The 144,179-nt window shown below is 41.9% G+C and overlaps 1 protein-coding gene across 1 annotated transcript; it reads left to right on the top strand.

Moving 5' to 3' along the window:
- The first annotated feature begins 41,946 nt into the window (after positions 1–41,946).
- Positions 41,947–96,981, top strand: KIT (KIT proto-oncogene, receptor tyrosine kinase). The gene is made up of 21 exons (XM_065060923.1): positions 41,947–42,147; positions 60,542–60,781; positions 64,504–64,782; positions 68,164–68,300; positions 70,996–71,155; positions 73,987–74,176; positions 74,879–74,994; positions 80,272–80,386; positions 81,918–82,111; positions 83,242–83,348; positions 83,444–83,570; positions 83,827–83,931; positions 84,018–84,128; positions 85,770–85,920; positions 87,699–87,787; positions 88,134–88,261; positions 91,448–91,570; positions 94,279–94,390; positions 94,488–94,587; positions 95,248–95,353; positions 96,405–96,981. Exons 1-21 carry the CDS (start codon positions 42,081–42,083, stop codon positions 96,528–96,530), a joined length of 2,883 nt encoding a protein of 960 aa, XP_064916995.1. The 5' UTR covers positions 41,947–42,080; the 3' UTR covers positions 96,531–96,981.
- The last annotated feature ends 47,198 nt before the right edge of the window (positions 96,982–144,179 follow it).

Raw genomic sequence — 144,179 nt, forward strand, 5'->3', positions numbered from 1 at the left:
GGGACCAGTGTCTCAGCAGCAGCAATGAACCAGCAGAGAGGTGGAGGCTGGAGTGCCTGCTCCTGGTAAAGCAGGAGATCCTGCCTACGATGGATGACCCTGTGTTGTCTCCACTGCCACCAATATGGGGTACTGAGATGTTCTGCAAGGCTCTGAGAGAACCTTGAGATGCCACAAACATCAGGTCCGGGGGGGTGGTCAGGGTTAGTATGCAAAAGGCTTGAGTCCTTTGCAGACTCAGTCCCTGGTTCTCTAGGGCAACATCCAACTACCTCAATTATGAGCCTGTCCTTTTTGCCTGTAAACCACTATCTCCTTCACAATATCTCTTTCCAGTGTCTTCAATTAATGAAATGGGTCCCATGGGGTGAAAAGAAAGTGTTGTAAAGACCAAGCTATAAAGTATATGCATAAAGGGAGTCAAATAAAGGATGTACAGGAACTCTTAATTTTCCCATTTCCTAATTTCTTCACTTAAAATGTTTGTATTGTGGTATTTGAAAGAAAAAAATCCATTTCCTAATTTTGCTCAAAAAAAAATCCAGACAAACCACAGAAAATAATTCCATGATGTGACTGTCTTGACATTTACCGGTGGGGTTTGGACCTTTTTAGATCCATAGCAAATCCTCTATCCTCTTTCTGTTTCTACATTAAGGTGAAGGATTTTGTCTGCCATCTGTACACCTCTGAGGCAGGAACATATTAGGTTCTGTCTTCAAGAGGACAATATGGTCCAATGGCTACAGGATCTGTGTGCCTTTCCTTGTCCTCCATCTCCTCTACCATTCCTGTATGTCTTGCACAGTTCTGGCCAGTGTATGCCCACTTCCTTGATGTTCTTGATTAAATTGCTCAAATAATTTTTATTGAATGTGTGAAGAAAGATTTTTTGACACATGTTGAGAAGAGACTATTTGTTAGTTTTGTTTTCTTCTATGCTGTCGGCTTAGTGAAAGGTAGGCAGTGTTTGCTCCAGAGGCACATTTTTCGTGTGGCAAATTTAATATTGAATTAACAGTGGGTTAAATCCCTACAGAGACTGAAACTTCCCAATGATCAGTGTTGTAGTGACTGACCAAATCCCAGGTTTTTCCCGACACCCAAAACAAGGGTCCAAACTGCTTCCACCGCCCATCATGTTCTTAGACTCCCACAGCAGCCCTGCAGTGGTCCCAAAGACCCTTGCAAGAAAGGGCCTTCTTTTCTGCCTGATATTGGTACACTGGGCTGTGTGAGAGGTGGAGGCTTTGCAGAGTATCAAGGCCATTTACACCACCTGTAAGCATGCATTAATAAGAAGCAGACAGATGCACTACAGACTGATCTTGGCAAAGTTCATGCTGCTTCTTGCTTTTAAAACATGACAGTGCTGGAGATATATTTCCTTGTGGCTTTTATCAGACTCCCCTTTAGGAGCTTAAAGAGGAACTCAGCTCTTTAAAGCTACTATACATGGGTGTTTGGTAACTTCCCTTTGTTCTTCTGCCTTAGCAATTTTTCACTTGGTCATGTATTTCAGTGGTTGCTGAGGCCCTTCAGGGCTACTGCCGAGAGGACGTATGAGCTAAACCACCTCCCAGTGCTTGTCTCAGTGTCACAATATGTGTTAAATGATGGCTGCAGCTGCAAGGTTTGGCATGCACGTCCCTGAGCTGTTGTGGGAACTGCACTTATTGCATCCTTGAGGTTAGGACCTGAGCCAGCTTCCTGGCCAGGGTTTGCACCCTCACCACAGGGCTGCATGCCCCTCTGGGTCAAATCACAGTCTTTTCAATGGAAGAAGTTGAGCAAAGCCTGCTCCAGCTGCCTTTTGCTTGTGGTTAGTGTGGGAGGTGTGGACAGATGTCTCTCACCCAAACCAGAGTGGGATTTGAAGCTGTTGTCTCACTGCCCCAGTGCTGCAGATAAATTTATGTTCCTCGCTGTCACTTATGGGTCACTTAAACCTACCAGGACAAGGCAGGAGAGGCTCTGCAGAAAGTCTTGTTGGGACTTCGCTGTGACCTAGACCTGATTCTGGGCAATTTGTACATGGCAACTGGGAAATGTGGCATTAGCAAAATCTGAACATGGCTTTCAACATACATCAGCAGGCTTCAAACTAATAGATAAGTACATATTATAATAAGAACCGGTGGCAAGAAATCAATGGTCAACTTGATAAGTCTTGAAATATGCAGATTTTTAAAGGTGAAAGTGATTAACCACTAGAAAAACTTGTCAAAGAAACTGGTGAAACCAATCATAAGATTTTTATTTTTAATCAAGTGTACCTGCTTTCTGAAAGGGATGATCTAGTTCAAACAAGAACTGACTCGAAAATGTCTGGTAGTTTGGTCTGGTAGGTTCCACGAGACACCAGGCCAGATGATCACAACTGATCCTTGTTACCCTGTGATCATTTGAGAAAAAGGCACTGGATACTTAGATATCTCTGATGGGTTAGACTAGTTCTTCTTTGCAACTTAAATGCTATTGTGTGAACTCAGAGAGTGATTTGAATGTAAGTATGTAATATTGTGCTTGTATCTTCCTGGAAATTATTCAGGGCTTCCTTTTGAATGTCCTTCCCTTAAGGCAGATGGCTATTAGCTGCCACCAGTTACATCTAAAGTTTGTTTAGTTCTTGCTAGTTGAAGTCCACCTCAATTAAGAACGATAGATGAGAATTTCTCCTCTTGCCCCAACTCATTTGGCTTGTTTCCTCAAGTCCATTTCCAGCTTACTCAAACTCAGTTCTGTAACATCCTTCTTCCTCCAAAAGGAAGTCACAAAAATTAATATTGAAGAGCTCATTACTTTCTCCAGGCAAAAAAGTGCAGACAGATTTCTAGACCTGATATGCTACCCAACTTTGTATTTCTTCCCTTAGTCTGTAAAACTGAAATATCTCAGTGAGCAGAGGTGAATGTGTTATAGCTAAATGTGTTACAGACCAACTGATCAGACATCCATGAGCCATCATGCGAACCCATGAGGAATTTCCTGAGTATGAAAGATACCATATCAACCCACATTTATTATATTGGTGAAATATAAGAATGATATTTTTAGATGCCTCTTTTCAGTGATACAGGCCAGAAATTTATTACATGAAATGTCATTTTTATTTACAAGTGAATAGGCAAAATATGTTTTGTTTTCCTTTTCTCTTTCTCCTTCAGTTTAAGTAATCTGTTATTGCAGGTGCACAATTTGTGCTACTTAGCAAAATTGTACTGTATAATATTTGTGGTTCCATCTATAGAGTTAAAACAAAAAACCCTGATATCTTTGTGAGACCTTTTTCATAGCACTTATGAATAGCTGAGACATATTTGTTAAATTCCTGTTAGATTCCACGGACAATACTTTACCTCACATTAGAAACTGTCCTACCTATTTTTCACATCAGTTCGCCAGTTTTTCTTATATACATGCAGTACAGTTCCAGGTCATGCAATAATTTCAGTAGAGATCTATGCAACACCTTTTCTCCCTAGGAATGCTATTTTCTTGAACTAAATAGTTAAAACCCAAGTTGTAGCACATGTTAAAGCACAGTTTAGGAACTAGACTAAACCTGCTGTCCATCTAGTCCAATCCACTGGCTTAATAAATGGTCATCATATCTTATTTAAAAACAGTGAAAATCTCCAGCAGGAAGTAATGGTGCAATCACCTGATCGCAGTCATTCTCACTATTTGATGTTGGTATATATTGCACTGCAGGACACAGAACAGGAAGGAATGCCTGAACCATTTAATTAGTTTTCTTGCAATCATGCAATCACATTCAGAAATGTACAAAGTTCCATCTTGAAACCGGTTTCCTCTTTCCCACTGATGCAGTTGCTGATGGAGGTTGTTGGAGAACTTCTCTCTGCCAAGGATCAGCTTTCCTCATCTCTTTCAGCACCTCCACTGGCCATGTCTGCCTTAGTGAGTCAGTCTGAAATGATAGTAGAGTTTGATGTGAATACTCTGACTGTTCTCATTTATTTTGTGTTACTTTGGTTCATAAAGGGAACCAAAACCACAAGAAAGAAATGATGCGTGAGAAGGAACTTAAATGACAAACTTTGATACAAATGTATTCTAACACCTTTGCATCATTGCTCCAAGGCACACATACTAACTACAACATCATGAGATTATCTAGGAGGTAAGTCCTTGAGAGTTCCTGTGACAGCTGATGGCATGTGCTACAGCACAAGGACCAAAAGCCCCATGTGCTTTACTCGATGCTGACTGCCAAAGATCAACTCTTTATTGCCACTGGGCTTTTTCTGTCACATATTCCAACCAGACACTGCACCTAAGAGAGTACCTAGTCCACATCGTGCCCTATTGCTATGTGGGGTAAATTGGCATGTAGGCACACTTTACATCAACAAACTCCTGTTGGTTGTCCAGTGATGGGGCAGGCTGGAGAGGCAGTCTGTTGTGAACAGTGTGACATGGCATGGATGAGATGCACAGCAAACACTAGTAGGATGTCCCTGCTGTGCTCAGAGGCTCCATCCACCACCTTGCAGCACTGGAAGAAACAGGAGATTCTTGACTTCTTTGTCAGTGCACACTATGAATAAAAGGCATCTCTCTGGCTTCCTTATGTAGACACAGATTTCCACCTCCTGTCCTTCCCTGGACAACGTCAAACAACCCTTCCCTCCATGTCCCACCCTGATTTCTCTGCCATGCAGAAGATGTTGCAGAAAACAGTTTTGTCAACCATGACATAGAAGGAACATACCAGATCCCAAAGCATTGCCCTCTTCAGAGTCAGGCTTTCCCTCACTCCTCACAAGAAATGGTTTTATCCCAATAACCACATAGAAAACTCAGTCCTTGATCACCTGGGGCTGCACTGGGGGTAGTCACTGGCAAGAGCACTGTGCCAAGTATCCTTGCAGGACTGCTGGGTTTGTGCCTCTCTCCTCTATGATGAAGAGGAGGCTGCAAAAAATCTTCTCCTACCTTTCTGGGTCTGGTCCCTCTGCTGAAGAGGGCACAAGGCAGATACAACTGGGAGTCCATCCTGAAGGGAGCACTGCTGGAGCAGGAGGTGTTTCAGGGGAGGAGTGAGGGAGAAGGAAGGCTAGAGAAACTGAAGTGGAAAAGGAGCTGGTTCCTGTAGGGCTGGCAGCAGCTCCTGCCTGCTTGGTGACAGACCAGCAAAAGCCTGGAGGGGAGGTGCGAGGGGCAGCTCTTCCCTGTTTCTCAGTTTATAGCCTACATCACCCTTCCAAATCCCCTTTGTGACCTCAGGAGCTGTGGACTACAGTGACATCCAGGAAACCGAGGTTTTCTCTCTGAGCATTTACATTTGACTCTATTAATTTTCAATTCAGATTTGCAGGCTTTGTTCAAACCTGTGTGCTCTCCTTGCTTTTGCATTGTGGCAGGGGTGACCATAAGGAGCCAGGGCAGGTCATGTGGCCCAGGGGCTGGGTCTGCCAAGAGATGGGAAAGCTGCCCTCACACCCTGACCATCTTCTATCTTTGCATGTGGGATGGGCATGCAGGGTGTGATCCATGCAAATTTGTGAATCTTTTATTTGATCTTTGCTTTACTGTTGTGGTTTTCTTTCTTACCTGCTCCTCTTTTTTCCATGCTGCTGGAGAACCTTTTGCTGTGTCTTTTAATACCCTTCACAGGCCTGACTCAGCTTGACTTTTGACAATGCTCCTTTTCTTAAACACAGATTTTTTTGCTGATCAAATCCTTTTGCAATACTTCTGAGCATTCTGCTACTCTTGATAGGAATTCTGAGATGCTGACTCAGTTTGCTTAGTCTGAAGCCCTTCCTGAGGGATTTTCTTTTGCTTGGGATAAAAGTTGAAGATACTATGGCATCTCTGGCTCAAATGCATTTCTCTCCATTCATGTCTTCAGTTTCTTCAGTTGTTAGAATTCATTTCATTACACAAAAGTACCCTTCAGAAATTAAAATACTTTTAAGTCTCTCACTGAACTTAAGTTGAATCAGGTTATCATCATGAACCATTTTAAAATCGCAGAATACCGAGGATACTCTAAATTTTCTGACATCTTCTCTGTTATCTAAGCACCTTTCCTAAGCAAAACATGAGGATCTCCCTATATCTCCTCCCCTCACTTCCTTGCCCCATTGCAACTAAGTGGTCGAGGCTCCCCCGTGTTGCAGTCACCAGAAATGTCCTGTGACTTCTCTTGGCTTTTCCCAGAAAATCCTGCCCATACACCTGACCATGAAACCTGATGAAAAACCCACTGTCCTTCCCTCTGGCTGTAAACTGGAAGCATTTGATCTCTCATCTGTACATAGGAAATTAGTGTCTCTCTGTAACATGTTTCCCTGTTGCAAGGGCCAGCTGCAACCCATACTTGCACACTGACCTGAGCCTGGTCTTGGAGCAATGAGCTACATGAACCATCTTTTTCCTCCTCACAGGTCTCCAACTCAAACATACCCTTATGTAGGCTTTTTCTGCTTGTTTTCTGAGGTCTAGAATGGCAAGGTATAGCCCTGCCCACCCCCAGATAGGACTGGAGCTGTGGCTGGGGACGAGCCCTCCAGCTGTAAAACAATGCAAAGGGGGGCATGACATTTTTATCTTATTTCCTGATGCATTTACTAAGTCCCAACGGAAGATTGTGATTCTGAGGATGATGTCTCATCATTAGCAAATTAGATGCTGTAATCTGCTTCTAAATGAATCTTCTTAGGGGGCATTACTCAGGGTCAGATTAAAATTAAGTGAGGGAAAGACTGATTAAAATGTAAGGTGAGCTTCCGTTCGCTGCTTCTGGAGGGTGCAACACAAACCCTTTAAAAGGCAGAGGTATTTTTAAACCACTATTTGTGACCTGCCTTGGAACTGTCTCTAAATTACAATGCCTCACAGATACCATGTTGTGCATCTCTTCCTCTCTTCTGGGTCCCAGTTCTCAGGTCTGTAGGAGTCCAGGTGTAGCCAAGGTCATGCCCAGAGCAGGAAAATGTCTTCAGCACTGAAGGAGGACTTTAATGGCTGCTGTAGACACTAGTCCTGAGGCTACAATGAGAAGCAAGAGCCCTTCACATGCTTTTCTAGCCATCCAGTGTTATCACGCATGGTTGTGGGAACTTGGACTGGTCAAGTATTTTTGCTACACTAGTGGTGTTTCCTTTAAATACAGGACCCCAAGTTAGATGATGCATTGCTGAGGAGGAAAAAAAAACTAATTCAAGTTCTTCCTGGCCTAGTTGTTAATTTGTTCAGTCTTTCTCTGATTTCTGAGAGGGAAATAACCCAAACCAATAAACAAGAGGCTGTGAGAGGCCATTTGCAGTCTACCAGGGACTCAGCTTACCCAGGGGTGCTTCATGGCCTCTTTTGTGCTCCTCAACCTAGATCAACCTTTATTTACCTTTTGCAATCTCAGAATTATTCTGACTGGATTCAGATGACTGGGATGCCACATTGATGCCATTAGGGTAATATGGAGCTCTGCACATGGGCCAATAAAAAAATATTTGCTTTTACTTTTAGCTGAAATAAATGACTTGGTGAGCCACTGTATTCCAAAGATTTGCTACGGCAGATCAAAACTGCCCTTTTAATTAACTGCCATGTTAATTAATTAGACGTGTGTGAGCTAATGTTTAGCTGCAATTGAATAGCAGTGTATTTATTTTTCTCATGCTTTACAAATGGCATTAGCATTTCTAGTCTCTTGTCTCCTATCTGCTGCCTCATTTCACGACTGAACATGAAGGGTGTTTGTGACAAACAGTGCTTTAAACTGTTCTGACATGCTCTCCTTTCTGCTCCATCCCTGTCCACAGGCACCAGGCTTGTGGGCTTCTTCTGCTCCATGGCCACAGTTCATGTTCTCCTCCAGTGCCACAGGAACAGTCTTACTGTGTGTGCCAAGGAGAGCTTCCCCAAATGCCTGAATACAGCCTTCTTTACTCAGGTTGATTCCTTTCAGGCACCAGTTCCCACCTTGGTACTAAACTCTGCACTTTAGCTTTTGCTTTGCCCATCCCAGCCGCTAAAGCTCCTTGTAGCGTTGTTAACTGCAGGAGAAGCTGCCTTTCCTCACGCCGGCCAGCCTGCACGGGGCTCTCCCAGACGATTACTACTGCCCTAGTTTAAGCCCTCCTAATCTAATTAGGTGTCTCTCTTGAACATACTAACAACAAAGGGCACACATCAGGAACTGTTATTTGACGCACAGAACAAAGCCTGTTTGGTGATTTTTCCATTCAGGCCTTCCAATAGCTGAGCTCTGTGTTTGCTGGGTGATACATTAGGTTTTCATGCCAGGGAGGCATGATCCAATTCCTACCAGAGCCCATAAAAAGGCCCCTGCTGACATTTGGCTGGGGCTCAAGGGCTTTATCTCTATCAGAAAGCTTTGTTCTCTGCCAATTTTTTTGAGCCTAATGCACAAATTCAAGCAAATGCAGGGAACTATGAGAAACACACTAACAGAACCAGGCAGGTATATCAACAATCCAGCTTCAGTCATTTTACCTGAATATTTGAGACAACAGGTTTTAGCTTTTTCTCCAAAATCTTTGAAGATGTTTAAAATCCAGTTAATTTTCTAGACATCTTGATGGCATAACTATTTCTCTCCAGTCTAGAGGATGTTTTTGCATTTAAGTAAAGACAAATACTTGAAAAATTTCTGTGTCATCACTTGAGCTGGTAATGAAATGAGGTGTTAGAAAACAAAAGCAAGATCTTACCAAGAAATGGTGATAGTCATTCAAGATGCAGTGCTTTCTTCTCAGTTTTCTGGAAGTATAGATTTCCATTGGGACTGCCCAATAGCTTCTGATTTTTCTGTTGTTTTTCCTTTCAGTGTGGATTCAAACGATACTAAAAGTTTACTGTATCAGAATCATGTACATATATACATAAAGTACATATCATAAGAATGGATCAAATGTATAACAAGTAGATGTAGATGTCAGAAGTCTCTTTATAAGTCAATTTGAAGTGGAAAAAAAAAAAGCAGGGATATCAACTATCAGGATAGGATGAGGACAGGTTCAAATGAACCTGTGCTCATGGAAGTGGGGAATAAATTGAGAGGGACAAAACTGCCTGAACTCAGTAATTTCAATGGCAAATCAAATGGGCTGCAAACTTGTCCTGCCAGCTATATGGAAAACAGCTACAGCTTTAACAAAAGCTCATTTTGGATTTTTTTTTTTTTATTGTATGTTTTCGTGAATATATGGAGGAAGGCAATTGGAGAAAACATGCAGAAAGCTTTCATGATCATTTAATAAATAGTTCAGGATGAATTAATTAACTCTGATGAATGATTGGAAGAAGTTACAGGTTGGTTTGCCTCTGATTTCCAATGGTATGAAGTAGGAATAACTCCATGAATGTTAGTGGGCTAAACTAGTGTTAGTGGGAGAAAAATTAATGCATTATTGTTAAAGAAACAATAATGTTTCTCAGTTTCAAAGTCCTACTACATTTCAGCAGTGCTTTGGGATCCAGTGAGATAAAATGTTCTGTACAAATGTAAATGTGTCTTATCATTGTCTGCTAATTTTATTCAGGGAAATAACCCTTGTTGGTCTGAGTTCAGCAGCAATTTGCATAATCTCAGGTAAGTGAATTGGAAATGTCTTTTAAGAAGGAGGGTAAACCCTGAAGAATTTAGAATGAGAAAGGACATTAAACTGTTCAAAACCATCTGAATTGCCAGTTTTTTTCTTTATATTTCATCTTTCCAGGAACATCTTGCTCCAGCTGGGTGAAAGGAATGGAGAAGAGGGGAAGATAGAAAATATAAACAAAAACCAAGCAGAACATTTGAAGGAGAAACGGTATAAATGAAGATTGAAGAACCACAAAGTAAAAAAACATCTCTGAGAAAAAGCATTTCTCATGGAGCATTTCAGTATGTCACAGGGAAATTACATTTACAGTGTCATGGATAGATGGATAAATTTTTAAGGCCCCCAAATAATCCTTGAGCTCCATTCTAATGCCATCATTTTTGTTTTGGCTTATTTTCTGGGTTTTAGGGCATAAACACCCCTTGATCATCCTACCATGTTCTGTCTCTTTCTCTGAGATGTGGTAACTAACAGCAAGCATGAATGTGTGAGTGTCAGAAACACTGGAAAAAAAAATATCTTTAAATCAAGGACAGTACTCACCTTGACTTCACTGTAGCCAGGATTTCATCCAGGAGGGTTACTGAACACAGCATAACCTTGCATGTACCCTGGCTGCTCCCGCCGCCAACTACTTGCTTTAGGTCGTTTCCTGCAAATTTTACAAATAGTAAAGAGTATCTATGAGAAGCCAGAAAGGAACTGCCTGGCTTCAAGTTGTTCTTCGATGGTCTTTGAGAAAACAAACAAACAAACAAACAAACAAACACACGTGCGGTCTAGGTGAAGAAGGGTGGCACTGTCTCGAGACTCTAGATATACATGGCTGCTGTTTTGCCTTGCTTTTTCTATTATTGACAAAGACCTTCTTGTCAACAAAATGTTGAGCTTTCCTTTTTGCCTGTACTATTTTAAAAAGCAAATGCAGCATACACTAGGAAGTTGTCTACTGTCACTTAGTCACAACAAGCCTATTGTAAAAAACTTAGAAATCTTGCTTCCTTACGGCAACTAGAAATATGTTCTAGGGCATCTGAGGATGTGCTTTTTAATTCCCACTCAAAATTATCCATTGTCACTTCCCTCTCATTTGTCCTTGTGCCAGTGTTGCCATCTTACTTAAATAATTCTTAATTCTTTAATGACTACCTGGTGATAAGCCATTTAACAGATATATACAGAGCAATTGCAGCTCGATTTTCTAGTCTAAGCCACCCACGCTCTTTTATTCTGTTCTCGTGGGATGATTTGCTCCACCTCTCTCTCCTTTTTAATGGCCCTTCTTTGCCCTTCTCCCACCTGGAATTATTTTTTACTATGAACTCATACAGAGTTGTGTATATTGGCTTGTATCAGTCACTTGTATAACAGGATGATCACATTTCCAGCTACAAGAAATACTGAGCTGAAGCATCCCACAATTACTCTATTTCTATGGCTGCATCACACCAATTGATCACATTCATCCTGTGATTGCCTAAATACCCAGGACTTTATTCTCCTCAGTCTCTTCACCTAGACAGTTTTGGTTTTCTGTGCTTACACATTTCATCGGGGATGACATGAAGTGGGCAATCATTGAGTTAGTTCCTTTCATGCAAGTCACGTACCAGTAATCTGGATCTTGAAAGCTGAATCCAGCCTAAGGAGAGGCTGACCATGTAATATGGCTTGTTGTTGTTGTTGTGCTGTGCCACTCAGAAAGATCACACACAGCTCCCATTTCCTGGAGCCATACATAGAGGAATCACACACCAGAAGAAAGTATCTGTGCTGGCCACTCCAGTCCTCCAGCTAGCCAGCACTGAAGTCTCTCCCAATGCTTTTCCCAGGTTTGCACAACAAGTGCTGTCCACAGGGCAAAGAAGCAACTCTTCCTTGATTATTTTGGCTCCTGCTGTGTTAGACCTGTAGCTCCACCAGAATAATATCCACCTCCTGTGCTCCCATGCATCTTTCTGAAGTAAAAACCTCCTGTAGTAGTCTGGTCCCTGGCCTGTGCTTGCGGCCTTGGGTCTTACTGTAATTCTAAGAGGAGGTTTGTTATTCTGACTGAAAAGTTATGTTACGGGAAACCACAGAGGCTTCATTTAAATTTCACAAGGGCAAGCTTGCAAACGTGGGGGGAGAACTGCAGTCCCTTTACTCAAAATGCTACTACCGAGCCACATGTGCCTGGAGAGGAACTCATGTAAGACCATGAAGAGCTCAGTGCATTACAGAATCAGGCTCTATTGATTGTTCGAGAAGTTGTACTGGCATTCAAGCTGCCATTGTAGAAGTCTGTGACTCCGAGGATAAGAGTTGTCTATAGACTAAGGCATAGGAAGAGGTTCTTGACTGTAAGACGCTAGCAACGAGAAGCTTGCTTGTACAGCTGTGTCTAAATCCTGCTGCCTGACATAATTCTCAGAAAGATTGGCAAGTGCCTCATTTACATTACCAGTGTTCAAATTGTTAAAAACTCTGTGCATGCAGAGGCTGAACGCAAACCCTGTTAAAATTGCAAGGCTGTGACCTTGGAACTATAAGTGATAGATACTTGGTAGTTCAAACACATTTGAGAAGACTTCCTGTTATCCTTCCTTGATCCTGCAGTTCTGCTACCATGTTTTTAAAACACAAGAGGTTTGCATTCTTAAAAAATAAGGAGACAGTTATTATACTTTGGAAAATGTCCAGCATTGCTTCTAGGAGTGTTATTTAGAGTGAGCCTTAGGAGTCTGGTCCAATCCTAGTGGCAGTCAAGGGAAAGTCAGATCCAGCTGATATACCAATGCAAAATCAGGTTGGTAGCTTGGAGTTACCACACACTCTGGAGGTTGCAAAATTTTCATGAAGAAGATAAGCTTAAGTTTCTTCAGCATAAATCACATCAAATGATAGCCTAAGCAGGCCACAGCCACTGTCCAAAATGCAAATCTCAAAGGAATAGCTGCTATCTGGGTTTTATAATACCTTATTTACCCATTCATTATAAAGACAGTAATGATAAAATGGAAATGACAATGCCTTCCATCTGAAGCAATGCCAAGTGTGAGTTTTAGGGAAGATAAAGAGCTTGATGGCAAAGATTCTTTGAAAGGAGCTTAGGGATGGAAAGGCCCATCTGTGGGGTCTAAAGCACCTTCTTTCTGGGTCAGAAATGAGTCCACTGGTGTGAACTTTATCTGATAAAATGTAGGCAGCTATAGTGAAAACGTTTGTATCTGAACTGGTTGTTAAGCATATTGGAGGAAAAGAAGCACTTCAGATCTGTGATATATTTACTCCTAAACCAGATGTCTATAATGCTTCTGATTAATTAATCCCTAAAAATTCCTGCTTTTCCCTACTGATTCTTAGGAGTTCCTAAAGTGATATCCAGGAGGAAAACATCTGTATTACAGACATAAAGATACATAAGGTGAGCTTACTCTGGTGCCTGCAGCTCATCAACAGTTCAGGAAACCTGAAATAGTTATTGCTGTTCTACAGATGATCTCCTGCACTATCTACTTTGTGAATAATAGGACCACAGGGTTTGAGCAGGATCTTTCTCCTGTTTCTGCTTCTCCTGCAAAGGGATAGATGTGCTACAAGTCATCAGGTACCATGACCTAATTTATTAGGGCATTCTACCCAACACACTTTCCTATCCTTCACTCAGATAGTGTAAATTTTACATTGGATCAAAGAAACAGACAATATGGCGACAGCAAAAAGGAGCTTATGCTGCTTAAAATCCAAACATATCAACAATATTTTGCTCGTAAGACATAATGTACACTCTTTCAAAGGATCTCACACTTCTTTAAAAGAGCAAATTAAGTGTAATTTTGAATAGGGAAACAGAAGGTAAAGACGTGACGTCCATACCAAGTTGTCAGCATGAGTACTGCATGGAGTGACAGAAGCATAACCCTCAGCTGTTGTGTCAGTGTGAACCTACCATAAACTTCCAGGAAAAGATCAAGTTACTTTCCTGCAGCAGAAATCACGGAAAGACTTATGCCCTTCATCAGACCACAGTCAAATTTTTACACTGCAGTCCAAAAACCCAGGTTTCACACGGATTGCAACTACTTGGGATTTGCAGTGCCCCTCTGTACAGGAAATAACAAAGGGGAAAGAATATACATCTCCAGCAAAGAATAATGTCATTGAGGCATCATGGTAAAGGTAACCCACCACAAGAGAAATCTGTACTGAAAAATACTGCCTATAGCTGAATGAGGTACCAAATGGTACATACACATGCTTTTATCATGGGGAAAAGGAAGCTGCTACTGTGAAAAACACAGAGCTTAATGGAAAACAAAATGGTGGTTTTTTCCTCTTTTCCATTTCTTACAGATGCAGCAGGTAATGAAAGATATTTGTCTTTGAGCAAGAATGTTGTTTCCTTTCCTTCCTGCCTACTTTTCCTTTCCTTTGGATTTCCATCGCATTTTAGGGTATTTTTCTTCAAAACATACTGTTGCTGGGGAATTGCTTATTGAATTTCTAAGTGTAGAAACGGAAGTGCTTGTTGTTTTGTTTTATCTTGTTTTGTTTTGGTTTTGTTTTTTCTGCAGGTAAAATGGCACCACCTGAAAGCAATGCCACCAGTTAACAGGAAGATGATGCCCTTGCAAGAATAAAATTGCAAGGGAGTCTTGATATAACAGCTTCACCTCAGAGGAGATGTGGTGAGCAAACAGCTCTCCTATCAGCTGAACACCACTTAGTTGTCGGGGTGGACCAGCAGCAGAAGCAGGTGCTTGCAGACAGTGTGTACAGTGCCAAATCTTACCACAAAAAATAATCCACACCCAGAGGGCCAGAGAGAAACAGAATTACTCTGAGGAAAAAGAAGAAGTGTTGAGGGGATGTTAATGCCGAGTCCCTTGTACCAGCAAAGCAGTGGCATATGCCCATTACTAACGGTGTGCTAGATTGCACAGGAACAAAGTTTGCCTTTCCCAAGCACTGAGGACCCAAGCTGATTCCATCAGCCTCAGGCGGATGGGTCCGTACCCACAAGTCTAAAGACAGGACGGAGATCCCACCATGGGCCTTTCTCCACCTGCTCTGTCAGCCCCAGAACGTGAGAACGGCTATGTTGTCTATGCTTTACATAGTGAGAAAGTAACCCCCAAAACTGAGGCCTCACAAATGATCAATTAAAATGGACTAATAAGCACTGATCTACCAGCAGCTATAAAAATATAGGGTTCCTGTTATTTGTTATCCTCATTTTTCTCTGCTCTTTGAGGCTTACAGTATATGCATGGCACATGTTTCAGCTTTTATCTACAGCCATTAGAACTGGAACTTTTCTTTTTTAAATGAATGCTGAGATTCTCACATAATGACAAGAGCTGGGGAAAACATCAAATATCATAAGACATGCGAAAAACATCATAAATTGGCAGCACTGCACATAAAAAGAGACAGCACTTGCCTTGAAGAGCTACAGTCCAAACACGAAACAGAGAGTGGTAGAAAGTAGCATTACCACAATATTACAGGTACAGCAAGATTAAGGAAAAACTTGTCAAAGGTGAAACCAACCACAAATCTGCTGCAGTTGTTTAGAGCCCTAGCTATAGGGATACATTTCTTCTTCATTATACAGCCTTAATTGTCATAAGGAAAATAAAGTGTTTTGCGTGTTGCCAGAGGATTATGTTTTCCTTCCTAAAACAGGCAAATGAGGCTATTGTTGTGACAAATCATGCTAACATATTGCTCCAGTGGGCCATAAGCTTCATAAATAGAATTTGTTGTGTTATGCAATATTAGTATTTTTTCAGTCAAATCAGCAAAACGACATTATAGCACCCAGCAAAAATAATTTTGAAATAGATTCAATGAGCATTTCTCAGATGATTTTTGTTGGTGTATGTAGATGTGCAAAAACAAACAAAATCCCATGACCTGCAGTTCCTCACAACATCAGAAAGTGAGACTGTGACCCTTTTGCTTGCGTTGCTCTGTGGAGTTTTATCTAAACACTGACCAGGGCATCACACACAACAAGCCACTTTGACCTGTTGAAATGACTGCATCGTTTTTGCTACAGAGTTAATTTGTTCCAGTTTTCCAAATTATTTTAATCAGAAACCTAGCCAGTTCTGTAGCTTATTTTGACAGTCAATGACAACAGAGTGTTCCTTCAAGTTGTGGGAACATTGATTATGGTGGTTACAGAGATGAGATAAAGCTATATGTACTTGTTCTCTATTATTTAATGAGTCATTGAAATTAATAACTGTCGTGTTCTTATCTTGCATTACAGTTGAGAAACACATTGGTTGTAGCCAACAGTAAGTTGAAAAGCTGGTTGTTTTGTTAAAGGATCTGTTGCATTTGTGAGCAGTACACTCACCACTCAGTCCCCAGAATTTTACTGTCTTCATGTTCTTTAAAAATCTCCCAATACCTAGAGGCTATTTTTTAATTACTTGATTATACTCTGTTTCAAGTTAATGGCAGTGCATGCATCTCTGTTAGTATTAACATAATTCAATTAATTATATTTAAATTTATTTGCTGGTATTTTCATGGAATAATGAATTGATTAGCATGGCAGCATATGTCAATGATTGGCTTAAAAAATAAAACCAATACTGAAGTGAGACTTTGAAGTTTTAGTTCATACAAAATCTCTCAACAGTTTCTTGATCAACATTACAATAAAACTACTGAATCAAATACAACCTAACACTAATTATACTGTAGCCCTTCACAGCATTTATCACTGTGGCTTTTTTGTTGCAGCCTGACCCTCTTCCATTTAAGTTTTTATTTTAAGCATCAGACAATGAGTGCGTGAACCAAAACTATGTAATAATAACTTCTTATTGCTTTTTCTTTGTTCATATTGAAAAAATCCTTCTGAGAGTTTGGGGCTGACTGTGTAACAGCCTGTGCTGGTAAGACACGATGTGTGAAGAGCAGAGGACCTCCACTCCAACAGAAGCTTGGTCCGGTTGACACTGAATCTGCTTTGCTGATTCCGTTCAGGGGAATTCGATCTTTTGAAACACACTATCTTGCCTCCACGCACTGTCGTGCATGAGCAGGTCTCATGGCTTCATGCTAGAGTCCTTGATAAAAGCAAGTGGGGAAAGACTTTTCAAGATGCTGGAGCACTTTTAAGTCCTTTCTGAGGTTGGGTTTATTTTTCTTTTTAGACTAAGTACACCTGAAAATTGTTTCTTCCTTTGCCATAGAAAAGTACTATAACAAATCCCCCATAGGTAAATAGATATTTTCACACCAGTGATCACTCGGCCTCCCAACTGGCACAGCCCAAAGCTATTCCTGCCCACCCATTCCCTGCACACAGAGCAATACTTTGCTCAGTCAGGAAATCTCATTGCTACCAAGTAGGCCAAAGAATCTGCTTCCCTCAAGAAGTCAATCCGATTGATTTTTCTTTCTCTGCCTATTGATTACAAACCTTAAAGAACATTGCTATTGTCATGGTTGCCTCAATAAGCAAAGAGGAAAGGGAGACATAACAGTCTCCTGATGTGTAAGAAGTAGCTGAAAGCAGGACAGAGCAAGCTCTTCCTCTCATCCCTGGTGGAGAGGGCAAGAGGTTTAGGGGCTTAAACTGCAGCAAGACTGATTTACACTAGGCAATAAGAAAACTGTTCTCAGTGATGAAACGTTCGAAGACATTGCTAAATGAGTCAAGGGATCCCCAGCAATGTGCCTGGACAAACTTCTGTGATTAATGGTTCAGGGAAAGCTGGAAGTGTCTTAGGACAGTGGCGTGGTGTAAATGACCTCTCAGGTTATTTTCCAAGCCCTGGTGTCCAGTGGGAGTCAGGCTCTGTACCTGAACTCTTCTGGGGTTCCACTACAAGCTAATGTCAAAATGGACATGGCTTTCTTTCATCATCTGTGGCCAGATTTATTTTGCTAAGGTGTCACTATGGGTGGCTACAGCAAGCAGCAGCACTGGCAGCAGTCATGCAGCACAGTTCACAGGCAAGGGGGTTGCTGCAAGAATTTCTACCCTTCCTTTTCCCTTCCCAGCAACAAACTGCTCCTTCCACAGCACCCATCCTTTCACTGTATATTCTACCTCTCACAATCTCAAACCCAAGTTTGCGGCCCCTGCCATCCCTCTAGAGTGACAGTCACATAATAGAATCATAGAATCATTTTGGTTGGAAGAGATCCTCAAGACCATCAAGTCCATCCATTAACGGCGCTGCCTAGCTTCCTGTCACCACGAGCACCCTGCCACATTCTTGCATCCCTGCATGTAGGCATGCTGCCACATCCCTCACTGCTGGGGGCCCCTGAATTTTTGAGGTACTAGTACTAAGCATGCTACAGTAGCAGGCAACTGTACTGCACCAGTCAATATTACAGGTTAAGAAAAAAGTAACACCATTAGACAATTCAGTGTACTCCAGATAAATACCACGGGTTAATGAAGCAATAAAAACTAATTAAATAACACTAGTCAGCAAAAAAGTTTTGCAAAAGAGAGTTCTTCCCCCAGCGTAAAACTCTAAAGATTGTCCTACCATGTGGCATTTTGTCATCGACTTGCATGATGCAGAACAAGGAATCTAGTGGAAGTAATTACCTTTGTGGTCTGAAGGACAGAGAAACCCTGCTTTCCACACTGGACCATCCTGGCCTTCTGAGGTAGTATGTGCGGTATCAGAACCCTCTCTGAATTTTTCACCACACATCACAGCTGAGAAGACCTTGGGACATGCATTCTTGGTGGCATGGGTGCAGTTTCATGGACAATGTCATCTGGCAGCCAGGTGTCTGCTCCTTTCCCGACCGAGTGCGATGCTTTCCCGCACCTGTGGCATCTGGACTAATATTTTTCTGTGTTAGACTGTGGGTTGGATGTTTTCATATTCAAGGTGTCCCGGTTCTGGCAGCGAAAGTAACTCAAACTGGGACGGTGTTGTGGCTGTTGTCAGACATCTCAATGCTGTGTGTTGAAATGACATCTCGTCATCACATGCAGACAGGAACCAGCAAGCAGGCGAGAAAGAAAATATAACAAAAAGGATTTCTCTGTCTGCCAAGTGAACAGTCCATGCACAAAATCCTGGCTGCTAAAAAGGTAGACAGCAGTGTCAGAAATGACAGCTTTGGATTTTTAGTGGCTTTTTCTTACCTGAATGTTCATTACATATCTATTAACTAATAACATGTAGCTGAATGCAAACATCACTTAAATATTTTCATAGGATTCCACCAATTAGCTTTTTCTAAATAATATAGTATTTCTACATCCACTGCTGCATTTATTAATCTAATTTTTAGTTAACTCTGTCACACTGGAAGCGCATCATGTTTTCTCTCTGCTTTTCAATGGTTATGTTTTTGAAAAACTAGGTATGTTAAAAGTATGAATTAAAAATCACTCCTTTTTTACTTTACAAGTGGAATAAGAATTGCCAACATCCTCCTCCATTTCTGTTTCACCTCTGGATCAAAATTCACACATTTCTCTTTTCCTCTAAAAAAAAATCCATAAATTTACTTTGTGGCAGTTGTAGTAAACTGTAGCACTTTAGAGAAGACCTTCTGTGTTTTCTTTGAACATGGATCCTGTTCCCAGTAAGATTTATGCATAAGCAAAAAAGAAAATTGCACTAGGTTTTTCAGTTAAAATTTCCCCCAGATTTTAAGCACTAAACTGATCCTAGCCCGAAAACTTCTAAAAAATGAAAATCTCATGAGTCTTATCCAACTTACAGCCTTCCAAAAAATGTTGGCATTTCTTGAAGCAGTCACTTTTGAAAAAAAAAAAAATTAAAAATCCAATGTAAAACTCCATTTTCCTGATGAAAAAAGATTTGGATGCTGTGCTTGTCACCTGCTTCCTCAGTTCCTCAGGCGCATTAGAAAACTATTCCCTTTAGTCAGACATACTGAGTGTTTTGGAGAGGAATAAGCAAGCCCATTGCAGGAAACACTCCATGGGCTGGGACTCAAGATTCCTTTCTGAGGAAGGCTTTCTGGTGTTCTGTTGCTCTCTTCTGTATCTCTACTCTGTACCTCCTTAATTTTATTTTAAGATTTATTTGAAGAGGTGTTTCTGTCCCAGTCAAAGACTTTCTCCAAACAGAATAGTTTGTGTGGGTACACAGCTCTTTCAGTTACAGCTGGAAGGTAGAAACCGTACATTTTTTTGTTCACAGAGACAGTCAGACATGATGAACACACCAGGCTGGTGTGGGGACATGGACAATATCTGCAGCAGTGTCAGTGCAGTACGCTAAGGGTGAACTGTGAAGTAAATCAGTTCTGGTGCAGAGGACCTGATGTTCGTGATATCACAGAACCACAGAATGTTAGGGATTGGAAGGGACCTTGAAAGCTCATCTAGTCCAATCCCCCAGCTGGAGCAGGAACACCTAGATATTTTATTTCAGACTAGCTCTAGTCTGGTCCATCACCCCTTTTGTATGTTAGGACCTCATGGGCATTTTCCTGATCTGCACTGTCTGGTTTAGGTTGATCCCAGAAGAACTCAGCTTGTGCTTTCCAACACTGCTTCACAAAGCATGTTAAACAGTTCAAAAGCATCCTCACCCTCCTGATCCGAGTGGAAACACTAGCGTGGCTACACCTGAATTGCCTTGAGGTACACCTCAACATCTCAACAGTGCCACCAGAAAAGTCCATTGGCAAGTACAGGTTATTTCATTCATTTAAGCTATCCTGGAAGAAGTTCTCTTTCTTCCAAAACAAGTAGTGACTGTTGCTACTGTTCACTAGTGTATTTGTCCTGGATGTTATAGTACAGTTGTGTTAGTGACCCTTTTTACACATAGGTAAGGAGAACCACTCAGTGAAGAGTGGTTTGACTCCATCACCAGTCTCCAGAGACACCCATGGGCAGTGGATATGAGGTAGGTGCCCAAATACCTTTGTAGATCTCACACATGGACCCTTTGGCCAGTATTAGGTGTTGGCAGGCAGTGGTTAGATAATTGGAGATGCGACCACCCTAAATTTGGGCTTCCAGACCAGTGAAAAGTGAAATAAACTCCATCAGCTCCCGCGTTCATGGTGGCAACGGTCAGCCAAGGAGCAGCAAGTTTTTACATTGTGATTGGACTAGATGACCTTTCAAGGTCCCTTCCAATCCCTAACGTTCTGTGATTCTGTGATTACTTGACTCATCATGTTCAGACTGTGGTTGCATTTCATGGGGTCATCCACAACGGGAAACATTGGTATCACCTAGTGAAAACACCCAGCTGAGACCAAGGGGCGATTGTTCCATACACTGGTGAACTAAATCAAAACACAGTAAGACCATTTTCATTCCACATGAGGATGTCTACAAGGGATTATTACAAGGATTCATTCTCCTTTTCTCAATTTAAAGGTCTGGTGAGTTTGACCAACATAACATAAACCCAACATGTCTATGAATCTAGATGCACAGGCTTGTTCCCATCCTCTTCAGTAAGAGTATAACTGTACTAATTTCCTCCACTTGCTCCAGCAGTGGGGAAATGCAGCCATTCTGCCACAAATTAAATGAATCTTTCATAGATAAGACAGTCATTGCAGCTTCCTGCACAAAGCCCAAATTTTTCATCCTATTTAATAATCAGGCACTGTAAAATGGCATTTTAAATGTACTCACAGCTTTCAAACATCTGGTGCACACTGCCAATGTGCAGCAGATGACTAACTTGTATTTATTTTGGTGCATAATGCCACAATCTGACTATTTAAGAGAGAATATATGAGAAAGAACATCCCAAACAAAGGCTTATTGGCGAACTTACCTGCCACTGCCCTTTACTCGTCTGTTGAAACAGTATGTGTATATTTACATAACTTGAGCTGCTCAGCAGCAGTCAAAGCCATCACTACCCTGCTATCATTAGGTTTTGCCTCATTTATGCAAAAATAGATTTACATGGGTGAGCAATATGGATCTTACCTTTTCCCATGTTTCAAAAGGAGAGAAGGTTTTGTCAGAAGTGTTTAGTCATTTTGGAACACAAGACTTATTTCTATAAGTTTTGGCTACACTGTTTAAATATTTCATTATCTTTTTCAGCCTCAGCCTAAACATGAAATTTCTGACATTTAGAGTTTCCGCAAAAACAGTAGTACCATGTGTTTTCCCTTTATTTGATTGACTTTTATAACTGATTGTTTGAATGTGTATTTTAAATATATATTTTAATCTGAACAGGAATCTTAGGGAGCAGGTACCAGGTTTGTGGAAGTTTGCATTTGGGGGTTAACAAGAAATGGTCTGCTCCTATCAGTGAGCTGCAATCCTTGCATTCCTGCCATACACAACGGTGAACACAGTTTCCATAACAATAAGAAACCTGGAACTTATCATTTACACCTTCACTGTTAACAAGAAGCTCACCTCCCCCCCCAAACACCTGAAAAGTGGTTCTGTGGTAACTGAATTCATAAGAACAAACATACAGTTTGAGACCAAAATATCTTGTCTCCAGCAATGGTCAGTGTCATTACAAAATATATTATTTTAGCTTGACAATATTTGTTTTCCATAAAGCAATTTTGATTTGAAACAGTTTTATTCCTATCCTTAAAACCAAGTCCTTTATTCACAATTCAACATTTTGTTTTGCTTCCAAATAGTTGTGATACGCTTGTAATATCCAAGCTTCCTGCTACACGTTTTTAAAATACTGACATGCCATTGACTTGCTTCCAGTCTTCTGGAAACTGCTGGAAGTTTTCCAGTATGCTGAAAATCACTATCTCTGCTCCTCGGTTCTCTTCAGTTAGCTGTCTTAAAAATCACAGGTGCAGGTTATCCAGACCTGCTAGTTTTAAATGTTTAATCTTTGTAGCTGCTGTTTAATATCTTCCAGCTCCATGCTTGGAATGACAATGTGCACAGAGAGATGTGATATCACCAGATTTAAAGTAGTACAAATTTGCACACACACTGGACCAAAATGCTTTATCAGATGTAGCCCAGTTTTGAGATAAAAGGCTTAGCACTATTTTTGAGAGCTTAGACTGGGCTGACACACTGGTCTACACTGTATACATCCATCTCAAAATATAGCTAGTCTTTCATTTCTGTAAATAAATAAGACTTTCACTGTGAAAGCTGAAAGAAAATCATGTGAATGTGAAATGGATGTGTTGCCTGAAGCTGAAAGAAACCTTGGACAACTGCTTGGACAAGTCAGAGGAGTTTCGGTCTGTTGCAGTAAGATGTGACCTGTGATGGTGAGGGACACTAATCCTTATCTTAGCATGAACAATTAATTTGCTCTGGAAGACACCCCACTTGATTTTTGCCAGAGTGTTAGTGTAAGTATCCTGGTAGTACTCTCCATGAAGATAAGCCATATAAGAGTTAAGTCCCTGAGATATCTGATGCAAAGGATTGTGACTCAAATACTTTTTCCTCTGACACTGTCTCCAGCCACCTACTACCAGAGCTCTGACTTTGGGCAGACATAGCTGGACAATTTCAAATGTCTTGATCTGGAGAGGGTACCTCACTGTCATATACCCTTTTTGATGGTGGTGTTCTTCCTCGTTCTCTTCCTGCTTGCCTTGGCAGGTATATTTTCCTCCAAGACATGGTGACACCATGGGTAACCTTGCACATGGCCATCTTCGCTTCCCAAGTCAGAGTGGCCGTGTCTCTACTTGCAACATAATGTGTCAGCACATGGCCAGATAAAGAGCCATATCCAGGTTTCTAGACAGAGCCAAGTATGTTCTGTACTTCCCCTACTCAGACTAAATGTTACATACTGTTCATGTTATTCTAGTTTAATGTGGTTTACCTCAAATACTTACTTGCTGGGCATTATGTGTTGTGTAAAAAAAAAAATCCAAAACAAAACACAAAAAAACACACCAAAAAAAACAAACAGAAAATAGCTTCTTTTAACATTCAAGGCAAGACATCTGACTTAAGAATCTCCCAGCATGCAGGTCTTGCCACAGTATTTGTCTTTGAAGTGAAACAAAACTGCAGCTGATAAGGAATGTTTAGATGAAGCAATTTCTCATGAGAAAATACAAGTTCATAAACACGGAAAATTTTCATGGAAATACATGGGGCAAGAAGAAATTTAGGGCCAGGGTAGATATTCTGGGTCAGAGGGGAGACCCTCACAAGTGCTTGAAGTGTTGGCTGGGGTGGGAGAGATGATTATCTTTCAAGTAGTATCCTCAAGTGTGTCTCAGGTAAGGAAATACACTCAGGAAGAGCCAGCATAGCCAAGTGCTCATTCAGTGCTTGAAAACTACAGTTAAAGTATTAGATGAAGCGTTTTTCAGCACAGAACTGGCATTAGTTGTTGCTGTTCAGCTGTGGGTAAATTTCTGGGTCTGACAGCTGAATTTTGGCAATAGTGAGTATTATTGAGAGTTTCCCATGAATAAGATGTTGGCCCTATCCTGGCTAGGGAAACTCACCACATCAAGCAATGTTTGCCACCTACAACAAAGCAGTAATACATTTCTCATCCGTGTTTGCAAGTCATTCAACCACACAGCATATCAAAGAGGCTATATATTATAGAGCTGAAGATCATCAACTTGGAGTCAGGGGAGTGTGGCTGGAGGTGTTTGCGGAGACACCTAATTAACATAATTAACATAATCAAAGACATTGTGGGAAGCAAGGTGGGAAGAAGAGTCTTACGATTTTGCCTCAATACATCGTATCAAAGCAACCTTCTCCTCCAGCCAGGCTCCCACCATGCAGACTGGTTCAGGCCATGAGCCACTCACTTGTAGCCACAGATGCAGCTGAGCCCCAGAGGCATAGCCAGGACTGCACCAGAGAAAATTAGTCCATCTGAGGGACTAACAGATGCCTGAATGACCTCTGTAGCTGGGTTTGGTTCTGTCCTGACAGCTCTGGGCGCAGACAAAGCTAATGCGTGACTGTGCCCTCACCAAGCTGGCAAGTCCACAGAATTTGATCAAAAGGCATCTGTGTGAAGAGTCCCTTCTTATAAAGGCTAGAGCCATGGAAAAATCCAGCTTCAAAGCTTCCCTCCAATCCTTCTATCAAAGGTGGTTGGAATAAGTAGCACCCAAGGCTGCATGTTTGTGGGATCTTGATTCAAACAAGCTTCAGAGTCCATAAAAACGGCAATAAAGAATACTGGTAACTTTTCCCACAGTTGGGATCTCATTGCTGAACAAATTTCAAACAGGACTACCAATAAATGTCTGTCCATGTTCAAAAACCCATCAGTGACAGCAAACTCCTGTTTCCTGAGACCTCTCTAATCCCTGGAATGTTCCTGAACATCATTCCTAATCTGAGCGGCATGAGTTGGCTCACAGTGAGGTCTCCAAGTGGGCAGAGGGGTGGATGCAGCTCCATGTCCAGCACCGTCAAACTCCTCCTGTATCTGAATGACAGGCCCTCTTGTGAGCTTAAAACACTGAACTGCTTCTGGAGGTCAAAAGGTCAGTCTCCAAATTCAGGAAGAATTGGGTCCCTTGGTCTCTGGGCCTTACAATGCAAGAGCAAAAGTATTTTCTCAGTGACAGCTTCCCTTTGTCTCTTTTTTCTTTTTTTTCTAGAAGGATACTTGTCTAGGGACACAATGTTTGTTTCTCACCTCTCCAGACAAATCAGTCAGCCCTTTCCTCCAGGTAAAACCTATTTAATTGCAAGCAGTTAACATCAATCATTACAACTCTCTTGGAAGTAACCTGCCCTTTACCTGGCATTGAAAAGACCTATCCTGTTGTACCTTGTACCAGGTTGGAGTGTTGACTATTCATATAACCTCTTGCCTTATTTATTTATATTACAGGAGGGAGTGAGTAATTCTGCAAAAATTTCAAAGGTGAGGAATATCTGTTTTATTTGCTTAAGTCATGATAAATATACTGCAATATATCACTGTCCAAAATAACTACACCTGAAAATACATATCTAAGTCGATATATGTTCATAATAAAGTGTATTTAACTACAAAGATATATATGTCTGAAGGTATAATTGCTACTGGAAGAACATCTGAGCCTTATTGCCACAGGTTCTGGGAATGTAGAAAATGCTCAACAGTCCATTGACATAATAGTGATACCTGCATTTCTAAAGTATCTTTAACATACTTCAAAGGGGAGTTGCTGGGAGGGATCTTCCTTTGAAAATTAGGGCTCTTCTTCAGGCATGCAGATGGAAACAGAGAACAGCATGCCTAAAAACTTGGCATCCTGTGTATGAAATGTATTTATGTATACTATAAATAAATGACATCAACAATAGTTTTATTAAATTCACACAGGATCATGTAGGGGAATCTGATGTAGGAGATTTTGAAACAGCAAGAAAAATGAATGAGAATAAGCTGTATGTCTGTCAGAGATCTGAAGGTATTCCAAATAACAGAATTCTGGCAAATTTAGAACTCCCAAGGGGTTAGGCAATATTGATTTGGCTGAATTATCAGTATAGGAAACCATACTTGTGACAGAATGTCTAGAACAGTTAGAGAGTCTATAAACTTTTCTAAAAAGTCTTGAGTTCTCGTGTCCAGACCACAGCTCTAAAAACAAAGAATTGCTGTGTTTTGAAAGTTTTTCCCATGGAGAAGGAAAGGTTTGGTTTTTTTTTTTTGTGAAAGCATTATAGATGTCCAGTTTGGTTATGCTTAAGGCTTGCAGTTTTCAATTTGCATAGCAATTTTTATGCTCAAGCTATTCTGAATTAATTTTGAGAGTAAGACTTTGTAAGGTGCTGTATCAAATGTTGCTGGTTTTAATTCAAATTACCACTACCATGTTTTCTTCAGTTGCTAATTTACCAAAAGAATCAAGAGCCAGCGAAGAAAAGCTATCAAGTTTCCCAAGCGAGATTTAATCTTTATGAGAAAATGCATGCATAAGTTTCATTCTTATTAAACACTGCTGAGCATCCAAAGATAATGAAAATTAGGCTATGTCTTCCTGATTTCAAAGGTGTAACTCAGAGGCAAAGGGAGCTTTGAGGACGTATCACACAGACACTGGATCTGTGAGCTTGACATTAATGGTATTTTTTATGTCATGCTTCACGCTTGCTGTATTGCTACATTATTTGCATTATGAAGTAAGGCTCAGTCATAAGCAAACATATCTGAAAATCTGTATTGTGAAGGCTCAAGAACTGCTTGAAGACATAATTCATATGGCAACACTTTGATGCATTGGAAAACTGCTAGTAATTGCTGGAAACATTTTGAACTTTGCAGCAATTTCACTTTTCTCCCACCTTTTTCTTCATAATCACTTCCCTGTGACTGAAACTCTTATTATTTTAAACATGCCTGCAGAAGATATTCTGCAAAACCGTATTATAAAGTTTTCCTCCAAAACTCGGTCTTCTGGAGACACATCAACATATGTAGAGGGAAAGGTATTACAGCATATCTGAATCCAAATACAACAGACAGCGCCTGAAGAAGACGTGAATGCCCAGAGGATCTTCCCCAGCACCTCATGATGCTGGACATGTTTGAATTAGAAGTTCAGAGCCTTTTCCGGACAAGTGGAGGAGAAAGCTTACTTCAAGTTTCTTTACGGAAATTTCTGCCGGAAATAAATGCTGCAAAATCAAGATGCCCCAGGTGTATGACAGCTTAATAGGGAGGAAAATGTAGGAATCTGGAAGCTAACCAAGCTTTTTGGAAAAAATGCTGGACCCAGGGCTTGCTCCCTTACTGTCAAGACTGAAAGGGCCATAGCCCAGCCTTGTGTAGCATCACATGGATCTACCTGTGCCGAAGCTCTGAGAAGGCCTTTTGGAAAGGGTCTCTCCTCACTAGTTTCTGTCTAGGAATTACAAAAAGTCTTTCAAAGCGTGGCCGTTCTGATGCAGGAGGTAAGAGAAAAATGAGAAAAGACCTTAAGTGGCTGACACATACAAAGTAATTACTGCCACCATTCCATGTGTGCATCTAGGTTCCTGGCAGCAGCCACTGGTCCTATTCATTAAAAATATCCCATAAAATTCAAATAAATTTTAGCAAATGAGATTGAAGCAGTATGCCTGCCCACAGGCCCCACCATCACATCTGGAGGAATAGATGTAATTATTAGCTGCCTTGATTCCAACCTTGCACCAGGGGTAGGAAAGGCTGGGACAGACAATCAGCGAGTCACCGACGGGGCAGCACTGCTTTCCAAGCTCCAGTAAGCTTGTGGCAGCTCTTTGCAGGGTCACCAAACCTGGCAGAAACTCAGCTGTTTATGCTTGTATTTGAGGTTGCAGCAGGATTCCCATGGGGAAACTCCTGCAACTCTGTCCTATGATATTCACAACGAAACAATGCTACCAAAGTGCTTCAGCGAGAAGAATATCTGCTAGAATCATTATTTCTATAATCTGACAACAGTTTGGGTCAACTTTGTCTGTCTAACACGCCCAGTGGGATTTTGCAGAGGTTAGATCCTTCTCACACACAATTGCGGCCTTAGGTTTTGTTTGCAATTTAGAAAAATCAGACTAATATCACAGTTTGTTAACTAACAGCCTCCTCAAAATGGGAACAGGAATTGCACCAGATACAGATTATATTAATATGATCATAATTTATATTATGTTACTAAATTATTTTTTGTTCTTTTCATCTGATTTCTGTGTTACCGCTTTAAAATGTGTGCTGTGCGTTATTAGTATGCAACCTAATCTTTAGCACATTATCCGTAAGATTTAAACACAATGCACGCTCTCTTAATTTTGGTTATAGCTTCTGTGACATTTATACTTACTTTCCCTTTTTCCTATGCTGATAAGTTAAAAATGCCCCCAGGCATTTTGCAGTTTATATCTGTGTGTTTGTTTCCATGGAATTACACATCTTATGTTGGAAGGAAATATATTTATCTGAAGACTTAATAGCTTTTTTTTTTCCTCCCAGATATCAATAAAACCAAATCTCTCTGTTTCCCTTTTACATTAAAAAAAAAGAAAAAGTAATTCTCTTGCTGTTAATGAACACTACTAGTGGTGTTTTCAGTTCCTAAATTTAATAGTCATCTCCTGTGTTTACAACTCCTTCCTCACAGAACAAGGGTACAAAGTATTTCATATAGGGATAGCCTATGACAGACTGCCCCTTCAGTAATGGGGGCTCCAGATATATGACCAAAATATTTTCATCAGGAATAGATTGCCTAGACCTAAATTTTTCCCACTTCAAAGCCTGAGGGTGACCAGATCAATTCACAAATATATCTTCCTTCTTTCATTTCCTTAATGTGTCATCATCACATGAAACTTTTACAGGGTCAGATCAGAAATAATTAGGAAATTCTTATTTATAATAGAGTACAGAAGCCAAAAGAAAAAAAAAAAAAGATGAAAGAAACCAGGGGAAGTCCCCTTTGCTTAATAGATAGGAAACAGGTCAAACAAAGAAGGCAATTCATGTGTGCCTGGGAGAGATTTCCTAGGGTTAGCGGAGATGCTGATTTGCTAGGCATACTGAAATAGAGGGATTTATTTTCTCCTACTTGGATGTACACTCCAGGTCAAGATGGGGAACAGTGTCTCACATTCAGCTCACAGCAGCATTCCACCCTGAATGCCTACAGAGATGTTCATATTTATCAGGAGTTGGAACAACTTGGGAAAACTTCTCACCACTTTCAGCTTTTGAAAGTTACTGTCAGTGGGGTGGTGTTACAGGAGAAGGGGCTGGAGTGGTGAATGGGAGGATGGGAATGAGAATGGAGAGGCTGAAAACAAGAAAAACCACAATATAGTGAGGCAGCATGTGGAGGAGAGGAACGGGTAGGTCCTGGCCATCAGCAATGTGAAAGACTGAGCTCAGGTCTTGCCCCACCACCAAGCAAGACTCTCAGAGTCAGACCCGGGAAGAGGCACCTTCCTGCAGCAGAAGCTGTGGAGACCCAAAGTCATGCAAGAGGGACATGAATGACCCTGTGAGCTTCCCCATGAGCCATGGACGGTACTGAACATAGAGACCTAAGACTATAATTTTAGGCTTTGAATATCTGACTCTTTCTATAGCTAACCAAGCACAATCATGTGCCTCTCACTTAACTCATATCCAGTCTTTTATCAACACTGGCTAGTGCCAGAGACATTGAAGTCTTAGCTGCTACAGCCTTACCCTGGGTCACTAGTAATGCTCTAATTCCTCAATACCATCCAGTGGAAGAATTCAACATTTAATTTTTTGAGGGGCCCTGAGATCTTAGCATCATGCTAAAGACAATACTTCCACAGAGGCTAAAATTTTGAGCTGGGTCACCAACGGCTGATAAATCTGCGCAAACAATTTTTTTGAGGATTTTGGCTAAATGTAGTTTATCCTCTCTGTGCTAGCTGAGCGCGAAAACTGCAGCGCTGGTTACAGCAAAAGACACTAGTCACACACTGTTTCTTTGTCTAGCAAACCGAAAAAGCAAGTCGCATTTCAAAACTTCGTATTTTGCCATGGGCTGTATTCTTGGAAAACAAAGATGTCTGAAGAAGTAGCAAAATTATATATAACAGATATATATGAAACATATATATATGTGTGATATATGTGGCCCTTTAAAGGTGTACTGCAAAGGAATTCAAGTGCAGCATGTAGTTTTTTAAAAATAACTGAAACACTGGTCTACTTACAAACTTAATATTCTACAAGGAAAAAATACTGGTTGTACATTTTTTGCATACTTTTTCCATGTGTAAAATGTCACTTCTGCACTAATTCTGTTGGTTTAAGCTCCTAATTGCAGTGTTAGTTGGGTCCAGAAATTTTGCTGGAATAATGATGTCAAGGAGGAGTCAATAATACACAGCTGCTGGACTGGCAAAACTGTTCTTGGTATTGCTGCTTCTGTTCAGAAAACTGGAACAAGCTCTAGTGGGAAATCACTTTATTTTGGTGCAAGCACTTCTCTACCAAAAAAACCCACTTCTACTGTAGACAAGGACTTTGCAGTGAATTTATTTTTTTTTGCAGAGATTTCTTACAATTTTACATTGTACTTGCATGACTTGACTCTATTGACATTATAGTTAGGAGTAAAAACATTCCCCACTGCCTGGTTTGATTTAGCACAGAAATTAGATACAGTTTGTTTAAAAAAGAACTTTTAATTGTAGCTCAAAATAGAGTGAAATGGCATAAAAACTGATGTCACGGTCCAAAAATACAATTCTATTTTGAACATCTAAACAATATCTTGTCTTATAAATGTTCAGATTATCATTAAAGTAAAAGAGAATCAAAAGAACAGTGAAACTGCTCTTTTATGGATTGGGCAAAATCTATAATAATTTGCTTAACAAAAAGATGCCTTCTAAAGATATGCTTGCTGTTAAAATCAAGATACCATTGCACACTTGGCTAAAAAGGAGTTAGCAAACATTTTCTTTTTATCCAGCTGCAGTCAATCAAAAAGCGCAAGAAGTCTATGAATGAATATGAATTAAAGTCATCTGTGGAAAACATAAGTTGAGCCTTTTCAGAATTATCATATCTGAGAACATAAAAAAATATCTACCAACAATTTGTGCACAAATTTTTTGTTTCCATGGTCCTTCCAAGACAGATTTACTTATCGTGATGCTATTTAATGTAGTGACATCAGCATAAATAGGTCATCCAACCCAGGGTAACAGCTTTCTGGTAATACCTCCTGCAAAGGGGATCATAGCGACAAGGCACAAGTAGCTCTAAGGCTCTGGTGGCACATTCTATGATTCTATGGTCCCAGCCCACCAGTGAGCTGGTACAGATGTGAGAGATTTGGGTGTATGTTGGAGCCCGTGCTAGGAGGAAATCCCTTTTCAAAACATGGAATGCTCCCTGTCTGTTGTGCAGAGCATCCTGAGGCCAAACCCTTGCTGCAGTGGTGGGGAAGGTAATCCCACACCATTTTTGACTGCTTGGGGATTCATCTCCGATCTCTCCCCTTCTCCTGCCTCAAAGTGGACATCCTGCTTGAGGACGCCCTGCACCTGTCAGGATTAGGAGATTCAGTGCAGATGAGCTGAAAAGAGCATTCCCTGAGTCTCCTTTAGTATGTCTGTGAAAAAGGACCTGCAATTTATCTCAAACATCTTTGGCAGAAAAAAAATCTATGTGGAACTACAGTCTGGCTGAAGAACCGAAAACTTTATTAGAGGCAGCAGACAGAAGCTGTCAGCTCTAGGAGACAACAAAGACCCAGAAAACAAATGCAGGGGCTGCAGTCCACTATGCATCTCATTGACCGTGGTGTTAATTTAAGCAACCTTGTTCTCCACCTCCTTTTTTTGTATTACAGCAATACTTCAGCGAGGCTTCTTCCCTGCCTGGACCCATGATGTGGCCACACACACACACACCTTTTCCTAGCACAATGGAAGGAACAGAGCTGAGCATGAGTAAGCCACAGACAGAGTAGCACAACCACTTTGAAGATACATGGTGTTGGGGCATCACAGTGATGCAGGGATGCAGACGGTTCTGGTACCTACTACTGCAGCTGGTCCAGCATATTGACACCCAGCTAGATCCTGTCTCACTGGGTCACAGGTACTCTTAAAGGGATTGAGAGTAATGGCAGCGTGCACCAGCAGAAGAATTCCCCTACAAATACAGTCACTGAGCTTGTTGGCTCCATGAGGAAATACTCTTTGTTCCACATCACCATTAATGAAAGTATGGCAGTTCAGGCAATGTATTAGTGTGAAACTGAATGAGAGGGCATCTACAGCTTCCAGCCTCTGGTATGCTGGTTTTGATGCAAAGAAAGGAGAGCAGCTTCAAGAAGGAATACATATCAGCCAGCTAACGAGGCCCACGGGCATACTGGAAACAAATGCAGCATGTACTGGAGATGCTCAGTAACTGCATTAGGAGGCAAATACCTAGTTCTTACATTGCCCTCATTAGCCACAGAGCACAAAGCATTTTGCAAAGCAGGTCAGTGCACTTTACAGCTGAAAACACTGTGGCACAGAGAAATTTTAGTAAAGTTCAGTTCTCCAGTGGAGCAGTGCAAAGGGGTTCCCAAATCCCAACGTCATATGGCAGCTGCAGGGTCCTCTCCTTTATTATTATTATTCTTTTTTTCCTGCTGGGCAGGACAACCTGCACGCATATTTAAAGCTGTGCCATTCACAGCTGAAAACAGTGAAGCGATATGAGATGCAGCTGGCAGTGATGTAAGATCTAAACAGAGCTGTGCTTGTGACCAAGTCTCTATGTCTAAATATTTTGTTTGTATTGCTTTGGATTTATTTACAGAGGAAACTCCTCATTGATTGCATTCATCCACCTTATTGTTTTTTAAGCATCTAACGGAAACAACTGTTAACCTTTGAAGCTAAACAGCATATGCAACTTTCACATAATTCCAGCCACCTAAAAGCAAGATATTTGTTTAAAGCCGTTATCTAGACTCTCTCTGAGGAGGATAAAGACATCTCCCACCTGCTTCAGGTTGGATGACTGTCATTCCAGAGGTGCCTGAATTTCTGCACTGGATATAGACAGCACCTAATCATCCAGCTTAGACCCAGGTGAATCTCAGCCTCTGCTGGCTCATTTCAAAGGGATCCTGTCTTCATTAGAGAATTAAGAGAAGTAAAGTTAAATGAGCTGTCAGTCCATAACATTTCATCCAACGTATCTGACCACACAACAATATGAAATGAGTATGAATGAATGGGTATTTGACACGATGATCCAGGACCCTGTTATTGTTTTGAGTGTGGGCTGCAGTATTCTGTTTTGTCAGTGGCTGATTGTATCAGCTAAACATTAACCCAAGGGCTGTGATGTGTTGCTAGTTCTGGATAACTCCACTGTTTATTTGCAGAGGGATTTCTGAAGTGTTTGGAAAGGAACTGGAGATGCTAATATTCTCCCAGGCTTTCAAGGGTCAAAATGACGTTTCATCATATGATCATGTTAGAGAAACTGAAAAATCATCTGTGAAAGAAGATGAAAGAAAAATTCTAAATACTATTTACAACATTTGCTGCATATTCCTACTTATCAGCTGCATGGTGGTTGTGCAGTGAGAATTATTAACATGGCATCAAGGTTCTACAGATAATAATGTCCCAGGATTTAACCCCAGGTTGAGACTCTGACTCAGATTCAGCAAACAGCACCTGTTAAATTTGCCTTTGAAAGGAGCTAACCTACCGTGTTATTTTGACTTCCTGTCACTGTCATAAATCCAGCGTACATTGTCATAGACTAACGAGTGGACATTTTCTACAGCCACATCCTAATTGCTATACTAATTTCATCCCCAAAGACCCAAACAAATGATCCACTTCTGACACATGAACCGGAGCAGAAGCTGGGAGGGAAGAGCTGCTGGCTCTCTGAGGTGTAGCGAGATAAGCTGCTCCCGGGCTGACATCTGTGTTCACAATGGGCCATATGTGGGCTGCACAGAGAGGGCTGGTAACACAGCAGAGATCATGTATTTAACAGATTGCACCTACAACCAACACCTTGTATAACATTTAATATAAGGATAAATAAAGGTGGCGGCAGCAGCAGCCCAGACTGGGTACAGAACAATCAGCCAGCTGACATGAAGCAGGGGAAATAGCTCTGAGATAACCAAGATATCCCCTCCTAGGAGGAGCCAGTTGCTGCCTCACATTGTTTAAATCTCCCTGGCTATTTAGGTGTCCTTCTACAGTGAGGAAATCACCTGCAAGTACCTTCACACCTGGCTTTGGATAGAGGCATCATGGCATTTACTTTGGCATTTAAAGGCCAGCTCCTTCAGAACAAAAGGGTTTGCTTTTGCGAGGTGCTGGCTTTGGCAGCAATCCAGCCTAAGTTCCTTCTCACTGCTCCTTCTCATTGCTTTTCCTCCTTCAGTTCAGCAGTAGGCCTATTTGCAAAGCCACACGGTAAAACAGATCATGGACTAGATTAGAGGTGAAAAATAACCTTTTCTGTGGTTCCTCAAAATAGACGTAGCAGCAAAACAAAGAGCTAGCAAGTTAAAGTGTCACAGCAGGGGACAGAATTAGGGAGAGAAGGGGCAGGACCTTCCTAAGCCTATTTTACAGCCCGTGTCTTCCAGACCAATGTGACAAACACAGGCCTGAATGACATGGGAGTAGTTTAGGATGGAGGCACAACACTATCAGCTGTGAAAGTCAAGTCCCAGTGGATGCACGTCCCCCCAGTGAGAAAGGCTGTATGCCTGGAGGGGTGATGGGCTTGTAAGCTGAAAAACTGACATTTACATTTGCATTATTTTCAACATGGAGCAGATGGCAAAGGGACGCTCCATACTTTCTTGCGTGAACCTCAAAGAATCCCGTATCTAAGTTTTAGTTGGACATTTTCCTGTCCCAAACTCTGCCAGATGACAACAGCTCCCTGCCCAAAGGCAGCTGCCTATCAGTGAGGATGGCTCTATATGCAGTTTATTAAGGAGCATGCTGCAAGGAAGGGAGGCTTTGAGATATAAATGTCTGCAAGGTTTAAGACAGGCAGAAGTGAAGGTAGGGCTTTTCCAGCACAGGTGGAAAGAGCTGGTGAGTTCTGAGAATGCACCTTGGTGCAGCTGATGAAGGTCACCCCCTAATAGCAGAGTACTCTGGGCATAGGAAACTGCACACAAGCCAAAGCCTGGCCTTATGCGGGGGCGGCAGCTGGGATTAGGGGTTTGCCCTCAGTGCTCTGGAATTCGGGATGAGAAACAGCATGAAATGAGGATTCAGCTGAGTATTTAAGGGCAAAACTAGATATGGTCTTTAGCATATATTTTTTACACTAACGCCATTGTTTATCTTGCACATCAGACAGATATGTCCAGGAAAATGTGCAGAAACATCTAGATAAACATTTCACACCTGGGTAATGCATAATTTCAATATAAACTCCCCAAGAGAACTGAGATAAAATGGGAGAAGAGTCCCAGAAAACATATCCTGAAACTCATCTCACTAAATTTGAGCTAGCTGAACTGATATGGCCCTACCAAATCTGCTTAAATTCTGAACAGGAGGAGAAAAAAGGAGAAGTGGTCATCACATTTAATAGAACATTGCCTCTTAAGGTCCAAATTTACAAGCCTTCTAAAGCTAGATTATTTCATTAATATCAGTGGGCTTTACAGCACCTGTCTCACAAGGGAATATACCATTTTATTCCTGGGCATCCTCATGAAATGATTTTTTTCTTTCTGTTTATCCAGACTGGAAAAACTAAGTAATCAAAATGCAAATTCATCAAGGTGCAATTCCAGGCCTTCCCAGGATGCCAGGCAGTCAGCACCCATTGGGAGGTGGTCTGTAAAAGCTCACTTATGCTACATAACAGGCTACATACAGAAATTTCCAAAGGTGACTGCACCATCTCAGTTTCAAAACTCAAAAAGACTGGAAAAAAACTTCCACAGGTGAAAAATTAAGTAGATTGGATGATAAACATGATGGGTATGACCTTCCTAAGTAGAGGGGGGAGAGGACTTTGACTGCCCTTTACTCTCCCAGTCATGTATATGTCTTTCCTGCTGCCTACCAGCATTGGGCTTAGGGATTATAATACACACTGCATTTGCAAATATACAGAGTTGAAAAAAAAAAAAGAAAGCCCCACAGGCCTCTGGCAGTACAAGATAGCTGTATGAAAATGGAATAAGACTGATAGGAAAATAATCTCTTAGAGACTTTTGGTTACCAAGAACTGTGAAGATAGATTGTAATGAAAATGTAAATATGTACCTACCTGCTGTGCGGTGTGGTCCCCTAAGACACTGCAGCGTTGCCTTGGTAAGGGTTACCTACCCCATACAGAAGGGCAACCACATCTACAGCATTTTTATTTGGTAGGGGTTACTCAAAAAGTTGCTGGGGCAGAAGTGAGAGGCAATGGAGCAGCTGTTAGCCCTGTGGATACTCCATCTATCTGCAGCAAACTACAAACCTTGCTTTACCAAAGCTGGGATTTACCTGCTCACAGACAGAGATGCTAACTAAAAAGTGCCTTGGTCTCTAAGAAGTTCAGCTGTCCATGGCCATCCTGGGAGCTGAATAACACTGAGCAGAAAATGAGACAAGCTTTGCGGAGCAGCAGCTGGAGAGACCAGACTTCTTGATCTTTCTATGAAAAACAGTAAATGGGTCACATGTGCAGCCTGTTTACAAGTATTAAGAACTGTCTTCTCTGAAATGGTTTGACTCTAATATATAACAGTTGTTTTTAAGGCTGGCCGCTGATATCCTTGTTGCAGACAAGGTGATGGGGTTGTGACAATTCTGCCTTGCTCGGCACAAGGAGACAGGCAGAGTGGGCTCTGAGGATGGGATGGGGAGAGAGCGGGAGGCTCATATGATGCTCCCCTGACAAAGGCTGAGTGCTCCAGGCCAGACATGTGAGGGGAGCACTGGCAGGAGGAGTCAAGAGAGGCCGCTCGCCCATGAAGTACAACCCCAGGTCAGCAACGAGTTTTAAAGCCAAATAAAGAGGAACTGACACATTTCTGCAAACTGCACAAATGGGACCTAAAGAACTTTGAAGATGCCTTGCAAAACTGAAAAGGATCCAAGCAATATCTGACACAGCTAAATAATGATAATTTAAAATAGGTTAAAGAAAGATATTTGAGAGGTAATGCGACAAGTAAGATGTGATAAAACAAACAAGCTTTTCCGTTTGTCTTCTAAGGGAACACAGATAAGACAAGCACCCTGTTCTCCACATCACACTCTTGACATCTATAATCTCCATCAAGGGGGTTCTTTTGCTTTTCTTTTTGTTTTCTTCTTATTTGATCCCCAAATTCCTCTGCAAAATAGCGTGGTTTGACAAAAATGCCAAAGGAGTCAACTGGATCTCATGTGGCTTTAATCACCTCAGAAGAAAAATGCCTGACAAACCCCTTCTCTAGCTATTTATCTACATTTAAGATACGGCAAAGCACTGCAAGAAAGCACAGAAGGAGTCTTTATGAACAGCAAAGCAAAGTCAGTTCTTGTCACGAGATGCAGAGCCTGGATATGTTTTCAGCAACCAAGGCATTAATATCCTGTTGGGAGCAGGCAGGGAGGGCAAGGATGAGGCTGTCCAGATCTGCAGCCCAAAGCTGCTGTGTGTGGGAAGGCCAGAGAAGGATGGGAAGAGAAACAAGCTGCGAAAGAGGAACACTTTTCGGCCAGCCACATCAGCTGTTTCTCCACAAGTATTTTGATACGTTAAACTTGTTTGTTTGTTTGTTTGTTTAAAAAAAGAACAGCAACAGAATGAAATAGGACAAAACAAGACTTGAAAAGACCTAAGTTGCTGCATGGAGTCAGCTCTCAACACTGGCCTGTGCAAATAAAGCAGTAAGCGATAAAGGCAAGAACCATTCTTGGCAGTTCATAAAGACAAATCTCTTTTCTTAGTAAGACTGCAGGCTATAAACTAACAAAAATGCTATCAAGAAGATTAGAGCCTTTATTTTCCACTTAAGCTCATACTGATAAGACAGTTTTTACAATAGTGTGCTACGCATGTGATAATACAAGTCGTCTTTAAAACCAGCATATATTTCAAGCTTCAATGACGATTATATCTCAGCTCTTGACATTCGATGCTGGAAAACTCTTTAATTAACTAGGATGGCAATGCTGATTTAAGATCACAGGCACAATGGGATTTAGTGAGTATTTTACAAAACTGGATTAAAAGGGAATAAGAGACACCTCCCACTTTAGTAAGACCGAATGGATTCAATTTGAAGGCTCATATTCCAGGGGGAATGTGATAAAGGTGTCCATTTTATCCGCATAAATTTGAGTGTCATCCCTGCTAAAATACCGGAAGTTTCTGCAGTTAAACCGCATGGAAGACTTTATAATCCTGCCATCTACAGATGAAGCCTTAAGGCATATGCCTATCAAATAGTACCAATTTTCTCCACTCACCCCCCGCTACATGTCAGTGTAAGGATGTAGAAGACTGGAAATTGATAAAACTAAATGCAATTAGATGTCCCAGCATCTCCAGCCTTCAAAAAAACAGGTACAGCTGGATTATACCTTGCTGTAACAACAGTTTAGACCAGCAGATTTCACACTTCTTTTTTTTTTATTAATAAACAAGAGACTCAGAAAATTCACAGCTATGGTTTTGTCGATTAAAATTAAGATACAGCAGAGTGCTGAGTATATATTTTTGCACAGTGGTCATATGACATTCCTGACGGCCACTCTTCAGAAATGCTGTTTTAGATGAATTCACAAGGCAGAAATTTAACCACGTTTCACTTTTAAAAGCTTAACAAACTTTTACGTCAACAATTAGACAGCTTTTAGAACAACATTGGTAAATCGATACATGTTTCAAACTCTCATAATTTCCCAAAGCCTTCAGGAATCACAGAGGAGTTAATGCTGGAGCTGTTTGGTTTGCTGGGGCTGCCAGTTTTATACGCAACAGCAATGTCCCAGACCAAGATCTATAAATTCGCAATTCAGAAAAAGGAAAGTATAACCTTATAGAAGAAGTTGTTATCACAGGGTTTATCAGGAGGGATTCTAACTGACATCAACCGGCTGTATCAGAAGGGTACTTACCTCTCTTCTCATTAGATATGTCATGCCATAGATAAAAAAGATGCCACAAATTATTTATGCTGTAAAGATTTAGGACAAAAAGGCTTTCACAGCCCTGACAAATAAACTGTTTGAATCCATCAAACTAGTTAATTCCTAAATGCATTTCCATCCAGATACAGAAATGATGCTGTCTTTCATTAGGACACCAGTTGTTCAATGACATTAGCTTAATCTTACCAATAGTATTGATTGATTCAATGTTTACTCCAGTAAGCAGTCCCATGGACATGTAAAAACAATCTTTTGAATTGGCTATTCAAAGGAACTGGTCCATAAATGTTAAATTACTTTAAAGATTTTAAACTGAAGTGAGCTTTCCAAATACAGAGTTTCCTAGTTTTCTCTAAGCTTGCCATTCTGATCTCCAAATTGGTATCTATTGTCTCCAAAGTCTGTGGATCTCTCTTCCCCCCTAACCCCGAATGTCAACCTACTGCAAGTTGGTTCCAGCAGACAATGAGGAGAGATGGCATTACCTGTCCTAACACACTGCCACAGTATCACAGTGACGACTGACAAGAGGAACATGTGAGGCTGGCTTCAGATGCAGAGAAGATCCTTTTTGGCTTAAGTTCACATATTTTGGGCAAAGGTAGAAAAGACATAAGAGAACCCTCCATTGGTTCAGAAACTTTCTTTTCTTCTATAATGCAGACAGAATATGGATGAGAGAACTTATAGCATTCAGTGCAATACATTGGACAGAGGTGGAAAGGGCAACTGTGTTTATCATTATGATTATTAAAAGTAAATGAAGTGGCAAGGTTAAAACCAATTCACCTTTGTTTCCCACTTACTGTAGCTATTTATAGCCAGTCAAAGTACACGGAGAATGTTGTTGCCATTCTGATTTTGAGATGTCTAACATTCAGTTAATGCTTGTGAAAATGAGGCACATGATGCAGGGCCATGCGGAGTTTGGCTTCATGTGATCAGGGATGTGCAGAACATAAAAGGCAGGCCACTAACTGAAAGAGCACTAATCAAGAAGAACAGGGAGAAACCTGTCACAGTAACAACATCACATGTTACTTGATAATGTTTCAGTGTAAACCCCTTGTAGCATATTGTGTGCTGCCTTTGCATCTTTAAGAAATTAAACTGTAAATGCTCCAAGATTTTATATTAAAAAATTCCAACTCCTTTTTTTTCTCCTACAAAAACAAACCCAAAGACACTTGGAAAATCTGGAGTCCACTAGAAGTTTAAGTATTTCAGCTGTTTTTTTCTTCTACCTAGAATTAATTTGATGAGGTTAGCACCTAGCTAGAAATATGACTTTAAAACGATGCTTTATTTTGAAATTGTTGGTGTGCTAACAAAAACGTATTCCATTTTGCAGGAGAGGAAGGATTCACTCATCAAAAGAGACTGGCTGTCAGAGATGAAAGAGAGTAAAGAAATTGAGAGAGCCATTTTAAACATATAAGACAAGACTTTTATCTAATGCTGGACCATATGGGACAGCGCTATTAACCTTGGAAAAATTTGACGGTACTGCAGAAGAAAAGAAGATGAAGAAAAAAAAAAAAGGAATAATTTACCTTCAATAACTTTTCTGATCTGTACTGACATATTTCAATAAGTCTACATTTATGCTTTTCCAAGGGTGAAGGTTTTGCCATGTGTCCCCTACATCTTTCTGTACATCCCAAAATGCTGGGATGGGTTTTCTGACAATGTGTGTGTCCTTCCCCCTGCCTGTGGATACCTGGGCAGAGCACAGCTGGTGAATGTGTGGATGACTCCTTTGCCCGGGTCACCTATATACTTCTCTTTCACCTCAGGAGCATGTGACACTGACTGACAAAGCAGCGTTAAAGACAGACATTTCTGTAGTTTGTGTTATTTTCGCCTGAAGAGCAGCTCCATGATGGCTTTGTAGCTACAGAAGCAAGTGCTCACAGATCATCCTTGTCAATCGCCTCATCGGTGCTTAAAAACCTCCCTCTGTGGGATTCCTCCACATTTTCTCCAAAACACATTTGTAGACTAAATTCTCCTCACTCTTTGCAAGTGCTAACATTTAAGCTATTTCTTTTTTTGCTGAGACCTAAATGGATTACTTTTTATCTTGCCCTTGAGGGACATGAAAAACAATTGCTCACAATCCTCTTTGTAAGAACCTTTACCATGTTTAAGCTCGCTGTCGGCTTTCTCTTTTCCATACCAAACCAGCTAGTTCTTTCAGTCCTCCCTTTTGTGTCACAGTGTATACTTTTAAGTCTCACTTCTGGTGCTCTGACTGACCCTTAATAGGTGACAGCCCAAAGCGGGCACAGTTTGAGATCTCAGCGCTGCAAGCTGAGGCAGAAGCATTCCCTTTGGTGCGTATAGAATCTGCTGTGACATCTCCAGGAGCTCTGAGTGAGAATTTTAGTGGAGGCAAATGTCTTTGTACCTGCCATTTGAGGGATGTTCCCCCTGTTTCCAGGCCCCGTGTCCGGCCTGGCTGCCCCCCACACCCCGGACCACGCTGCCTCCAGGGCTTGTCTGGCCCCACAGTCACGACCCCTCCTCAAAGCACTTGCCGATGCCCAGCACGGCTGAGGCGCTGCCCCGTGCGGAGACCGATCTCTCCCCCGTGGCAGCGCTGTGTGCATATTCAGCCACCGGGCTTTTCCTTTTAAAAATTATTTTATTTTGGGGGTCTTTGTGGTAAGCCCCACCGAGGCAACCTAGGACTCTCCCCCTTCCCGGGGGGGCGGAGGGGAGTTTCTCACCTGCGCCCATCCCCGTGGCAGCGGGGCGGGGCGGGGGCACGGAGGGAGCTGCGGGGGGCCGCGCAGCGCGGCGCGGGGCGGGCGGCGGAGGCGGAGCCGACAGCGGAGCGGAGGGGCCGCTTGTACTCCGCAGCCCTCCCGCGGGGGCTCGGGCATCTCAGCGCGCCGGGCGGTGCGAGCGGCAGCCGCGCCGCGCCGGGCTCGGGGGGTGGCGGCGGCATGGAGGGCGCGTACCTCGCCTGGGAACTGGCGCACGCCGTGCTGCTGTTGAGCGTCTTCCCCGCAGGTGGGAGCCGCGGGCGCGGGCGGGCGCGGGGCCCCGCGGGGCGGCGGGGCCGGGGCTAACGCGGGCGGCTAAGGGGAAAACTTCAGCGCCGGCGGCCGCTTCCGCGGGGGTGGCGGAGGGCAGCGCCATGCCGGGGGTCGCGGCGGCAGCCCGCGGTTTGCCCTGGCATCGCCCCTCGCCGCCGTTACGGGACGCCCCGCCGGCGGCAAAAAAAAGTCCTTTGTTTGCAGTGCGCGGTTATCCGGGGCTGGGAGAGGGGCCGACAGGGAGCTCCCCCCCCACCATCTTCCCAGACCGGGTTGTTTTGACAATAAACTATCTGGTAATCAGTACAAAATGTCCCCGCGGTTAAGTGCTCGTTGAACAATAGGCACGGAACGAGCCGCCGCCGTCAGGTGTCCAGCGCTCCCCAGCAGAGGTGAAGCGTCCCCCGGCGGGGCTGGTGGGCTCGGTGCCGCGCTGCGTCTCTCCTGCGGGTCGGTACCCCGCCGTCCGGAGGGGCTGGGCAGGCGGCTCACGGCGGGACAAGGCATCAGAGCCGGTCTGCTCTGGCACTGCCGCTTCGCCGCGTTGAAGAGGGGGACAAGCGGTGCCGCTCAGGCCTTCGGGAGGTCTCTCAGTGCTAAAACTTTGGTGTGCCGGGTGATAAATTGAAAGGTTCCCTTCCAGCTCCTTGATAAAAGGGGGTTTTCTTGCCACACCTCACAGCCTTAGCGCACAGGGCTAGTGATTTTAAATACAGCATCTGTATGCAGCGCTGGGCAACTTTGCATGTGGCTTTCAGAATTGCCATGCAGGGTCTATGGGGGAAGGTGCCGTAAGGAGGTTGCTGCTACTGTTCAAGGAGTTGCACCCAGGGAGGAGTTTGACCCCGCACACCGCAGTCTGAAAGTGGACAGCACGAAAGGTTGTTTTGTCACTTATCTAAGAACAAGGTGAGGATGTGGTGAGGAAGTGATGCTCTGTGTGAGGTGTTCAACGTCTGCTGCCACCAACAGAGAGGAGCCCTGCAGAGCACCCTGTGTGAGAGCAGCCGGGGAGTGCTCCCCAAGTCTCTGCCCATGCTCCTGGGAGCAAATAAATACCAACTAGCTGTAGTGGCAATTTACAGTGCTTGATTGTAAGCACTTTATTTTGGGATGTGAGAGAGGGCAGTAGTTGATTTACATTTTTGTTAATAGTTTTGTTTGGGTTTGCTCCCTTTCGTTTATTTGTTTATTGATAATATGAACCAGAGTGTGAAATCTGACAATTTGGACCTTCCTATTTGGAAATACTCATACATTTGCAAAATGCTAGTGCTGTGGCCACAGGGATAGGAAAGTCTCCTATCAATGGGTTATTCCCCCCCCCCCCCCCCCCAAAAAAAAAGGAAAAAAAAAAAAAAAGAAAGAAGTTTAAATGTCTAATACCAACTTTATTTACTTTTATTTCCTGCCTGCACTTGAAGGTCATCCTTCATCATATGGTTAGACTGTCCTTAAGGAAAGCTTGGGAAACAGGTCAGACTGGCAGTGTCTCCTGGAAGTCATGAGATGCAGGCTCCAGAGCACTGGAGAGGCAAGGAGGGAGTCTTTCTCGTGATCCTTCCTCTGGTTCTGAGTTCAGACGCTTACTTGTGGGAGACATTTCACCTCAGGGGCACATCAGACAAACTTGTATATACAAAAATACACTGTGTAGTAGGCATGAATAACTTGCTGTTGCGAAAGACAACTGTCTTTGGGTATGTTTGTGCATCATCTGTGTATCACACAGATGCAGGAATATTCAGGGCTAGTTTTGTGCTGGAGGAGGTATCAGAGTGATGGCTTGTGTCCTGGCAGGGGCACAGGGGACATCAGAAGTGACATGCAGGACAGAGCTGATCTGCTGTGCTGGATTGCTGTGGAACTAGCATGACCCTGGGTTACTTTTTGGTTTGCCTCAGTGCAGATGCTTGGACTGGATGATCTCCCACAGTCCCTATTCAGACCTATCCTGTTGTTTATCAGTATACAAATTTATATTAAGTATCTTACTTTGGCTATTAGTCAAAAGCTTCTTCCTTTGGTTGCAAATAGGAAAGGAGGATGTAGAAAACAGAACTTAATGTAGCTTCTTGAACGGTAAGCCATTAATCTTCTCTGTCCACAGCCCCTTCCTACTTTTTGTTTTTCTTGCATTCTAACATATATTTCCACTTTCCCTTTCATTTGGGGATTGCCTAGTCCTCCTTTAATGCAATATTCTGGATCTTTTCTCTGTTCTTCTCCTATCCTCCCTCACGGTTCGCCCTGTCCCCTATGCCCTGGTACTCTGCCAAAATCCCGGTGGCATTTCCATCCTGCAGCCATGGAAGACTGGACATGGTTCCTTTCAGCATCCATCAATATAGACTTCTTTTTTTCAGTCAGTTGCAGAATAATAGGAGACTCTCCCTGTGCCCAGAGGGAAGAATGTCTGCTTTCATAATGCTTCCTGCTACCTGTCAGCTGGGAGAGAGGAGGCTTGGAGGAGAAAGCTTGAACTTGATAAGGATTCTGATTGCTGTCACTCAGTTGTTGCCCTGATCCCTGCAAACTCTCTGAGTGTCCTGCCCTCCTTACTGCCCCATTTACATCTCTGCTCTCTCCCTCCTCTGTGGCAGTGCAGGCTCTCCTGTGCTGGAACGTGGCCCAAGGCCACTGCCAGAAGCAGAATGGCAATGTCCAAGATTGCTCAACACTTGACTCTTTTTCCTTCCGTTACAACTGGGAACCCTTTCCCAGCAAGCGTATAAGTGATTTTTCTTCAGGCTTAATAATAAAGAATGTGATAAATTTGGCAAGAAGTGAGATTCCCATTTGCATCCCGTTTAAGTACCATTCACAGAAACTGGAGGCATTTCCATGTGCTCATTTTGCAAGGGAGAGCCTTTTGTCAACAGATGACTGCAGATGTAGTACCACTGGATTATACTGGCTCTCTGTGGGCTTTCCACCTCACTTCAGCCCTCCCAGAAACCTTTCGCTGATTGTCCAAACAGTAACGCTGCTTTGCAGGTGCCTGGATTGATCAAAAGATCCTGAGTCACCTCCAGAAGGGACATGTTGCAGCAGGACACAGGTGGAATCAGAAAGGATATGTCTTTAGCACATGTAAACACGAGCTAAGATGGGTCTTAGGAGGAACATGAGTCATGTCCCAGTCAGTAGGAGTTTCTTGTGGTGAAACTTGTCCTTTTCTCTCTGGTTTGTTGTGTGAGACTCAAATGATACATCTATATTCTTTAGATTTCTGTCTGAGCTATGATTTGTTGTTAGTGCAAGCTATTTGAAAGATTTTTAAGGCATATCTGGAGCTGTCAAGCTAAATACCAAGTATTACGCATTTGTAGTTTGAAGGAAAGCTACTTTCTAGCCTGAACTTTCAGTAAACACTCCGGTGTCGTCTGAAGGTAAGGAATAATGAATTCTGGATGAAGCAACAATCGCATAGCATCAAAGAGTTTCAACAACATATATATTTATCTACAATACACGACAACCTATCTAGTCTCATATAAATCTTGTAAAAAAGAGGCAGTAATTGCTCAAGGTTAAGCCACTTTTCAGCTTTTTCTCTCTGCCCATGAAGATGAATGCCATTGCAGAGCTCAAGCATTGCACATTGTCTTGCTCTATGTGTGTGACACATGATTTTACAGATGTTGTTTTCTTTTTCATCTAGTACAAACATCTTCCAGGATTTTGAGTCATTTCCTTAAGTCTCTTTCAGCTGTTCAGAGAATGGCTAGAGGAAATGAGGTCTAATATCCTAATGCATGGCATTTACTGTAAGTACCCTCTCACTTTGAGGATAAAACTTTGCCTTTTTGTAATTTCTGAATATTCCCCCACACAAGAAACAACTTGCAGTTGTTTCTGTCCTTCAGAAACTCAGCTCCCCTGCTTGAGCCTCTTTAGCCTTAATAGAGCTTAAGGTGTTCATGGTAACCTTAGGCGAGAGAGGAGAGCTGATGCCAGAAGTATCTAATGAAAGTGGTGATCCAGATTTTAGTGTGTTACATCTTTAGGACATTTATTATAAAAAATCTGGAGAGAATGTACATAAAAATTACTAGGACTTGACATAAAAGAGATTTTAAAATAATTATTACTTTTCTGTATTATTTTCCTGCAGAAGTATTGTGCATGGCTTTTTCAGTGACATTTAGGAAACTAGAAGGGCTTTTTCCAAAAGGACCCTCTTTACAATGAATCCTGCAAACAGTCATAAAGAAACGTAATTTTACGCGTGTGAGTAGTCTCCTTGGCTGGTTGCCAAACCTAATGGCAACTGAAGTGTATTGTTTGTCCACCGGCCAAGATTGCTGCTGTTAATGATAAAAGCCTAAGGGGAGTGTAAACATCTGTGTGTGAAGGGAGAAGGCGACTCCTGTTTTCTAGGGTATACCAATTAGAAGGCACAGTAAATGTTAATCTCTCAGCAGATTTACTCTTGGGGATTATATTGATTTATTCTGAAAACATAGGTTTTCAGATATACCTTTAAATGGATTTTTAATGATGTTTTTTGTGTCACAACAGATTTTTTTTTTTTTTTGTGCACCACAGAAGGCTCTTAATTAAATTATCTTTATATTATCTCTTACAGGCATGTAAATAACATAAAAGTTTGTAATGTTGCTACCATGCTATGCAACTCCTGGGCTGCTCCATGCAGATCACTCCTTGAAACTGTAACTAAAAAGAGGCATAATTTAGTGAAATTATCAACTACAGGGGGTTTTGCCATCGGGGGGTCTGACAGTGTTAAATGTCTATGATTTTAAATGTCATCTGACAGCCGAGTCCATAATCATGTAACATAATCATTAAATATCTGATATGGAGAAGAATTCACTGGTCAACTAGGCACTGACAGCTTTAAATCTAAGTGATAAAGAGAATGCATGGGCTGATTTACATTAAGAAGAGATGAAAGCCTTGGCAGGGAAATTTGGAAGTCGGAGAGGTGTATCTCTTACAAGGTCTTTGGAAGCCTGGCAAATGCCAGGTTAATCCTTCATCTCCTTTCTTTTCCCATCAATAATTGTCTTCAGCTAAGTAGTGCTCCTGCACTCATGCTGGGTGAACGTGTTCCTCATGACATGGAGTGGACTTCTTCTAGTTCAGGTTTTGTGTGAAAGCCACACTGGAAAAAGAAATAAAACTTTTTATAACCTGTCATTCAGAGCCTGCATCTTTCCGGGGAGGAGAAAGGTCGCAATGAGCTGTGTAACAGGAGTGTTTTGGGTACTCACATACACAGGCCATTCAGAACTAACTAGGTTCCTGGTGAAGGGTATCATGAGATTAAAAACTTGCACTTGGCTCTCTTAGTCTGCTTTTTGTTCAGGAGTTAATGGCTGTACTGACATCACGTGTTGAAGGTTTTGTCTGCAGCCCTCAGGACTGGAAACTTCATTCTTTGCTGAATGAAATTTGACTTTATATGCATTCACCTGCCTCCCACATCTGGGTTTCTAAAAGATACAGCAAGTCTTTGGAAGCTCCCAGAGAACTGTTAAGAGTACGGCTGGAGGAGACCTGCAGAGTTCATCTGGTCTGTTCCCTGCTCTCTGCCAGGGTCAGACCAAGCAGATCTTCCCCGGCAGACTTTTGTCTAACCTGCTCTAAGGCAGACTTGTGGTGCAGAGTCTACTATCCATTTTTTCTAGTACACAACTAATTGTTTAAGGTCAAAAGCTTCTCCTGACGCCTAACTGCATCTCCCTTGCTGGGTGCTTAATTCCATCCTTGTTTTATTTTCCTGGCTCTGGTGGATATAGTGAACTGCTGATCCCATCCTCTTTGTAATAACATTTTACATGTTGACAGTTAATATAACATCTTTGACTTCTCTTTTCTATGATGAACCTGTTTTAGCATTTTCTTCTGGTGCACCTTTCATAACTCCTGCTCCTCTTTTTCTTCTCAGCCCTCTGTAACTTGTTTACATTTCCTCCAGATACCATGTGTAAAATTGACTCCAGATAAGAAATGTAGCGCTCCCAGGTTTAACAAAATAGTTACCTCCTGGTGTACTGTGTGCTTCAATTTGAACCAAAGCATTGTAAATCTTATTTTAATCATGATTTAAATCAGCCAACAGTAAGCCTCATTTTAACTGTTTTGCATTTGTACTTAATCATTTTGTAAAGAAAGGTTTAACCTCCTTTATTACCATTGAGTTTTAATTAAATATAGCCTTTGCACTTAGTGTTATACTTACTTTGATTAATCACTGTGCCTGTATTTAAGCAATTATGTAGCTTGTTATATATACACTTACTCTGATTCTTCATGTGTATGTTTTAGTATGAAAATATAAAGTGTTGACATTTCTTGTATTAGATAATTGATATTTTACTGATTATTTGCATCGATTACAATGAAGGAAATGAGAGTTCTGAAATGTTCTTCCGTTAGATAAATAGTACCACATAGAAGCCAGCCAATTCAGAAGAAAAAACTCATTGAGAAATGTTTTGAAATAAAGAATTAATGTCTGAAAGGCCTATCTGTAGTAAAAACTGGTGGTTTCTAATCACTGTGCTGTAAATATTTTAGAACTAGGCAATCTCACCCTCTTTTTATTCTTAGAATGGCAATGGAAAGAAACATTCATGCTTTTTCAACTCCTGATCAGTAGCTCCTCTTTGAATGGACTAGTTGCTTAATTGAGTAGTACTAAAATAAAGAAAATATTTTGCCTGCACCTGCTAGGAAGCTCCAGATGCCAAAGGCTGGTTTATTGCTGCAGCACAACCTGCCTAGAGGTGCTCTGCGACTGACTTCCATGAATTCAATAGTTTGATTATCTTTAAAATGTTGACAGCAAATGTATGGCTTGAATATTTTTTTTGCCTTTATTTTTTTTCGATGATTAGAGGAGTTGTAAATTTAAATTTGTGTTACTGTATTTTCAAAATTACTGTTGAATATTTTTACTTTTTTAAAAGGAAAATGTGCATTATGAAAATGCTATATTTTAACTTAATGTAATGTTAAATTAAATATGCAGTCTAATAGGGTATTTTTACCGGAAGCGGTTATGTTCATATGCCTTAGGTGCTGTTCTGCACTAGGACTTGGTACTGAGGCATTAATTTTGTGCTGCGCAGTGACTGCCTGATTATTTTCTTTATTTTTGCTGCCTAACTCCTTGTTTGCTCTTTTATATGGCATGGAAGTGCTTTCTGTGCCTGGATGAGCATAACTTTTTAACTTTGAAAAGAAATTATGTTATCTTCAAGAAAATAAAAGCTTCCTCCCAGTAGTGTTCACTGTAACACAAGCTGTTGAAGCTTCCTATTCTATAGCACGTCTGACTTCCAGGTATTATACATAACATTGCTGACTTTGCAGTAATGCTAATATCATCATACCTAGGATTTGAAGTATGCAGCACAATAAAACAGCTCGAATGGAAGAAGTAGAAGTAAACCCTGTATTTCTGGTCTCCTCCCATAACCCAGCTACCATCAGAAGTGATCCTGAAATGGGATTCCCTGCTTAGGCAGGTACTCAGGCTCCCCTGTCCTCTTGTGTATATATTCTGGGGTAGGAAAGGACCATTTCTTCAATAAGCAGCTACCTATGTATATGCTGTGTATTTGCAATTTATGATAGTGTTTATTTGTAAACTAGGAAATACGGTACCATTTGCAAACAAAACATTTAAGTGGGATTTATGCTGACATTGGAGGTTAAGTTCAATGACCAAGTAATGTATCTCCTTGCCAGGAGAAATCTGAAACTGGACTGTCAGAAAAATGTCTAGGACTCTGTATTCAAGGTACTTCCAAGACAATATCAGTGACAGATTTTGCTGGGTGTTAGCATGATTACCTGAGGCAAGATCTGTGCACCCCAGGACATTCTGAAGAACCTGCTGATGAATCCTACACAAGTTGTCCTAGTCACAGTTTCAGAAGGCATATGCGAAGTTACTTTTCTAATACTAACACATTAAAAATGCATTTATGAGATTTAGGATTGTCCATAAGACAATGCTTTTACAATGATGTTTTAACATCCTAAGTCGCAGCAAAGTTCGTGCAGTAGACAAAGGAAATTGAACTTATTGCGGGCTTATTAAAAATCACTGAATAGGTAAAGTAAATTTATATGGACAAATATGGAAATACTCCAAAACCTGCTTCTTAAATAGATCTGTATGCCATGTAGTAGCATGACGTGGTGCAATGACTTGTATTTCAGTAATAGAGCTATATAAATACTTCAGCTATCTTATTGCTTAAACCCAGCATTTTTCTCATGAATCTGTCAGAGAATGTAAAGTAATATGGACATAAAAAATAGCTGTGTCTTTTCTGCAAACTTTGGTGGACAGGTTTTTTATTCTAAAAGTCTTGTTTATTGCTGTAATCTTCTAGGAAAAAGTACTGGACTAAACAGAGAAAGTAAAATGCAGTGCTTCTCTTTGTGGTATTTAATGTGGTCCATCATAAGAGCAATGATAACATAATTATGCAATTATTGGTATATTTTCCCCTCTGGAGGCCTTATGTAGATGATTACCAGTGCACCTTTTAATGAAATTGCTACTATTTGATAAAATTACTGCCAAGATTTGGAATAATTAGAATTCACATTGCCAAAAGTCTTACATCTCCTTCCTCAGTTGAGCTTTTTCCAAATAGGCATTAATTCACATTGCCAAACGATTCACTGTTCTCCAGTTTTCTCATTTCTCTTCATTAAAACTATCTTTTCACTGCATTTCAGAAAACACGCTTTCAAGCCCAGGTTGCTCATTACAAGGAACACTTGTTCAGAACGGCAGTTGAAAGATACTGCACCTTTTAATGTAAATGTCAGCAAAGAGAAGTGAGAAGAAAAAGCCATTAAAGGAGTACATTGGATGAATGACAGCTGAATTTGAATACAGTATGCATTACTGTGCTTTCTCATTCCTTCTAATCATTCTCCATACTTTATAATTTGTTTGTTTATATGTCTAACAGCTGATAAGACAAACTGTGGGAGCATCTGGTTAATAAGTAATTTTGGAAATTAGAGGGAAGAAGGAGTACTCACTTCAGTAGGAGTATCAGTCTAAATGTATAAATCTCAACGCTGACAAGTGTGTGGCAAACAGTTGCTCTTTTTTGCAAATCCTACTTATGTGTGTGTACATACATATATATTTATCTTCCCCTTGTATTTTCCTTTGAATAACAATGAGCAGGTAGTAATTTTAAGTTTAGATCATTCTAGCTTAAAAAAAATGCCAAACCTGCTATGTCAGCCATGCTTGGGGTTTGGTTTTGTTCATTAGTCCATTACCTGTAGATTGCTTCTGTGGCTGGAAGTTTAGGAATAAGATCATAGTGCATCAAAGTGCTGTAATAAAATGGATTAATAACCCAGAATAGGTTGTTGTACATAGTGCTTCAAGATGAGTGACTGGACTGCTAGAATGCATATGGTGCTCCTTCAAAAAAACAAACCCCAAACCCCCAAAACAACAGAAAAAAAAACCCAAAGCCATGACTTCCCTGCAAAGACGATCCAGAAAGGTATCATACCCAGCCATGGCAAGCAGCATGGTGTTCGAGCCTGCTGTGGCCATTTAGTACGTGTGCTAAACTAGAATTATATTCAGCTGCATGTCTGGCTTTGATAAATGCCTCTATTAGCTGTGTTAGCAGAGGAGGGCATGCCAGTCAGAAAGAGCAGGCTGATTGGGAGGCAGGAAGAGCGGCCTGTTTGCATGGCTGGAGTTTCCTCGGCCCCGCAAGGGAAAACAAGGCAGCCGGGGAAGAGGAAGGTGCATCTCTGTCTCTGGAAGGTGCAGTTACTTCTCTCAACCCCCTGCCTTGAGGGAATGTTACACTTGTGTGTTTAGAGTAGCTCTCACATGTTTGTTGTGGAGGTCATGTGCAGAACCTGCTCTGCTAAGCCTGCTTCTGAAGTAAGGAAGCAAAGTACGATTAGCTGCATGTCTAATTGCTGTGACAAGACCCTCTGCAGGAGGATCTGCTGGCTTCCGCCCACAGGCAGGGGAGCAGCCCAGGTGCTCGTGCTTGTCCTGCCTGAAGATCCTGTGAATGTCTTGGAGAGTGGGATGTGTGGGGGCTAGAAAGCTGGCTGGATTTGTCTTCTTGCCACCTGCCTTTGATGCTGGCTGTTTCTGATTAACCACTTCTTGTTCAGGGGCGTGCATAGCTTCTTTTCAGGTGTAGCTGGGGTGTCTCCTCAGTCACCTGAGCAGTTTTCTCTGCAAGGGGTAAGCACCAAGTGCCTTGTCCTGTGGAGTGCCCTCCCAGGTCATCAGGTGTTTGGTGAGGCGGGTCCATGTAGGAGCAATCTCAAACCATGGAGCTGAAAACTTCCCGTGGGGCATCACTGCAAAGCAGGGGGGTGTCTCACAGCCAAGTTCCAGCTGCCTCTGTGGTTCCCCATGCTCATGCCGCCACAGATGATAAAGACAACCTTTGTTCCACCTCCTCTCTTGGGTTTGCCAGGGGTGGGAATCAGCTGGCTGGCTCCATACTTGCTCTTTGCTCTTTCTCCTTTACGCTGCCTGCAGATGGAGTTGGTTTGGCTGTGCCTTTGAGTGTCGGGCTGGCGAGTTCCTGCATTCTGCCCCCGTCTTGTTCAGGGTGAAGGGTCTATGTGAGGGAAGGCTGGGTGTAAAGACAGTGATTTCCCTCATGCAGCTAGATAAATCTGAAAGCCCCCACTCATCCCCTCCCCTCCTCTCCCCCAGTTTTCTGCTTAGTAACGTACAGCCTCTGAGGATCCAAAAACTTCAGAGCAAGTGCAGGAGCTTTGCAATTCTGCTTGAGAAACATACGACATTGAAGAGTCTGTTGGTCAGCAGATGGCACTGACTCTGTTAGATGGGCTAGAAACAAACCACTTAGTTTGGTGGGGAAGCCTAATCAGTCTAGACCTTTCAATACATGCCCGGTGACAGTTATTTTTCAGCCTCCAAGATGAAGCTGGGGCAGAGGAGCTGGTCAGAGTTTCTTATCAGCGAGGGTTTGTGGTGTTCCTATATGTATGCCAAGAGTCCGTGATGCTTGCAGGGGACAATCAAGTCTCTGGTCATTTTTGGTCTATGTCTTTGAGAAAGACACTAGACTGGGTGTTGGCGTGGATGGTTTATTTTGCGAAGTGAGAGGTTACACTGCTAGCCTTCTTTTCCCCTGCAGCAGAGCTGAAACGGGATCTGATGTAGCTTTCAGATCAGATAATTTAAAATTGACATTTGCCATTGCTAAACTTTTCATCTAGCATGAGAGTGTCTGTTTAGTGAAGTGGAACAAAATAAGTAAGCATATGATAGCATCTTTCTGTTGTAAAATCTGCGAGGTTTTATACATCAGAGTAAATAAGTTGTTTCAGTGTGATTAACATGCAAGTTTGACACTTGGTTTCCTTGGGTCGTGAAATGGCAGGACAAATAAAATATAATTGAAAAGGTCTTAAATTCATCTCGTAGCGTATGTCAAGTGTCATAGTGACTTTAACAAATAAGAGACAGAGTTGGGAAAGAGGTACCCTTCAATAAGACCAACTAAAACTGTAAAGAAGACTGAGCAGTCTTCTGGCTAAGACTTCTGGACTTGTGTAAAAGAGATGGTTTTGCTTCTGCTTTTCTTTCAGACCTGAAGAAGACTTGTGTGTCTGAAAACATGTTCATTTTTCCAGCAGTGCTAGGTTTGCTGAAAGAGGATATTACCTCCCTGCAAGCCCTGTCTTGCTGATATCCTCAGACCATTGCGTCTACAACAGTGCCACTACTTTAACAGATAAAGCATATCTCTTGTTTCTGTTCCCTTATGTTGTTGTAGATGAGAAACTGAAAACAGCAGTGAATAAAGTTTGTGTGATAGCCCTTGAAATGAACCTGGTGCCCAGAATGAATAGGCATTGAAAAGAAAGTAGTCTCTTGAATTGTATCCAGTCACTGCAATCTTACATGAAAGTCACGGGCACTTTGTCCCTGTAAGTTTAGCTCCTCAGTGCATTTGTCATAGAAAATGTTAACTGGTTTAGAAATCATGGTCAGGATCAGGTCACGGTCAGGTCATTGTTTTTGTGGTGTAGCGTTTGTACAGCTCACATGGGCACTGCTGTTGGCTGTGAAGAAGAGCCTACCGTGTCCTAACTGTGTGTCCCAGCCCTGGGAGAGGCAGGGAGGGGAAATTGCTCTTGCCAGGTAGCAGTGAACCTGCTGGCAGGTCCCTGCCAGTCCCTGAGGCTTGGCAGAAGTACTGGCCCTGGGCGTGAGCAGGTTGTGGCTGTACTGTGAAGCTGTGTTGTGCCTCTGTCTTGGGAGATGTTTGAGATAAGTTTAATGTGAAAGGGGGTGGGATGAGACACAGGGGGTTTTGTTTTGTTTTGTTTCCTCTGAAAGCAATCTGTTGTGGTATAGGGCTGCCACAAACTTCTTGTTCCTTTTAATGTTTAGATAGGGGTTGGGAGAGGAAATGGTCACAGAGGGACTAACCTGTTGGTCTAATGTTTTGTGGGAAATCTGACAGAGCTGGGAATAAAATCTGCTTGATTCTTCATCTTATTCCATGGCAATCTCGTGTCCTTTGTTTGCTTGACAGCTGGGGACAGTCTCCAGTTGCTTGTGAACGTGATGTGGACTTGCACCTGACATGCTTTTCTGTGCTACAGCAGTGTTGTGGCTGGGGCTGGAAACTGCCGCATAAAACATTTTTTTTCCAGGATGGTACACTCCTTAGCTAAAGCTCTTTTTGTTTGCACATCCCTTAATTGTTACAGGAACATTCTGCTGTCCTTAATCATATCCCTGATATTTGACCTGCATTTCCTATCAGTATTATCTAGGGCTGTTTAATTTTCTAATTCTTCCAGCCCAGTTTTCCAGATGTGCCTTCTGCATGCAGAGGTCACAACTGCTATACTCCCCCACTTTCCTCCTTCTCCCTTCATTTGTGGGGCTTAGGAAGCTGCTTGTAATATATTCATATGTTCTGCTTCTCTTTTCAGTTACACAGCCTGGTTTACTAGTGATCCCAGCATTGTGGTTTTTAACTTAGATTTGTTATATATTAAGGAGAAGCTAGGATAGTGGAAATGACTCTTTTCAGCTGTGAGACACAAATTTAGAAAATCCAAAATGGGTCTTGGGCTGTCCAACTCCAAGCTTTGCAATTTTTTATATCTATATTTTAAAAGAACTTTATTGTTAATAATTAAATATTTGCCATTATCAATATATTTTTTTAGCATGAATAATTACCTGCTAGTTGCCCAAGAGAACAACTCTAGAGGGTCATCCAGGACTCCAGCATGCTATTCTGTCTATACAGTGTATGGATAATGTTGGATGTTTCACAGTGGGATCCACAGCCCTTGACCAACAGTGTGATCATCTGCCCCCACTAGCCTGCAGGAGCCATCGGGGCAGAGGATGGATTTTCTCTCTTCCCCTTGTCCTGTGGGGTCCCTGTGGTCAGGTGGGCTTCACGGAGGTGGTGACACTCAGTTGAATAATGAGGTAGTGGTCCACCACCTTTTCCAAGGTGTAAGCAGGCAGAGAGAGGGTGGAGGCATGCCCAGGTGTGAGTCAGATAACAGAGTAGGAATGCACACCTACACCTGGAGATCTTAAGTGGAGATATGGCCATGGATTCCTCCATCTTGTCACTGTTTACAATCCCACTGGTGACTGGTAAAGTCATGGTCCTGCCTGGTGTGGACATGGAGCTCTGGGAGGAGACAGCAGGCTCCATGTACCTTGAAGTTCAGCATCTGAAGGTTTCTTACCATCCCTGGCATATATCCTGCCAACACAACTGATTCCCAAATTATTAGTGTGAAGGTTATATGCTCATGATCTGTGCTACTGGAGTGTACAGGAGCAGAAGCAGGCTGGGAAGAGCCCCGTCCTGCCTTAGGTGTGGTACAAATGGAGCAGGCTTCCACCTGAGGTGCCAGCAGTTTGAGGAAAGATCAAGAGATAGCAGATGGACGTGTGCTGTGGGGATTAGTTGTTGGTTAAACTTTCAGATTTCTGTTACTGAATTATTCCTCCAAAAAGGAGATACAAAGTCATTCCTATCTTTCTAAGCACCATTTAAATTCTTATCTTTTAAAGACGGGTGATATTTAGGTGCTTAATTCTAGGCACATCTGATAGTTCTTGTGTTTACAACCTTGTGTTCTTACACAGCTATACATTTCTAGAAGACACATTGTTTCCAGAAGGCAACAGAAAAAAACCTTCAGATTGTGGGAATCCTTTAAACAAGGCATTAACTCAATTTGTCAGCTGTCTTGCTGAGAACTTGTAGGCTGTGTAAAGGAACCATAACAAGATTGTCTTGAAATATGACTGATGGTTTCAACTAGAATATCATGACTTTTGCTGTGGAGTGCCACAGTGTGCTTGTCCTCCTGTGCCTTTCTTTCCCCAGCTCCAGTACGTAACATATTTCTCGTGTCTCTGGATGGAGACATGCTCTACTATGTTTTTTACCACCTTTAAAAACTTTCCACCAACTTGCTAGATAGTCCTGATACTAAGTGTTACAAAATTTTGAACTCCTAACCTGCATGAGTATGATGAATGCTAAGAGAAAGAGTAGGTAAAAGTCATAAATGTTGCATTAAAATATGAAAATATGTTTTTCTTAATCTGTCTGGCAATTATTATTTCTAGGATGCTTGTTTATATGTTCAGTCATGTGAGTTTGTGTAGAGGATTAGTGGACCTTATGTGGAAAATTTCTGATGGCGCTGGAAAAACAGGCGCTGATGGACTGTCTGTTGCATTTAGCACTGATAAATAAATCTTCATCCGGAGCAGATGAGGAGACAACAAGGGCTCCCCCCAAAACCCAGACCACAAACCACGTAATTAGACCCTGCAGGTGGTCGGACTGTCCTTTGCTTCCTACTCTGTGGTGGATTTGTGAGAAAAAGGAGCATTTACCTGACCTGGTCTTAATCCAGTATATACCTTAAGAACAACTAAAGCTGCAAGATGAGTGAATTAAGTCTGGAGTATGTGACCTCATGCCAACTAATTATCCGATTGTTTTGCTTGAACGTCTGTTGTTATCTGTGTGGGTAGGGAAATTCAGCCAAAGAGATGCAGAGTGTGTTTTTGCATGCAAGTGGTGTTGGTTTTTGAGAAATGTTCCCCCTCAGCTCAGGCATGGCTATTATACATCCAGTACAACTGTGCAATACTGTGCTATGCATTAGAGGGCAATGGGGTGATGGTTCTTTGTAGGACTGAAGAGTCAGTCTTCAGAAGAGGAAGTGTTTGTGCCGCAGCACCCGTTGAAGTTTGCAGGCATCACAGCCATGCATATGGTTTGACAGATCCACACTCATTTAGTAGATCAGTTATGACTTTAATCTATGCACCACTACCTCTGATCTGTTCCTTTCCCCTGCAAACCTGTTGATGATGCCCTACCTTTGACCTTCATGCATCCTTTTGCCCGAGCCTCCAGCCCGAGGACTGGGTGGTTAAGCAAATTTGGGGGAGGGAAGGAGAAGCCCAATGCCTGGCTGTGCCGTACAATACAGGCTGGTTTTGTCTGGGCATTTTGGAGCCTATGGTTACCCTGTGTGTCATTAATCCACTGTATAAATACCCAGGAGACAAGTGGAGGGAGCGGTTCAGCAAGCTAGACTGTCTCGGTGTTCCCTCAGGGGCAGGTAAATCAGCTTATTCTCTGTGTAGCTCTGGGGCTTTGCATGAAGTAGCCCCTGGCTGCAGTTGAGAGCATCTCCACCGAGGCCTGGGCACAATGCAGAGGCTGCAGTGAGGTGTGAGGAGGGTACGTTCCTGGTCCCTGCACAGGCGTGGGTTATGCACCAGGAGCTTCTGTTGGCTGCAAGTGCATTTCTGTTCCCATGGCTGAGGTGTCCTGTTGAGTTATTTTGTTGTTGAAAGCAGAGGGTTGGGTAGGGGCTGTGTTGACTTGGTTTGTGCTTTCAGAGGCATCCTGCTGTCCGTGATGCTGTGCTGGTCGTGCTGCCGGGGCTGGTGCTGGCGAAGGGGTGCACAGCTCAGGCCCAGCTTCCCCCCACTGCCCATTTGTGCCAGGTGTCAGGAGCCGAGGCCAGGCCACCACCAGCACCGCCCCTTGTGTTGGTGGAGGAGGGTTGTCCCATGGGGTTATGAGGGGACACATTGGTTTTCGCTCCATGGCGGGGGCTGTGTGCCCTGCCTGGTGCCGTGCTCCTCGGGGGCTGGGAGAGGACAGTAGGGGCCATCCCAGCCCGGCCATACATGCAGCTGCTTTGACAGGGCTGAGGATGAGACCTGGCTGCAGGCAGGGAGTGATGCCAGTGAAGGTTGTACTGGTCTTCTCCTTTCCCAGCCTTTCCTGGCTCATCAGAGGACCTGTCACCATAGAGGGTTATACAGCATTGCACATCTGCTATTTTGTGCAGCCCACATTGTCTCTCAAAGCACCCTATGGCTTGTGGGAAGCAGCAGAGGCAGCTTCCAAAGACATCCCCGTGAAGGACCTGTATGGTCTTTCATGAGACATTCTCAGAGGTCTTTGCTCTCTGCCTTCTCGGGTGCTGAATTTGCTTTCTCCAATCTGAGATCTCCTTTGCAAATGAGAGGTCTCCTTGCCTCTCCTTACGCTGCTGTCAAGCCCCTTTCTGTACCGGGCAAAGGGTTTTCCCAGCTCTCCTGTCTGCAGAGCCGCTGCTGGCTGGGACCTGTGCTCCTCAGACCTTGGACTTTCATTCTCCTTGGTTGAGCTGCTTTGTCACAGCTCAGGCTCACACCTGCACTTGGAGGTAGCAGATTTGAATTTTTTTTTTTTTTTTTTTTTTCCCATTTCTGGCATTTATTATTTCTAGGATGGTTGTTTATACGTTCAGTCATGGAAGCATATATGCAGGGTTAGTGGACCTCATGTGAAAAATTTCTGGTGGCACTGTAAAGTGCTCTCTCCAAAACTCAGGGCACAAAGTAATTAGACTCAGCAGGTGGTCTGACCATCCTTTGCTTCCTGCTCTGTGATGGATTTGTCAGGAAGAGGAGCAGTTACCCGACCTGGTCTTAATCCAGTATATACCTTAAGAACAACTAGAGCTGTGAGACGTGTGAATTAAGTCTGGAGTACATAATCTCACCCCGAGTAATTATCTGATTGTTTTGCTTGAGGGTCTGTTGTTATGTGTCTGGGTAGGGAAATTCAGCTCTGAAAGGAGCCACAGAGTGTGTTTTTGAATTGCAAGTAGTATTTTCAGTGGCATGACTCCGCTACTACATATGGATGTTGTACAGTCTTGTACAACTGTGCTTCACATGAAAGGGACATTAGCTAACAGCACAGTTATTGTAAACTAGGGATTACTTGTAGGACTAAAGAACTACTCTGAAAGGGGAAGAGTTTGCTACTGCAAGACCACCTCAATATTTGGGTGTGTTCTTCTGATGTTCAAGTAAGTCCACAGTAGTGAGAATTTATGTACATTTTCTTTATTAACTCCATTTTGTAGGTTCACTAAGACTTTCACATTAGGGTGTGCTAACTCAGCAACCCCCTGCTTGACTTAACAGGGGCCAGAGAAGCCTGAATGTGCTTCTTTCTCCAAGTACGCAGTGTAAGGTGGGTAGTAGTTGGGAATTGTTAATTGAGGCTGCTAATTTTACCCTGCTTTTTTTTCTCTGAGAACTTGTAAAAAGTTGTGTTATATCATGTTCACTGAAAGAGAAGCTGAGAGGTCATTTAGAGCAGCTTTGGTGTCTAGGGGATTGGTACCTCAGTAAAAATAATTTGGTAGCATTGGGATAGAAGCTTGAAGAATATTTTCTATAAGATTTTTTTGGATGTAAGAGATGATGAATTAGGACTTCAACTATAGAAATAAGTATGGAAAACATGTACTGATCCTTTCATTAAACTGGACACTTATAATCTAAGAGTGTGAGTGGAGCTTCTGAATACGTGAGAGAGCAGTTAAAAAAAGATAACTGTTGAGCAAGGAAACTTTAGTTCTTGGCAACATACTGAGTAAATGACAAAGAATGATTAAAAGTGCTGCCATGTAGAATCAGGCTCATATGTTCTTGAATTTAATTTTTAAATAGCTTGGGTCTGTTCCCATTCAAAAGCCAAACCATTTCAGAAACTGGTGCATCTGAAACTAGTTTCAGAAGGTATTTTAAAGGCCAGTTTCCATCTGCAGTGGTTATTTGCTCTGTGTGCCAAAGGTCTTACAAGCCAAAAGGTGTCTGTAGAATTGCACAGTGACATTGAAGCTTAGTATTTTTAAGAAATAACTCCCATAATATTGACTGCACATCTACAACTATAAATAACAATTTTGCTGCAGAAAATAAGAGTGCATTGTACTGACAGATATTGTATTTTGTGCTTTTTCTTTTTTTCCAGGTGGTTCACTGCCCCATGAAGAATCTTCACTGGTTGTGAATAAAGGGGAGGAATTGAGGCTGAAGTGCAACGAGGATGGACCCGTGACTTGGAATTTCCAGAACTCAGACCCATCAGCAAAAGCAAGGAGTTCCAATGAGAAAGAGTGGTACACCAAAAATGCAACAGTCAGAGACATAGGCAGATACGTATGCAAAAGCAAAGGGAGTATTGTCACCTCTTTTTATGTTTTTGTTAAAGGTAAATATCAATGAAGTAATTATTTTTTGCTTCCCTCCTTCCCTTCTCACTCCCAAAGTAATAGGACAGTAGTTGCTGGAGGAGGAAATGAATTTGAGGTATAGAGGCAGAACACAGTCTGATAGAAGAAATCTTCTTTCCTGTTCAATAGAAACAAAACTCACTCCCAACTTTGTTTGCAATGGTCTTTGCCACCTGAGCAAAGCTCTGAACAGGTTTCTCTTTACATTGCTGTTATTCTGTGGTGAAATGTACCTGAGCTCTCTTTCCAGAAATCAGTCAAGTCACTTGAATCAGTTGTATGAGTCAGTTGTACCATTAAGAAACAAGTAGTATGTAGAAATGTCTTTTTAATTCGATGCCAGCCATACAAGGTTTGGCCCCAAGCTCTTGATTTACTGAGGCAGTTAGCTGAAGGCTTTATGAGGCCATGTTCTCAGGCTTAAGCTGGCAGGCAGCAATGATTCCCCTGCCTCAAGCTCCTGATCTACCTTGTGACTGATCAGAAATGTCTGAAGTGGGGAAAAAGTGCCTCTGCTCTGACGCATTTTCCCAATAATTTATTACCCTTCTTGTTTGCCCAGTGTTTTCTTCTCTTCTCTGTTGGCTTCTGATCTGTGACTTCATCAGCTGCCCTCAAGCTGACAGTTTACCATACCTGGCATTCCCTTTTCCTTTCCAAGAAAGACGGTTATTTTGCTTCTCCTTCACATAGCTCTAGAGGTCTTTCTTCCTTCTTGATGGAAAAAAGTCCTACAGCATTCACTTTCTTGGAGACAGCATTCGTCGTTCTCCAAGACAGGGAGATGCCAGCACAGCACAGTGAAGAGTGTTTTCCAGAAGGAAGATACCTGACATAGTGACCACACAATTTAAGGCGTGCTCCTTTAACTTCTCCTGAGCTGTCCAAACAGCCAGGTAGCTACCATGGATGAGTTTTCTTGACCTTTGTTTCTCTGAGACTATGGCTAAAGAAAATCTGGCATTTATTTTACCTATATGTGACTAACATTGTTGACTTTATCTGCCATGACTGTTTTCCTGAAGGTCATGATAATTATCTCAGATGGCTGTGATCATAGAGATGTTTGTGCCTTCCATTACGTGAAAGACTCTTTCACCTCAGGATAGCAGGCAACCCTCCCACTGAGCATGATTACCAAAGCAGCAGAGAAGTTTTGTGGTCCTCATGCAACATGTTGTTAATTTCTTTGCCTTAATTGTGTGAAAAATGTGCAAGCTTCACTTTGTCAAGTTCCTGACAGTAAAATAAGTATATTTGTAGTTTGCCATAATTTTGCAATACGCTGTTGCTTAATGGCATCTTCCATCAACTTGAAGATGCTACCATCAGCTCAGCTGCAGCCCATACGCTGCACCCCATACACCTTCTGCTTGTAGAGCTGGGAATGAAGAGAGATCAGGGCCAAGAACTTCAGTCCTGCACAGTCACAAATGGCACATAAAATGGTGGCAGCTATTTATCTCTTATGTCCAGCTGGATTTACTAAAAGCAAATTTTCTCTTCTCTGTGACCAAGGATGACACAGTGTTGACGGACTGTAGCTGCTTACCTCTTTCACCTTTCTGCTTTGGCAGCAAGTGCCTGTATTGTGTCTATAGAAGCAGTTCATGTCCCTATCCAAGAAAGTTTAGTGAATATCAAGCTAGTTTAGACACCTACAAAAGGGAGAAAAATCTCTCAGTTTTTCATCTCAAGTCTTTTCAGAAGCCAGCCATGATAAGCACCACCACATCTTGTCTTAGAAACCTGAGGTATGCCCAGAAAGCAAGTGCTACCCAAGATGTTGCTTGGGTGGAAAGCCATGAAAGGTAGAACATGACCATGAGCAGCCTTGTTTGTGCCTGGTTTCCCTACAGAAAATCCTTTCATGTCTTCTCACTATGTCTCCCTTCCAGACGGGCATGGAAGATGGGAGGGCAGCACCTCAGCAATTCTACTTAGCCCAGCCAAAGCTCTCCCTGCAGTTTCAGCCATTAGTGAAACAGGCCTTTGTTCCTTTCTTCTGTTTTCAAAACTTTTTTTTTTTTTTTTTTTTATCCTGGGGAGCCATACCTTCTATAAAGTGAAGATATCTTGGCTTTGTCCATATTGGAGAAAAAGTGGACTGAGAGGAAACCAATCAATTAAGTTTTGGTCAGCAGGGACATTTAGATGGTCTTTTCTAGCCCGTGCTCTTCCAGCTCAGGCGTGACAGCTATGCATAGCATTTCTCTATCTCTGTGTGCAAAATATCACACTTCGGTTCTGTTCAGACATGCTTTACTTTTTCATTTGTTAGTAGTCTCCATCCTCTAGTTCTAGGCTGATGCTTCAAAGCTTTTAGTTTGGGGTGGCTTCTTGGGCAGCAGTATCAAATGAAATTAAAACTACACCCTCACTCTAAGCTAGAAACCAGCCAGTAAATTCTCTGTTCAGTGATCAACGATCTTCAACTTAGCATTTCCTAATTGCTTATGTAAATGTCCCATGCTTCATTTTCAGCCTGGTACTTCTTGTCTTAAACCAAAGGCACATTGTCCATCACCTGTACCGAATTATCTCCGTCTTCCGTGTTAAGTCATGGTTTGTTGATCTCTAATCATTCAAGTTGCATGAAGCTAGTTTGCAAAACAGAAAGCAAGCTTTTCCCTCTGTTTCTACATTTCTAATTCATGCTACTCTACAGGGAGGGCAGATGGGAGCTGAAATAAGCTTTTACATAGTGCTTGTCACTACACCATCCTTTTATTTTTGTGTTTGCTATTAGTTGTGAGGTTCATAGCATTTCAAGGTCATCTGCTATCGTGGGCTTCAACTTTGGTTGTAAAAGTGTTTAAAGTACAGGGTGTTCCAAAAAGATAGACCTGATTTCAAAGCAGTATATTGGCAAATTTGATCCATCTGTGCTTTATGTTTGTGTGCAGTGGTTGGCTGAGATGAAACACTTTAGAAAAGTTACCTTGTCAAAGGTTACATGATGATTACATTATGACACATTCCTGTGTGATCTGCTCTAGGTGAACCTGCTTTAGCAGGTGGCTTGGACTAGATGATCTACAGAGGTCCCTTCCAACCCCAGCCATTCTGTGATTCTGTGATTTTTTCAATCAGATATGCTGCTTGTATGCCCATTTTTTTTCTAAGGAGGCTAAAAATAACCCCTGTTTTCAGGGAAGGGAGAGAGAGAGAAGTTGTTTGGTTCTTCCTCTGGTAGCAATGTGTGTTCATTTAGATTATGTATTTTACAGAAGTGAAAACCATAATTTAGGTGCTTTTCAACTTCCATTTGCTCATAAATTTCTTCAAAATCCTCCAGTGGGCATGAAACCTTAGAGCCTTGCCACTAGCTAAAAGCAAATTACTTTTAATGGTCTGCGAAAATCTGTTTACTGTTGTTGGAAGTGGAGGTTGGAGGTTTTGGAGCTAAACAAGGCAAAAAACCCCAAAACATCTCAAAATAAAGAAGCAGTAAGATTATTTTTACTGCACATGATCCTTTAGCACATCTGGTAGTGAATGCTACTGCACATCTCCTGTTGTGCTGCTCATCTAAGACAAAATTTAATGTCTCTTGTTAAACATGAATTGGGTAATACTTGGTTTTACTGGCTGAATGTAAAACTTTCTTTGATCCTCACTCTGCAGCTGGGCACTTAGATCATCAGAAGTTCCCTGTGCAATGTTAGCTTCTCTGACAGGTCTTTGTGTTTCTTCACAGATCCAAACGTGCTCTTCCTTGTTGATTCTCTGATCTATGGAAAAGAAGACAGCGACATCCTGCTAGTGTGCCCGCTAACAGATCCAGATGTTTCAAATTTCACACTGAAAAAATGTGATGGCAAACCTCTCCCCAAAAATATGATGTTTATTCCCAATCCCCAAAAAGGCATCATTATAAAGAATGTACAGAGATCATTTAAGGGCTGCTACCAGTGCTTGGCCAAGCACAATGGAGTTGAGAAAATATCGGAGAACATTTTCCTGAATGTGAGGCCAGGTAACACAGAATTTTCACCTTCTTGTAGAGCACCTGATATTCCCCTATTATCTTCCAGGAGCTGATGGGAAGTGCTGTGAAGCCTCACCTTGTGTCTTGACCTTGTCATGGGGCAGCTGGGGGCTGGGTGGCTCTGGAAGCTTTTTGAAGTCTTCTCCCACTCAAAGTCAGATGTGCTTGCATACCAGGGAATTGCTCTGTGACGCTTGTGACTGCTGCATGTGGTCCAGAGGCAGTGGGCTTGGAAACCTTATTCTGGACAAGTTGTATGAGAGCACAAGTTGATCTCGTAACATTTGGCTTGTAACTGTACTGAGCAGATTTGGCCATGAACACTTTTATTTGCTGTTCCTGGTGATTTCCAGATTCTAAGAAATACGGTTTGTGCTGTTAAACTTTGAGGACAAACCAGTGCCCTGAGGTTTGGACAGGCTTGTGCAGGCAAGGTGGAGATATGAGTGGCTGACTCACAAGTCTGATACCCACAAGTAACAGCAGAGGAACTGACTGGTGGCATTAAAGAGGGATTCAGTGGAAAGAAGGAATGTGGGGGAGCAGAGGGCCCTGATTTGTCTCCATCGTCATGAGTGAGGATGGTCACAACAACAACCATGTGCCCAGATCATGATGAGGATTGCATGGTGGATGAGCTGCCAGATGTATCACTTGGCTCTGCAAACCTGTTGATGATGCCCTACCTTTGACCTTCATGTGTTGTTGTGCCTGAGGGCTGGGTGTTTAAGTAGGTTTGGGAAGGAGGAGAAGCCCAATGCCTGGCTGTGCAGTACATTACAGGCTGGTTTTGTCTTGGCGTTTTGGAGCCTATGGTTACCCTGTGTGTTGTTAATCCACTGTATAAATACCCAGGAGACAAGTGGAGGGAGCGGTTCAGCAAGCCAGGCTGTCTCGGTAAATCAGCTTATTCTCTGTGTAGCTCTGGGGCTCTGCATGAAGTAGCCCCTGGCTACAGTTGAGAGCATCTCCACCGAGGCCTGGGTGTGATGTAGAGGCTGCAGTGAGGTGTGAGGAGGGTACGTTCCTGGTCCCTGCACAGGCGTGGGTTATGCACCAGGAGCTTCTGTTGGCTGCAAGTGCATTTCTGTTCCCATGGCTGAGGTGTCCTGTTGAGTTATTTTGTTGTTGAAAGCAGAGGGTTGGGTAGGGGCTGTGTTGACTTGGTTTGTGCTTTCAGAGGCATCCAGCTGTCCGTGATGCTGTGCTGGTTGTGCTGCCGGGGCTGGTGCTGGCGAAGGGGTGCACAGCTCAGGCCCGGCTTCCCCCCACTGCCCATTTGTGCCAGGTGTCAGGAGCCAAGGCCAGGCCACTGCCAGCACTGTCCCTTGTGCTGGTGGAGGAGGGTTGTCCCATGGGGTGGTGAGGGGACACATTGGTGTTCACTCCACGGCAGGGGCTGTGTGCCCTGCCTGGTGGCAGAGGAGCAGGGTAGGCAGCGGTGACCATCTCAAGTGTGCAGTTTGCTGTGGCAAATTGAAGAAGTTTGTTTCTTAGTGACTTGGGAACTCTGATATAGTGAATTTTATTGAACACTTAATGAGAAGGGAACAAAAGTACAGGCATCTCTGGCATTCTCCTTTGATGACCAAAATCAAGTTGGTTCTTGCTGTCTCTGTTCTGTAACAAGTTTGTTTTTCAACTGTTTTTTCAGTGGTGGCCAAAGAAAGCAGTTGATTGCCATAACTGACATTTCTCTGACATAGGAGAATGCAAGCTGTAGTATTGGGTTCTTTCGTTGTTTTATGGGATGGAAGTCTGTACTTGCTCACTACAGTGGTGACTTCAGATGGGAGGGTGCTGCCCTGGCATCCATCGCCAGTGGCCCACAGATGGTGGGCAGTCGTAGGTGGCCAGTGGGACCTGGACATTCTGCCCATATTCTTCAGCTGGGGGGAAGCCTGCAGTAAGTAGAAGCCTCTGCTGAAGGTCATCAGCAGCAAAGCAGCATTGTCATCCTCAGTGTTGTAATTACTGTGCTGTACTGTTCAGTCCTTGTCACATTCACCAAGTAAAACTCCTATCTTCTTCTTGGCTGAAGACTTAATGTGTGTTGGAGACCCTTTGGTGGGCATTGTTTTTGTAATGACAACTGTGGTGCTTAGACCCTCAGGCTTGAGCTTCTGGTGCAGAAAGACAGGCATCCATGAAATAGGGAGCTGTGCGGGTGTCTTCAGACATCCACCAGCCCTGCTACGATAGCACAAGGAGTATTCATGTCCACCCTTCTCAAAACAATGAGGGACCTTATGGCCTTACAGCTCTTTTTTTGATTGTCTGTAGATGTTGCTGGCGGGTGAGAACACAGCACGCCTTCTGCACCAGTTTCCTCCTGTCTCTTGGGTGCTGCTGAATGCCGGGGGGGAATTTTTATGTGAGCCTTTATCTCTGAAGAGAGCAAACATGTTTCTTTGTTCTCTTCTGTAGAACATGAGGAAAACATTATTGTTAAAGTATGAATGGCTGAAAAGCGTGGCGTTTTCTTAAGTTTCACATAATTTACCTAAGAAAACTACAAAGCCTGTGTCAGAGGCAGGAAGAGAGTCTGGAAGGCCTTATCTGATGTATGTTGCATTTATAATTTGAAAGTGAGTCTTCCTGCATAAAAGTCCTAGTGGGAAGTTCACTTGAGTCTTGTAAACGAGGAAAATTTGAAGAAATTATGAAGAAAATGTAAAAAGAGACTGTGGAGGGAACAGAGGAAGAGCTGAAGATTTTTGCAGAGATAAGAGACACATAATCCTCAAATACACTTGACTATTGAGAAAAGACACCCTGAAGCAGAACAAGGGTACAGCTAGCCCATGGCTGCTTGTAACCACCTCCTTCTTGGGTGATGAACTTGTCCATGGTCTTGGCTCCAGCCAGCTCTGTGAACCATCACTGTGAGCAGAGATTCTGGTGCTTTCAGAGACTGAAGTCCTTGAGCTGTACCTGTCCTTCTAGGCTGTCTGTCAGGGGCTCTTCAGGGACCTGTCAGCTGTAGTAATGTGTAATTAGAAGTTGCAGTTAATACTAGGCTGCAGTTCTTCACTTGCTGATCCTCACTGTGTTTTCAGTTCCAGAGTGCAACTTTTTAATCACTGTCATGGAATGAATCATCTCATTGATGGTTCAACAGCGTTGAGGTTTCTTTGCGCAAGCTGCTAAGCTCTAACAAGTATTATCTACCTTTAAGTGTAATTTGAAGGGAGATTGAAGCAGAAACGTGCTTGTTGTAAAGGAACAACTATGTAATATGTTAAAGAAATTTGAATACCTCTCAAAGGTCTGAAATCTTATTGGAAAGTTAATGACTGTTGATTTTTTATTCCCCCTTGGAAGCTCTGAAACTAATGAAAAGTAACCCACTTCTAAATTGTTTTCTAGTTCACAAAACTCTTCCTGTCATCACCTTATCCAAAAGCTATGAGCTTCTCAAAGAAGGGGAAGAATTTGAAGTTACATGTGTAATCACAGATGTGGATAGCAGCGTACAAGCCAGCTGGATTTCTCACAAAAGTGGGGTGAGTTCCTTTAATGGTATCACAAATGCCTCAGCACAGTGCACAAACTCTCTATAGGCATTTGCATGCTTGTCTTGGGGCACCTGATGCTATAATATTATCGGTCTGGATTTGTTGCGTTTCCAAGGTCCCACATCCCACAGACTGGTGAGGGGGCAGCAACAACTGTCCGGTGCTCATGCAGGGGGCTGTGAGGAAAAGCATCTGCATAGGCTTCTCTTCCCAAACAGAAATTAAAGTTAGGCTCTTCAATGTGAAGTTTAGGTGACCTCTGTTGGGCTGCCTAAATACGGAAGCACCGAGTGCCTACACATCACATTGCAATCAATGGGAACTGCAAGTATCAACACATGGACTGCAAATTACATATTCTAGTCGTTATCATTAACAGTAAAATACCTGCTAATTAGCGTGGGATTGTATGTGACAGGAATAGTAGTAAGCATTCGCAGGAATGATTAATTCATTTAAATTACATGATGTGCCTCACTAACTGGGAAACTTCTGAAAAATGAACCGGTGAACTGGCTTCTGTCTGTAGTGATGGCTGAAGTTACTGCCTGGCATCGCCAAATTAAATTATTGGAATGCTGAGTGTTCCATGAGAGTTGGTTACCAGCAGCACAGCTGTTCTGCAGATGCGGGGCAGGGAGATCCCATCCTCTGATCAGCTACCGTGCAGCCAGCTCTGCCTTTGAAATGAGCAGCAGGCTTTGGGTTTTTTTTAAAGATGTTTCTTGGTCTTCTGGGTATACCCCGAAATCTAAATGAATTAAAAGCCCTTGTGATGACCTGTTAGTAACTCCTGCAGTCTACATCCCCATGCTAATTGGCTGGTCTTTTACTGCTAATGGTAGTGACCGAATACGTCATTCATATGTGTATGGAAAAAAAAGGCTTCTGTGATGCTGTGATGTTTGGATAAACCACATCTCCTCGGGCATATTGTGAACAGGAGGCCCGTTCCCTGGAGCTGGGTATGCCATGCTTGGCTAATCCACCATCCCTGGCAGAGCTGCTCTCACTAAGTGCTCACTCCTCCAGAAATCCCACTTTGCAGCTCCAAGGGTTGAGAAGGTCTAAATGACATGAAGACATGAGACATGCAGATGGGGCTTTTGGTCCTGTGCCAAGGCCAACTACAAGTCCTTCATCTGAGAATTTAATTTATTCTATTGTTCTTCCCCTTTTCTTTGTTACAGTGTGAAGAAATCAGGGTCTTCCTTTAAGGTTTTGTGCTTTATCACTTTTCATTTTATGAGTAAAAGCCACAAGGAAAATATTTTAGCCCAAATAATTTTGACCTTTCTGTCCCTTCTGGTAAATAGCATGGGATGCTATCTTTTAAATATTGACTGTCAAATTAAAGTTTGTGCTGAAACAAAATACATGAAATTCATGTTTATATAGATGAAGAATTACATTTTGTCCTGAACAGGTCAAAGTGAAAAAAGCAAACCAAAACAAGCCACTTTCCTTGTATGACTGAAGTTATCACCACTTTTGAAAACGAGGAGTCTTATTATAAGCAAGCACATCCATACAAACCAAACTGCTATTTGTGATTATTATAGTTCAGGAGGAACCAAAGTGACTTGAGAAAATTAAATTTATCTAGAAACTCTTGGCACCTCCAAGAATTGAAATAATTCTACTAGACAATTACAAGTCCAGGTCTGCATTTGGATTAATCAGTGTAAATTTGTCAGTCTTTCCACACCAAGCATTCTCACAGAAACTAATGTCAACACCTCAAAGCATTTTTTCTTTCTTTAGTTCCAGCATGCATACATAGGCATAGAGTCATAAAATGCTTAATGCTTTGAAAGGAAAATGGAGTTTCCAGTTGCCTGTAAGATTAATAAATCTAGATTGCTATGGACTGAGAAGCAGAGTGGGCTCCAGAGCAAGGATGCCATGCAGAGCATGCCATGAGCGGGTCTCTCTGCAGTGTGTCTGCAATGAGGAGATGCCATGGAATAGGGACATAGAGAGACCTCATTTAAAATGAAACTCCAGCACCTTAAATTCCCTCTTGTCATGTGCTGGAAAGCATTGCAACCCTTAGAGAGTTCAGTGACTTTTAGGTACCACTTGGGTGGTGAACCACACTTCAGAGTTGCAATGACTTTATACAATTGCTGCAGCTTCTGAGCATTAGGAAAGACAAGACCCAGTGTTCATTTTGCATCAAGCCTTACAGCTAGAAGTGTTATTAGTGCAAATAAAACCTTCTGTTGGTTCCTCACCTTTGTCAGCATTAGAAATTTAACCAGAGTAAGCTGGGTCTGACCTTGGGCCCAACACATTTTTCTCCATAGGACTGAAATATTTGAAGAAATTAGAGTTTCAGCTTTGTGGCTTGGGCTGGTCTCTCCCATTTGGCACTTCCTCTCTCTCCCTCTTCTTCTCCCTTCCCCTGCCCCCCCTGCAATATTCTTGTGGAAGAAAACAACCTAAAGAATGAGGGGAGGGGATAGGACTTAGGAGAGGACATTATCTCCCAAAGACAGCTGATCACACACTTGTTTTTCATGGAGAGATTCTAGTGACAGGTTTGTCGTGCTGGCTTATTATTCCGGTTTAAAGCTATGAATATTAATATAGCAAAGTTATAATTACTTCTATTTTTAATTTATCTAGGAAAGATGCCGCATACACAGTGTTTTAGATGTTAATTGTTTTTTACCGACAGATTGTTACAAGCAAAAGCAGAAATTTGGGTGATTATGGATACGAAAGGAAATTAACATTGAACATCCGTTCAGTGGGAGTTAATGATTCTGGAGAATTCACATGCCAAGCAGAAAACCCTTTCGGAAAAACCAATGCCACAGTAACCTTGAAAGCACTAGGTAAATAGTTCTTGTAGAAATCTCAACATTTCTAAGAGCAGGAGGTGGAAAATGAGAACACTGGGGAGCCCTCCCTTCCATCTCTCTCCTTTGCCCCAAACCTCAGTGGGTGAAGTTGCTTTATTAAAAGGTTATTGCTGACTGGTACCATATGAGGTGGCTCAGGAAGTGTTGTGATGTGTATGACTACTTTAATTTCTATAACCCTTTGCATGCTATTGAAATGTGATATTAGAACAACCACCCAACAGTGTTTCCATCTCTCTGGTTTGTCGTATCCTTCCTGGTTTAATTTTAAATTTAATCCAGTCTTAATGAAGCAAGTAATTTACCTTTGTCTGGTACTATCCCTACGCTTAAGTAATTTGGCAGCAGAAGCATATCTTTCATACCTGCCTTCCAAGCATGGGAAATTTCACTGACATTGCCATATCAAGATTTTTTTACATAGTAAAAACTATATATGTACCTCTATTTAAAACAATGCAGTGAGGAACATTGCAGTGTGCGTAGGCAGCATGAAGTTGTTCCAAGTTCACCCCTGTGGCAGATCCACTATCCATCCCTTCCATGGATTTTGGATCGTGTCTTTTAACAGTGAGCAAACTCCATCCCTCCTCTTGTTTAATAACAGACTTGTTTAGAGTCTGCTATGTATTAACTTGGGTGACACAGAGTGCCTTTTGAATTTTAAAGCTTCTGAAATCTGTTTATTTGATCAATTTAAGGACACGTCGGTATAATTAACAGGTTCATTCTGAAGAAGTCTCTGTGATTGGCTGCAACAGTTCTTTACCATTCAAGGTGTAGTAACTGAGGGAAGTGTAGCCTTGGATCCTTTTTCCTTTCCAAATCTGTTTTTCTGTTGCACAGATAACTGCTGCAACCTTGCTTGTTTGGCTTTCCCCAGTAACTTAAAGAAAACAGAAGTATTTGACCTATGTGGGTTAGATCTTTATGAGAGCAGTAGAGGTTTGAGTGCCCTTAACCTTGTTCTGCCATTCTAAGGGGTAGGGCTCATAAGTGATGGGGGATGTTTTCCTTGTCTTTTTACAGGAGAGACTAAATTCATATGTAAAAGAATGAAACGGTGTGAAGTATGAAAGAAAATCTTTTACCCAAGGGGAACAATATAAAAGCTTTTATTGTAAGAGGAAGGAAGTTCTTAACTACAGAAATTCTTAGGACTGATATGTATGCAAATGTGGCTTTAAAAGTGATTGACTTTGGAATGTTTGGGGACTAAAATAAAGCACGGCATTATAAAAAGTAGAAAATAAAATAACAAGTTTGTGTTTAGTAAAATGCAAAGTTTGTATTTAATAAAAAATACCAGAGAAAAGCTGAAGTCTTTCATTTTCAAGATACTTTTCTTTCCCCACCCTCTCAAACGTGATTTAAAATAAAAAAATCTCTTGTCTCTTGGATGCCTTTCACTATTCCTTGTCAAACTGACTATATTTATCTGAACTGTGCCAGTTCCCAGCGTTCTGGGAAATGGTGTATGGCATGTACCAGGGAGATCCTGGGATTGTATCAGTTTTTAAATTGCAGTGGCTTTAATATTAGCCAAAAGGTTTACAAGAAACAATGGGTATTTTTGGTAAATTTCCTAATTACTTTTTTAACAATTGATTTATCTGATCATAAACAGTTTCTAGAACTGTTCTGGGGATTGATAGCACAATAATAAAATTTTATTTGCAAGCTCTCGAGTCCAGTTTTGAATCTCAGTTGCATAGGGTATCCTGTGTTTATAAAGAAAATAGAAAAAAAGCCCTGTGAAGGAACTAAAAATCTTCAGTTTCCAGATTTAAAACCTTTTTCGCTTTTCTAATGATGGAGAGCATTTTAGAGCATACCTGCCAGCTGTGTATTTAGTTAATCTTTCTTCTCTGAAGCATCTGTTAAGTGCTCTGGCAGCTCCATATGCTTTCACCAAGCCCCACGGGCTTGTTTTCCTAAGCTCAGGTGCCCAGCTGGCCATGGCAGTTTGATTACTAGAAAGTGGGAAGAAGCAGGCATCTGAGATTGACTTTTGGTCTAAATTCAAGCTCCCCCAGTAAATTGTAATTGCAATCTGCCTGTCAAACTGATAATTCCCATATGAATTTGTGTAATAGGACTGAAAAATTTGTCTTTACAAAGTGAATAATCCTGAAGCTGATGAGTTTATTAGAGAAATTAAAACCACTGCAGTGAGGATGCTGCTCCACATGATATGTTGGAACTGAATTGCACAATGATAAACGGTATCTGCCAAATAAAAGATTAAGCAGCAGTAGATGAACAGAAATGCCTTAGTTTAAGACAATTGCTATCCAGGCCTGTGGTCTTAGCACGTTTTTCTCTAATTACAGTTTTCAATAGCTTAATTTGTAATGTCATTCTTAATTACACTTGACAAAGAAACCTTAAATACTCTGGTAAATTGTCACAAATGATCAGTTTATCTTGCTCTTTTCTTAGCGTTTCCTTTGTACCATACAGTTAGTGACTCTGATTTTTGGAAAAATGTTAATTCTTGAGTAGAATCAAACATGGGCTTGCACTTTTCTGAAAGCAAATAGAAGGTATTTATCACCAGAAGATGGAATTATTTCTGCTGAGGCACTCAAGACTGCTTTAAGTCCTGTGCTTCATTGCTATATATAGCTAGTCATCTTGGTTTGGGCAGATGAGGTTTCAAGTTCTGCTTTGTAGAAAAGGTTTCCTGTTTCACAGTTGTATGTTTGATCACTGATCTTGAAAGTAGTCTAAGTGTGGTTAGAGTACTGACAGTCTTCTAAATGGCCCTGAAATTGTTTTTCTTCTCCTCTTGTGGCCATCAGCTAAAGGATTTGTCCGTTTGTTTGCAACAATGAATACCACAATAGATATAAATGCAGGACAAAATGGAAACTTAACAGTTGAATATGAGGCATATCCAAAACCGAAAGAAGAAGTCTGGATGTACATGAACGAAACATTACAGAATTCATCAGACCATTACGTCAAGTTCAAGACTGTGGGCAATAACAGGTAATATGAATTACTGTAAGTGCTATTGATTTCACTTTGGAACAGCAAACTAGAGTCTGCTCTGGAAAGATGAAAGTGGAGGTGTCGAGAAAATTGTGATTATAAAAGATCTTGTAGTCTGCGTGGTTTACCACAGTAACTGGGGCAAAGTCTGCTAACCTAGATTTGGAATAGCACTGGGCTAACCACAGCAGCTGAGGACCACAAACTCATGACTCACCTACAGGATCTCGTTCCTGCCCATTAGGGAAAAATACGAATTAAAGAATAAAGCATTAAATAAGAAATAAAGTTGTTTGTGTTCAGAGACTCCCTCTACCACCACAGCACAGAGCCCAATGCTCTGGACTAAAGCTTATGCTTTTATTTCTGCTGTGCGCTCTTCTCTCCTGAGCCCTTGTCCTCCAAAAATCCAGCGTAGTGTCCAGCATGTGGGGTCTGGGTTGTGTATCTGGGTTCCCTCTTCAGTGAGAGCAGGAGCAGGTGGTGGTGCCTGTGCGAGGTCTGAGCCTGGTGCTGAGCTGTCACGTGGGTAGACATTTGGGAACAGCAGAACTTTTGGATGCTGCAGCGCAGTGGCAGTCATAATGCAAGATAAGAGTGTCTGCATGGACAGCATCTGCAGAAGAAGCTGGCATGCTAACTATTCCCTGTTCACTGCAAGTTATGAGCATCAGTAATGCTTAATTTTTTTTATTACAGTTATACAAGTGAACTTCACCTTACCCGATTAAAAGGAACAGAAGGAGGCATTTACACATTTTTCGTGTCCAATTCTGATGCCAGCTCCTCTGTAACATTTAATGTCTATGTGAAAAGTAAGTAAAGTGAACAGTCTGAAATATTTCATTATCACAGTCATTGTATTTTATACAACATAATGTATGCACAAGATGTCACAGTGTGGTTCAGCATATGAGAGGGTTTCTGAAGTGAAGTACATGCTGGAAAACTATTGAAATATCAAGATATAAAAGTGCATAGTACTTACACAAATCCACGTACTACCAAACGTGACCTTACATTCTACTGAGTGTATTCTGGAGGTTACTGGAGAACAGCTAGATAGTTTATACAGGTAAAAAAATATGTGTGCACCTGGAAACATGATCTCAAAAATAAGCATGTGTCATAAACCTTTGATAATTTAAGGTGGAGCAGGGTATACAGGAATTATAATTTGCATTTTTGGCAACCAAGTTAAGCTATTAAATGTATTTAATTCGTTTGAGTTGGATGCAGAGTTTGAAAGCTCGTAAAGAGATTTATTCACTTGTGCCTTTTGGCATCTAAATACTTCTGTATAATAATATATAGCTCTCCATTGTTTTAAAGAAACGTGCATAGCTTTACAAATGCATGTGCTGTCATCTTTGGGACACGCTTGTTAAAAAAGTGTCGCTGTCAGTTGCAAACAGCATTCTTCAAGACAAAAGCTAAACTTCGAAATGAATATAATGAAACCTTCAGGAAACTCTGTCCTTCTTAGCAGAGCCATCCTTTTAGAGAATTCTATGCTGTCAGCAGACAAATATTGGCAGACACTAAAGGCCAGGCTTAAGCAGGGGACTGCACGCAGACTGGAGAAACTAAGGCGAGGTAGACAATGATGCCTTCAAGCCCAGCAGGAGGAACTATATAGAAAGTGAGCGCATGTGCTGCAAATACAGTTCTGTATTGCTGCTGTGCGTCAGCAGCAATGTGTTCTTCTCTGGGCATAGGCTAATGCAGAGGGCTGTTGACGCTTCCACAGATGCACAAAATCCTAGATATTAATTTCTGAATTCTTCTCATTTATCACTGAAAGTCAATATTTGTAACATCACTATTAGCAGTGCCATATTTTGCATCCAGAAATATCACTTGGGCTCCTTTCAGAACCCAGCATTTCTTCCTTCATCTGTGGATGTTGTCACTTTAATTTGTATGCCTTTTCTGTATGACTGTGGATTACGCTCATGAGGGGTAATTCTGCTATTTTACAGATAAGTGGAGCAAATTTTTGAGTCATAAGTTTAATTTCTGGGAAGGAATGAGAGAAATTGCAGATTACCCAAGATGCCCTCCATTCAGATGATGCTGGCTGGTGTTTTCTCACTTGGAGCATCATATGTGTGCTTGGAGCAAAGGGCTGTTCATGGGCCTCCCAGCTCTGCCAGGCTCTGCAGTTTTGTCATCATCAGGTGTCAGTTCTCAGTGCAGAGCTTTGTATTGTTGTTTTTGAGAATCTGCTACTTGATAAAAGCTGAAAACCCCTGTGGGTCATGGTTAGGAAACCAGAATAAGAAGAGCATGGTGAAGCAGTATGGCCAAGGTGGGAGGGGGGTATGGATGGCTTAGTTCTTCGGAATGGCTTGTCTGCGCAACCAGCAGCATTCAAGTCTTCTTCCCTCTTGCTTCAACTATGGGTCTTATAATTAGTAAGATCAGTCTAGGGATGCAGTGAGGACTTTTAAGCTGTCTCAGTAGAGCCCAGGTTACCATGCACAGCAGCCATGAGTGGACTGCAGACATTGCTGAAGCAGATGGATTTGACACACTTGATTCAAAAAGAGTTTGTTTGGATCTTTAACTAAGCTCCTGCAAATATTTTTTGTTTGTTTTTTTTTTTTTTTTTTTTTTCTTTTTGAAAAGAGTTGTAATCAATTGATCCTTCTAGGGGTTCATTTTTAAGAAAAATAACCTGTTTTCAGTGGCATGTAAAATGCTCGTCATTTAGGTATGAAACACAAACTGAATGACAACATACCATATTATTTGACATAGCAGAGTAACTGCCAAAGGAGAGTCTTGTGTGGGTGGGTCAGATCCTGAACTATTGATGCGTGCTGACCTGGCATTATTGTCAGCAGGGATTTCACACGAATTGCTGAGATGCAGCTCGTGATGTTTACACGTGTGGCTCGAGCAAGTAATCAGCAGAAAGTAATCAAACAGGTAAAACAGGATTCATAATCAGGAGAATGTCTTTGCGTAAACAAAAATCGATGCTGAAGCATTTGCTGAAAGACGTGAAAAACCCTGTGCAGAAATACTTGCCTCGGATTTAAACACATTTAGTAATTGCAAATGCTAATCTGAAACAATACTGAATTGCTTAAAAAAATAATGTAGTCAGTCATAGCAAATGTGACATAAAGTAAGGAAGGAAGGAGCTATGAAATTAAGAGCCAAAAAGAAAATTACAGCTTGACAAGCAGCGTACTCAACTGAGTTACAATTAAGAAATTGTAGAAATCTCCAGAGTGGCAAGGTACGGTACATCTAGCAATTAGTGGAGGAATCTTCCAAGTGGTGTCTGAGTTTAGTGCAGAATAATATCTGGGCTTAATTATAGTCAACAAAATATTACCTATGCAATTGGGGCTCATGCTGCAAAGAGAAAACTGATCACCGTGTTATAGGTGAAGCTCAGTGGTTTTCCTGCCATTGGAATAGACAGTGAACAAACAGGAATTCACTGTGCTATTGTAAAAAGATTCATTCTGATCCAGAAAATGTGGCTCTAGAAGGAAAGCCCTCTCTCTTTGACTGTGATGACAGACAATACCTATTAAGTTTTACTTTTTAGACATTTACTTTGTTAATGATGAAGAAAAGGAAATTGTAATAGAAAGCAATTAAGTGCACAACCTTATTATACAGAGCATTGAGATAAAATAGGAGTAACCTCCTATTAAATAAGAGAAACCATCTTCGCTATGTTTCAAAATCAACATTAATGAAAGCTGAAAATAAGTTAATACATTTAGTGAAATTAGAAGTTTAAGACACCTAATGACTGACTTTGGAAGACAATATGCATATATGCCAAGCAATGTAATGAAACATAAAATATTTAAAGGGTTCAAGCCAAAACAGTAAGCAAAATATAGTCATGAAGAGCCTGTCTGATACCAGGGGCGATTAGGCAGTGAAAGTCATAAAATCTAGCACATTAAAATCTCTTTTAAAGGGGATGCTTGGTGGTTGCTTGGCCTCTGTTTGCCAAAGCCAGTCCATCTTTGCTTCAGCATCCCCTGGAGCACCTACACTGATCAATGAGGAAGCAGCTCCAGCTCCCAGAAAGGGGTGGAGGTGCTGGGACTCTCAGCTGGGGTGACAGTGGTGGCAGCCACCTCTTTCCCCTTGGGTCTGGAGCTGTGGGGGGCTCTTTGCTGCCACAAGTGAAACACATTCTTTAATTTCTCTGAGCCAGGGAGGCTTGGGAGTGCCCTGTGCTGGTGGAGAGAGGCTGATCACACCCGTAGCCACATCAAAGCGCCTCCGCAGGGGTGTCACAGCCATTCTGAGGCTGCTGTGTCCTGTGGCACCAGGGCTGCACCACTCTGCCTGGGCTGCTGGAGGCCTTAACCCTGCCTGGCCTCTCAGCTCCCTCTGCTGCTGCAGGAGTCGTCCACATGGACATGCTTGTATTGCACTAGGTTTTTATAATGGAAAAAGCCTGTCTGATGTGGGCATTTTCATCTCTCTTACTCAAAGTGTTCGATGCAGCCCAAATCTGGCACAATATTTTCTGAGAGGCGTTAATGTTAATTTTCCTCTTATACTTGACTTTTCACCTAATTTCTTGAATTATACATTGTGTTGTGATGTTGCCTAGAACATAGCATATGCCTAAACAAATTGCTTGCACATGGGTAGTAGATTAACTATTTGAAATTTCACAATCCAACCATTTTGACAGGAGTTTTGGAAATGTGGATTACGTGTATTCCATGAGCACTGAAATGGATGAATGAGATGCTCTGCACTCTCAAAAAGTTCCTCACCAAATGAGTAATGCTGAAAATCCGTCTCAACATTTGCAACAATGTTTAGTCCTTGGTGGTTTGCATAAAACACAACATGTGGCTTTAGGAATGAAAGAACATTTGGTTCCTGTAACATGAGTCATGAGGAGATGCTATGTGATTGAGAATATACGTGTGCTTTATTGCCTCTAATTTAATCAGCAAGTAGAATATTCATTCAATCTAACACCGTGCAGTCTTTGACATGGATTTTATGTGAAATGAATTGGAATTTTCCCACTGTAGTCTATGCATTTTCACTACTTTCTAGAGTATTAGAAGTTCATCTTACGTTTCTGTAAGGTTGTATTAACCGGTAATGGAGCCTTAAATTGTATCTGTCAGGTGAGCAGCTTCATTGCAATATAGTTGTTATTTTTCTGTTGACATTTTTGGGGGTAATTTTGCAAGGAAGCTAAGGTAGCTGTGGGAAGTAAGGCCTCTAATTCAAATTTCTCTGAGAAAAAAAACTTGCTAGTGTTTGCCAGAACTGTGTTGGAGGTGCCTTTGGCTGAAGCCAATGACATTTGACTAATGACTGTAAAGTCCATCAGATTGCTTTGGTTTCCTACCATACTTGAATCAGCAGCTCCTGAACTCTGCACAGGACCAGCTCCGGTGCAGGACGCAGTGGGAGGCATCGTCTGGCCAGACTGCTTTATAAACTACCAAAGCAATCACAAATTGTTTAGAAAGCTAATATGTTCAGCAAAATGTTGGTTTCCTCTGTGTGCAGTGTTTCAGAGAGTTAGGCAGTAGGGCGTTTCGGTAGCGGTATCTTAGAGGGATGTATGTCCTCTGTGGGGACTCTGTCTACACCGGTTGCCTTGCACTGTAGTTCCTTTTCTGGCTGCAGTGGTAATACACAGGGCAGATGTAAGGGAGATGTGGTTTGACAGATTTAGTACGCTTGTAACTGTGAAGAAACTGTCCTTTGTACAGGCGGGTAAAGTCATGCTGTGCAGGAACGGGAACTGCACTGTTGTTCCAAGCACACACTTCTCTGGGTTGTTTAAACTCTGGGCTTTGCTGGTTTAGGATCATCAAACCAAGTACTCAGTGGAGGTAAGGGATTCTTCTGAAATCCAGCCCCAAGCATTCAGTATAAGAACTGACGTTTTCACAGGTGGTCAGTGCTTGCAGAACACCAAGTCAGAACTGGACACACTTGAACATGCTGAGATCTGTTCACCTCAGTAATTCCACTGACAATGATACACACAAGCTGCCAAAGTGAAGAGCAAATGGCAATGCAAATTCGGTGTTCCCCTGATGTATAACTCTCATTTTTGTTTGTTGCAGCAAAACCAGAGATTCTCACTCTGGATATACTTAGCAATGGTATTCTCCAGTGTGTCGCAGCTGGATTCCCAGCCCCTACCATATACTGGTATTTTTGCCCAGGAACTGAGCAGAGGTGAGTTTAGTAAACCAAAGTCTCCAAAGGTTATTCTAGATGTGACACAACCAATTTATAATGAAAAATAAAGAACACAAAATGACTCGGTAACAGTTACGTTCAAACATTGCATCACTGTTTTAATAATTTTCAACATTGCATTATTTGCAGTGGTTTAGGGGGAAGGCAGGGGCACATTTCATTATTCCTCTTTGCATTCCATCCTTGATAAGGGAATACCCATAATTTTCTGCTGCAGAAAAGTAACAGTCAAACTTTCTCTCTGCTGCAGGCTAGCTACGGTTTCTATCGGTTTGGCCCCAAATTACACACATTCTGTGCGCAATTTCATAGAATGACAATCACAGAATCACTTGTGAATATGGCTGTTATCTTTTGTTTTATTGTGTAATGCTAAAATTTTTCAAGACATAAAGTAATTAGATTTCTATTCACTTGAAGCATGTGACAAGTAAACAAGTCCAGAGTTATTATGGATAAAACCTTGCGTCTGGTTACCATGTTTCTAAAAAGATTGTAGAATTTCACTGTGAAATGAGGGGTGACCTCATTAATGTTTATAAATATGTAAAGCGTGAGTGTCACGAGGATGGAGCCACGCTCTTCTCGGTGACAACCAATGATAGGACAAGAGGCAGTGGATACAAACTGGAACACAGGAGGTTCCACTTAAATCTGAGAAGAAACTTCTTCACAGTGAGGGTAACAGAGCACTGGAACAGGCTGCCCAGGGAGGCTGTGGAGTCTCCTTTTGTGGAGACATTCAAATCCCGCCTGGATGCCTGCCTGTGTAACCTCATCTAGGTGTTCCTGCTCTGGGGGGGAAATTGGATTAGATGATCTTCCGAGGTCGTTTCCAATCCCTAACATTCTGTGATTCTGTGAAGTGGGCATCTGTGAAGTGTGTTTTAAGGTTTTGGTTGACTTCCACCACGGTTGTACATCTCATACTAGCAAGTCATGAGTCTCACCTGTATAATTTGTTTTATGCCTAAAATAATTGTTATTTCCCTAATATTTTTAAATAATACTTTTCTAAATTTCAACCATGTGTTCAACATCTCGAGAGAACAGAACTGGCTATTTTCTGGCTACCTATAAGCTTCATGGTGTTGTACGTACATCACAGAATTTTTTTGTGTTGTAGTAAAATGGTGATTGGGCAAAGTTTTCAATAGACCACAACTGCTTGAAGCTAAAGCTGGAGATGCACGTTGAACAGTACAAAGCCCACAGTGGACTTACAGACCAGTAGATATCTCTAGCCAAAAGCGAATACCAAAACCTCATGGTGTCCAGTTGGGTCAGGCTTGATGTTTTTATCCACTTCACTGACTACATACAAGACAATGAGACATCGTGAGTGGGCTAAGTATCAAGGATAAGATCTTCACCTGAATTCCTTTGTAAAGCAGTGTGATTTAGTTATCTGGTGGTCTGACAGCGGCTGTCTGCCTCTACAGCAGGACCTGTCATCTATTGCAGGTAGCTTTTCATGGCACATAACTGTCAGTATTGTTTCTCCCAGGTGTTTTGATTCACCGACAATATCCCCCATGGATGTCAAAGTCAGTTATGCAAACTCATCAGTGCCGTCATTTGAACGAATCCTGGTGGAAAGCACCATTAATGCCAGCATGTTCAGGAGCACCGGCACCGTGTGCTGCGAGGCCTCCAGCAACGGGGACAGGAGCTCTGCTTTCTTCAACTTTGCTATTAAAGGTAACAGCTGGAGTGAATGAGACCATAAAACGTGGGTGCCGTTCAGCTCTTCCCTTTGCAAGGGGATTTATATTTTAAGCGTGTTACCTTTGCCATAAGAAAGTTTATGTGACTGAGCGTATGATAACGTATTACACTGCGTGTTCTGCCTGCCAAAGCATCGCTCTAATTTTTCAGTGGGTGTTCCAGTATCATCTTTTTTACAGCTCCAGATCTGAAGGACAGTAGTTAGCTGGTTTTCTTCGGTCTCCGCAGCACAGGGGCAAACCACCTATAGCATTACACTGGCTTTCCTCCTCCCTCTCCCTGTTTCTTTTCCTGTCTTTTTCTGTTTTTTACCATTTAGGCCATCTTTTTTTCACGGAAAAATTGCATTTTTAAATGTTTTTACAGTATCTCATGAAAATGCAGTCCTGAACTTGACTGGAGCCTGAGGGCCCTGCTGTTATAAAAGAAATAACAACAATATACTTCAAAAGGGCTTATGAGTTTTGTAGCAGTATTTGTGAGGTGGAAAAAAAGCTCTAGAACATAGATGACTCAAAATGTGTTCGTAAATCTGTGCTCTTCTTTGCAAAATCAAACGTTCTGCTGCTTCTTTTTTTCTGTGTTACACCCAGCTATAACATATAAACAAATAAGCAAGATTTAGGGCAGATGGGTTTTACTGGAATATTTCTTCACTACTTGGCACAATCTCTACTTGTAAAGGCTGTGCTATAGAGATCGTACTGGAGTTGAGGGTGGAAAAGAGAAGAAATCAGGACTTCAGATAAAAAGCTGCTTTCTTTAATGTAACTTGACTGAGAATTATCTCGAATTAATTCATTCAATTCAAATTATCTCAAATTAAATGCAAACCCCGTGTATTAATTCTTCTTGGTGTCACACCTTCTGAATTGATGAAGCTGAGACTCCCGATGCAATAAACTGGATGGTTTCCGTACCAACTCTGTCCCCCACAGCTCATTCAGAATCACCCATTCTGATGTACCTGAAGCACATCTGGGAAAATCAAAACCTAAACCGTGATTGACAAGGAAGAACAAAGCAAATATTTTCACCTGAATCTTTTTAATACAGTCTTTCTTGTTCAATATTTAAGCAGAATGTTTTCTTTTTCTTTCCAGAACAAATCCGTACCCATACCCTTTTCACCCCTTTACTAATCGCATTTGGAGTCGCTGCAGGACTTATGTGCATCATAGTCATGATCTTGGTGTACATATATTTGCAGGTAAAATCAGAAGCCTCTCTGCCTGAGTTATGAAAGTGTGTGAGCTGCCTGTGTAGTAGGTTTTGGTAGTGACAGCCGTTCTCTTTCCCTTCCAGAAACCCAAATACGAAGTTCAGTGGAAAGTTGTTGAAGAAATAAATGGAAACAACTATGTTTACATAGACCCAACGCAACTTCCTTATGATCACAAGTGGGAATTTCCTAGAAACCGGTTGAGTTTCGGTTAGTTTAGATTTATTTAACTTAATCTGCAAGGTGAAACCTTCAGGTCTCATATGAGACTTTGCTCAAACACAGCAAGATTTTGTCAAAAAGACGTGCGATAATGCAAATAGGGGTAATTGCTCATATGTACCTTGGGACAAAAAGCAAGCTGGTGTATCTGCAATAGTTTCCTTGGTATCATAAAATAAATTGTTGAACCCTTCAGGAAGAAGTACTCCAAGTCATTACAGAATACTTTGTTTTGCTTTATTAGGTAAAACCCTTGGTGCTGGAGCTTTTGGAAAAGTTGTTGAAGCCACTGCTTATGGCCTATTTAAATCTGATGCTGCTATGACAGTAGCAGTAAAGATGTTGAAACGTAAGTTGCTATAATATACCGTACAATTTCTTCTCATTCCTTCTGGTCAATGTGTTACGTACTGAACATTGTGCTTTGCCTTGCAGCAAGTGCCCATTTAACAGAAAGAGAAGCCTTGATGTCAGAGCTTAAAGTGCTGAGTTACCTTGGAAACCACATTAATATCGTGAATCTACTTGGAGCTTGCACTATTGGAGGTGGGGTTATCAAGAGATTATTGATTATTTGTGTTCCTTTGCAGTGCCAGAAGGAGGAACCTTGTGAAGAAGAATCCAGTGCTGCTAAGTGTAGAAATCCTGCAGATGTTTCTTGCTTAGGCAGGTTGCAGATCATCATGACTATCATCGGTGAATTACTGAATCTAGATTTTAGGCTCATTATAATAGTAGTTATGAGATCACTGTAGCTGCAGCTAAAAAGGAAAGTTGGTGTTATTCTCTTTCATATGAGCCATTGTGCACTTTCTTGTTGAGACGGGACAAAATGTACGGCATAAGTTTTTTCCTCATCCACACTTGTTCACAAATGAGAAAAAATATGTGAACTGGTTCCTTGTTGGTATCCAAGGTGAAGTCAGCAAGCCTGTTTTGTATAGTCTTCCAGCCTTCTGTTTAAGCTGTAAATGTATCTGTTGAGGCACCACTGAAGTTAGAAATGCTAAGCAGCAGAAAGTTGAGAAAAATAATTTGCCAAATAAACTATTGCACAACTCAAATGTTTCACATTTAATATTAACTTAATAAGTTTGTTTTCATATGTAGTAAAAGCTACAAAACAGCTGAGTTGTCAATACAGAGTGATACAGTCCTGTATTTGTAATTTATGTGCATTTTAACAAATATTTGCTTTTGAATTTTCGCTTCATTTCTCAAGACAAAGGAGCTTGTAAAAATTCATAGTTTTAGATGGAGGCAATAAATTTCTCACTTTCATATTTAATGATTTAAAAATAGGATGAAACATTTTTGTTTAAGCTGTCAACAAAGTAGACTCGCGGGCCTGAGTGCATATCTGTCTCAGGTGAAAAAATGTGGTGTCTGTAAGAAAATTCCTCCACAAACACTGCTTTTGCTATTACGAAAACTAAAATTTTTAACTGAAAAAAAATGAAATAAACTAGTGAGTGAGGTTAGGGAACAGTGGTACAGAATAACCTTACCTATGAAATCATGTGCAGCGCAATTACATATTCAAGGGCTGTAGCTGGAGTCATTCACTCAGAAAACATATATTTGATCTGTAAACATCCATACTGGAGATGACTTGATTCTCCTTTCCGATTTCATTTTAATATTCTAAGACCTTGTGCAATGTGGTTTTCTATCGCAGCAGGCTGTTCTGTTTGAATGATTTTTCCTATTATACTGCAGAATATAACACTACATCATTTCCAAAACATTACTGAAGGAGTGTGAAGCTCTACTGTAAACAGAAGTGAATCAAAAGGATTAATGTTTGAAGCTTGAATTACTCTAACATTTGGAACAAATAACTTCCTTCAGGAAGTGAGCAAAATCAAACAGATGTGTCTGGCTAGAAACATTATCGCATGAAGAAAGAGAAAAAGACTTATTTGTTTAATTTTTGTACAATGCAATGCTATTGAGGTGGGGGGGCTGGAAATTAATTGGGAGCAACACAGCTTTAGCTGGACAATAGTTGCTGATCTGTGAAAGAAAATATGCTGGGTTACTTTTATATAACTTTTCAAGTCTAGACAGTGCTAGGCAGTGTTGTTTTTAATAGCCCAGCCTGTGTGCTTGGCTGAATGCTGTCTTTATGGTAAGGTTTTCTCCTGTGAAAACAATACTCACTGGCTTTCTAAACCTTATGTACAGGTCCCACTCTGGTCATTACAGAATATTGCTGCTATGGTGATCTTTTAAATTTTCTGAGACGGAAACGAGATTCATTTATTTGTCCAAAACATGAAGAACACGCAGAAACGGCAGTTTACGAGAACCTTGTACATCAGGCAGAGCATGCGGCGTAAGTATGACCTGCTGAAATGTATTTGTGGTTTTAGAAGATTGGGAAGGAGGAGATATCAGATTTTATTAGGGATAAGAAATGTGAAGAATCCTTTCATGCAGCAGGCTTTGAAGGTTCTTTGCTGTGAAAGGAACCAATTTAATTAAAGAGACGATTTGTACAGTGAGTGGTTTATTCTAACAGAGAGCAATTGATTGTATACACTCACTGTTTTACTTCTTTATCAAATTTCCTGTAGTTATTTCATGCAACTCCTTGGCTCTAGTCTATGTACGTATTTGTGTTTATTGTTCCTGTTAAACATTGACAGTGCTCATTTAGCTGCTTGAATGACAATTCCCCCAGTGTTGGAGTGTTAATACTCTGAGCTCTCCTAAGTTCCTGCCTTCAGAAATGACTTCTTGCTGCACACCAGCACCTTACAGTATCAGAGGCAAGCTGCCACCGATAGTTTGCTAGACTTTGTGATGACACGACCCATGTCACGACTCTGAGATTGCTCTTGTACTTCTGTTTCAGTTACTTCATCTGTATATTTTTAACCACTCTGTTTTAGATACAAGCCCAGAGCTCTTTCCAAGTACATTTCCAAGCAGATGTCCTGCTCACTTCTTCCTTTTGCAAAGTGAGGGAAACATAACCAAAACCTAGGGGCTGTAACAATAACTGCCCGTTTTTATTTTTAGTCTGTTTATTGCCCCAGGGGGCCCATTACTTTGTGCTGGCAAACACCAAAGAGCAAAGCAGACCCTTAGGAGGTGGTAAAGTCCTTTGTCCCAGCAAGACGTAGTACTGGTGAAGCTGTTTGGCAATATATGGATATCTGGTGATGCCCAGGGAGATTGGGACCACCGAGGTGATGAGCACTAATCTGTGATTTGCCATTGGAAGTGTGCCCTCTTTTCAGTGCAGGAATCTTGCTGCTGGAGCACATTTTGTAAATGGAGGCTTTAGCAGTGGAGCATTTACCAAATTATCATATTAGTATTTACTGTAAGGTTGCAGCTGCTAAATGTGTCAGATGTCTTTGTGGTGGTGACTGAAGCTATTGGTGATCTCATTGCTACTTTCCGTGTTAGCTCTGTGGCTGCATTTATTGTTCATAAACTAAACAGATATTTCAGGCTAAAAAAGGGCTGTGTATATGAGTACTAATGGCAAAGAAGTGAAAAACAGTGAAGTGCATCCACCATTCCTAAAGGTGCCTGACTGTATATTTATAAACCATGTAGTATGAAAATCTGTACATTTGAATTATATATAGCAATAAAAAAACTTTAAAAACGTAGCAGATGGCTGTCCCAAGCCTCGGCTGATTCTTTGAAATACATACAAATCCCCTTTAGAACTTGGGAATCTCTGAATTTAACATTTTTTTACCATTTGTCTTCTGCATTTCATTTGCCACTTGAGTTGCTGAAATATTCTGGTAGAAGTTGGCCTAAGCAGAAGAAGGAAGCACCAGCAGATCCTGTGAAACATCTGGATGTTAATTTATAGAGATTGAAGTCTGTATAAATAGTATACATATAGAGGTTTTGTTTGCTCACCTGAGCAAACTCCAAACTTTGTCATGTATCACTAGCTGTACTGACAAACTTCTCTTTCTGTACAGGCCTTTCCTCATCTTTTTTACACACCTATAAGTTTCCAACCTACTGATAATTTGTAAAGCATTACATTCAGAAGGCTGGCATAACTCGGGCTTTTTCTTTGGATGGCTTTTGAGACCTTTTTCACTAAACTATATTTCATTTCATCTGCTGTCTCTACAGTGATGTTGCCAATGAGTACATGGACATGAAACCAGGAGTGTCATGTGCAGTCCCACCAAAAGCTGATAAAAAACGACCAGCAAAGTCTGGTGAGTGCAATGACAAGGAATTCTGTTTGCTGGTGGGAGTGCAGAGAGAGGGGCTTCCTGAATTTTTTCAGTTTTATCATACTTTTTTCTCATGGATGGGGACAATTAAAACTCATTAGTTGATACGAGAAGGCTTACAAAGAACAGTATGCTAAATTAAGGTGTCTTGTATTTCTCCGCACTTAAGCGGAATATCAGGATTAATTTTTGCTTTTTGGCAATGAGTTGTTTATGTGACTCCAGTCTGGTACTTATTCAGATCATTGTTCCTGTTTAACATTAAGACAGCTCTGTTTCTAAATGAATACACTTTCTCCACTTTAAAACTGTTGTTTATATTGCATAGGATCCTACACCGATCAGGATGTTACCCTCTCTATGTTGGAAGATGATGAACTTGCTCTAGATGTTGAAGATCTACTAAGCTTTTCTTACCAGGTTGCAAAGGGCATGAGCTTCCTTGCCTCCAAAAATGTAAGTTAAGAATTTTTCAGAGCTGGAAAGAATCAGATTTCTGCTTTCCTTTAGCATCACTTCCAGTGTTTTAATGTGATCCACATGTTTAAATGATGAATATTTTTGTGTTCTTTTCAACTAGCACTGCAAACTCTTATGCTCCTTCTTGTATCTGAAGCATTGGCTAGTGTTGGAGTTCTGTACTGTGCTCATTGGCCAAAAGTGGTGTTGTATATCCCATAAAACAGAATATAGGGTGTACAGTAGTCAGGGTGAAGCAGTGCTGTTGCCTACCCACAGTTCAGCATGGTAGAATCTGTGGCCTTGCTCATGAACAGAAACTAGTCACAGAAATGTCAAGAGAAGAGACAGAGGAGAGGAACTGCAGCAAAGTATGTTTGTGGTGCCCCAAGGCTCCACTGATGAATGATGTCATGTGTTGGGAGATGGCAGGTACAGCTGCCGCTCTTGGGTGGTGCCTCTTACAGGTTTGATCTTCAGCCCTTCTTTTGTTTCTTGGAGCATCCAAGTAGTTTCACGAGAGCTCCTAATGGCTTTAAAGGCACTGAAACCCGTAGGAACCCTGAGGAGTTATTTCTTCAGGCTTCTCTGGCATGTAGCGATTAAGTGGAATTCATGAAAGGAGTAGAAACTGAACATGTGGATCCCTACAAACACAACTAAATCTGGAGAGTATAAGATTTATTCTCTGTGGCACTGCTGGAGAGTTTGGGAACTGAAGAACACTATGAAGACAGCTGAAAAGCTATGTATTTGCATGAGTTTTAAACAACGCTGCACTTGCTACTTCTTTCATACAGAATATTGCCTTAGACAGAGGAGCTGTCACGTTGTGTGCTTTATTATCATTATGGCTTAATGTACAGGATATATCCTGTTTTTTCTGAAAAGATAAAATCAGCCTAGAGACCCACAAATTATATTTGTTGGCTACCCTGAGCATAACAGACAGTTCTCTGGGTTTCATAGGAGAGGTATTGCGTAACTGAAAGGGATGTATATGGAACAGGAGTCTTAAGCACATCATAATTATAATCTTTCAATGGATGTTCTTACATTTTTATTGGAAAAATGTGATTTAACATGTAAACGTTGTAACTGACATAGACACAGGATAGTACAGGTGCACCTTGGATAAAACCCAAAATCAAACTTATACAATTTAAGGAAAATAAGGTAATCCTGAGATCCTGTGTTATTAGTGGGAAATGTGTCTCTAATTCTGCTCCAAAGGAAGTCCGTGGTAATATTTGCTCTTACACTTCTTTTTTTTACCCTGCTGTTCCTCCTTCCAAACCCTTTAGTTTATTTTTCATCTGTCAACTTCAAAATAAGCCTGAAAGGCAAACACATTATATTACAGATTTTAATGATTTTCACTGGACTCTTGCATCCTTCGCTACTCAGGACATCCAGTGCCTTGCACACATATTCTTTATTTCTTCCTATTTTCCTGTAGAACAGCACTAGGATTCTCTAAGCATCATTCCTGATGACTGTTTTCTTTATAGTCTTTCCATTGATACAAACAGACACCACAGCATTGAGTAGCAAAGGCAATAGTGAATATAACGCCCTCTCACCATGATGTTGGGAAGTAATGTTCAGTGTCGCTTTGGCGAGTGCAAAATTGACAGCTTTATCACAGAATTATGTTGCACTACACTAACACATAACTGTGCCTGGTCCTCTTTGGTCATAAGTGTACATACACACTCTTAACTCTAGCTAGTAAATGCAGAGTAGTGTGGGCCAGTAGATAAGATGCTTCTCCACACATACCAGCAGTGCAGAAGACCCAGCTGCTCTTCTGCAACTTCTGTGTCAAGGCTCAGAGGCATAAAAGTGCCTCTATGCAGGAGTTGGGATAGGACCCTCTCCTGGGGGGATAATTCCCTTGTTAAGCATGTGGTGCCTTAATCACAAGACAGGGCTTCTTCCAATGGACAAAGTCTTTAATTCACTGCAAACTGTATTGCTTCTGAAGGAGCAAGGCAAAGACATGCTTGATGCTTGACCATTCCCTTACTGCTTCAGTGCAGTTACACTCTCAGCTTTACATAGGCAAACTGAAGAATATGTTGGATTGGGATGTGAATGAGAGTCCCCTGAGACAGTAATTGTCATTAAAAATAGTTCCTGGTGTAAGCATGCAGAAGGGACAGAGATTAAGTTGCTTATGCAACCTGTGGCCATGTTCTGAGTTTGGTTTGCGTAACTCTTGATATTTTAAGTTGTTTTTTAGGAAATTCCTGAAGTTTTGTATTTTGAGGAAAAAGTGAAAAATTAACCACCTTCAGATATTTTTAGGCAGCTGTGGCCTGCATACTGCATACTATCAGTAAAGCAGGAGCTTTACACTCTCCTTTCCAGATGGAAAAAAATATCATTTTGTTAGAAAACTACCTGTCTTCTATAACAAAGGCACATGGGCTCAACAGTTGCATGCAAAGAAAAGCGACTGCTGGGAAACTCAGACACCCATCTGTAGCTGCAGTTACAGACATGTGCACATTTCTCCATTGAAAACTGGGATATAAGCTCGCTGGGTCACTGAACATGTGACTGTACATTGAAAGATACTGGCATGTGAAAATTCACAGTATTGTCAAATCCTTAGGTCTGCTTATAAGGCTCCCCTAGGTACTTAATAATTCAGGCCTTCCAGAGGAGTATTTCTGAAATGGGATTTGGTTTCCGGACTTGTGTGCTTTGAAGTTTAACCATAATTTTCCCTATTTTCAGCTTTTCAATACTTTTTCCTTAACCACAATAGTTATTTAATAGAAGACTGGAATTATTTTAGAAACAAACTACATTTCTCCCTTATTTTTCCTGTGCTAGGAAACAAGCCAGTGATTTTTTTGATAAAAAGTCAGAGAAAAAGTACATTGAACTTCAGCTTCAAACATGAAACACTAGAAAATTCAATGTGACTGCAAGTGGTCTTTTATAAAATAAATGCAAAGACAACCTTAACCATGTGGATCAATGTCATAAGAGTAGAGATACTACACTGGAATGTTTAATCATCTGAGTAAGCTCATTAACACATGGCTTCATTATGACTTTCAGCTTGCCATAAAATGCATAATGCACTAAGTTATATAGCTAAGTAAACATGTAACCAAGCAACAGCCTGTTAAGGATATTATAAAATAGCTTTGTTTGTTTGTTATTTAGTGCATTCATAGGGATCTGGCTGCAAGAAATATTCTTCTAACTCATGGTCGAATAACAAAAATCTGTGACTTTGGCCTGGCAAGAGATATAAGGAATGACTCAAATTATGTGGTCAAAGGAAACGTAAGTATATATGTTACTTTATCCACCTCTTTTGAGTTACAGGAGTTCCTATTGTCTTGACTTGCAAAGTAAAGTCTTTCTTAAGTGGAAATCTAGATTTCCCAGTTCTGATATAATACATAGCCATACTGGTCAGGAATGTTAGGAGAGACAATTCCTGACATAGATGCGTGTGCTGACAAAACCCTTGGTACATGTTATACTGGAAAAAAAGTGCTGGTGTCTAAATGTATGTTGTACTGGAGGAGATTGTTTTGCTGTACCAGTGTAATGCCCAGTCTTTCTGTTATATCTGAATATACTAAAAGCTACAGCTCTGTGAGTAATTGCAAGTTTTGCCATTGCAATATTCTGGTAGCCCAATCCTAAATATAATTATTTTGAAACTTTTTCTCTGGGCATTGCTATATTTGTCCATTACTGAAATAGTTTATTTTTAAAATATCTAAATAATCAGGGCTTTGCATCCCGTTCTTTGCTATAAAGCATCACTCAGGCAAAAGAAACTGAATTCTGAGGTGTGAATTTATTGATTACAGCATAGTGGGAGCCAAAAACCTTGGTTTTATCTGATGCCATATACAGATTTTAACTTCATGTGTGTAACATACAACTTTGGCTTGCATCTGTAATTAAAACACTGGAACAAGACTGGAACAAGACAGTATATTTCAATGAGAAAGTTTAAAACCTCCCATGTAGAAGAGTACACTGGTGTGTACTAGGCATCTCCAGAGGTACAATAACACTTTGAAGTGATGCAGATTACCTTGGCAGTACTTGAAGTGCTCTTGAAAGTGCTAGTGCAGTAAAAGGAGCTCTACTACAAAAGAAAATTTAGTCTGTCTGTGATTAAGTTTGAGAGATGTGTTATGAAGTGTAGGTATTTTGCTTCTCAAACTGATTTGCAGTGCCTGGATTAATGTTGTAAGTCTGCATCAGATGCGTGCAGCCATCCACTGCCTTCTGAGTATGCAGGTTTTCACTGGTACCATTTTTCAAAGGAGAAAAGATCCAGGTTGGCCAAGGCAGCCCTCCTCCCCAGCCCCACTGGGTGCTCCAGCGACTGGTCATTAGTGAGGGACATGACAACATACAAACTGAAGGTTGCCCATCCAGGCAATCCAACACCTGAGCATCTCTCACCCCAGTGGTTTGCCGTGCTCAGTTAACCTGTTGGTCCATGGCACTTCAGGTTTCTATCTCTGCTGCTTTGCTGTCACACAGTGGTCCCCGATGTCCCAGATACCTACAGCACCCCTATTTTAGGCTACAGAAGAGATGGGTTTATTTGTTGTCTTCAAAAACAATGTTGGTACCAGCCACTGAGTGCCTAGAAGTTGAGGTTAGGGAACAACAGGAGCAGAAATTATTCAGGAATGGCTGTCCTGACAAAATATTGAGTGGCGTTTAGTCTAAGAAAGCTGCTTTCAGGTTCAGGTCAGCTCAGGAGCTGCTTGATCGGTCAAGGCTCCTGGGAGTGGGAAGTGAAGGCCAGCAGTTTAGAAGGGAATTGCATACTGTGATTCTGTGAAGGGAAGTGGGCAATAAGTAATTACATTTTACGTGTCTAGGCTACCCTTTAAGTTTCTTGAGTTGCCCGAGAACAGGATTTTACATAGCCTGGAAGGGTCAGAGGAGGATAGGCTGCAGCTGCCTGGGGAGAGAGGAAGCAGTGGCTGCAGGAGGCGTCTGGTTGCATCTGGCCTGATCTTAAAGGAGATGAGGAGCGCTGGGGCATCGCTGGCTGTGGACGCTGCTGGGAGGCAACACTGCTGACAGCAGCTGGGGGCTCAGCCAAGAAGACAGTTTGCTGTCTGCGATGTTCAGGAAATAAACAACTCGGGTTGTCTCTCTGGTGAGCCAGCCCATGGCAAGTGCTGCCTTTCCTCCCCCTCATTTTAATCTTTTCCTTTCCATTTACCTCCTTTTCTGTTTCTTCTTCTTTCCTTACAAGACATCAAGGCTTTTCTTGGTTGAAAGATATATTTGGACCCATCATTGCAAGACCACTTAAAAGGAAGAGGTCTGGTTTCTCCCACAGCAGGAAAAATGCAAAGGACAGAATTCTGACTAGCTCCTATAATCAGACAAGGAAAGGGCAAAGCAGGGAGAGGAAGGCGGAAGCAAATCCAAAGGCTTTCTGTTAGTTAGCATGCCACACAAACTTATGAAAAATGTCAATATATATTTCTTTTGTGTAAATTTTCTTTTTTTTTTTTTTTTTTCTTTTTCTTTTCCCTGGTACACTGAGAGCTAAAGCAGATGTCTTAACTGGTGATTAAAGCCTTAAAGCATCTTGACTATATGAATCACATCTGTGTTCCTATGGTAGGCAGTCCATGGAATAAGACTTGCATGTTTGCATAAGAGACCATGCCATGATTTTATATATTATTTGCTCTGGATTCTTGCAGTCCCTTATAAGTAAGACAGAAGGAATCACACAGTATACAGAAAATAAGAGTGCAAGGAACTGCACAAGTTTGGCAGACCCACTAAAAGATAGATCAATAACCACACAGCACTTGAAGACTCTAAAATGCTGAGATTTCCATGTTTTGGTTGGACACTTCTATTTCTTGATATAGCAAGTATTTGAAGCATGTAAGAAGTAGAAAAGGTTAATTTTATTTTGTAAATTTTATCTTGTAAATTTTGTGTGCCATATGTCCATTGTCTTAATTTATTCCCTTTTCCCTGGAAAGGCTCGTCTTCCTGTGAAGTGGATGGCACCTGAAAGTATTTTCAATTGTGTCTACACCTTTGAGAGTGATGTCTGGTCTTACGGGATATTGCTTTGGGAGCTCTTTTCTTTAGGTAAGCTCCTTCAAGACCTGTACTTCAGGTGACTTCTGTTTCATTTTGGTTTTACCGCACATGCAGAAATCACATTGCTGCTGTGCTCTCTCAACAGGAAGCAGCCCATATCCAGGGATGCCTGTGGACTCCAAGTTCTATAAAATGATCAAGGAGGGATACAGAATGTTCAGCCCTGAGTGTGCACCACCTGAAATGTAAGCGAGCACCCAGCACCGCTAATCACCAAACATCAGCAATAATGCAAAGGAAGAGAAGCTTCCATTATTGTGTTAAGACTCGTTGCACTGCCCTATTGTATTTTTTTACTTTTTTAAGTTCTTTTAACTTTTCAAGTAATTCATGTTAATCTAACTAGCAGAATACACGCCTGTGTTGTTACGAGTATTGAAATGCACTCATGCCGTGTGCCATCTGATTACTCTGTCATGACATCTGCTCTGTGTCAATAAATTATTGACAGGTCACAGAACGTAATTAAACATTTTTAATTCAGGTCAAGCAGTCAGTGAGATTTATCACCAGACTCTACAGCACCTGCATTTGTGCTGTACTTCCTGATAGCAGGAGGACTGGCTACTGATCTTCTTTATGAGCCATCTCTGGTTCCCTGTTTTGTAAATGGATCAACACTTAGCAAGCTGTCAAGGAAAACTGCCCCCGGAGACTCCCATTAGTATTGAGTCCTTTGTTGTCACAAGCACAGGTGTTACCAGCACTATTTCTATTCTTAAAAGTCATTTAAAGAAGGTAAACTGTGAGACTGGGTCACACTTTTCTGTGAAATAATAATGGAAGTGAGATGAGAATTCTCAGGATTTTCTCTTCAGCAGTACTTAATTTTAGTATCTTTGCAGGTATGACATAATGAAGAGTTGCTGGGATGCTGATCCTTTGCAGAGACCCACATTTAAACAAATCGTACAGCTGATAGAGCAGCAGCTTTCTGATAATGCCCCTCGGGTAAGTTATGGGTCATCATATTTTTGGAGTCAAGGCAGTTTCAAGCAAGATGTTAGACTAGAGCTATGTGGAGCAAAGAGCCTGGTAGCTTCATTAATTTTCCATTATTAATTATGTAGCTTTGCATTGTAAGTTTGGGTGGTAGGAAGGATGCCTGGGCTGCCTGCTTCTGCTTTGTTGTGCCATTAGACAGTAACTGTCCAAGCCCATGACTGAAACAGGTACCAGCTGGAGAAGACTGGATGGTTGATGTTTCTCACTCAAAATAGACCTAGCGCAACAATTTTGTTGTTATAAAATGCAGTGGTACAGTATAAATTCATCTTATCTTAAACTATGAAAAATATTATTCTAATAAGAAAAAGCTGAGAAGTGAAGTATATTTAGCTTTTATTATAACTTTGGAGGTATGTCATGGCAAATGATATTCACTGCTCTTTTAACCAAAGCTTTTTCTCAAAGAGTAACTGGACAAAACAGTCCAAAGAAAAAGTGGAGGCACATCAGAGACTTGGATTTTCTCCTGCAATAACATAGTGTGTTATTGGGGTTTAAAAACGTTTAAAATCTGGTTTAAAAATAAAGCTTCCTTTTACCTTCTGGATGCCTTGTTTGGGCACTGAGTAGACGGCTTCCTGGCGGTTTGAGAAAAAAGCAAACTAAAAGCTGCTGGCATTTGATTGCATCCTGTAGTGTATTTTGGCAGGTGCAGGCATTACTAAAACAAAAGCAAGAATGCAAAGGAAATATTAGTGAGGTTTCTGGGGGAGTTTGTTAATAATCTGAGCTGTGTTTTTTCAAGCTCAGTTGAAATTTGGTGTGCAGTTGGAAGCTGCGGTGTTCTTAATAACTGAGTTTGAGATCCTTGACTCTTTTTTAAAAAGAGGAGTTAAGCCCAAGACCCTTTAGATTTGCAAAGAAACACCTGAGCTGGTCTGTGCCATGCTGGTGTGTAGGACCCAGTGGGAAAAGGCTGGGAAAGGAGAGCTTTCCGACTAGGTGTGCAGGGAGCGGTCTGCACAGCTTTGATGCAGGTCTTTGGCTTCTGCAGGTTTATGCGAACTTTTCAACTCCACCTTCCAGTCAAGGAAACGCTCCAGATCACTCAGTGAGAATTAACTCGGTGGGTAGCAGTGCTTCATCTACTCAGCCTCTCCTGGTACGTGAAGATGTTTGAGTGGCATCTGGAAGAAGAGGACCCCAGATGTCGCTAGCTGTTTGTATTGTGCAGGGGGTGAGAGAGGGACGACTTCAATAATTTCTCTTACTTTTACTCACTACTACCACTGTGTAGCTGAAATGTTGTTGTAATGCTGTCCTTTACCACACACTGTTACGCATAAACTTAATCTGCTGAGCACGGTTACAGGCATCTTTGCAATGTTAACTGAAGCTGTATATATTTTGCTGTATTGTGTGTATTTGCAGTAGAGAGCCAGATTGGAAGGAAAAAAAAACAACACAAAACAACCAACAAAAATATCCTGAGCCAGGGTGTGGAGTGAGATGATACAGATCAAACCAAATCTGCAGTGATTCTTCTCTGGATCTGTGCTTGGAAACCGTACAGTCATTTTCTAGTTGATCTTGTTTTGCTGAATTGAAGAAATAAATTAATATGAAGACAATAGATTTTGTAAACCCCTTTCTATCTCCTGCCAAGCCTGAGAAGCTTTCCCAGGCAGGCATTGTAGATTGGAGACAAGGAAGGGTGCTGGGTGTACCTGGGCAAGAGAGGTGAGGGGACTGAGACCCTTCCAGAGTTGGTCTGCACAGCAGCAAACACTCCAGGGAGCTCTGGGGTTTGACACGGCAGAGGGGAGAAGAGCATGAATCTTCATCGTTATTTCCCACCTGCGCTATCAGCCTTGCAGACCAGTCACGAGGTTTCTGTGGGTGTACGCGTTATTGCCCGCTGGCCCGTTCCCCATCAGGGACAGAGCTGCACATCGCTGGGTTTCACCCCACCAGGGAAGCTGAGCTGCTCCCGTGACTCCTGCCTGGGGAACCTGAGGTCTTCAATGTTTGTTTTGCTCATAGTTATGTCTGAAAGTGTTCACCAAAGATAGGTGGGCCTTGCCAAGTTGGTCAAAATAGAGGAGGAAGGCTGCTTCCAGTAAACCGTGTGTCTGGAGGAGAGGCCGTTTAACGAGTCATCTTATCTAAGCAAGAGCAGAGGCAAAAAATTCTCTCCTGGGGGCCCTGTCTTTATCTTGTCCTATGCAGGTGAATCTTTCCCACAGGCAGGCTTGGATAGTGCTAACTGGAAAGGGCTGTTTTCTTCTGCCCCGAGTCATTTCGCCATTCCATAGCAGTCCAGAGGTCATAAAGAAGAGCCTAACTGGGAAGTGCTGAATCTATGAATGGGATAAAAGAAAGAATTCCTTGAGTCTTGTCTGACACACATGAGGCTTTGGGGTCAGTATCTGTTGAGCCCAGGGTCTTGCTCACATATCTTCCAACCCAGTTTCTTCCCATTGGAAACACTGCTAGTTCTTTTCTCCCTTTGTTTCTGTCCCCTAGAAGTTGCTAAAGGCATTGAAAGAAGCATTTCTCAGAGGCAGAGTACTAGTTAACTACCTATTTATTTACGATGCACTTAAGCACTCTGTAACATATACTTTACAAGGATTTTGGTTGAGTTTACAGGCAATTTAAGTGTGTAACTAACTGCCCAAATGCAAGGTAATTGTAAATACACACGCTGGTAGTATATTTTGGGTTATGTTGAATACCATGCTCCTTCTATGACTGTGCATTTGGTTTACTGTTACAGGAATCTGTCTTTCAGAGTTAAGTCAAAAATTAGCCATTTGCACTGAACTTACTTAAGCTGTTGCACCTTTCCAAAGTTAGCCAGTTGTTTGGAGGCACTCTTATGCATACTTGTAGAGCATTTTCAGTTTAATGCTATAAAAGCTCTTTTGTGTTGGCTTTCAGAGCAACTGTAGACAAACTAGTTGTTATGATTATAGATGTCTCGGTACTTTATGGACACCTAGCGGAAAGAGGTTTGGGTTTTTTCCTTCTTGAAATTTATATTTTTATAATTTGGGGAATTTTGAAACTTATTTTGCAATGGCTTAGTGTTTTGAATAGGTTTATGCATTGTTTTTGTAAATATGGAAATGTAGCAATAATGTCCTTTTGACTATTCTCAGTCCTTGAGTTTCAAGAATATTTTTATATATATATATATATATATGCAAAAACTATATGTATAAATATGTGTTTGAAAGTTTATGAAACACTTATGGATATGTTGCTCAGTTGTAGAATTGCAGTCCAGAAAAGTTCAAATAAATCTGTAAATATGTATTCAAATGCTACCGATGTGTACTATGTTAAGATGGAATATTTTCATGTAAGTCTTAATAAATTCTTAGGTTGAAGCAAAGTCTTAGTGTCTGGCCACACAGAGGTCAAGTTTGGTGTTCTGAAGCATTTTTGAAAATGTGTGCCAGAAAACCTTAACGCTTGTTTGTTATGCAAGTTCTTTACCTGTGAATATATGGGAGAAATACTTGGATGCAGCTTTATTGTGGAAAAAATTGCAAGTATAAGATTGATCCTGTAGACTGTTGGTGCCGCCTATATGTCATGAATAGTATTATTTAAAACTGAACAAAAATCTCTCAGTGTTATCGAGGGCATGATTGCAGAGGCAGCTGGAGCCACTCAGAGGCTGCAGTGATGCTGAATATTCCCACTTCGCTCACAGCACTGCGGGGGAGGCAGTGTGAGGTACCCACCGCTGCTGGGGCTGTTTCCCATGCCGAGCAGGTACCCCGCAGCTTAGTGGGTGACCCTCTGCTTTAATTTGACCCTCTGCTTTAATTTGAAATCTGTGACTCGCCTGCTGATGCTGATTGCTTCTGCTGCAAAAAGCTTTGTGCAGTTGGCGTGTGGTTTAATAGTAGGTACAGACCATATAAGCAAAGTTTTCAGAACTACCCTAACAAAACCCCTACTAACTCATATGAGAGACAGACGTCAACTGTTTTGGTCCTTAAACATTTCTGTTCTGTCAGCAGACCTCCTTGAAGAGCTCCCCTCCTTCAGAGTTTCCGTTTTACAACAGCTTCCTTTTTTGTTTGTTTGTTTGTTGTTTTTTTTTTTCTTCCACACAGGTCTTGATCATTGTTTGTTAAAACTAATTAAGGATATTAAAAACTAATTTTGTCAGGAGGCCTGAGGTACAAGCTTTGCCACAATTAGCCAATTAGCATTGTCATAGTTTTCTAATAATGCTTCAAAAGATACCAAGATTGTGGCTGATGTTGAACCATTTTTTCTCCTGTCTTGCCTACCCCCCTTCAAGCAAAGTAGACTTCATAATGGCATACCAGTAGCTGAATATGTACAAGTCATTTGTGAATTCTCATTTAGCATAGCCAAAGGAGCTATTTTATGCATTTATTTGGTTAGCATGTCATTATTTTTTCTTTTCTGAAATGTTGCCCCTTCTGAAGCAACCTAGGATACGGCATCTCTGCTTTCTGAAAAAAAATCTTTCTCCTATTTTCTTACTGCAAGGCTCAGGATGATTACTGCCTCCGTTCCTGTTCATGGTCACATAGACCATTTCCCCCTGAATTATTTTCTTGTGTGAATTCTAAGCAATAGCTAACATGGAAAAGCACATCAGGGAGGCATTTAATATGTATTTTATCTGCCCTTCAAAACATTATTGCACTCAGATATAAAGAGAAACCAGCACGGACCATCATGGACCAAATACCTGAAGGGAGGTTACACAGACGAGTGATCCAGATGCTTTTTCACTGGTGTCCAGTGACAGCACCAGAGGCAATTGGCAAAAAGACGGGAGGCTTCCTCTAAATATCAGTAAACACTTTTTTTACTGTGAGGGTGAATGAGCACAGGTTGCCCAAGTAGGTTATAGAGTCTTCATGTCTGGAGATACTCAAAAAACACCTGGACATGGCCCTGGGCAATCAGCTCTACATGGCCCTGCTTGAGCAAGGGGACTGGGCCAGATGAACTCCAAAGGTGCCTTCCAACCTCAGCTCTTCTGTGGTTCTGCAATGAGCAAAGGCACTTTGGAGAATCTCATCTGTAACACTCGCTTGGCCAGAAGTAGAAAAGAAAATGACACCCGTACAGTGAACACTAGAGAGTGACTCTTCCTCCATTGTCTTTACTATCTAGAGACAGATATGCTTGTAGGCTCTGTGGGAGAGAAGAAGAAACATCATGGAAACACTGCAGTATACGTGGAGTTGGTGACCAGTGTATGCATCACCAGCAGCAGATATTTTTGTTTCTGGTTCTCCTTCACATCTCTATGTCATATATATCTTTGGGAAGGTTGTCTGTAACTGGAGACATGATGGTCCTGGTCAGGTCACCAGGGAAGGACCAGTCACACCCTGGACCAAAATATTCACAGCAATCACTGGAGAGGTTGGACAACACCATCCTTAATTCTACTGTGTTGTAGGCTGAAACCAAGAGTGTGAAACGTTTCCCCCTTCCTGTATATGGGTTAGGAAACTTCCTGCTTGTCCTGTGGGGAGGTCTGAGTCTCAACAGAAGACAAGGAGCAGTTGCATAGGTTTTTTAGCTCCTGGTTTAAAACTGAAGTTGTAACAAATACATGAAAATCTAGTCTGCAGTTCTGTTGTGGTTTCCAGAAACTTCTGTAACTGCGAATAATGGTTACAGATGACCTTCAATTGACATGTTTCCTGAGCACTACTTTCTTAAAAGATTATACACTGTAACTAGTAAGTTTATGTCCAAAAATTACTCTGAGGATATGTTTTCTGAAAGACTGTCCATATTTCAGAAAGTGATTATTGGTCACTCTTTTTGGTGAGAACTATTACCTGTCATCTGCTAACCAGGCAGCAGAGATGATTTACCAGCAGCAACATCTCCAGTGACTTGACTTTTCTGTTGGTGCCCTGGAAATCATTTTAGCGAGGTTGTGACAGGCAGCGGAAACCAGCTGGCCCTGAAGAACCTGATGGGCTTTGAGCCTGCGCTCCTTGCTAAGCAATGTCAGCAGCAGCAGATAAGGGGTTTGCGTGACAGGTTTAACGCTATCCAACCATCAGGTCACCACAGCATGTAGCTTCCTTCATAGATCAGTACGCATCAGTGTGTACTGCAAGTTACCCCAGTACTTTCTCTAGCTGTAGGAAGTGCAAAATAATCTTTGGCTTCCCGCAAATATGTATATTTTGACAAGTAACAGCACCAGTGGATGGCTGCACTTCTGTGAGTTATACCACACATGCTTTTGGCTGGTGCAAGTATTGTCAGTGGGCAGGGGGCCTTGCTCTTAATATGTGGTTTTGGAGGGGATTGGTGTGGTCATCAAAAAAGAGGTTGGCTTAGCAGCATCGTGGAGCACTCACTTTTGGTGACTGAAATAAAAAGTGACATTTGACTTAACTGCTCAGGGTGGGAGGAGGGTGGCTGAGCAGGGCTGCCAGCCCGGGCCTAGCTGCCCCGTGGGCTGGGGATGAAAGGAGTGAAAGACATTCCTCATGCCTCCAGTCCATTTGGTGCATTAAAAGAAAATTTTAAAAGGGCAATAGCAACCTCCCAAATGCTGTTTTTTGCCGTTCCTGGTTTGAGTTAAAAGAGCAAAACAATTAAAACTCATTTAAGAGATGAAAACACACTTGTATTTTCCCCTTCAATCATTTTTCATTCAAAAGCTGTTCACATTTATCTTCTTTTGGTGGAAACAAACATTAGCTAGTCACGTTGTTCCAGAAATTAGTGGTATTTGGAAATTTCCAGAATTCTTGTGCAACATGTTTTGGGTATCAGCACACTCTAGTAGACAGGAGGTTTCTGAACCCAAGCACCAAAACAAAGACTTCTCCTTGGACTAGAAACAAACTAGATCAAAAATGGCAATTGCTGACCAAAAACCAGTAAGCAGTTGCACAGCCCCTGCATACCTGAGGGCAGCCTTGAGTTGCTGTATTTCTAAGACCAGTGGAAGCATGACCAGCCCCTCGTGCTTGGCACCAGCTCGTGGCCAAGCCCAGAAGCAGTGGAGGAAGAAGCATTGGCTTTATCCCTTCGTAATGTGGACCTGCAAAGTTGTCCTCACTCATCTCAGTGTTTGCAAGTGGCTTCGTTTTGACGGAAGAAAGGGAAATTACTGGTGTCATACATTTTAGCTATTCAATCTGGGAGAACTAAGACACTAAAAGAGGGGAAAACATTAAGTATGTTTTAGAATACCTGCTCTTTTAGTTATCAAAGTAAAAGTTTGTAGAGTGTGTTTGTCAGCATCCTCTGAACGATCATGATGAAACCAATGCAGTAGGATAAAATCAAATTGCTTCACTACAATTAGTTATACAACTCATTTTGGAAGTTTTATTCTTTTCTTTTCGAGCTTCTGGGATTTTGAGGCTTAGAGAAAGTATACAGATATGAGCGGTATCCTTAACACCACCTTACAAGGAAATTAATAGAATCCCAGGGTTATAATTGCTTTTTACAAGCTCGTGGTTAATCCACTCAAGATTTCAGAAGCCTGGGGCACTACTGGGAAGCACCTGAGCCTGTCGATGGGAAGCGGCCGTGCAGAAGTAGAGCCTTGGGTTACATGGAAGCAGCTCCAGCAGCAGCCCAGAGGACACAGCTGACCAGCGCCTTTCTGCATCCCCTCTGGCCATCAATTGTCAGCTTGTTAGTGACTTTCTAGGATTTCTAGGCTCCTTTGAATAGCAGCAGTTGTTTGGATTTCACTAGTAAAGTTGCAGCAAAAAGAGCCAAGCTGATTTTGGCCACTCATGTGGAAAACCAAAACAAACCAATATTTCTTATCACAAAAATATTATTGCAAGATCCCTCCAGTGCTTGCATTGCATGTGGCACAGTCCCTGCAGGGATGCATCAGCAGGACCCAGGGCAGCAGGAGCACTGGGACCCCGCCATGGGGATGGGCATCCCCAGCAGTGCTGGCCCTGGGCCCACCAGCCAGCTTTTCTCTGGGGCCACGTATGGCACTTCAAGGGTCAAGGAGGATGTCCACACTATATCTCACCGGTCCCCTGCACAGAAGCCACCAGCACTTGACATGGGACAGGGATTTCTCTAGGAGTGGTAGGAGTTAACCCAGAGGATTTGCTTCCCAGGTGGCCTCTATTACTCTGCCAGTTAATCCCAGCAGGAAGCGTATTACCTGCTTCCTTACAGCCTCTGTCCTGAAGAGCTGGCAAGAAAAAAAAAAAACTATGACCTCTAATGTTTCTTTGCTTTTTTTTTTTTTTTAATTGTTGCTTAGTAAAGTTGCCTCACCAGCCTCAGATCTTGCTGTGTTTAATATTTTTTTTATTTTTCTATGAAAGCCTAGCAGTACAATATTGGAGAAGATCCTGTTTTTCTACAAAGCACTCAGAGCTTGTCTCTAGCAATTGGGAGGCTCCGTCTCCCTCCTTGGGGTGTGTGTGTGCTTGCGACGGCAGGGCAGCTGCAGAAAGCACTGTCCAGCAGGCAAATGCTGCCGAGGCAGGCGGCCAGCAGCTTTAAGAACAAATTTCCCTTTAACCATCTTTGGAAGCTACTGTTGCAATTACGTAGGCTCCCCAGGCCGTGTGATGGTCATGTGTGCTGATCAGCCCCTAGGCACTTTTCTAATCACAAGTAATGGATAGATCTACCTCTTTGGGATCAAACCGGCACTTCAGCTCTGTCCCGAGCAATGCCTCTGTGAATGACCATGTGAGGGTGGTTTGGACCTACTCCTGTCAGCTACTCAAAGCAAAGAGCATTTAAACATCAGTTCCTGAAGGGAAAGAGGGCAGGAGGGAGAAGACTGAAGGAGAACCATGTTTTGTCATGTTTTTCACAGCAGAAAATTATTTAGAACTAAATACATCACACCTGTTTTCTGAAACTTCTACCCGTAGTTCAGGGTTGGGGATAGGAAAATGCAGATCCTGATAGAAGGTCAAAGTATTTTGCATTGTACAGTGCAGGGCCATTGGTAATTTAATTTAAAAAGATGAAGAAAATATCTGTTAACCTGTTGGAAAGTAAGAATTTCAGCCCCCTCATTTACCATCTAGCATCTGGACACTTCAAAGAGTCATTTATATTAGATGAGAAATACCTCAAGCCACTTAGATTACAAAAGAAATATCTTAAGAAATAACATCACAGTATCACCAAGGTTGTTTTCTGGCTTGATGTCTGTAAGTCTTGTAGAGCAACATGCAGCTGGTGTCACTTGCCCAGAGGGCACGTGCAGATTTGTTGTCTTTTCAAGATTTCTTCTTCTGATACCAAAAGCCTTTCTGGAACAGATCCTAAATTTTCATCCGAGCACAGACCTACACACAAATTAGGACTGTGGATGAGTACCAGTGCTGCTTGCTTTCCCACCTGAGCCTTCTCCTTCCAGTGGAAGAACAGATAGGAAGAAGTTGCAGTTTTATACTTGTGTGTGGTGACTACAAAAGCAAAGATGGCACGGAAAGCTGTGGACCCCACTTGCACTGTGCCTTGAGATCGTTATGGTCATATGACGAGCCATCTAGATTGTTTGGCACCCGAATTGTGATCTGTGGTTATGTACAAGCCTAACCGCAGTGATACCTGCAAATATGGTTAAAGCTGATCTACAACATATCAGCTGGAGAAGGAAACGTCTCTGCTCCTTTGCACGAGGAACTTGAACAAAAAACTGTTTTGTTTCTCCTCCCTGAACAGAAAAACAGCCTCTGGGGCTCCGTGGAAGTTTTAGAAAACAGGCTAAAAACAGCTTTCCTACACTAGAAGCATTATTATTCTCTGGGGTGGCTCTTTCCCCAGTTATAACTACTAAATATTTTGACCAACAGATAGATGGTTATTTAAAATTAAAAAGAGTAATTTTTCTGGTCGTAGATTAAACTTGAATTACACATTGGCGCTCATTTGTCTAGGCTCAAATTTGTATCAAAATACAAAATCGCACAATGCATCAAGAAGTGGGAAGGAGACAGGAAAACCAAACTTTGCAACATTGGAGCCAACTGGCTGGGCTGGGCAGAGTGTCCCGAGAGGGCAGCAGGGACCCTCTGCGAGGGGCTGGCAGCTGCCCAGCCTGACGAACAGCCAGTACTAGGGCAACTGGTTGTGTCTCCTGTGAAATCCAGTGTAGCTGAAGGTCATTCCCACCCTGTAGAGAAGTGGGGGTAGACTTCTTGTAAACCCATGTGGAAGGGGAAGCCACCATAGCAGCAGTTTGCAGGAGTGAAGAGGCCCTGCTGTAAGGCTGAGTTGTAAGAGCCCTACTGAGAATGGGATCTGTGATGTCAGACACCCAAGACCCAAAGCCTGGGGAGGTTCAGCCTCAAAGCTATAACATCTATAAACAGTTTACAGTGATCATGGGAAGGGGAGCAAACTCAAAGGGAAGGGAAAAGGCTTTCTGAGCTTCTGGGAGAAAGTGAGGGCTCACACACCCTCGGCACTGCTGGCTCAGCCTCTGCCAACAGCAGCCACCACCCTTCAGTGTGGTCATCGTGAAGGGTCAACTTGCAAGAGGAAATGAAGCAAAACCAGGCAAAGCTTCATTCAACATTTATATAGGCAAACACAACTGCAAATGGTCACTTGGAACTTCAGATTCAAAAGCTTCTGCAAGGGCTCAGGCTCCTTCCCTGGCTGCCTCCTACTGCTGTTAGCACTGGGCTTGCCACCACATCAGTCCTGTGCTTGTCCCCGGCAACTCATGACAGTGTCAGAAACTAATGGAAGTAGGAGATTGCGCATTTAGCTGATCACTCCAGCAATCTATGGTGCATGATGCCAAAACCAGAGAACTGTTAGAGATGGGCACCCTCTTGAGTGCTGGATCTTTGCATAATTACCCTTCTCTGCATCCCTCGAGAGCCCTCATAGCTGGGAAGGCGGGATGGTCGCATCATATGACACCAGAACACTTATCTAGTGACAACTGAGACCCCAGCTGTTTCCCTGAAAAACTAATGCTGGCATTTAGCTTTGCAGTCCTGGGCTACGGCCCCATCAGCTGCTTCAGGGGAGGCTGGAAACAAGTTTCCTATCACATAGACCTCGGGAATAGCTGCCTTGAATGCATCTTCTTTGCCCAAGGCAGTGACTGATGGTTGGTACCCTGCAGCATGAGGCTGGATATTTATTCTAACTTTCCATCCTTCCCAGTGTCATGGTGGATAATTGCGATTAATATCTTCCACAAACTTTCTTTTCTAAGAGACTGAAAGTTAGCAAAGCCTTCTTCAAGAGAAAATGAGTCAAATATTTTCCTATTTCCCTGAGCAGTTTTGTGCAGACTAGATGCTGTTGGTAATGAGGTTCCAGGTCATCTATTATTTTGGGTACCATCTGCTGCATTGGGAAATAACAACCAGATGTATTATATAAACACCATATGAATACGATCCATTTTGTCTAATAATGTCCAAATCCTCTCCCTCAGCTAAGTATATGCTGAACTTGAAAAGACCATTCCTGTACATCAGTAAAGCTTTGGAAATTCTATCACTTCCAAGCAGATACATGCAATATAATTCTTTTGCAGATTTTAGCATATTACCCTAAGTGTGGAAAGTGGGTTGTACAGGGCTGCTGTGAGAGTCAGCTATAAGTCTATGCATTATGACTTATGCATATTATGCATATTATGACATGACTATGCATGACAGATTTACCGTGGAGACTTTACAAGAAGAAGAAATACTTCAGAATTAGCATTATTCTTCCAGCTAGCCTTTGTGCAACATTTTTCATGCTGGTGTCCAGAGGCCTTTTGTCATGAAAAAAGTTGTGATTATTTTTGAGAAGGCCATTGAGAGAACTGTTTTGCCAGCTGCTTGCAGATGCAACTTGCTAAACTAACTGGTCGCCCCTGAGGACACTCACTGTTACTAAGGTGGCTACTGCCAAAGCATCTTCATTACGTTCCCACCAGTGCTTTTCAGCACCCACCTGTGGCTCTTGCACATCTGCTCCTCTTCTCATCCATGCGTGCCCCAGAAATATGTGGGAAGAAGTATATAAAGAGGATAAAAGTAGATCAGCTAGATGTTCTGAGGGCTCAGAAGACACATATTCTGTACTGTTTTGTCTGCACAGTCAGAAGCAGCAAGCTGGAAGCACTGTCACACAGTTCCTGAGACAGCCTGGCACAGGAACCGCTATCACACAGCTCCGTCACCTCAAGGAATTGCTCTGGGGGCAAGAAGACACAGCAATTTGGGGTAATTGCACTGATAATTTTGACTGGAAGGAAAAAATATGCCAAAGAAGTAGTTGCCTTTAACTACTGGCAGCAGCGTATTAATGTACCTTCCAGTTTTGTTTTTTTCTGCAACTGTAATTAATTGACTCCTTTGTAAAATTCTAGATCATGAATAATGGAATATATTAAATAAAAAAAGGCCTAATGCTGATGCCTGTGCCATTCCATTAAGGGCCTTATTGAAACAGAGGTAGTTCCCATTACATTTTGATTAAACAAGTTTTCAATTCATGAGACAATGCTTATACACAACACAAACTAGCATCTGGTCCTTTACCAAGTAGGATTTTGTGCTGTGTGGTAAGAGAAACCAGCTGAAATCAAGAGTATAGTATCTTGTGCTTCCTACTTAGTTTTCTGACCTGTTGTTCAGAAAACAGCAATCTGTGATTGTGACTGGAGGCAGATTGTTTAAGGAATTTTTTTAACCATATTTCATTATATTCTAAGATTTCAAGTCAGGTACATAAAGACTGCAAATATCACCTCTTAAATTGGGTGGTTAATAACTGCGTAGATCACCTCTATCTTAATTTTCTTGAAGCTTACCTCCCAGGATTTTACGTTTTTATTGAAATCTTTCTCGTGGTCTCAAGGGACCAGGCAGAGGCAGCACCATGAGGAGACACCGCAGTGCAGACAGGCTGGGAGAGATGCAGGAGCAGGGGTGAGAGTGGCTCTTCCTTACCTCCCACCCAAAATGTATGGAGTTGTTTCTGAGCACCAGCCTCTTCCACCTGCCACGCACTGATTCTCTTTTTGGTGCTCTTATCTTCAGACTGCATGTCATGACCAACCATACCTTTTGGGGTGTTTCCTTCTCCTTTTCCACCCCAAGTTCCTGTTTAGAAACAGGTTTAAGTAGCCTCTCACTAACCAGATTAGCCACTTCTTTCTTGCATTTTCCTCTCCAGTGCAACATTGCCTTGTTTCAATGCCCTATTTTCAAAAAGAGTCTTACGACAAGGTCTTTCTCCCTCTTTTAGTTTCAAGCATCATTTCATCTAATTGCAACACCCTCAATGCAGATCCAGTAAGTGGGGCTGGGTAAAAGGGAGCCCATTTGTAAATGCTGCATCTGGTCACAACTCTCTAAGCCCTAATTTGCCTCCTACTGCAGGCCTGACCATGGTGAAAATACACTTGAATAAGGGAGAAGTCAACTAGAGAAGAACTTACCTGTGGCTATGCAAAAGATAAAGCACTTTGCTCCCTGTTAAAAAAAAAGTAGCTGGCAAACTCAGGTGGGAATTGTGAAAACTCACCAAAAAATCGACAAAGCCTCTTCTGCAGAGAGATTAACCCTTGGATGTGAGCAGCAAAAACACATCTAAGCCCTTGAAAAAAAAAGCTGGTCTGGACAAGGTTGTAAACTGGGGTCTTCACCAAGCCTTGTTTGCATTGGTGTTAAAGCAGGTGGAAACAGTCAGTTCAAAGGCAATGACTTTTGAAAAAACTCAAGCACAGTATCTATAACACCCCCCAAAATGAAGCAGATCAGCTAATTGGTTGCAGTTTTGTCTTACTTTCTACTGCTGGATTTTTCCCTTTTCTTTAGGAGAAAAATCACAGAAGAACATGTGCTTTTTTGGTTGGTTGGTTGGTTTGGTTTTGGGGGGGTTTGTTTTGAGGGTTTTTGTTGTTTTTGCTTTGTTTTGTTTTGTTTTGTTTTTTATTACTTGTCTATCCCTGGATATATGTTTAGATTGTTTTATATTGTTCCCATTTTGGAAGTCAGGTTTTGCATAGTGCATTACTTTCCAAATCATTACACAAATGGGTTTTCAAATACATTTCAGCATAGCCAGGATCACAACTTATATCTATTTACTTAATTTGTGGGGTTTTTTTTACTTACTTGTATTCAGAACGTATATTTATTTACTTTTATTTGTTTGTTTGCATTTATTAATGTATTTACTTTGTATATATTTAGTGAAATAGGTGCATATGTAAAAACATACATAAAATACTCCCGTGCTGGGGCAAAGAAGCAAAATCAACATTGAAAAAACAGATTTGAAAGACAGCACACATTTTTGTGTGTGTGTGTGTGTGTGTGAGAGTGTATATTCTCTGGGTGCATAATTTGTCTGTTTTAGTGGGGTGTGATGCTAATTGCAGTGAGCTGAATATGGACTTTATGTGTGGATTTTCCCCTCCTGAGTGTAAGACCATTTAGGCTTCATGTATTTTCAAAGTAAAATTAGATGCTCACAGAAGGTTTACAGTAATTCACTTTCAATTTAGAGCTGTTTTTTTTGAACCAGAACAAATAAATGGCATCTGTTGCCCTCAAAATGTAGTCACCAGGCAAAAATCAAACATCTCTGAAAATGGTTATTTTGGCTACATAATCAAGCAAGCAATTATTGCATTATCTACAAAGTATGATCATACATTATTAATACATTTTCAGAGAAAAAGGTTTCAGTAAATGTAGTTTATTCTGGCTTTTATGGTACTCAAGACTCAAACGTAATTCTAACTGACTGAAAATACTTCATGGCTTGTCATTTTCCAGTTTAAGATGCAGCTTGGTTGGGCATGAGAGGCAGTAAGGAACGAGCAGGAAGAACAGAAGGATACGGACATTTGTGTAAGTGATTACAGATATCCTTCCTATGTGTCATGCATATCCCTAGCCAGAGAGCAAATTTTCCAGTGGAAAAGGATTTAATGAATGCAAGCAGTATAGTGCACTGTGCTATATACAGGACATTGTATTCACAAGTTCGGATACATGACCGCACAGGCATTTTTCACCGAGCACCAGAGTTTCATGTGATGCAGAGAGAATATTTTCAGAATGGGGAAAAGAGCCTGAGTGAGGTGCTCACTGACCTTTGATGTCCTGGGCTGCAGTGACTTTCCAAAATAATTTCCATCTTCAAAAGCACCTTAAAGTGGGATTAATTTCAGTTAATTTTAACTGTCTGAAAGTCAGGCATCCTGGCCAAGCTTCCACCCAGTTTATTTCTGCATCCGACAGCAAGTCTGTTTCACCTGTCTTGGATGCTTCACTCTGTGACAGGATGAATCACTCAAGCCTACAAAGCTGACATTTATACTGTAGAAGCTATGGGAGTTGAATCCTTTAATCATTAACAGTTTCAGTCATTTTTTAAATGACTTCTGGAAATGGAAACTAGGCTTTCAATTAATTTTGGCAAGTGAATGTTGCCTCAGCCCCAACATGACCGAGCTGTACAGTCTTGTTGAGCTGCATGCCATAATCTCATGCCACCAGCTGGAAGAGAGATTTGCAGCTCAGTTTTGGGGCAGGATCTTTCTGGGTCCTACTCTTCTTCGTTTTCTGAAAGATGCTTGAAAGCGTATCCTAAGATGTCAGCAGGAAATACTTGCACCTTATGGACAAATAGCCCAGACTACATGGGGACTCACCAGTCAAGATTGCTTTACAGATAAACTCCAAAAAAAAAAAAAGAGCAAGACTTAGCTGGGAAAGATCTGCCCAAAACTTCTGTTAGAGCCAGAGAGTCTACTAGAAAGAAGTTAGTGTGTAGTCTGTGTGCACGTCTGTGTGTGTGTGAAAGCATTGGCAGGCAGGCGTCACAATAATCAGCTCTACAGATTACCACTATTGGGTGACAGTACCAAACGCCATGGGATAAATTCATCCTTGGCATGAGGAGGGGTAATTAATCCTAAATGCACCCCTGTGATATAGATAAGTGTCATTATTACCCCAGTTTGACAGACACAGAGACGTGGTGTTCTGCCCTTGGCAGCTCAGCTTTCCAGAAGACTGACTAATGCAATTTGCGGTGGAGGATTACACGATGCTCTTCAGATGAGATTTCTTGTAACGTCACAATACTATCCCATGAAGAAATGTGCGGGCAGTTAGTTAGTATTTTGGAAAGCTGATGCCCAGCTAGAAAATTCAGCAAGCAGGTTCATGTTTGGGTGAGCTGAGAAACCTTTAAATCCATAACAAGGCAATGCGTGTGCTGACACAAATGCCTCGGGAAGGAAAACTTGCTCTTCAGTAACGGAAACTTTCTGAGTGTCTGTTTCCTTTGAAAATTCACACTTTTGGTACATAAACACCAGCTCTGTTCAGCGCTTGAGGTTTTCTATAAAATGGTCCCTCCTGGGGCTTTAGGGCTTTCCCTGAAGCACATAAACCACACTAACGCAGAGCCTGAGCCTGTCCCCCTCCCCAGCAAATTTGCTGGTAAAGACAGAGACTTAGTGACCGTCTCAGTGTGTCCAGTGAAAGAGTGCTGCTGGGTGGTGGTAGGTCTCACAGGTGAAGAACCATTTTAAAATCATGCCTTCAAAGATGTGCTATCCATAGCATGAGGAGATTTAAATCATATACCATATGTTTAGCATATAAAGGCTTCAACACATAGCAAGTTCCAGCTGGACAGACAGCTTGTATGCTGAAGGAATTTCCTCCATGGTGATCTGTAAAGCCCACAAGCTATATGCATGTCCTGCATGTTTTCATTCAGTGCAAATACTTTTAGACCATAATAATAATCTGCTATGACACAGAAATATAACTTTCTTGGCAGAGAATGAAGCTTGGGAACAAGCAAGATCAAACAATTTAAATTGGCTGGAATTTAAGCACCACTTTTGGTATATGTTTCTAATGCTGGGATGTTGTGGAAAAAATAGCATCTTATTACAAGACACAAATGGCCTGAATTATGGCTGCACAATCTTTCCTTGATTACATAGGGAAAAAAAAATAATTAAAAAAACCACATTTTCTATGTACCATTCAGCTTTCAGTGGACCTGTGTTAGAGAGCTTATCTATTAAATTTTAAATTTTAAAATTACTTAAAATGTAAAAAATGCAAACCACTGTTTGTGTTGTGTTTTGTGTTGTGTTGTGTTTTGTTTTGTTTAATGTTGTTTTTTTCTTTTTTTCTCTGAGAACTGTTGCTCGGGACCATTCTGAAGCCCTTGGAGGCAAATAGTCTTTGCATGCTTTCTTTATTTTGAAGTCTCAGATACAAGATACTAGCTTTTAGAACTACTGTGTATTCTTAGAGAAGGTCTTACCAAAAATTAATAAAGAGACACACCAAGTGGCAGTTTATCATAACATCCTCATGAGTATGTGCCATTCTGCGGAACAATATGATGGTCTTCATGTCCAACACAAAAAAAGAATTTAAAATAGTCTTCAGAGAAATCTTGGGAGCTGCAGGCATTTAGGTATGTATTAAAATATGCTTAAATAAAATGTCTTTTTATACATCTAGGTATCCTAATAAACTAAACCCTGGAATTATACACTTGGACAAATGCCCAGACCTAAAAACAACCCCAAGCTCACTAGGCTTTCCTCTCTGCCCCCAAGGGAAGGGTCTGAGTGCCACAAATGGAGGCTGGGGCAGAGGAGAGTGATGAGCAGGTTTCAGAGACTGCTGGAGATGCTGCCTGCTGGCACCTTCCCTGTGCAACACGTGTCTCCCAGCTGGGGTGCCTGGACTGGCCACGGTGTCCTGTGAGGAACAAGGCAGGTGCTGGTGCCCAGAGGCCACATCGCTCAAGGTTTTACAGATCAAACCTGTCCCTTAAATTTCTCCTTAAATAAGCTGCAAACCAGGCTTTACATGCCAGGAGAGAGCACCCAATGGAAAGCAGTGAGGCATTCCCCCTTGCCAGCCAGGGTACTGCTGCCAGCTGCTGCCCAGGACAAGGCAAAAATCTCCATGTTGGGAGCCTGAGCAGCAAAAGGCACCCCAGCTCCAGCTCCTATGATCCTCTCTCTGAGCTCCCTCAAACCACAGGGAGCAGAGGCACTCGAGTGCCATTTCTGTCCCTTTCTCAGCACCCAGGGTCATGTGGGGAACAGTTTACAGTCTGCAATATCAGACTCCAAATGTATTGGCTTTTCATCCATGCTTGGAAAAAGCTGGGATGCAAACCACTCAAATGTCTTCAAAAATAGTTTGCAGCAAAATAATTTAGAGTCTTTGCTTCTCTCATGGAGGCAGCAGTTGCCTCTGTGATTAAAGATTGAGTTGCATCGTGCACCGAGAAAAGAATAAATGTCCAGAAGGTCTGTTAAAGAAAATTATAAAATCTTTCAAACTGAGAATCCTGTGAGAAATAATGTAGGAATTGGATGTTCCCTCTCAAATTTATGTACTGCTGCTGAGACTACATTTTTTAGGGTGTATTTTAATGTACACGTGTGTGTGTACACAAGGAGAGAGGGAGAAGAGAAACTCCCTGACCCAGGCAGTTTCAGTTTAGCCATGTTGCAAAACATAGGTGGTTTCTTGTATTTTTGTCTTGGCGGAAAGGAAGCAAAAGGCCTTTACTGGGAAAGCTGCGAGGCTTGCCCATCCCGTGAGCCGCAGATGCTCAGGAAGCCGAGGCACTGGTGCGGCTTGTGCATAGGAAGCGCTGTCCCCCCTGCACCCCCTTTGCCCCAGCCCACAGCCCCTGGGCCCCAGACCCTGCTGCTCTGCCAGCCCCCAGCGCTTATCTAAGGTACAACCAGCTTCCTTATACCCTGCCTGGTGTGTGGCAACCTACCGCTGTTTAATTGCCTAACGAAGCAGTTGCGTAAGAGGATCTTAAGAAAGGACCAAATAATTAACAGTGAATAACCACCGCTGCGTGTTTTTGACAATCTGAACCCAGACAATAGTTATAGGGGAAACAAAACAGCACCAGAGAATCTATTTCCTGAAACAGTGTGGGGCTGATTTAAGTCCCATGTCACTTTCAGCAGCCAAAGACTCAGCCTTAATGAGTCCAGACCAAACCAGCTGGGGCTTAATCATTTGCCTATTTTAGGAATTGTTCTCTAATCTTCAGGGATGGGCTTTTATCTAATGATGGGTTGTCTTTCATAAGCCCAGGGAAAAACATAGCTCCTTGCCATTGCAACCTCTTGCACATTTTCTGGGTCCTCACTCAGGGCAGCCTGATATGACCATGTGCCTTTCCTCACCACAGCACCAAAGTGATGCTCAGCTGGTCCACCGCAAATATATTGCACTGAGGGGACCCAAGCATGACTTGGTCAAGTACAACTCACTACCAAGTCAGAGATACAGAAACTTGCCCGGATGTAGGATAAGTGGCAGAATGCACCAGGAGCATCTTCTGCCTCACTCACAGGGCAGTTAGAAATCCTGGGACAAAATGTATGTTGGAAATAAGAAGATGCCTCATACATGGACATTCATAAAGACTGTCTGCTACAATGTTGTATCAACTTCCATTTGCAAAGCAAAAAAATATTTCGCCTTGCAGAAAGCAGTCTGTCTCCTTGAACAAGGACCTTTAGCTCACACAGTTATTGATAATCGTTGCCAACTTGTAGCAGAAAGGAGAAATGCTCTTTTCTGCTGATGAAGTCCAAGTCTTTGGATGGGATGGTCAATAGGGTCCATTGGTAACAACCCAAAAAGGCTTTGACTGGGAACCCAAAAGCACATATCAGTCAAGACCCTCCTGACATTGCAATCACACTTCCCATAACACTTGTCACCTGAGGCTCTGGCAGAGGACCTGCATACATTTGAGAGCTTTCTCCAGTCTTTTGGGAAGGGCGGGGAGAACTCGATAGAAAACTAAAGCAGAGTACTGCCTCTGCCTCAGTGCAGGGAGGAGACTGAGTGCCCAGGTCTGGCCAGGAGCGCTAGGCAGGAGCAGTCCTCTTTCCTGAGTGTCCTGAGGTCGTGCTCAGGCTTATAAAGAAAATGTTCATCATCCACAATAAAATGGCATTAAGTCAGAACCTACTATTAACCCTTTAGTGGTTGTACTCAGAGTCTTCCAGCATGAGTTATATGCTATGCAAAATGCATTATGCTTTTATGGTAAAATTCCAACGACTGCAAGAAGAGGTTAAATAGACTGGAGAGAAGAAAATAAAGAGGCTTTTAGAATGAATTATTCAGGAGATCGTTAAAAATCAGACACACATGAGAAGCATGATACTTAGAAATCCTAAATGTAAACACACATTCCTGGCTTAATGTAAGATTAAGAAAATAAATACAAGTTACCTTTGCACTGCTACTATCTATTGTTAAACAGCAGAGTTAGCCTGCATGCCTTTAAGAACCATTTGTAATTGTGAACAACGTTTTTGGTGCAGAGGACTGTGGAGGGTGAGATGGATGCTCTAGGAGGAGCAGTGTCAAATCCCACAAAGCTCCCTTACTCTGTGACTACTTCTTGGATATAAGCTGTCCCTGCCAGCCTTTGCCCACCATTGATCTCTTGGTTGTGTGGACTCGGATGTTTGTACAGCCCGATGCCACAAGCTGCTCTGTGTTTGAGAGAAAAAAAAAAAAACAACAAACCAAACCAAAACAAAACAAAAAGTCTATAAGCCCAAGTTTTCTAGGGGGAGGCAAAGAAAGCAGCAGCAGCCTCCTCACTGCCATGGCCCCAGCCTGGGCTCGGGGTCACACGACATGTCTCTAACAACGGAGCCATTTCTCTTTTTTCCCACTCATCTCTCTGCTCTCAGAACTGGTTTTGAACCAAGCTGGTCAGCTTAACTTTACATCAGCCCCAGAGTGTGTGAGTCACCTCCTGAGCTGTTGGGTGTATGAGCAGTCTCAAACACAGATGCTTTTTCTGTGAGGAGACTTTGCTCAATGGATGTTGGGGAGATCAGCAGATTCACCAAGACTGGCCCTTGTGGTATTTTCTGAACACTGAATACTTTATTTGCCTGCTGTTGTGAAGCTACCATGCTGCCACTGGGACTTTCAGCCATACAACTGCCGTTTTACACTTTGAAGAAAAAACAAATGCCTGAATTAATGTGAACTTTCTGGGCCCGAGTCTCATAGTTAGCAAGTCTCCACTGCGACAACGAAAACTGAGGTTACATTATGTATAAATTGTACTTATGACCCACTTGTGGTCCCTTTACACAGTCAGAAAGATACCAAAAGGTACATGAACATTAGGCCACCAGTCTAGATTACATCTGAGTCAGGCAGGAGATGAAAGGAATTTGGAATGATAAAACATAGTGCTTATCTCTGGCTTCGTGAGACCCTTTGACTTGAGCTGTCTTGAGGTGCATCCTGCAGATCATTTTAAAGGCTGTAACAGAGGGGGAACAGGGATAATGCTATATCATTGTCCCAGCCTGGAGCCAGACTCTGCAACCCTTCTCTCCCTGCATTTACCCGGATGATTTGACAATACAAATTCACACATGCAACTTCATTTCACTATTAACCAGCTGAAAACAATTATTTCTTTGCCTTAAAAGCAATTCCCTTCTATTTCCATTGAGAAACGGCTATTGTGGTGATGAAAATATCCTGCTTTCTCGAAGTCAGCTCAGATATTTGAAGGTAAATTCTGCAAAACATTTACTTGAATTATTCTGAACAGACTGGATTTCAGGTTGAAGAGCAATTAGAGAGGAAGGCTTCAGAATCCCCAGGATGTTATGAACTCTTGTCCCAACACAGCAGTTCAAAATGACAGATGCTTTCTGAGTTCAAGTATCTATGTCAAGTCTCTACCATCGTGAGGGAGGCATTATTGTAAGGTCAGCTGCTGTCATGAGATGTTTGCTGTGATCCTCCCTCTTAAATGGATTAACATGGGCATTTCCTCAGCCTGGATTTGGCCTGAATAAAGAGCCAGAGGGATAAGTTTCTAGGGGAAGCCTGAACCCTGTGTCTCCAATGTGAGATTTTGGGTTTTTGCCTTCTCTGATTTTTGACAGCATTTCGTGATGTTTCACAAAATCTGTACTCCACAGAAGAATAACTACTGACTGCTGGAGAAAAATCTGCTTCTCCATCAAGTCAGAGACATGACCTTTGTGTTTTGAAGAGCCTTTCTTTCTGATCACCTTTTCTGGTTTCATCTGCAATTTACAAGACAAGCCTTGTGCTTGAAGCCAGCTAACACATGGTCCCTACTACAATGACCGGCACTGTTATCTGGGAGGCAAACCACTAAGTGCCTAATAATCTCCTTGGTAAACCTGCTCCTCGGAGTTATTTCCAAAAAGGAGCCTGGCTCCTCTGCCAGCCTCCCTGTGTCCTGGCACAGCCCAGTCTTGCGTCCACTCCTGCTGTGCTTGCCCTGGCTGCCACCTGGCCACACAGCTTCCCAAGGGCATCCCACTTTTACATGGTCCTCCCCACAAATTCTCTGGCAGGTGTGAACTGCTGATTGACATGCACCACTCTGGTCCTAGAAAGCATTTCCTCCAGGCCATGAACAGCCAGAAAACTCTCATAGACAATTTTAGGAGCATTATTAAATCTCTGCCACCTCAGTTACTGCTAGCTTTTAATGCATCTTAATGCAGAAATCTTTGCCTAGGGTGGCAGATTCCTTCAGTCTATGCAATGCCTCGGCCTTAATCCATGTGACTGTAGTCTTAAGACTGTCTGGTTTAGAAAGAGCAGGGCAAAAAGCACCCCAGGAAAATATGCCCTGGGATTTATTTTTTGAAGGGCACAGTCATCTACGTTCTCTGCTATTGTAGATTTAAATGCAAATGTCTCACAAATGTGCAGATTTTTTCGTTCTTCCTCCAAAAGAAAAAAGGCAAATGACACGACATGTGCTGTGCGCCAGGGCTTGTTTTACAGGAGAGGATAGGGACGTGTGCCAGGACAAGGTGTTACCATTTAACTAACTTTCCTGAATATTCAGATGAAGCTGGTAGCACATCAGCTCCCTGCTTGCTCTTGGCATCGAGCTGTCCTGCTCAGTAGCTCCCCATCTTCTGCTCCTTGGCTGCCGAGTTGTCTAAGCTCATTTGTCCCCTCAAGACGGTGTGAGCCACACTTGCACGTTTTTTTCTGTTGGCACTTAAAGCCTTAAAATAAGATCTTAAAAGATCTGAAGAAACTTTTAGCTATTCTCTTTCACTAGTGTCTACAGCATAGTGCAGTAGTTAAGTTCAAGCTTTCACATCCCCTTACACCAACAACTATCACAATGGCTGTGGGGATGACAGAGTGTGATGGAGGAGGGGTTGAAATTCAGTCCCTGAAAGAGAATTTTGTTTGTGCTCCTTGTTGGAAGAAAATCATTTCAGTCAATGGTGGTGAGACTGGGAAATCCAAAACATAAGTGAATTCACTAATAAAAGCTGCAAAATTATAAGAATGGTCTCAAAGCAGGATATTAAGAAGACAACATCTGTGTCCTTTTTATCAGTCCAGAAATGTTATAATGCTCCCACAACACTTTTCCAAGTCCTCTTTTTTGCAGAAACTGCAGCTCCAAGAAAAATAACTTAGAAAATTTAATCCAGGTATTAGGAGATTGAGAATAAAATTAAATTTTTTTACTTATGATGGTGGATGTCTGCACTGTAGAACACTGGAGTAAATTGATTTTTAATAACCAGCTACTGATTACCTCCCATGCATTACATACCCATGTGATAGGAACATTAAAATAACAATATTCTGCTGCATTTCAACCTTACACTTTGCTGAAGCACAGCTTGCAGTCATAGCTTTCTGAGAAATACTGCACAAAATTAAGCCTCTGGGCTGTTTGTTGTGCACAAATCCTCAAAGTGGCTAACATAATAGCTCAGTCAGCTTGAGAGAGGGAGCTGAGAGAGATGCAGTATCTTAATAAATATTTGAGTGCATGTTTTAATTAGTATACAACTTTGCAAATAACACATGAAATATTTTTGAAAATCTTTGAAATAGAAACCTTTGGGTAGTGAGCAGTGCTGTTTCCTTTATGACAGCCTCCTCCTTCTCCTCCTCTTTGCTGAGATCACAGATGTTAAACACAAGACCCTAATATAATATTTACATTCCTGTTCTTTAGTACAGAAATACAGACTTTTCCAGGCACTGAGCTTCTCAGTTTCCTGAGTCTCAGACAACACTGCCATTCAAGGATCCTGCTCATGTACCTCACCTGAGGACATCCTTCTTGCAGGAGCTGCACAGCAGGATCCTCCAGTGGAGGTATTGTCAGAGACCTGAAAGCACTGAGTGAGCCGTAAGGCACAGGTGCCTGGGTTAAGATTTTGCTTGGGTGATTTAAGCCATTTGGTCCTTTCTGAATTCTTGAAAAGAGGAAAGTGAGCAGAAAGTTGTTGTCTTGATCCAGGCTGTGAAGGACCATGCTCAGGTTCATGTGTGCCACAAGACAGGGTGAGCGTCTATGTCTGAAAGCATGAGGCAGACACACAGAAACCCCACTCTTAACCCCTCCACTGCTTGTGAGTCAGAAATCTGCAACAGAGCCCCACAGAAGTGCCAAGCCCTGTCCTGCATATTTCTACAGACTTTCTTTGCGGCGCTGATGCTATTAGCTAAAAGAGCAGAAACACATTAACAGGGGTTTAGAAAGGCTCTGCTCTACTTGGGTCTGGGCCAGTAATAGGGATGGTGAATAAGCTGTGAGCTCCAGGAAAGCTACTGAGCATCTTTGAGCCCTGCTTGTCCTCTTTAGAGCATGCGTTGCGTCTGGCTGTATTTATAAATCCCAGTTTTAAAAATAGCTGGTTTCCTTCCTGACTGGGATATATTTATTGGCTGTCCTGCATGTTTTACATTTGGTTTCTCTAGTCACGTTCACATCAAGTAAATGTGTACGTATAGGGCAGCAGGGTGATCACTTCCAGAGAGTGAGTGCTCGTGTTTCTGTTCATGTGTCAATAGATTCACTTGGGTGTAAATAATACTTATTGATATAAATGACTCCTTATAAATATCTGTACAAACAAACAATTGTATGAAAGCAGGTGAAAAGGATGCAAACTTGGCTGGTTGAACCGTGAATCCTTGGGAAAACAGTTTTCCATCAATCACCCAACTCTAGTACTTGGGGAAGCTTCTATCAATGGACATGGTAGAGTTACATGACTTATCCTCCTGTTACATGTGCTAACATCATACCCTCTGACCATCATTCTTCAGACCCGATTTAGCAGTATTCCTGCAGCAGGCAATGAGCAGCCACCAATATGGTCCTACACCAGGTGCCAACACCAACTGACTTCTGCCCAGAGCTGTTCAGTCTTGGCTGTTCCCTGGTAACAGGAGGATGCAACCGCTGTGATCCTTATAGCGTTGTCCTCAGCTTTACAGGGCTGGCTTGAAATGGGGGGCCACTATCTGGAATGCCAAGCACTGTGTGGTACAACTCCATCGAGCTGCTCAGGATCAGCAAAGCGTTCAAGGTTTAGTGCATCTGTGCAGAGCAGGAACCATCCAGTATGGTATCACCATCACCGGCCGTGGGCCCAGTGGGAACTCCTACAGTGAGGTCCCGACTCTCCTGTTAGAAAACTCTGTGGTTTCTCTGGAGTGGAAGACTTGCTCAGCCTGAGTATGTATAAAAGCGTTATTTTAATTTCCCATATGCCGCTCTCAGTCAGAAATGGTTAATAAAACCACTCATCTTGATTCTTCGCCGCTGTGGCTACCCTGTGCTCTTTCAGCCCCAAATAAAGTGTGCACAGTATGCTCCTGTTCCTACCCCACTGTTATTTGTCGTGCTGCTTCTGAGAGGGGAAGATAGCTGAGAAGGAGGATGAGCAGAACAATAGCATCAAGGTCCGTAGTGAGATGCCACTTTTACTTTTATTAACTTACAGAGCAACACGAGCTTGGTGCCCCAACCAATTCAAGTTCAACCCAGGCACACACTGTGCCTAAAATGTGAGAGGAAGGGAAACAGGCTTAGCTGTTCCTTAAGCTCATGTATGTACCTTTGACATTTTTTTAAAAGAAAATTATAATTGTAGAATAAATATTCCCACTGACTTAAGATCTGGGAATAGGCACTCTCTGCCCTTGGTAGAGCAGTGAAGATTTGCACCATTCCAACTTCAGATTTCTCATTAAAAATCTGAGACGTACCAAGAAAAATAAGGATTCAAAATGAATATTGTTTACTTGTTTGCAGCATTTTAGGAGCAAAAGGGAATTGTGATGGATTTAGTACATTTGGAATTAAAAAGTCAGATGAAGCCTCTCAGGTCTTTCTGACTGACAGTTAATCCCTGTGAAAAGGACTATGAAATGAAATTATAGTTTCAGGGCTAGTTCATTTTGCATACTTAACCCAAAAGCCTTGTTAATGCCTATTAAAAGAAAATCCAGTGAACAACAGGCTCTCGTGTTTATGGGCTGTCAAGCTAATTTCCATATAGCTGCGCTGTCTTCTTTGTCATTGTTGTCTAAGGGTTAATTCACTGCAGGAAAAAGTGCGACAAAATACATCACTTTAATCCCTTTCTTCTGCAAAGATGAAGCAGTAGAAAAGGAAAAGTAACAACTGGGAAAATGTTGAGATCCGGAATCTTTAATGTAAACTTGTCAGCCCTGCCTGACGTCTGCAGTAATAAACACTCGACAATAAACAGTGAAGACTTTTCTTAAATCTCAATAATATAACAACTTTGAGAGGAAAAAAAAAATATTGTTCAAAGGCTTTTTCTGAACGCATTTGCATTTCCAGGCTTTGTTTTGTTATCTACGTAAAATGAAGCAGTTGCTTTTTCACCACTTCACCCTTCACAGGACACTCCTCAGCACCTACGCAGAGTTCCATGGCTGAGCTTGGCAGAAGTTGCCGGAAACTGTAATATCCTGACTGGTAAAATCCTGGCTTTTTGGAAACTTTGTGCCAAAATGATCCCAGACTTTTTGAGTCTGCATTTCATCCTCCATTTATTTATTTCACTGTAGTCTTTTTCTCCAACAATCTTGTACTTAGTGTTGAACTGAGGCTCTCGATAAACCAGTCTTTTCAAAACTGCCGACATTTCTTATCCCCTCCGTAATCCCAGCGTTGCACATCCCAGCTGTCCTCCCCCATATTGAATCTTGTCATACTTCGCATAGCCTCAGCTCCTGAGCAGTTCCTGTTTTCTGAATCCATGTCCTACCAAATAAAAGGCAAAGAACCCCTACACCAACATTTGCTTTTTCTATTATTAACCAAGACAGCCTCCTAATGCTTGGGCACCAAATAAGCTAAATGAATGAATGAAAAGTTCAGAGGCCCAGATGTTTTCAGAATAAGATGGGGTGTTTGGTTCACACAATTGTTCTGCCCTGTTTTTTTTTTTTTGTTTTCCTGCATGGTTCTTTCCTGTGGAGTGTAGGATATATTAACTTGCAGCCACAGAGTACTTGAAACGCATCTCCTGGATCAGCCTAGTACATCAGTGAAAGATGGCTAACAGTCTTCCTTTTCCTGTGCAGCTGTTGTTTGCAGAAAGGGATAATTTTTAAGTTGATTTATTTACCTTAGGCTTTTTTTCCCTTCTTCTCTTAATCAGTCAACATCAGCATACTAATTGTTACTAGTAGCTTTGAAACAATGAATAAACCTTATTGATACAATTAGAATTTTAATAGAAAAACATCCTTGGTGTGCAGGTGGAAAGCTAAAGACATTTGTCCTCAGGAATGTTGATATCACAGAGTTACCAGTGTAAAAAAAAAAAAAAAGAACAAAGATCCATGTATTCAGTTAGGGAAAAAAAAAAAAAAAGTCCTCAATTTCATCTTTTAACATAAGAGACAAAATTTATATATGTTTTTCACGGTTTTAGTAAATCCCTACCTGCTGTAAATTATTGCTCATGCTCTCTTCAGACTGCCCACTGTGCCTGAACAGAGTGGTCTTCACTGGCACGGTCCCTTGCTTGCAGAAGGTGGGCTCAGGAGTCCCCCACACCTTTCAGCAAGGGAGCGGAAAACATCAGGACAGGTACCCCTGCTGTCCTGGTCCTAAGAATCAGCTGCTGCAAAGACACCACTTTCATGCCACACCAGATAAAACGTCTTTTGCCTTCACAGGTCAGGAAACCTTAACTTGTTATTGTATATAAAACACCTCGCTGAAGTGCTGCCTCCATCCACAGTACATAGTTCAGGGGCACTTCGGGAGGAGATCAGGCACAGCCTCACACCCTGAACATACTGTCCCTATTTTTCCGTTTACTGGTGCTTCCTACAAAACTCCTCTTTCCCATTCACTGTTGTGGGTTTTTTTGTTTTTTTCTCTGTCTTACTGGTGGAGGCTGCCCCTCTGTGGCAGGAGCTTGCATGCAAGGAGGTTCTGCAGAATCCCCCTGCCTGCAGCCTCTGAAACATGTCAGAGCATTAGTACACTCTTGGGACAATTTTTGTGAACTTGCAACAAAACACTGGAAAGCACCTAAGCAGCTCTTCATTGTGTTATTAACTGAGGAGAACCATCCTGCATTGTGTTTGCCACAAAGACATGGTATGGAGTGGCTTCACAAGGATGAAGAAGGATTGAGACACACGTGGCATTGAAAGCAAACAGAAGAGAGTGAGCTGGGAGACAGAGTTCAGGGTTTGCAGTGACTGTGGGCAAGAGCAGAAGAATGGCTGTGGTCTGTCTGTACGGTGGAGAGGAAGGCAGGAGACCTGAATGGCCATCAGTCAAGCCTCTTCCAGAAATGAAGCAGCAGAGAATTGCTGGCAAGGCTAATGTTGCCCTGTGCCTGCTCCAAGATCTGAAGATCTAGTGTATAGACTGCTGACTCGTAGAGGGGAAATGCGAAGCCTAGATCCTAGGCACCTTCCCTCTCGTTTTGGGTAGGGGGAAAGTGAGTTGCCTTAGGAGTGCAACCCAAACCCAACTGTACACAGATTGGGGAGCAAAGTTTGGGAAATTAACTTTCTGACAATTAAAGTCCCGCCAAGCTTTGCTTTGAGCATTTTAGTCTTTCCTTAGCTGTAGCCCTGAACCTCTCTGGGGCTATTAAACTAATAAAAAACATTTTGGCAGCCTGAGATCACCAAAAACCTTGATGCTCTGGGGGGTGATGAGGTTTCCTTTCTCCAGTCACTGCATCACATTTCACCAGCAGAAGATTTCAAAGTGACTCGACCAGCAAAGGGTCGACATTTTGCTGTTGCAATAGAAACCTTCCCCACCAAATCTTTTTTGACTTTTAATGTACATCTGCCTTACAGGGATGAGTTTGGCTGTAAGCAGACATGAATCAACTTTCCACTGAAGTATCTTCAGTGGGAAAATGCCCAAACATCAAGTTGGAAGAGCTTCTCAGGAAACATGCCTGTTTTGACATCTCACTTTGTCAGTGCTACACCATTTCTTGACTGCTGACCTCAGGGGCTCCTGGGGAGACCAGGCTGCCATGGCCCTCCGGGCAGGTGATGCTCACTGTCTCTAGCACACTAACTTCAATAATCAAACCACAGAAACTGATAATTATCAGGGTGGTGGGGTGGGAGAGAAGGCCCAGTCAAACAAAATGTATCACAGCTCTGCTTTATAGCTCTCTTAGTTGATCATTATTGGCACGATACAGCAAACCGAAGTGTTAGCTTCTCCCACGAGGCAGTTTTTATAATTTCAAAAGGAAATAAAATGGAAAAAGCAGTTAATCCTCTGCTAATAATCAATGGCTGTTGCTTCATGGCCTATGAAAGGCAAGACTGTCTGCAGCACAGCAAGGACTTGGCAGGACCCACCAGGACAGATAATGTTTCCCCTCTCAGAATGAGGAAAGCTGCTGTTTTTCCCTTTCCTGTTTCTTTACTTGGAGAAATCTGTTACTTCCTCTGAGGTTTACATCCTGATCTATGTAAATCTTTGAACTGTTCTCTTTAGCATTTCACTTGGGAAAACTCCTTGCTGAAAAATGAGGCTTTAGGAGCATGCAGTTCTCTTATGAAGAAAAAGCTTTGTCCTCAGCCTGTGGCCACAAAACATCTCTACTTCAGGCCTTGTGTGGATCCCACCATAAACAAGGACAGAAAGAAAAAGAAGGATATTCCCAGTTATGCCTGAAAGCCCTGTGAAAGAAAGGTGCAAGCAAAGGAGGGCTGCACATCAATTAATAAGCAACTAAAGGGTACAGCTCTGCAAAGAGAAAAGCCTCATTGTTAATAAGGACATAGTGGTGCAGCTGCTCCTAATGGCTTGAGAACTCCCCAGCACTGGGGGTGGTTAGTGGGTGGGATCTTCTTCATCCCACTCCCATGTCCAAGGCTGCAGGTGCTGCCACCCAAGGTCTGCATTCCCCTTCCTTTCCCTGTTCACCTGCTCCCCAGAGACAGACCAGCAGAAGCCCAGGGAGCTGGGGAATATGTCTCCCACCCATAATGAGCCTCACTAGAGTGACACTTTAATTCAGTATGGGCTTTGCTTTGGGGAAATGCTGATAACTTGTCAATCACTGGGTGCTATCTCTGAAGTGAAGGTATGCCATGAGTGCTGCCAGAGACATATTTTCTCAGCGGGTTATAAATAATTGAATTCTGATGTTCAGGAGAGTCCTTTAGTTTCCTCTGTTTAAGCCCTCTGGGAGTTTTGTTGTTGTTCTCAGGCTCTCTGATTCCTATTCCTGCCAGTAAGCAGTGAAGAAATCAGCTCTTTCTGAAAAGCTTGTGCTTTGGCACTGTATTGGCTGTCACTAATAGCATCTTCTTTATTATTTCTTTGACAGTTGCACCTGATAACCTTGAGGAGGGACCAGATATCTGGGCCACGTTCATCTTGCCTACCACAGGACATTGGCTGCAGTGGTAAGTGACTGCACCTGAACTTGATGCCTGGGTGCCCATCCTGCCTGAAGAGATCTCCTCAGCTGAGATCTCATAATCCATCTGGCTAAATCTAGCCAACTACTTCAGGCAAGAGTAATTGCTCTCTGTATTTTATTGACTCTGTTGACTCTAAAGGGTGTGTAGTCACTCAGATGGAATGCAGATATGCCTCAGAGGCACCTAAAGTCAGGTAAGAGTCATCTCCCCCTTGTTACTCTGCTATTACTTGATTGCTGACCCAGACATTTCCAAATCAAAGCTTCTAGTTTGCTATATTTAATGAAGTTTGCTTAAATGCTTGAAAATTGTTTGCTTATAAATGTTGAAGTGCAGTGCAAGCCTTTAAGCTTGCAATGTAGGAGAAGCAGTGACAGTCCCTCACACCAGTTTTGGCAATTCTGTGGTTCTGTCGGACTCTATTGTGTTATTTTAAATCCCCAAAATATGTTACAGCATGTGGGAAAGTTGCAAGAGACTCCTAGGGCTTGTGCTTATCATCTTGCTGCAGAATGGCAGCTAAAAAGCTCCAGAAGAATGGCAGTGAAACTTGCTGCCAATAATTCTTTATTAATTCAGAGAGGCTCAGCGCTTTGGTTACAGGTGCTTATTCAGAAACAATCACTTCATTCCAGTGTGCTGGGAGGAGTGAGCATCCACCACATGGGGCTGCAGTATTGCAGTAGTTCTCCTGTATTAGCTGTTGACGTTGTCTGAAAGACAAAAGACATAGTTTTCAATGCGCCGGACTTTTTACTAAAAATGAGCAGTGATCTGCTACCATATCCTCTCTCCTGCTGCCTACTTCATACCCCATGGAGAACAGGAGCACAAGACTATAGCCTACATAGTCCAGTCATTGTTTCCTTTTCTTGGGAAACAAGACTTGTCCGTTGGCCAAACAGCATTTGAACATCTCATATGACCTAACCAGATTTCCTCATGTCACGTGGCTGTGACCCAAACTTCAGGTGCAGAGAAAATAAGACAATTCCCTACCTTGGGGGCACATCCAGGGGAGCCAATTGCTGTCCTGGCTATAGCAACTCATATCTCTGCACAGAGGTGTGTGATGTTTGGAATGAAAATTGTGCCTCAATTAAAAAAGGGGAAGAGCTGGTGGGTCTGTAAGGATCTCAAATGGACCACACAGATTTTGCTTGCAAACTGTATGTGATTCCCAGAAAACTCTGGCATCCACTGTGATAAGATTGGATTCTTAGTGCCTGGTAGTAACAGTAGACAAGACAAACACAACCTGCCATTTTGCAGAAGCAGGAATTTGTTACCAGGTAGTGTGAATGATGGTTATGTTACCACTGACATCTCAATGGCTTGTTCCATATACTAGTCATATGTGGACTGATATCTTCGTTAATAATTTCTGAATAAAAGAAGTTTCATTCATCTCTTTATACAGCCACTGTTGCTGGAAAGAAAATTGCTCGCACACACTTCTTTCTGGCACATAAATTGATGGCTGGTCCAGCCAGCCGTGACAGTAAGACTCCTTAGTGCTACCTGCCTCTATAGAAAAACTAATCTAGCATATCAGGCTGTGATACTGGTGTAGATTTTTTGTGATGAATTAATTCCTGTTTATTACTGAAGGTGCTAGTGATTACTGAGGAACACTCACAATTTGTTCCAGCTCAAGGACCCTATTCTTTACAAGAGGGATGGTGGTTTGTGCTGGCCTGGTCTGAGTACAGGAAAAAGCAGTGTAGGTTCATTGAAAAGCAGGTAGTGCCACACTAACACTTTATCTTCCTTTGACAAGACAGCTGGTTTTCCCAGCAGATTTGCTCTGTTTTGATTTCAGTGAAGCATCTGACATGGTGCCATACAAGAAATATCAATTAAGAGAGGAGCTGTAGCAGAACTGTGACCTGCCTAAGCAGCTTGCTAAAGGGGAGATGAAACACAGGCTGCTGAGAGGGGGGATGCCCAAGACCACAGGGCAGTCACTAGAAGGGTTCATCCAGGATTGGTCTTTAATCAGTAGCTGCACATACCAGCAGCATGGAAAGGCCACTGCCAGTGGCATCAAGAGCTCGTGACTGAGCTTGGGCAAGATGCAAGGTAGAGAGGGATTTGGGACTGGCCAACAATGGGTCCACCAAGGCAACTGCTGTGCCACAGGTTCCTGCACCACCCACACTGGGCAGAGCATACAGTGGATATAACCCACACTGTCAGACTTTTCATTGGGCCCTAGCTCAATAATGAATGTTGAGTCTGCAGCTTTGTACATGCAAATTACAAATTAATTTGTTCTGGGACATATTCAGGCCTGACTGGATAAAACCCAGAGCAACCTGATCTGAACTTACAGATCACTCTGCTTTGAGCAGGAGTTTGGACTAGATTATCTCCTAAGGTCCCTTCCCACTTAAATTATCCTGTGTTCCTACTGTTGCTACTCTACTTTGCCTCTGTACTTATGATGACCTTTCCAAATGCATATCATATTTTAGACATTTCATATGCTGATCTGAATACTTCTTCCACTTTGGATACCATGAACTTCCACCTTCACCAGCACGGGGCGATACCAGCGCTCCAAGAGCTGATGGTGCTGCTGGCTGTGGAGCTCTACCTGCCACTGGCTTGCCCAGCAGGTGTGTCTAGGAAGACGGAGCAAGACTTGTTGTCATCTTTTTTGAAGGTTGAGAGAGCTCAAACGACACATCTGGCATTACATGGTCACAATATAAATACAGAGAACTTGTCCCCAAATAAGGTTCAAGGGGCTTCCATGCATCTATGCTATATACAGTGTGCAGAAATACAGATTTTACGTGAATAACTTACATTTTCCTTCAGATATGTCACAGCAGCAATGACAGGAAATAATAAGGAGGAAAGCACACTGGTTTTGCTTATATTCTTGTATTAATCCTTGCTTACACTTGTCCAGGAATTGCAAGCAGGTCTTCATTAGGGTTTTACAGAAAATAGCTTCTGGCTTAACCTTGTTTTCTGGTCTTAAACTTTGCTTTCTGATCTTTCTTCAGCAACAGGTTACACTTAGATGAAGGAAAAAGCTTGGGAAGATATATCCATACCTTTTCTACCTCAGTCTAGCCAGAAATGTCAGGAATTCACAAAAAAGCTGTAAGGCAGAGACTTCTGCCCAAGTAACCCAGTGAAACAACAGCCTCTGAAGAAAGACCTGGAATAAAAGGATATTTTCATGTACTGGTGGATGGTGTCAGGCAATTATGGGCACAGCCTTGTATTACTGAGGTCATTAGCAACTCTGTGGTACCTCCTTTCCTTGAGGAGTGACCTGCAGCATCTGGGCAGCCCATGCCCCTCAGCATGCCAAGGGAGTGTGGCCTCCAGCAGAAACACGCACAAAACAATACCTTATTTTTTTAATTTTCTTGTTCTGCTAATGTATTATGCCTGTGAGGCAGTTGTCTGTCTGAAAGCACATCCATTCCCATGGTATTAAAATTTCCTAAAAGCTATTGTGAGCCAAAGGTTTCTATAAACACCTTTTATTTTAAGATGAGGCAAATGAGTGATTTCTTTTTTTCCAAAATAGTAACCCCCAATTAATGAAATTGTTGACTGCTGCGTAGCTAACACAAACAAAAGCTAAGACAAATATAAGAAGTTTATTTAAACAAACTGTGCCTTTTGGTAGAATAGCAGAGGAGGAAGCAGGCATCTTATTTACATCATTGTGGAGGGTCCAGTGTCTTCCACTTACCAGCAACATTAAGAGTAGTTCATACTCCTATGAGTAAGAGCTCCCCTTTGTCACCACCTGTTTCATATTCCCCTTTCCCCTGGACAGCCTCTTTCTGCCCAGCAGCTGGACACAATGCAGCCTCAAAAGGCAGCAGCCAGTGCAGTGCTGTGCCTGGGTCTGCAACGTGCACACATTTATTTGTTTATTGTCTGCCGAGCATCTGCTTGTCACTCAGCTGCTAGACTAGGCTATACCAAGAACAGCTGATTACATTTGTTGACTTGTATATCCATGGGGAAATTCATCTGGGTCTCTTTTCTCCACCTAGTGACTGATTTTCATGGAACATAAAGGAATTTCATAACCCTGAGATTGCTAGCCCTCCATCAAACCTTGCCAGCAGGTTCAGAAGTTATTAGTGGGAGACTGTGTGATCACACACAATTTGTTGCTTAGGAAACCAGACTAAAAATAATCCATCTCAGTGGATATCTGAGGTTACCCACCTTCTGCCAGATAGCTTTCAAAATCCTGTTGAACTTGTTATTTTCAGATGCCTAAACAGAGGCATGGGTGATAAATGCCTCTCTTTATCTAACATGAATATTCACAGGTTTAGGTAGCTATATCACTCTTCCTATTGGACCATTTCAGCTCTGTGTTTATGCTTGCTCCTGTTCTTAGATTGCAGCTTGTCTGTCATTTGTTTCTCGTCACTTCCAAAGTGGATCACTGAAATCTGCTCTAGCTGGAGTTGAATTTAAAAGGCATCCCTTTGATGTCCTGTCTTGTTTAGGATAGAGTTGTCCATCTTTTGCAGGTCACAGTGGATAACATATACAAATGAAATATATCGCCAGTAGCCAAATGCCACTCAGTCAAACCTAGTTTTGAAATAAGGAAGCTTTCTAGCTTAAAACTTCTCATTCTTTTTTAGTTGTTGATTAATAGACCCAAAACAGTCATCTACATAAACCCTTTCTGTTGCCTGAAACAAGTGCTTTGGTCACAAAATAAAACTGTACCTACGTTTAGCTAACTTTGTTCTCCAGCTAGTCTGTCAAATGACAGTTTTATTCCATCTCTGGAACAATTAAGTGGTATCTTGTTTAGAGTGAACTGAAACATTCAGTATTCAGGAATGTAGGAGATGTGCACATGCACATAGATATTACATATCATACTCCTGTCCCAGAGGGCCACCAGTGTTCATGAGCTACCTGGAACTGCCTGTAATATTTTTCATTTGACCCCGTAGTCCTGTTTTTTTCTTAGCACCCTGTACTCAGACCTCTCTTTACTTGCTGTGTTCTGCATTTTCTACAGCCCTTCTGACTGTTTCTACCCCACCTGAGGTGGCCAACCAAGCTCTGCACCAGCTTTATCACCAACCCTTGTGCTGCTGACTGAACCAACATCCAGCTCTGCCATGGCTCTTGCAGTAAAGGAGCAGAGAAGGAGACAGCTCAGGTGAGAGCAGAAAGCTTAGCAAAATATTCCCAAAAACCCCACTGGGCAGGAAGGGCTGTAGGATTTGCACTTGCTTTGCACAGAAAAACATCGGAGGAGGCACATCCACCAGTAGGCAAATGTTATCGTAAAGGTAGCACTGGTCAAATGCCTCTGTTTTTATCAGGGTAGGAAAAAAAGAAGCCACCTAAATTTGCAAGAGACGGTCTGCGGATAGACTTGAGAGCAAACTGTCCAAGTGAAAGTGAGTAACCACAGGTGAGACTGCCCAGGGAGGTAGTAGATGACCTATCCCTACAGACATTCAAGGCCAGGCTGGACTGGGCTCTGAGCAACCTGATCTAGTTGAAGATGTCCCTGCTTATTGCAGGGGCGGTGGACAAGATGACCTCTGGAGGTCTCTTCCAACTCAAACTATTGTATAATTCTATGAAATTCCTACCTTTGGAATAGGAATGTTCTGGATGTTTACAGGAATAGAATAGACTAACATCTTCTAGGGCTAGTCTAGGTATAATTCACACCTTAGAGGGCCAATCAAATCCCTGCAGAGGGTTTAATAAAAGGATCTTTGCTCAACTCCATCCCTATATTTCCCTATTTTGCGTTTCTTCAGTTTTTCTATCCTAAGGAAGGATCAAATACAGAAAGTTGGACCTGGCATAATTTGTGTACAGGTGTAGGGCAATCCTTTCATGCCTGATGATTTCCAAAGACTGAAAAAGAAGGGAAAATAAGGTAATGAAGAGAACAAAAAGGAGCCTGAGAAACGGTGATAAAATCTTTTAAGTATGGAATAGGGAAACTTTTGGGGAATTAAAAGTAGATGGAAAGTAATTATGAATACGGGAGCCCTGCCGTACCGCCACTAGATGGCTCTGCAGCCCTGGGAAAGCTCCCCTCGCTGGGCAGCCCGCCTCCTCCCGGGGGAAATCAAAGTAGTAAAGGGACGCAACGGTGAGGAGGATGCTTTCAGCCTGTCTTTATTAAAGAGGAGCAGCATTACAACTGCAGATCTTGTCTTCTAAACGAAGGACTACTACTACTGACTTAATATGTCATAGATAATTTGAACACTAAGTATTGCCTTTTTTTTTTTTTTTACATGAGAATCACTTCTGCTTAGTTTTAGCAGAACTGATTTGCACTGATGATATAGAGCTTATAGCACAGTCCATACAGTACTGGCAGAATGAAGCATTTTAGTAAAAATCACTCATGTCATATCAGGTATGACCAGCTTCACAGAAGGGCAGTGATCTGATGTGGTACAAGGACACCGAGAGAACTGAATGCAGTTTGAGTGTGGGTAAATTTCATAACCTGGCTTCAATATAAATTTTTTAAACAACAAGCAATGCAACTCCATTAATATATATGTTTATTGCCAAAACAAAAAAAGTTAGATCAACTTTCCTGTGTAAGCTTTTTGCTTGTATCAGAGAGGTGGAAGAAGGTCCACTGAAGTTAGAGTTTTCTAGTTTATGTTACAAAATGGCAGTGCTCAGAAAAAAGCATTAGCATGAAGGTAATTAAATTTTGGAAGAACCCAGTTTCACTTGGCACAGAGACTGTCCTTGGCATATTAAGACACTGAAGACTTCCTCAGATTTTTGCCACTTTCCAGTTGTCTTTCCTTATTTTTGTTGGTCTCCTGGTAGGGAACTACACATTTATCAGGCTATCCAAACCACTGCTGCTAGGGAAGGTCACCTTCCTTTTCTGCTGCTCTTCTTTTGTCACCTCACTCTGAAAGCTGTCACTGGCTTCCTGGCTCTTGGGGCGTTATATGAAATCTCTATTTTCTTGTTTTCAGGAGCTTATCTGCTATTATCTCTGTGTATCCAGGTACCATATTTTATGAAGAGGAATTATACAGGCTTACATAAATGGCTTATTTTTTAGAATATCATTAAAGCTCCAAATGCAAATATTTGCCAGTAACATGAATGATATGCCTGATTGGTATCTCAATTTGTTATTTACGTTGTGATTTAGAAATCAAAGTTTTCTCATTGTACTACTTAAACATCTGGTTGAGAGAGAAACATTTCTTCAGATTATGAAGTTTAAAATCTCTATGATTACCATATCCAGGTAGAGTTTCTCTTAGTTTTGTATCTATTACCTGTTGTGTTCTGCAATAATCTTTTAGCAATGGCTTAATTAAGAAGAGTTTTAACACTGTGTGTCAGATTGAAGAAATGCATAAGAAAAGTCTAAGAACAACCTGAGTGAAGAAGGCAGAGAGGCACTGGGGGCTGTGCAAAGCGGGACAGGAAACGAATGTGTACAATGGTATGAGACCATTACGGCTCCTCCGGAGTCTCTTTCAAGTATATGAGTATGTATATTTGATCATTCAGCATCATGTACATGGATTTAAGTACAGCAGAGATACAACTTCATTTAGTCCCCTCTCTTCATGTCAGATGATTCCACTTTAGTACCTACTTGCTCACATTTGTCACCTTCTGTCTGCCTTCCATCTCCTCTTTTCGCATTACCAAGCAGGGAAATCCCTGCTGAGAGCACTAGACCCCAATGTGCCTACAGGGCAGGCTTTGCTGGGAGATGAGATTTGAACTAATAACTTCCACCTTGTTGTTAATCAAAAGCTACATCAGTTAGTAAATATCCAGTTTTTTCCTCCTAAAATCCTAATTACAATCTTATATACAGCACTAAGTGCTTCTTCCTGGGCCAGGCAAGATTTCTATATTTCAAGAAATAATATTTACTTTTACATGTCTTGGAGTGTTTTAGTTAGCTTATTGCCCTCTCCTGTGAAACTACAGTTTTGCAATTACAGCATCAAGCCCCAGTCTCAATACTGTGGAAGAAAAATATGAAGTAGCTGATGGAGAGTTGGTCCCATTAACTAGTCTCAACTTTATTATTTTGTGTATGTTCTAACACCAGAACACAGAAGCAGGATAGGATCCCACAGCACTAAGCAAGAAGTGACACACAATCCCAACATCCAAAAGCTTTACACCAGCCTGTTTTCCTTCAGATTGAAGCTAGTGCCTTTTTTCTACATGCTGAAAGTGACTTAACACATAATATGAAGAGGACACCCTTTACTATGTTTGGCTCAGATGGTTCAGTACTCTGGAATACCATAGGAATTATTGTGCACAAAAAATAATCCTGATCTATAGCATGTCACATCCCACCTGCATGGGTGTATAAATCCCTGTGTTGGCCGGCCGTACACCGAGTATCAGATTCCATGCAAATATCGCTCAATGAAACTTGAGGTTCTCATACGTGTGTCAAATCATTATAGTGAGGTAATGATCCTCTCTAGCTCACTAGTAGGGCCAAGCTGGTTATAAAGGAGTCAACAAAGTTCCTTGAGGCATCATAGACATTGCATCTGAGAAATCAGAAGTTTCAGCTGGTTGGAACTGGTTTGTGTGATGGTTCCTTGGCCATCTGGCAGCACACAGCACTCCTCACTCCATGTGATGGAGGAACAGGCAGTCAAATGGGGAAGAGCCTGCCCCACACCCTGGGCTAACACCCAAACCTGCATACTCCTTGCTCTTGCTGCCATGCCTGTGTCTGAAACACGGCCAAAATACCTTGGTTTAAAATTTTCTTTCAAGTAAGCAACAGCTGTTACTTACTGTTTTTTCTCCCCTTGGGTTTTTTTAAATAACAAACTCTTCACTTGAGAGCTGACCCAGCTGCAGCCCCAACTGACGGCCAAACAGCTATGAAAAACCTAATTCTGTGCTGGATTTGAGGGTAAAGAAACACAGCAAGCTTGGTCTAAGTTATGCTGTTCAAATAAAGCTACATGAACTTTCACACTTTATATTGTTTGTTATGATGTTTTCAAAATGAAGCACAGATGTTTTACTTTGTTCATTTTTTTTTCCCCTCGGTTGAGTCACCTATTATCCAGGCCAGATCGCAGCAGCTTGAGCAGGAGTCACAACGACGAAGTCTCCTAAACAAGGTCAATAGTTTATTTGATTTTTAGATAATATTCTGCACATACCTGAAAAGATAAGGAAATAAATATAATCTCTAATAATGGCACGGAGTAAAATATTGGGAAGTAATTTATCCTGTCCAAACTACTTGTGCTCCCCATCACTTAAGTTGAGGCAATGAGTCTGAGTTAGGATTGAATTTTGCCCATAGCTTGCAGCTTTGCTTTAAATATTCTTCTCTGATTACAATGCAGGAGCAGAGGAGGCTGAAAAGTTTCTGATACAACCTTTGATTTTAACTATATATCTTAAGCCCTCTTGAGCAAGTGGGTTCCCATCAAGCAAATAAATCTGGAAACTTTACATAAATCATAAACATGATGGCAAATACACATGCTCTGAAAGTGTCACAGCAGGGCATGGAGAAGCTCCTTACTTTTCCTTTTGGAAAAAAAATAGTCACATTCTCTGACAAAACTGATCTCTGTCTGGCAACACGTTACTGCAGCGTCCTTTTGGGGTGACGCTGATGTGCAGAGGAAAACAAACAAACCCACAAACAAACAAACAAAAAGCAATCCTCTGGCAAGAGTTAACCTGAATTTCACTCAGTAGTCAGCCGAGTCCTTCCTAGAAAGGAGAACAGAGATCTGGCTACAGAGTGCTGCCTGAGAGTAGTGGATGTCAGCCCTTTTGAAACTAAAGTTCCCATCCAAACATATCCCTGGGCTTTTTACTGCGTGCTTCATTTGTTTTTTGTTTTCAAAGAGCTGTGTAATAATACATCCAGATCCCCAAATACATGTTATAGTTTTAACAGAGCATTGTCCTTGGAAACTTTTCAAAGTGTTTCTGTATGTTTGCAGTATCTGTAGTTAGCACACTCAAAACCAGGGTGATTCATTTCCTGTCCAGTGGCCATTTGTTGTTTCATATCTTTTTTTTTTCTTGGCTGCACCTTTACAAATATAATGGAAAAATCACTACTTGCAGATAATGAAAGTGAAGGAATTAAAAATTAATGCATGCAGCAGAGAGTGTCAGCCATAGAAAATTGTGAATGCCAGTGCAGAGCAATATTTTGTGCAACATTCAGTGCCTAAATCTTTGCAGTTAAGGGATCAGTAATTTAGAATCAACTAATGCTTTGGGTTACTTCTACAGTGCGAGTTCCTGAACAGTGAAAATGAAAAAAAAAAATGCTCAATGATTGATATTTCAGTGTGTTTTGTTTGGAGATAAATCTGTGCTAATCCATAATGCTTTGTGTATTTAGTCATTAGTTTTCAGATGCTACAGGTCTGGGGAATAGAGCACTGCTGGCGACATCTGAGTCTGTCAAACCCAGGCCCATGGTAGCAAAGTACACCCTATTATGTGTTGGACAACTTCCCTATATTTGGTGTTTTAGGCAGTCAGGTCAAAGCAGCCACTAGTGAAACAGGAGGCTATAGACAGCTTTAACCAAAGCATTCACCTATTTCTATGGCTCACCTTGTATGCTTATATGTCCCAGGAACTCACTTAGCAATGTCAAGGGGCAGGCATTGATTGTTTGAACTGATGTTGGGAGGAATGCAGCAGAAAGGCAGGAGATACTAATAATGAAGATACAGGAGCGGTAGACACATATCTTTCATATCACTGCTCCCAGAAGCAGTGAAGCTACTGGGACAAGATAAATATTTGGACTTCTGGGTAAAAAAAATCTAATTTCTTTCCTATTTGAATTCGAGAAAATTCAGGAAGAAGTTTCTTGATAAGTTTATATCTGTTTATATCTACAAGTTTATATCTGATATCTGACTCCATCCCCTGATTTTCTCTTCCTGGGGAGCCCTGAGCTTTGGCTAGTATTAGCTAGTGTCAAGAACTGTGACTGGTCTCTTGTAGAAAGATAACAGGACTTTGTGGTTCTCTTGAACTAAGAATGAACAAAAAACAGAGGTTCTTCCATATCACAAACTTGGTCCATGATGTATGAATCTAAAGATGCACTCAAATAAATGCTGCATGTTTAGCAGGAGAGTCTCAAACAGAAACTGAAGGCTTCACAAAAAGAACACAGAAAAAGTATTTTGCTTGGGATGCTTTTCTGAAGCATGGATAAAATCAACAAATGCTTGGAGAACTGTGAATCCCGGATGCAACATTCCCAGTTTGGAAAAGCGAGAGCAGCAGCCTGGCTGCTATGGACTAGAAATACGGAGGCACTAGGAAACCTCTGCCCAACTCAGCTCTCTCTAGCAGAAGTGAATACCTACAAGGACTTAGGAAAAAAGCAGAATTATTTCCCCAAGGATAACAGAGATTTTTCAGGCTATTGTAGAAGTCATCCACAAGAATAATGGATCAAGCCAGTTTTATGATTATTATGACTGTTTTCCAATCTGTTTCTAACCATGGAAAGGGTTAGATGGTTGAATCATCCCGCTTCAGATACTGCGAAGATCACAGAATTACAGAATGGGCAAGGCTGGCAGAGACTTCTGGAGATCATCTAGTCTCTCCCCCCTGCTCAGAGCAGGTTGCTCACAGCCATGCCTAGTCAGGTTCTGAATATCTACAACGATGGAGACACCACAACTTCTCTGGGCAACCTGTGCCAGTGTTCAGTCTCCCTCACAGTAAAAAAGTGTTTCCTGATGTTCAGAGAGAACCTTCTCAGTTTCAGTTTGTGTCCATTGACTCTTGTCCTGCTGCTGGGCACCACTGAGAAAAGCCTTCCTTCTTTACTGCCTCCCACCAGGTGTGTATACACATCACTAAGATCCCCCCAGGTCTTCTCTTCTCCAGGCTGAATGAGCAGTCTCAGCTCTCTCAGCCTTTCCTCGTGTGAAAGGTGCTCCAGTCCCTTAATCAGCTCCATAGCCCTTTGCCACACTCACTCCAGAATGTCCATGTCCTTCTTGCACTGGGGAGCCCAGAACTGGGCCCAGCACTCCAGATCTATCTCACCAGTAACAAGGGAAGGGGAAGGATCCTCTCTTCAGCCTACTGGAGACACTCTTCCTACTGCAGTCCAGGAAGCTGTTGACCTGCTTGGCTGCAAAGGCACATTCCTGGCTCATGTTCAACATGGTGTCCACCAGGACCCTCAAGGCCACTTCTGCAAAGCTGCTTTACAGACCTTTGGTCCCCAGCCTGAACTGATGTCTGGGTTATTCCCCTCCGAGTGCAGGACTTCAAATTTTCCCTTATTGAACTTCATGAGGTTCCTGTTAGCCTATTTCTCTGGTGTGTCCAGGTCAGCACGGCAGCCCAAAGATCTGGTGCATCAGCCACTCCTACTGATTTTGAACTGTGAAATCTTGCTGAGTGTGTACTCTGTCCTATCTCCTAGGTCATTCCTGAAACAGGAGCTCCTGTCAGTGCCCTTCCATGAACAGTGCATCTCTCATGATGTTGCAGAACAGTCCCCTGACTGAATCAGCTGGGTGGTGTATAGACCATCAGTGTGTGGCTTGCAGACAGCCAGCAATATGAGCAACCAGAGAAACAGCTGAGAGTGAAGCCAAAGGTGTGGGGGCTTGAGGTTGAGAGGGAAACAGGACACTCTACCTGAGCTGCCGGAGAACCACCAAAGTCAAGTCTTAGTAGTGGATAAGAAAGCTACCAAGGATTTCCAGGATAAACTGGCAATTAACCAATTTACAGGCTTTCAGCTGGTCTTCAGCTCATGAACAAAGGTCAGTGGATGAATGCCAAATGACTCTGAATGGCTCTGGAATTTGCCATGCTACTTACATTTTTTGTTGCAGTAGTGCACCAGAAAAGGAAGCAGGTGCTAGTAAGGAAGATGGGTGCAGATAATTCTGAGCCTGGTAACTCCAGCTCTGCATCTTGCTGAGAATCAGCAGTTCTGGTATGACTCATGATAAAGCACGAAGAACCAGAAAACCATTAAATCCAGTTTGTAATGGGTAACCATTCAGTTTCAAAAATAAATAAATTGTCACAAGTCAGAAGAGGATGGAGCAGCAGAAATATAAATCACCCTCTGAAGTGAAATAAGGGAAGGGACAAGGAGCAGAAGGGGAAGCATCTGAAAATCAGCTTTATGGTTAAGTCTGGATATGTCAAGAGCGATTGTGTGTGTTTCACTATTGAGTACACAATGCATAAGAAAAGCAAACACTGTAGTCATAAGACAAGACATGCAAGATCATCTGGAGACTGAGGGGTTCTGGCAAAAAACTGGGGTCGAAAACCACATATCTCATTGCTCAGGGAAGAGGTCAACTCGAAAATCCATTTGGACAGCATTACTGCTTCTGAATTTGTAATAAAAGCCAGTAGTATGCTAATACAATAGGAAATGAAACATGAAGATTATTTTTAAAAAGTAGTTTGTGCAATGTTTGGGCAATTTTCAGAAAAAACAGCTAACCTGCTTTCAGAAACTGCTATAGCATCCACTCACTGTGAAAGGTACCTTGTAAAGAAAAATAGAGGAATGATCCAGCTGCACCCTGACGCCAGCATCTTGGCTGGTTTCAGCTGCCAAAGTTCTCGTGGAGCTGAAACAAGGAATGTGCATTTCTTGTAGATATTTACTATCCAACAGAGGCAATCAACTCCACCACTGGATTTTCCTCCTAATCTGCAGGACCCCACAGGTTGGCCAACCATCTAAATGAGAAGAGTATCTGCTATACATGCAGCTGTGCATACCCATGCTTCTCTCTGCTGCCCTGGCACCCCCAAACTGTGTTGCAGCTGCCACAGAGATTGTGTAAAGCCTGGAGAAGCCTCTCAAAACACACCCTGCTCTCTGCTTGTTGCAGCAGCCTAGGCAAGAATTTGTAAAGGATGTTCTTGCTGTATTACAAGCATTGCTACCAGAGCAAACTCAGGCTGTGTTTACTCTGCTTTTTACTGTGTGAAAAAAAATAAAAAATAAATTTAAAAAATTGTTTATCGCTGATCTCAGTTGGAGCTATTTGATGGTTTCTTTCTGAGCTCACTTTGCTTCCAATTCAATAAGAACTAAAAATACTAACATGGATAATCTAATTGCAGATCAGTAGATATCCTGACCGCTCTCATTCTCAGAACATGTATCCCACGTACACTGGATGCACACACGGTGCACGAGCTGCCCAACAGCAGCAGCTTTTCACCTAGAACAAGGGTGACATTTGTGAACCATGAAGCCTATCAAGATTATCCTGCTCAGCTGATATAGTGCAGAGACTTTCTTTAAACAAATAACAAATGCTGATCTCTCTCTCTGATTGCATACCTTGGCCAAGGAAAAATATAAATGTTTAAACCTTGAATTTCGTGTGCACTGAAGAAAAGTTAGAGAAAAGAAAACAGGAAAGCACTTGTAATATTAAAAATAGATTGCTTCCTGGAAGTAAGAACCCTGATGGTCTTGTTGACTTGGTTTTTTACATGTTAAATGCCATATCATACAGAAGCACAGCCAGTGAGCTCCTGTTTTTATTTGACATTTGCCTGAAAAAAATATATGGTATATTTTATACTTTGTTTTCCTTCTTTTATATTTATTTTTATGTAATACATTTCTATGTAAAAGATAGTTATAGGTCATGATGTGAAAGACTGACTTCAGAGCCCCCAGAGAGTATCTTAGACTTTAAAGTCACAAGTAAGTAGGAACATGATAAATCTTCCCCTACATAATTAATGTCCAGTAAAATATGTGTCATACCAAAAAGCTGGACATTTCCAGGGGAATTCCCCACAAGGAATATTGCTGGAAATGGTAGAGATTTCCAAAAAGGAAAAAAATATTAATTATACCTACAAGTTACACTGCAATTTAAAACACACATCAGGGCTATGTATCCAAATAGCTATGGCACCTCCTTCATCATTATGGTTCTACAGCGCGGCATCCCAGCTAACAGAGTCTGCTGAGACCCCCACAGCCTCGTGGTCCACTGTCCTTACCAGTTTCCCAGCCAGAAAAAGGCAGTTTCACATCAAAGCCCTGCAGCTCAGATATGAGGAACAGCCCCTTGTGGGCAATTGTGAGCTCTTGGCAGAGTTTTTGAGAAGGAAAAGGCAGACATGGGGAGGGCAGCTCCTTCTCTGCAGATGTGATGGTCGCTTGCAGATTTCAGCAGGCAAGCTCAGCTATTAACATCGGCCGAAGTTAAAAAATCCATGTAGACCATCAATAGCCCCCTACTGTTGCATAGATACAACAAACAAATACACTGCAAACTTTTTACAGAAGGGGCAATCAGGATTATATGAGGACTTACATGCTAGCAGGTAAACGTTCAGTGAGTAACAGCCGCCCAAATGCGGAGACCAGAGAAAAGTCATGTTTCCCAATTGTCTTGCATACTCTTCTGATTTTTGTCTTCCTAAGTTCTCAAACTTACAAGTGAAAGAAGAGTAGCTAGATGCAAAACCCGGAGGTGGCTTTTTATTTTGATTCTCATCACCTTAGTCAATTACCCTGCAAAAGTGGAGAGAGAAAATACATTTTTAAAATTAATATGTCCATTCAGACATAATCTTGTCTATTGAATATATATTAAGAACAATTTTTTTGACAGAAAGTCAGTGTTATTTATGCTGTTGTAGTGTTCTACTTGCGAAGGATTCAAATGAGGGATATTTTTTCCCTAAAAAAAGACACAGGTTTTCTTTAAATATTAAGTTTTCTTTAAAATTTCATTTAAAAAAAATCATTGTAGTATTACTTGAACATTTTTTTCTCTTTCAGTTTCTACTAAAATCCTTCTCTCAGATTTTTCAAGGCAAAAACAGTGAGTTTTCTGAGTTTCCTTCTGGCCACTGGACAGTTGTGGGATCTCCTGCTCCCAGTAAGAACGGTGAGGAAGCAGGAAGACATTTCTCATGCAGTTTTTTCTGCAGCGTAGATTTTTTTCACCGCTGAAGACAATGGTGGTTCCTCATAGGTTCCAGCCTAAGAAACTGACAGTCTGCAAATGTTGCTAAAGGTGCTGCAAGTTTTGGCATGTGAGAGTCTTTTCACCCCATCACTCAGATACCTTTACCTTCAAAAGTGGCAGTGAGGAGTTCATCTGCCTCACTCTATCATTTCTAATCTCTACTTTTCATTTTCCCACCTGTAACAGCTTCACAGCTTCACAAAAGCCTGCGCAAGTACACCTTCTTTCTTCTTTTTTTTTGTTTTTTTTTTTTTTTGTTTGTTTGTTTTCCATTTTTGCTGTTACCTCAGCCGTTGCTGGGTGTTGTTGCAGATGAAAACCTATATCACAGTGCAAAAATGACTACAGAGATAAGTAGTCTGAATAACATTACATACTCAATTAAAACTCTTGCCACAGACATTTCTGAGTTCCAATGGCAGCTTGAAGCACACTGTACCTTGTCGCCCTGTTGATCCCTGAAATACAGGCTAATTCCCCATGAAATTAACTGTTTATACACAACTAAGTTGTGTCCTCATGCTTTGGTTTGGATAAACATCGGCCAAAGTGGTTAATATGCTGAGGTTGTTTTCCTTCTGAAAGATGATCCCTGAAGTAACTTCAATCAAAAGACGTGCAAAGATGAATGATGATTTTCTTTTTCCAAGGGTCTTTCAAGAGATCAGTTGAAGGTACCATTCTTCAATTATGCTCAATTATTCTATGTTCTTGTTTCTTGCTGTTAATTACAAGTTTTATTAGTATTTTTTTTTCTTCTGTGAAAATATCACACTTCAATATTAGGACACAGCCAATCATTTTTATTAACTAGATAAACACAATGTTTTCTTTTAAAATCATGCAGCTTAATTCCAGGACAGATGAGGTGAATGCTGGTGACATCCAAATGGTGATGGTGAAATCAATTTATCCATGTGCGAGTCTATGAACTCTTAGCCATTAAGTGCTTGGACTTGGCTTGGTGTTAAAATCTCGTCACTCCCAGGACATCTCATTGCATACCCCTCAGCCCATGGGCCCTGTCCCTGCAGGTTTAGATGTAAAGCCCTGACCAGCCAGGGTGAGATCCATCCTGGTCACACTTCTCAGTTAATTCGCTACTAGTGTCGTGTGGGAAAGGACAGTAAAGGCAAAGGAAAATGGGGTTTCCAACTACCCAAATTGACTGGAGGAAAGGGAGTGAGAATGTGCTCTCTTATACTTTTTTTCTCTCTTCTGGGAAGAGATTCTACTAATTTTAATGTTCATCTTGGCCAAAGCAATGAGTCAGCCTTCTCCCCACTGTTACTTTTGGTTCCTTTTCACTGTACCCTCTCTAGGCTGTAGGTTCAGCCAGGCAGAAACATACCTGATACCCTGCCTACTCATGGTTACCTGTCCTCACTTCATCCAGGAGCTAAAGGACAGCATTTTCCCAGGCCAGTTGTCTCCATGCCTGAGCCCATGATTGGTGACTTATCAGCCTTACTTGCCAGGGGAGAGGGGCAAATGTTCAAGCATGATTTCAGACTCCATTATGTCCCTGCAAATGTGAACTGGGTTATTGAAACACCTGTTTCCTCTTATGCTCCCTTATAAAATCACGAAAACTAAATCAAAATAAATCAAAATTACTGCTAAGTGTAAGAACATAACAGGAACCTGACTTAAAAAAAAATGAAGCAAAACCAGTCAATCAGATAAATGTGAGCTAACAGGAGCAGAAAGAGAAGAAATAATCTGTTCTACTGAATGAGGAACACAATGTTGGGAACCACTTTCAACTGTTAGAGTGCCAATGCCATACACAAAACATAGGGCTAGTCAAACTGTCCAGCTTACAGAGAGAGTTCATCTTTCCCTTTAAGGGTGCATTCCTGGAACTTCGATAGCTGTGAAAGAAGTTCCTATTTCTTTAAAGAAATTCACAAAATGCTTCAAAAAGGGGCTATGTCATAGCTTCTGAATCATTAAGCAGAAAAAGACCTGCCTAAATCTGGAGGTACATCCCTTTTACCACTG

Source organism: Columba livia, chromosome 4 (assembly GCF_036013475.1).
Source record: "Columba livia isolate bColLiv1 breed racing homer chromosome 4, bColLiv1.pat.W.v2, whole genome shotgun sequence".
NCBI lineage: Eukaryota > Metazoa > Chordata > Aves > Columbiformes > Columbidae > Columba > Columba livia.

Excerpts from the sequence above, each read along its gene's own strand:
- KIT (XM_065060923.1), top strand. The coding sequence starts at position 42,081 with ATGGAGGGCGCGTACCTCGCCTGGGAACTGGCGCACGCCGTGCTGCTG. Across the intron at positions 82,112-83,241 it reads CTTCAACTTTGCTATTAAAG|AACAAATCCGTACCCATACC; the intron begins GTAACAGCTGGA and ends TTTTCTTTCCAG. Across the intron at positions 85,921-87,698 it reads CATCAGGCAGAGCATGCGGC|TGATGTTGCCAATGAGTACA; the intron begins GTAAGTATGACC and ends CTGTCTCTACAG.